This window comes from Clinocottus analis, unplaced genomic scaffold (genome assembly GCF_023055335.1).
Source record: "Clinocottus analis isolate CAN_PGR_092001 unplaced genomic scaffold, fCliAna1.0.p SCAF_6, whole genome shotgun sequence".
Classification (NCBI taxonomy): domain Eukaryota; kingdom Metazoa; phylum Chordata; class Actinopteri; order Perciformes; family Cottidae; genus Clinocottus; species Clinocottus analis.
The window spans coordinates 11,336,358-11,480,536 of NW_027176218.1; the positions used below are offsets into that span (position 1 = coordinate 11,336,358).

Genomic DNA, 144,179 nt, shown 5'->3' on the forward strand with positions numbered 1-144,179 from the left:
CTCATTCTCATGCTAAAGTACTTTTCATTTGCTAACGACGTGGCACGGCTTCAGTCGGCCAGTCTGAATATGTATGGAGGCTGTGTGGAGAGAACAGGTTTTATGGAGATGCAGATCCATCGCTTTCGCTTTTGCTCCCATAGTCGGCACCATTACTGATGACCCTGCACATAGTAGGCGACTGAGTGTGTTTGAGTTTGTTTCTAGTTCTGTGTTTGTTCGCCAGCGTCTGTCTGTATGTGTACCTGTGTGTGGATGTGTGTGTATGATAACCCCTCATTTAGTCGCCCCTCATTCGGTCATTAAATCCACTAATGCAGAGTATGCATGGCTCTACTCATAATAGCACTTCTCTGATATGCAAAATGAGTTCTCTGCTGCACCTGGCATCCAGACACACTCTTCTCATCAGCAACTGTCTCCTCACCCTAATTTGCTTCCTGTTCAAATGTAATAGGAAACCACTCATACAGGAAAATGGTTTGTTTTGTCTGCCTTGATAATAATGTGTTAAAGGCTGAATGTGTCTGTGTGTATATGTGTGGAACAAAGGCTTTGTTTAGGTGCAGACAACGGAAAATTGGAAAATATGAACAAGGCTACAGATGGGGATACTAGTGTTGCTAAAGGTGTGTTCAATTTTGCACATACTAACGTTGGTATATTTTTCGCCCCTTTTGTCTGCACCAATAATGAAAACATCAGTTTGACAAGCAAGCCAAGTTATACGGGAGAATGTTAATGACGAACCGTGGCTTTGGCAAATTTATTAACTACGCTAAATCATCTTCAATTCATGTGATAATTAATCATCCAGCGACGTTTCTCTCAGCCGCCGTGTCTTGAAGTGTGTGTGTGCTCATGTACCTGTGTGCCTGTGTGTCTTTGTGCTCATGTGTTTGTGTGGGCAGAAGATAGAACAGAAGGTGTAAAAAGCGGATGTGACCACAGGCTGCTGATAAGACAGTCAAGCCTGTCTATCCACAGCGCTCTTTTCTCCCCTCTCCTCTCCTTGTCTAAATCTAAATAAGATCTGTTCAGTGTTTAAAGTTTTGGCAGCAGCCAAGTCCTCGTTTCCCCTCCTAATCGATGACTTATGCCTGGCAATAAGAGTTCTGCGCTGTTAAGTTGCACCTCAGGGGGTGGAGCAAGGTGGATTTATAAATGAGAACGGATCAAATTAAATGAAATTGGAGTGAAGAAAGCCAATATTGCTCAAAATAACTAACTCATTTAGGTTTAACATGATGTCTGTCATAAGGGTATATAACTTTAGCTTGTCCCCATGAATTGAGGATGAGTCAATTTAGAGTTTTGGTTCACAACATTGCAAGAATACTTCTTCAATGATTCTGTAATAAGGTGTATGGCCATGGTAGCTCTCCTGTATGTGTGTCAGATTGCAAAGGAGGAACAAACCCTGCATACCTATCTAAAAACAGGTTGGGAAGGGACACATCACCATGACAACACAGGGAGGAGTAGGATGTACGCCATTAAAAAGATAGAAGCAATGTTGTGTCTCCAATGCGGATACAAAACAGACATTTGTGTAATTTTTGTATGGATGAAATAAAGTGAGCACACACAAATACACATACAGAACCGTATGACACATGGACACTTATTCTTCCTCAAACACACACACACACACACACACACACACACACACACACACACACACACACAAACACACACACACACACACACACACACACACACACACAGCAAGCACACACATTTCTGCTAATCCATTTATTCAGTCCTTGCCTAATTTGCCACAGCGATGACGAACTGAAGTAATTTCCTCCACATCTTTTTATTCCAGTTCAATGAACTCTTAAACAATTCAGTTTGAACTTTGATTACTTGCTGCTCATTTGCATAATCTTAGTTCAAGCCAATATGTCCTTATGCCACTCGAGTTAAGGAGACCTGAGAAGAAATATTAAAAAACACAGGCACAGGTCACATATTTATCACATGTATGCCGACAACAAATTCCTCATGACTTCATCAGGGGTGTTTGCCGGCATGTCAAAAATCATCGGCTGCTTTGTACTAATTACAATTATTTATCATTGTCACACTACTTTACTTTAGGAGTGTGTGTTGAAAAACAACAGTGTAATACAGTGAAGAAAAATTTGACAACCGTTATCATGTCAGCAAGGGCAAGTGAGATTCAACACACAGATAATAGGGACATCTAGTGGTCACTCAGGAGAATGATGAGGCGTGTGCATCGAGTATGTGTATGGAAACCTGTGCTGGTGACAAACAAAAGCACTGCTTATTTCTCAGTTTAACGATTTTGCTCCCAAAGGGTGTGCAAGACTTTCTCTCCAGCATGTCAGCTTTGATTCTACTTTGTGTTTTTTTCACAAGCAAGCCAATAAACCATTTTCTTCTATCTCTACATCTTTTTCTTTCTTGTCTTTTATCACTGCATGTACACACACACACACACACACACACACACACACACACACACACACACACACACACACACACACACACACACACACACACACACCCTATGAGCCCTGGGAAGGCTGGTTTTCCTCTGTGACATCAAATTTATTTAATCAATCCAGCACAACCCCAGCTGTCCAACATGAAGTGTTTCCCAATTATCTTAATGTGATTTGCTCCCTGCTGTTGGCTGCTCCACCACTGATTACAATGTAATAAGATACTGAGTGTACACAAACACACACACACACACACACACACACACACACACACACACACACACACACACACACACACATACACAAGCAGGCACATAAAAAAATTCTGTCTTCTGTGCACTCCTGTCATCGGATAGCCAGTGTGAGTAATGACAGGACAAGCTGTGACAAAAAGGGTACAAGGAGACATATATACCCCAGGAGAGGAAGGATGGTGGGATGGAGGGATAAAAAGGCAGACAGATACAGAGCCTTTCAGGACCTAGCGGAGCAAAGAACAGTGGTTCCACTGTCATCAAGACCACAGCGCGTCCTGCAGGGCAGAAATCATCCTAACAATGTGGTGACAGGGCAGGCGAGACGTTAAATACACATTAGGAGGCACGTCACAACCCCTACAGGGAACAGAGGTACAGAAGAAGACAGAACAAGATGACAGATAGGTATATTAATGCCTCAGCCTCAAAGGTCTTATAAACACTAGCCAACAACACTGAGTCTCTTAGTCCCTAACTTTGGTTTAATCCTAAAAGGTAGTACAAAGGAGCGGTGACCGTTTGGGTGCCTAAATAACTCTGTGATGACAGCGTGAACTAAGGTCAGGTGAAAAAGACAGTATCTGGGAAATGGTGGTGCCGAGGTGCAGAGATGTGAACATATAGCACAGTACCCTTTGTGTAGAAGATCACACAGCTGACAGTGTGTGCAGTGCAGTGGGTCTGCTGTCAGCAGAGTGACAAACGAGGGGAAGGAGGGATAAAAGAGACAAACAGTTGTGGTTCTCCTGGGAATTCTTTGAAGATGGTCTGACCCCTGGAGCTGCAACCACCACTCCGACCCCTTGTAACCTGGGCACAGGAGAGAGGGGAGTGGAGAGAGGATGGAGGTTTCAAGGTGCTCTGTGTTTGGAGCCTTTGGGCTGCAGAGAGGAATAACATCTCCGAAGCCAAGATTCTTAGATTAAAAACAGATTAGTAAAAAAAGGAAATATAAAGGATGAAAGACTTCATTCATTATGTATTACTTTCTGTAGATGGTTATTATGTAGATTTGGTACAGCATAATATTATAAATACAATACTAGTATTTGATCACAGACAGTAAGCTTGTGTGCCTGGGCTTTATTTCTACATTAAATTAAAATATTATGAGAACTTTTTTTGTGTTTGTGTTGTCCACAGGGTGCTGAATTTCACAAGATACAACCTATTGAAATCCATGAGGCACACTCCATTCTGTTCACAATAGTTCCTCTCTGCCCTCAGTGTCCTGACCAGCAACCCTACACTGATGTTGTCAAAGAGCTCATTAGCAAATCCTCTTCTGTCATTTTCCTGACGTTTTGTCCAATTACGTAATGCCTTCATTTTAGTCAAAACTGTGGTATTTGTGTGTTTGTTTTATTACTAACTCTGACTCAGCGGCAATATCTTTTGCTTATATATATCAACTATTTGAAACATTTGTTTGGAGCATTGTATAGGGAATTGCCTCTTTGTTCAAGCCTCACATATTGTATTGATACAATGATTAATTACTGAACTGTTCTAAACATTCATATTTTGCCTCTATATCTCATACCAGATGGTGATCATTAATAATATCTGTCAGCATCAACTATGAGCCAGAAAAACACAGATTTATCTCCTCACAAGTGTCAGCGATCTTGATTTGCCTGCACAGGAACTATCTGATCTTATGCCGAACTGCCATTATGAAGGTAGAGCACTGACATTATAATGGCCTCCTTGTCCCTGTTTTCAATTTCACACTCAATGGCTTCCATGTGGTAGAGCTTAATTGGGGCACCATCAGGGGAGTCTTTGAATCTGTATGTGTGCATATATAGGTAGGTGTGTGTGTGTGTGTGTGTGTGTGTGTGTGTGTGTGTGTGTGTGTGAGAGAGAGAGAGAGAGAGAGAGAGAGAGAGAGAGAGAGAGAGCTATATACAGAGTTTCACAGTTTTACTGTCAGAGAAACTTTGCTAAGACACTTTTATGACGAGCACAAAAGCAATATTTTACAGTTCTTCACACTTACTGAGCACACTTTGCATGCTCTTAAAAAAACAATGAGTTTCTGTATCAAAAACAGAAAACCTCTATGATGAAGTAAACATCTGAAAGTAAAAGCAACAAAGCATTATAAAAGGTAATGGTTGGATTGATACGAGTTATTTTAAATAATACATAATATAGAGCAGTGTTTGCACCTTATAATCTGTTTGTGTAACAGATACACTGTTGATAATACTCTCCTGTAGAAAGGGAAAGGGAAGTTAACCCTCTTCTAGATTTCAAAAGGGAGAAAAAAAAACAGAAAGAGATAGTTGACTTTGGTGTTGTTGCTTCCTGCTTTCTGTGATTTTTTTGTAAATGTTTATAAAGAGTTAGGTGTCTTCAGCTTGTGTTTCATCTCCGGATGAGAGACATTATTAAAATGCTTCAGATGCATGTATAAAGACTGTCCTAAAATGTTGTGTTTGGACAGCAAAACATGGATCATCCCATTTACTTCTGAAGACCAACTTTTACAGTGTTTCAATTGCGTGCTCTGAGTTTGACTGTTCACAACTGCTCACAGTCATCAAATATATCAACCTGGAGCTCTGTCACAAACACACATCAAAAGGTCTCAGTTCTTTTTTGCTCCATCTGTCCTTTCATTTCTTCCAGTCTCTCTTTGGGCCCAGAGGGACTGTGTCAGCTCTTTGGGATAGGCAGTCAACAGACCATTTCCTTTTAACGGTAATACTAAAACTCACCGATCTGAAGAGAAGAGTGACTCCATGAAAAAGATTTTACAACATTGACATTCATTGACAGTGTCGACCAAATGGCTGCAGCTAAAGTCAGCATGGGTGCCGCTTAGAGAGTTTGTATACAACACAAGGAAGGCTGTAATACAATAGAGATCTATGGTGCTTGGCAAGTCCAGCTCGGGGCCACTGAATTGATTAAGTGCTCATTTTCATCAGCACCCCTGAAAGCATCGACCATCATTTTCTTTGTAGTGTACATTCAGTGATGGCTCATGAAAGAGTTTTAGCTGGTGGTGGCTATATGTTTCGTTTTTAACAGGGACATGGTGTTACAAACTACAATCTTGATTGACTGTGTAGCCAATATTTTACTTTTATGGCTCTATCTTTAGGAAGCAAAACAGATGTTATATACAGACACTGTTTGTGTGGATAGCCAGGTGGTTCAGGTTTTATACTGTAGCCAGGGCAAAGAGCAAGCAGCTGTTTTTGATGTTGTTCAAGCTTTGATGAATAAACACTGCAAAAGTGAAAAAAATGCCCCACACAAACTGTGCTCCAGATGTAAAATGAATACACCAAGCCTATAAATGCAACTTGTTCTGCTCAATTTTCCTTTTTTTTGTATAAAAAGCTTAAATATTCCCTCTCACTGGTGAATCCATCATTTAAATGCATCTTGCAGAGAAGGCCACACTCATGGGAATTACAAATTAAAGTTTAAATTCCATCATAAGATTCAACAAAGTTAACTAAAATATGCATATACATTTTTGTTGTTTGAATTTGGTGCAAACACAAAAATGAAATCCATATTCATCTCGTTTCAAATAAATAGTTTTACATTTTGGGGAATACTGTTCTCTTTCATGCCCGACTGTATTCAAATGGAACCACGTTTGCTTACTAGAACCTTAATTAACACAGTATATCTACATTTTTAGACAAAAATGGAAGTTTGATATCAAGACATCACTGAACCCGGTCAATAAATCCCTTTGCATTTTTCCCCTCTGATACCAACGTTTTGACACTTTTTGAGCTTTAGACGTATGGTTAGGAGGCTCTTGCTACCTCTGGACTATCTGTTTTCCCTATTTTATACATTTTTTTAAAAGCTAAGTTTACCCTTTCCCGACTGTAGTTTGAAATTCAACATACTAATAAATGAGTGGTATCACCCTTTCTTACCACAAAAACAAATGTCTCAGTCCTGTGAGTTTAAGATGTAGTTTATATGCTGGAGCAAGCTCATGCTGCACAAATATCAAATGTTCATGTGACATTGTTGAAGTTTTACAGGCTTTGGCACTTACTTGAAGAAATTCAAGGGCAACATAAGGGTTAGATACATTTAGACTAGATGGCTTTTAGGGCATAGACCCTATCACTGTATGAAAAGGGTAAGTGTCCAACATTTTATACAATGTATACACTGTTTTTTGGATGACTGAATTGACAGCATGTTCCACACTGCCTTAAACCTGTACAAGAGCTGATGGTAATGGAAATGCTATGAAAACAATTTGCTGCATGACTTGGATTCTATCACACTAAAACACATAATGTACACATTTGCAGTACGGTTAAGAGGTATGATGAAAAGAGGATGTGTCACATATGATGATACGGTACATTAACCTTCGCTGTATCCATTAGAAGGGCCTGACGAAACCGCTGAAAGAAAGGGACAGAAAGGCAGGCGGAGACTTAGGGTACTTGAGAGTGAAGTTATAAACAGCACGAGTGTACATTTACAGACCTGCCCTGTTCTTTCATTCAGCCAATGTCTCAGAGGAACAGGTGTGCTGTGTCGAGCTGCATATGACTAAACATGATTGCTATGATAATTTCCAGAGCTATTCCTTGGAAAATGTGACCATGTGTTTCCCTGCATGTGCAAAAGAGCATGCATCTGTGTGTTGTGTGCATCTGCATTAAGGGAGGAAGCTAATCAAATGAAATACATTCCATAATAATGTGATTTATTACTGCTGTGTAGCCAAATTCTGATCTTGCAGACCGTCAGCAGAGGAATTAATCTATTTCAATTCTAACTAACGATACATGCCACGGGCCCCAGGATGTGTTGTTTTCCTCTTTGCTGACAGCCTGTGTTCTTCTATTCTACCCTGAGGGATTGTGGGATTGAAAAAGTCTGCTCTAGTTTTAGTGAGAATGATGAATGTGAACACAGTATCTTGTTACAATAAAATGTTTAAGGGTAAGTAAGATATCAAGAGAGCAAGCATTATGAATAATAATAAGCATTCAAAATACATCATAATTTAGTGAATAAAGTGGCCACGTCATATAGTTAATTTTGAATATATTATTTAACAGTCATATTTGAAATTTGTATACAGCAACACATTTGAAACGTAAGAGTAGAAAGATTAAACATAGAAAGCAATGTCGAAGAAGACGCTGGAGAATAGCACTGAAATAAAATATAAAACTTTGTATCCATGTTTCTTTTATTCCATACTCAAAGGGAGAAAAGGTTGTGAAGCTGGCAGAATATCAGTCATAACATCTTCCTGTGTTTGTCAGAATATTGTCACTAATTGGACGGAGCCATGTTGTAACCTTGGAAACAAGGGGCGATACCAAATTCATAAACCACAGAATGAAGGTCATCTCACCATCATATTCTAAGCAAAAATGACTTCTGAACATGTTTTTTTCCTGTTACTGCATGTCAGTGGTCATGAGGTTTCCTGACAGGATGGGTCCACATTTTAGGGAATTCAGCCCTAAGCTGGCGGTTGCTGTGGCAACATTATTGTCTTGTCCCATCACCTTTGCTATTTTACAAAGGTCGTATTTCATGTCGTGGCAATTCCCAAAGTCAGAAATTGCCGGTCCTTGACAATACAATATCTTGGAAACAATGAAAGCTTTTAACACACATCCAGGGGACCTGACGCCAGTCACCTCATGATTGATTACCAGCCCCAGGCTATACCGATGTCTCAACTTCCTGGTTTTTAAGTCTTGCTTCCTGCGAGGATCGCTGCTTTTTGTGATGTGATTAACTCAACAGAATGAAGCAATGACTTATGCTGGGGTCGTCAGACAAGTAGAGGTTAGACCAGACGTTAGAGACAGTTTCCCAGGTGGTCTGGTTTAGAGGGTGACAAGGCTAAAAGGTGGGGTTGCGGGGGCTGGCGGAAAGCAACTGGTTATTTGTTGGGGTTTAAGGTTAAGGTCTGGTTTGAGGCCAGATGAATGGTACGTTGGGCTTAAAAGGGCTTTCTGTTTCATTGGATGGGAAAATTGTTAATAAAAATGTGGAGCTCTTTCGTTTATTGGTGTCTTAATCGAGATGGGAGGATGCAACTTTTTAAAACCCCAGAGATTGTAAAACATTTGACATTGTAAGACAAAAAGGAATACCACTCATACATCTGTGACAAAGCTTCCTTCTTTCAATCAAACACATATAGTATATCTGTCCACCATATATAGCTTCCTCTTTTCTGTCTGTCCATTCCTCTCTTGAAACCCAATGCCCCCGTATGACCCTGTTAGCTTGCTAATTGAGTTCCTTCCGTTTATAACCATATGGTATTGGTTTCAGTTGCACTACTCCAATCTAATGAGCAATCCCATGCGGGAAGAAATAAAACCCTTTAGATTTATAACCGTCTCCTTCTAGTGATTGTAAGGAATGACCTCTGTGATTTAAAAAGGTTAACATTTCAGTGCAAGCTAGCACAAACTGAGCTAATGGTCATTACCTCAAATGAAAAGCAGATAAAAAGATTTAATTTCCCAAACTTCATTACCCTTTCTCTCCTCTATGAATGTCAAAGTCAGATATCTTAGTTCAGTGAGTCTCAACCTTTCTTCAGTGATGTACCCCCTGTAAAATATTTTTCCAGCCAAGTACCTCATAAGCAGTGTAAAGCATTCTTGGTTGAAAAATATATGTAAAACACATCGCTGTAACATCAGTGTATGATTTAATATACAATATGTACAATTCTGTTTATGAACTTACATTAATACATTTATTAAATATTTATGAATCAACCATGTTTAAACCTTTTTTTTAATGGATGTGACTTTACCATATTTGTTTTTAAATGTCATGTACCCCACTGGTGTGCCTTCACCTACCCCCATTTGAGAACCACTGGCTCAGTTAATAGTGCCCAGACTCCAAGTGCTACCATTACACAACCAGTATTCAGTTAAAGCAATATATCAAGATTACAATATAATGTGATTACTAAGAAGTAGCATGTCGTTCCAAAGATTTGTCATGTTGCATTAATACACAACAGACTACAAGGGCTGTAATTCAGTTTAATTCAATATCTCACGTTGCATGCTGGCAGTACTGAAGCTTTATTTTTTCAGGTTTACTCAGACCACATATTTTCTTTGTGCTTTCACACAGAGATCATTGTTGCACGACACAATTAGGTGTTACCGGTTCAGGATAGTGTTGAGATGGAGGTGCGCTAACACGGAGCAATGTAGAAAGTGGTGCTGCAGGGGGAAATTCCTCATTTAAAACATTAAGCTGCTACTTTTATCGGTCCCATATGCTGCCACACACACAAAGACACAAAGGCAACAATTTGCTTCTTGTGTCAGCACCAACACCCTGCAGGTTAATAAGCATCACGCTGGATGGAGACCCTGCCACTACTTCTTGCATACATCCCTGGCTTGTCCCAGTGACACTTTCACTCCACAGTGAGTCATTGTACCAATCACTCCTCATTTCCTCTTCAGTGAAGGCTTGAGCTGTGTGGTAGCAGTCAGAGTGCAGTATCCAGCAGCGCGACACAGCACTCATTATGACCTAATGGAGGTGAAGGTGTTTTTATGGCTCAGTCTGGCCCATTCAGCCAGTCAGGTGCCACACAAGTTTCTCTCTGGGGGCCTTATTACGCATGTCCTCGCACCAATACTTACAGATACACACAAACATATACACATACACCTGGATTTACTCACGTCTCCCACCTCGCTAAAATCCTGGGGTTTAGCACCCCTCCACCCAGAATTTCTTTACGTGCCTCCATCACGGGCCCCAATCGAACCACTACAGTGGCATTGCTTTTATTGAAACTCCTACTGCTGCAAATTGTTTCCAATTAGTCTAAATAGGTCTGTTAAATCTTAGGTTTATGGTGAGTAAGTGACTCGATGAATCACCCCTGCATGTATTGTGACCATATTAGTATAGAACTTCTTTGTAACGACGCTGAGGTTCTATAATTATCAGATTGTTTTGGTAATTGGGTGCTTAACTGCTTTCAATTGCTCTTAATGGTTTGAAATACTGTAATTGTGTGTTGTGGCTTCCAATAGGCCAGCAAGCACCAGATATCAACACTGAGTGTTCCCCAAAGTGAAGTTTAAAAACACACCTGCGGTAAGAGTTTTGGGATATGCAAGTTACGCTTCACTGGCACGCACAATATCTATTGTGATCATCTATACGTTCCTCAGAGACCGAATGAAAGTTATGTAAATGCATTCCATTGTTATAATGAATAGGTGCAGAAATACAAGGCTAATAATAACTAATAACTGGCTGAATGTGAGTCAGTGGTGCGGTAAAGAAGATTAGAAATAACAGCAGAGTTCATGCTGTAATTTGATCATATTGTCCAACTTTGGCTACAACGTCTTTTTAAACTTTAAGTGAAGTGATGACAGGGGGTACTTTGGTTTAGAATCACAGAGTTTCTGGTATTTATTGATAGGATTCAACAACAAGGACAACAGAGAAAAAAATACAGAAAGAGATGTTATTGGCATGCTGATGGTGTTCAAACCTGACTGTTTACAGTACTTCAGTGAGGTTATCGTAGAATCCATCTCCCTTTCTATGCTTTTTCTGCTCTGCCTGCCTCTCTTTCTCTTGCTCTCCGAGCTCAAGCTCTTTATGCTTGAATGACCACAATTACAAGCTGAAGCCAGCACAGGATGCGGCAGTGATTTAAAATGATTCATTTAGGGAATGCAGAGAGCTGACACACTGAAACACATACTCCCATTGCAACCCAGCATCCCACCCACTTATACAAAAAAAGTGTATGTATTAGCTGCACTAATACTGGAAATAATCCAAGCAGATATTGATTGAGTATACTCATATATTTCCCAAAGAATCACATTGAAAATGCTGTCCTCTTAGTTCTTAATGTGTTTTTTTCTTGGGTTATCACACACGAGCACACTGCATTTGCCCACAGACCTAAACACACTGTTTACTCTGATACGTCTAATCTTGACTCCATCTTTAAAGGCGACCTGTCTCAATGTTTGTAAATGTGGGACCACCTCAGGGGACGAGCTCCCCCCATCTGACTGAGTGAACTGTGATGTTTGATAAGCTTTGAGAATGCTACAGTAAATTCAGCCAAGTTGGGTCACAGGCTTTGCTTAGTCTCTATCGATCCTACCTCCACTATTTGATGGCCCAAAGGTGTAGATATGAATCAGATGTCAACAATGTAGTACTAAAAAAAGACGGAAATGGAGAGAGAACGGAAAGGTGAGTAAAAGAGAGAGAGAATGACCTCTGAAAAACCTCCACCGACCCTACTGGCGCACAACAATCATGCCTCCTGTCTCCATTTCCTCTCCCTGCGGCCAACATCTGACCCGCTCTGATGACAAAACAAATTGAAACTCCTTCATTGCCAGAGAATAAGATAATGGCATCAAGCCTATTCACTGACAGCTTTCTGTTTGCGTTTGTGTTCTCTCTGTCTATTCTGATTCGTATGACGCATGCTGTGATACATCACAAAAGAAACACACACTTGACACTTGTTTATTATTCTTTCCAGTTAACAGAACAGGTGAGATGAGTCGTGAGATGTAAATACAGTTTAATTATATTGAATATCAACTTGTTCAACACTTGAAAGCAGTGAAAGATAAGGGGAGCAACTGAAAACCACCTTTGTTTGGACCATCACTGTACAATTTTGATTTATTTTCCATAGTGGGAACAGCTGATCGAGGGAGGAGAGGGCTCCCTGATAAAATGACACATACCACAGCTGTGCCATATCACAAAGACACACACACAACACTCGCAAACTACACAAGGGAGGATGTTGTTAAATGTGTTTTGTTCAAAGACTCGGAGGCCATCTGAGGCTGTATGTCAGCCTCCTCCCTTAAAAGTCTAATTTACACTCTATCCTTCTATCATCCTCTCTTTCTGTCTTCTCCGTCTCCCAATACTGCTATTGGCTTATACAATGAGATCCACAGATGTTTATTTCACTAGAGAGGAATGTGAAGGCCCATCAAGATCTCAGACAGATGTCAGCATAATTATTTAGTCTGCATACCATTGTCTATTCTGTAGAATATGAAGCTCAATCTAACTTCCATGATCTGTAAATTACTAGTCACGGCAAGATAAGAGCCATCCATTTCCTCGGACATTCACTCCCTCTCTCATAATCAGGACTGTCCTCCGCTCTCCTGCAGAGAAAATATTTCTGAAGATATGCTGAAGACAAAGTGATGCTGACATTTGCAGTTCTTCACATGGAAACATTTGTCCTTTGGTTATTTCCTGCACAGAATCATTTCAGATACAGAAACAACATGCATCTTAAACAGTTGACAGTGGAACGTTTGTTCACTGGCTGTGTTTAAACTGCATGCATGGGTATGGCATTTGTCTGCTTTAGTGTTTAAATGTTTTATTTGTTTGTGTTTTGTTTTCATACAATATACCTATTGGTGTCTCACACTTTCCAGATCGTTCTTTCGTGCCAGCTGTACATCCCACCTGTTTCCACTTTCAGGTCACTTCAGTCCTACTGAAGCGATTGCTCTCCAAGCCACAAAGCAGTGTTTCTGCTGAAAATAAATAAATAACCTCACGCTCAAACACTTGCCAATCACTTACAAACTCAAAATATAAATAAACAAACTAGAAACAGAAAAGAAAATGTGGAAGCATGTGCCCACTTTCCACCTCTCTGGCTGAATGTTTTTGCTACACTTACAGTCTAATGAGCCTATGTGTTTAGTGTTTATCTTTGCCAGTATGGCTTGGTGCATTTTCAAATGTGTGTGTTGAAGTGTGTGTGTGTGTGTGTGTGTGTGTGTGTGTGTGTGTGTGTGTGTGTGTTTATGTATTTGGAAAATGCATTTACTTAGGCTGTGGGTTGTCTGTTTACTGCTTAGCTGTGATGTTTGAAAGTGATCGTTTTCCTCCCCTTTAGTCTGGAAACGTAATCGGTTGTTTGGGTCGCTGTGTGTGTATATTGAAGAAAGTGAGAGCACTCGATGGAGTGGTTACACAGAAAATGATTTTTATATTCCTGAGATGAATTAGTGTTTGTTTAAAAGTTACACAACTATCGAGGTATACAATGTTTTATGGGAAGTTGCTGGAAAAAAATAAGCATCGATTGGTATGGATGTGCAGCAGTGTTGCGATGACCGAGTGGCAAATTCAAAATAAACGCACTCTGGACAGACTGGAGTTGAGTTGCAACATCATTCTTTTTTTATTCTCCCCTTCACAAACAAATTAGGCTCCTTTTAAACACCCCTTTGTGACTAATTGGCCCAGACCATCTTCCAATAGGGCCGTCTCACCACCCAAAAATATGTGCTCTAAACATTTATGTTATTGTGATAACCCCGAAAATAACCCTACTAACTTTACTAACATTTAAACCCGGCATAACTAACATAACTTAAAACCCTTCTCATTTACGTCAACCAACCCAACAGTAAAACCTTGTCACTTGCCCCCTTCCTTTTTCCGCCACTTGGTCCCACCCAGAACTATACGTGGGTGCTTAGGCCTTGCAGTGACGACCCGTCGTCACACCTCCTCCTCCCTCTCCCGAGAGTACATTACCTCAATTTTCATGTACTCTTGAGAGACAGTCCGCTACCAGGTTGGCTTTCCCTGGGTGGTACCTTATCGTGAAGTTATATGGCTGAAGCGAGAGGTACCACCCTGTAAGCCGCGTGTTAGTGTCCTTCATCCGATTAAGCCATTGCAGAGCTCGATGATCGGTCTCAAGGACAAAGTGCCGGCCCAACAAGTAGTACCGCAATGATTCAACGGCCCACTTCATGCCCAAGCATTCCTTCTCCACCGCTGAGTACCTTGTCTCCCGGTCCAGGAGCTTACGACTCAGGAACAATAGAGGCCGTCTTTCTCCGTCTGTCTCCTGCAGAAGCACTGCTCCCACGCCAACCCTTGAGGCATCCGTCTGCAAAATGAATGGTTGGGAAAAATCAGGAGTGTGGAGAACTGACTCCTTTGTGATAGCCGCCTTGAGGTCTTTAAAGGCCCGGTCACATTCCTGACTCCACCTGACTTTGTTTGGCGCTGAGGCCTTGGTGAGGTCGGTGAGTATGGCTCCTCTCTCAGCACAGTGGGGAATGAATTTGCTGTACCAACCCACAAGCCCCATAAAGGCACGCACCTTCTTCTTTGTCGTCGGCACTGGATATGACTGAATGGCCTCCACCTTCCCCATTCGAGGCTTGACCACACCCTGTCCAACCACGTGGCCCAAGTACTCCACTTGCATCTGGGCAAAAGCACATTTGAGTGGGTTGATGGTCAACCCCGCCGCCTTGATCAGGTGTAGGATCTGTCTCACGTGCGAAATATGTTCCTCCCACGTTTGGCTGAAAATGACGATATCGTCCAAGTAGGCTGCAGCAAACTGTGGAACCTCCCTCAACACTTGGTCCATAAGTCGTTGAAATGTAGCTGGTGCCCCCTGGAGACCGAATGGCATAACTTTGAACTGAAACATACCATAGGGTGTCTTGAAAGCTGTCAGCTCCTTGGTTTCTGGTGCGAGAGCAAGCTGCCAATACCCCTTGCTCAGGTCCAGTGTGGTGATGAACTTGGATCTTCCGACTCTCTCCAGCAGCTCATCAATCCGGGGCATAGGGTAGGATTCAAACTTCGAAACTGCATTGAGGTACCTGAAATCAATACAGAACCGCAGTGACCCATCCTTTTTGGGGACCAACACCACCGGACTACACCACTCACTGATTGATGGTTCAATTATTCCCATCTGCAGCATAACCTCAATTTCCTTCTCAAACTTCGGCACCAGACGTTCCGGTATCCTATAGCACTTCCGCCGAGGAATGGCCCCTTCCTTCAGGTGTACTTTATGCTGGACCAGCGATGTGAAGCCAGGTTTTTGTTGGAACAGCTGCGGGTCGATTAATGCTTTGATCTCCCCCTTCCGTCCCGGATGGAGATGTGAAAGCTCAAACAAACTGGTTTCAGAGATGTCGCTGGGAAACGACTGCTCTCCCTCTTCTTTCTCCTCATCAACCGCACAGATCAGGAGCTGCTGCTGGACAGGCAGCTGATTTGGTGTTGCCGGCTCCTGAAACTCCTTCAACAAGTTTACATGGAATTTTTGATATTTATTCACCCTCTCTGGCATATAAAGTTCATAGGTGACCTTACCAGTCCGTCTCGTGATTTCATACGGCCCATGCCACTTGGTCAAGAGCTTGCTGTCCGACGTAGGCAGCAGTAACAGTACCTTCCCGCCCGGGCCAAACCCCCTCTCCCTGGCCTTCTGGTCATACCACGTCTTTTGCTTCTGCTGTGCCATCTTCATGGTCTCCTGGGCCAGTGCCGACATCTCCCCCAACCGGTCTCTCATCTTCACAACGTATGCCACAACGTTCTCCCCTTCCGACGTCGGACTTTCCCAGTAGTCCTTCAGGAGGTCCAGTGGCCCCCTGACATGGCGTCCATAAAGCAGCTCGAATGGTGAGAAACCAGTTGAAGCTTGTGGCACCTCCCGGTAGGCGAAGAGCAGATACGGCAGCCACTGGTCCCAATCTGCCCCTGTGTTAGATACAAACTTGCGCAGCATGCTTTTTAGTGTCTGGTTGTATCTTTCCACCAGCCCGTCCGTTTGGGGATGATAAGGTGTGGTCTTTATCCCTTTTACTCCTAGGAGCCTATACACTTGTTGAAGTAATTTGGACAGAAAGTTAGTTCCACAGTCTGTCAGGACTTCCCTTGGTATCCCTACTCGAGCAAACAATTGAACCAGACAATTGGCCACCTGTCTGGCTTTAACCGATCTGAGGGGAAAGGCCTCGGGATAACGGGTGGCATAATCACAAATGACCAAGATGTACCTGTTGCCTGCTGAACTCTTCTCAAGGGGCCCCACCACGTCCATACCTATTCTGTCAAATGGGGTAGCAATGATGGGTAATGGCTGAAGCTGCGCTCGGGCTACCCCCCTTTGTGACGTTAATTGACATTCCCGACATGATGCACAAAAACGTTTTATCTGGACATACATGCCCGGCCAAACAAATCTCCTGGCAATCCTGTTGAGGGACTTTTGAAATCCCAGGTGACCTGCCCAAGGGATAGAATGACCCAGCTCCATAACTTTTTGACTGAGACTCTGTGGCAACACCAAAGCTTCCTCCTTCTCCTGCCGCTGGTACAGAATGCCATTTTTAACTACGAAGGTAGCCTCTGCTAAGCAGTCTATCTTGCCTCGCCTCTCCCCCTCAACTTCTGTCACCTTACTAAACCACGTTTTTAGTGATGGATCCGCTAGCTGCAATGTCGCTATGTCCGACGGGATGTGGAAATCTAAGGACCGGGTGGGCTTTGTCACCATTTCACACTGTTTCCCGGCCGTAGCCAAAACCTTATCTCGCCTCCTCTGGGCTTTGGACTTAGGCTGCTTAACTGGCTCCGCCTCCCACTCAGCATTGAAAAATGGTAACTCCTCCTGATCATTTCTGATTTTCTGTGCCCTAGTAGTGACCATGTTGCATGCCGTTAATGTGAGTGGATGGTCCCTCTGCTGCTCCACCCCCTCTATTGGCGCTACTATCCTTTGCTCTACCTGTACCTCTGTGGTAGCTTGGCCCTCCCCTTTAGCCTGCTGTATCAATTCTAACAATGTGGGGACATCATGACCCAGAATAACAGCGTAGGGTAACTCTGGAGCTAATGCTACTGACAAGAGGTAAGTCTGACCCCCTACTGTAAGATAAACATCTGCTACGGGATACTTTTTCTCATCCCCGTGGACACAACTAATGTTAGTAGTGGTCTCACTCCATAGTTCTCTAGGAACTATACTAGACCGAACCACTGACTGAAAACTGCCTGAGTCCAAAAGGGCCTCCTCACGCTGACCATTCACTAAAACTGGGGCCATGAGCGCTCTTTTTTGCACCGGGCCTGAGTGAGTGGGTCTGGGGACTGAACACAACAGCGAAGGCTTACTTTGTCTAATTGCTGGGCATGTGTACTGAGTGTGACCTAGGGCATTACACTGATAGCACCGTGTATCTGGCCTAGCACTGGAGAAAGGTTTTTTACTGGTATTGGGATTATTGGGAGAGAATTGCCTGCTACTGTATGGAGGCCTAACCTGAGCCTGACCACCCCTTTCACCCCCAATGGACTTACTGCGACCGGTGAAGTGGACATCACGGCCAAAGGTGGTTCTTCTGTTGCCGGCTCTGGCTGACAGGAACACTTCTGCGAGGCGGGAAGCCTCTTTTGCTGTACACGGATCACGTTCCCGGATCCACACCTCCAGTTCCGGCTCAACCATCCTCAGAAATTGCTCTAGAATCAAACACTCAGAAATATCCTGTACAGTGGAGCTCTCCGGTTTTACCCATTTGGTAAACATATCCTTCAAACGCACATACAGTTCACGTGGTGTTTCCCCATGACTAATGTCCAGTGACCGGAATCTTCGTCTGTAGGTGTCAGCTGTGATCTCATATTTAGCCAAAATAGCCTCTTTGACCATTTCATAATCTTCAGATTCTCCTACTTCCATAAGCACATAGGCACTGCGTGCTTTACCGGTGAGTAAAGGAACAAGATGAATAGCCCACTCTTCTTTCGGCCAATGGCAGACCGTAGCCATCCTTTCAAAAGTTGTCAGATAATGTTCAATGTCATCATCTGCAGAGAGCGGTATCAACCTAGGATCTCTGTGGATGTGTGTGGCTACCTCTGATTGTGGTCGCTCCTTCCGCCGGCTGGACATTTTCCCTGGACCTCCTTCCTTTACTTCATCCTCACTGCTTGGATTTTCGATTCTGCTCTCATACTCCTCCTTCATCTCCGTCATCTTCGTTTGCATCAGACGAACTTCGTGCTGCATACTTTCCCATCTTATGTCCTGACGTGTGGTCTCTTTTTCCATCCGCTCCTCTCTTGCTGCTTGGGCGTCAATCAGTGACTTCACCATACTAGTCAATTCCTCCATGTCCTCAGGTGTCCCAGCTGTTGCAGTCGATGACTTCTCTGGCGACCCCTTCTCCGGGCTCTTTTTTTTTCCTCTCGTCATTGGTTTCTTCAATATGTCGAATGGCCTTTACCACTGCCACCAAATGTTGCGATGACCGAGTGGCAAATTCAAAATAAACGCACTCTGGACAGACTGGAGTTGAGTTGCAACATCATTCTTTTTTTATTCTCCCCTTCACAAACAAATTAGGCTCCTTTTAAACACCCCTTTGTGACTAATTGGCCCAGACCATCTTCCAATAGGGCCGTCTCACCACCCAAAAATATGTGCTCTAAACATTTATGTTATTGTGATAACCCCGAAAATAACCCTACTAACTTTACTAACATTTAAACCCGGCATAACTAACATAACTTAAAACCCTTCTCATTTACGTCAACCAACCCAACAGTAAAACCTTGTCACTTGCCCCCTTCCTTTTTCCGCCACTTGGTCCCACCCAGAACTATACGTGGGTGCTTAGGCCTTGCAGTGACGACCCGTCGTCACAAGCAGCACATTGACTTCCAATGATTGATTTACTTAAATCTTTTATTTCAGTAAACAGGGATATATTAGTTATACAATGGAGATAATCCTCCATTTCATATTCTTGTTCGCAATGCTTTGTGTGACTCACAAAGAAGAAGAAGAAGAAGAAGAAGAAGAAGAAGAAGAAGAAGAAGAATCTTTGTGTTTCATCAGATTTCTATTTTGCCATGGAAAGCAGTCTAACACAGAGCACCACCGGTGATGACAGGGAATACAGGGAACAGTACCAGGACTTTATCTGATGGTGCCAGCGGAACCGCCTCCAGGACTGGTGGGCTTCCGCCGGGGTCGAACACTCTCCTCCGGAACCAGTGAACATCCAGGGAATGGACGTTGAGATTGTAAAAAAATATGGTGTTCACTTAAACAATAAACTAGACGGGACCGACAGAGCAGACTGAGGAGACTAAGGTCTTTTGGAGTGTCGGGAGCACTCCTGGGGACCTTTTTCTACTCTGCGGTGCCATCAGCCATCTTTTATGGCGTGGTCTGTTGGAGCAGCAGCATCTCAACAGCTGACAGGAAGAGAATAAACAAACTTGTCAAGAAGGCCCACAGTGTGCTGGGGTGTGCACTACGATGGAAGTGTTGGGAGCCTGGAGGATGATAGCAAAAAAAGATCCTCTGACATGAAAACTGATCACATTAAAATACTTCAGAAGAAAACTACATCTTAAAACTACTTAAAATCATTGTTAAACTTTAAGATTCTTCAAGGAAATTTCATTTGGTGTTGGTTTTGGCCATTCCTTTATGAAAGTATTGTTTCATCAAAGTCCCTTTAAAAAAACATTAATTTCACTGCAGCGGGGTCTGACAGTCCAGTCTGCTCCGTGCAGTCCTGGTTACAGTACGGCATCAGCCTCTCGCAGCAGTGTCGGTGTTGGCTTCCAGTGGAGCAGTGAAGCAAAGCTCAGCTCCTTGCTGTGGAGGAGGTGCGACTGCTGCCAGGCGCTGAGCTCTGCTTCTGCTTCCAAGTGCAGGTCAAAGGCCGAATTGGGCTCTGTCCATGAAATCCGACACACTGGCAGCAATGAAAAATGTTAAGGATAACTAATAGGTAATCTCATCGTCATGTTTACTTGTGTAGGTCATGTACAAGGATCAGTTTTAAATTGAGACTGTCTTATAACCATTTAAAATTGATTTACAGTAATAAACTTAACTTCTGCTGTGACAGTTTTATGTTAGGGTGAGCATCTCTTTACAGTGAATTTGGTAGATTTTCAAACAAGCAGAGAACATGAGTGGTTCACAGTGCCTCTGAAAGAATGTTGTACGCTCTAGACTTACCGATACACACTGCAGAGAGGCAGTTACAGTTGGATCTATACATTACAAAGTAATTGGGACAGCCATAATCTTCATGTGATATCCCAACCCAACACAGCCATAACCTGGACGTATGCTGACAACAGTGTAAATGTTGCCTATTTAGTTTTATTGTATGTTGTGATTCATCACTTGCACGGTACATTTAAGATAATTACCTATCGGGGAATCAGTGAGAAAGAAGCTCAGGAAGACGTGTGAGTGTATATGCTGGAGATGTCATGCATGACTGAGACAATGAGGTACCACTTTTTTTTACTGCTGGTAGCCAGTAAAATACATATATTCACCTCGTTTTATATTGATAAACATTCATGCTTTGTGTGTTTTTGTAGTCTGCCCTTTTCTGGGGATACTCACAGTTCTTCCATGCTTGTTGACGTGTCTAGTTGAGATCTAATTAATGATCCTTATCCTTAATCATTGATAAGTAAGAACCATTGACAATTAGCTCTGCTCCAGTTGAAGTTAGAGCCCATGGAGACTGATGGCAACTCATGTAATCAAGATAAGTCAAAATCAGTTCAAGTCTATTGGCACCAAAGCTTGGAGGCTTGCATGCATGCGTGTGTGTCCCACATTGAGTAGAGGCTCCCTGGGTGACCAAGCCTGGCCGGCTGCCTTCTCGCTGGAGATCTACACGATTGCTGTTAGAAATTACTCACAGATTGCTCTGCATTCTGTATCTTGACATGCACTACGTGTGTGAATGTGCACAGGGCCCTCTCCCACATGAATACCACAAGCATCTAAGAAAAGCTGTTTCCTTCTCTAAACAATTTAAGACTGTGGACCTACTAATGGAACATTATTGCCCAAGTTTATAAGAATTACTGCACTCTCACCTCATTTAATTTCAGAACGTTTCACTCTACTGGAGACTATAACTTAATCTTCAATCTTTTACCAACTGCTAAGTGCTTTTACAAAACTTTAAAGGATGAGACAGGGGATATGGAGCAAACACTCTGATGTGATATATTGGCCACTTACATATCCCAAACACATAATGTACAAGTAAAAGTGTTTCCAATTTGTTAATCGTTAATCCTTTAGAATAAGAGATTTTGCATCCTTGTCGAGACAATTTTGCTGTTCCGTGACTTCAGACAACATATTTTTGCTCCTGATCTTCTTCTGTTTACAATACCAGCAATACCATCCCAATTCTAAGGGGGCATCATCAACATCATCCAAGATGGTATATTCTTATGAAAAAACACTAACTGCTGATCTTACATTTCTGCAGCTTCCCACCTCATCCGGACTGAACAGTTGATCCTCTTTAATGGAGGATTAACGGGATAACTACATTGTGGAAATGACTGCGGATTATGGGGCTATTCTTTGGTTTGCTTTACGGTGTCTTGCATTGCCAAATCCCCTCTGTTCACTCACATCCCATATATCAAGGCACAGGGATGAAATAAGCACAAAACAAGTTACCACTTTGTAAGTGGTGGGAAAAAACACATACAATATGTGTGTCAGCATGTCTTTGCATGTGTTGGTACACACCAACACAACATACACAATATGTTTAACGATAATGAGAATTACTCTGCTGTATACTCTTTTCCTTTGTATTGCAAAGCTCAGCAGACATTTGCGTTGGACAAATATCTCTTCAAGACAGCTGAACAATAGATGATCAACAATTAAGCCCTACCTTCGGACATCTATTATCGGTCTCCTCACCCTAATTGGACGAATGGGCCTGCTGTGCGGTCGTCGGTCTTTGCTCCTGATTTTTAAACATCTTGGCAAGCTGTTCTGGGAACATTGCCAAATTCCTTTTCACCTATACTAATTAAAAACAGTTTTTCAATTGATTTGCAAGAAGAAGACACACATTGCTGTTAACATCACTCTTCTTTTTGAGACGAGGAACATTTAAAAAAATGGTCAAAGGGGCTTCAAAGAGTCACTTAACAACATTTGGGAATTTTGGGTTGCTACTGTCTTTGGGGTTAAGATATTTACCACTACATCGCCAGTTTAAATCCAACTGGGAAGCAATGCATCTCTGACCCGCATTTCCTGTTATCCTGTTATTGATAAATGAGTGCACAATATGACTGGGAAAGCGATCGAAGGATTGGAAGAGCAATTTTCATTTAATCTTGACTCAGGCATAACACTACTTCAAACATGATACAAATATATATGTATGTATGCACACTGTATTTTGCTAATTGTTTAATATGTTTATGAAGCTTGTAAAATGTATTCCTTTTGTTTGTCAGGATAGAACTGTACACCCTTTGGCTTATAGACTGATAATGTTCACAATTTTGCTTTTCTTTGTGTGGAACATTGGTCTACACACACACACACACACACACACACACACACACACACACACACACACACACACACAGGGGGGATGAGAGAAGGAGGGATCTCTCAGGAGGGATAGGGCGGGATGGCATTGACAGCATGTGGTGCTTTACACAAATTTGTCATCAATAGTGCTCATCACTAATGGCTTTACTTGTACGTGTGGTGTGTGTGTGTGTGTGTGTGTGTGTGTGTGTGTGTGTGTGTGTGTGTGTGCGTGTGTGTGTGTGTGTGTGTGTGTGTGGGAGTGTCAGTTTTCCTGAGGAAGTGCACACCCTGACACTGAACCTCCCAACAAGCAGGGAGGACAACTGTTTTAACCCGTTAACCTTTAACCTAATCCGCTTAGGGACTCAGTCACATCTGATGACTTTCTGAGTCCAACATTACAGCCCTCCTCTTAAATGAATGTGACCTATGTGTGTACTTGGTTCTGAACCTTCCACAACTTCTGCTGCTGGAGAAGAAACAAAGTGGATTTGGACTGACTCATGTCTTTGTGTACATATATGAGAGTGCCAAAGAAATAAATGTTTACTTAAAAATCAACCAGGGTTGACTGCACGCTCTTGTTTCAAAGCCACGAGGCCAAGGCATCCCATCAGGATCTGCTGGCGAAGCCCAAATACAGCTGCTCTTTCCTCTCACCAGCAGCTGAGGGAAACCCAGAGGATCACTCATCACATCATTTTAGTAGCATGTCACACATTGTCATGATCACATTCATTTGCATCACAAATGGCACACAAGTCATGAAAGGCCATTTGACCCTCCACCCAACAACATTACATTTGTATACTTATTATAGTGCACCTCAAATCAATCAGCTCTTTAATCTTAAACTGTATAATGACAAGCTATAGCTGTAATGAATGGATTAAAGCTGCTTTGTGAATCAGTTATACAGCATTAGGGCAACTTTTGGGTTCCCAGTTTGAGGAAATCCCTCCAGTATGACACTTCTTTTTGCCTTTTTCATTAAATAATAATGATAATATATATATATATATATATATATATATATATATATATATATATATATATATATATATAGAATACTCCATTGTACTGTAATAGATTATATGCATATCAATACAATACTACCTTTGCTCTCGTTTATAACATCTGAGAATAGTCTCCTGGCTGCTGTGCAGATGCTGAGGGCCCCTCCCCTCTGCAGCAGCAGCAGCAGCAGCATAATTGGGAGTTTACCGTCTGTCTGTCTTTCCCGAGGCGAACTGCCACAGAGCAACCAGCCATCCAACGCACACGCAGAGTGCACCGAGAGTTCAAGAGCGCGAGGAGTGTGTGTTTGACCACAATTAAGGGGAGTGGAAGTATTTGGGGGAAGTATCAGTTGATTCCTCCACTTCTCTTTGAGTCGGGGCGAAGTTGCGCACGTGTGTATACTTTAGGTTACTTTTCACTGTGCTTCAGGCAATTAAGGCGAGTGACGCTGCTGTCCACAGCGTGGGCATGTGTTGCGTGTGAGACTCGGATTTGACTGCGCAGGTAAGATGAGAGACATACAAGTCGGTTTTTTTTTTTTTTCCAGTTCATGCTATTTACTTAGCTATTGTCGTTGTATTGTTGGAATTGACTCGCAAGTTTACTTACGTTGACCAGATGATATCGGCGCTTTTGACACAACTGTTTTTACTCTCTAGATGTACACAACTCGCTATACCGTTAATGTGTATTCAATATCTTGATATTTTCTACCATTTTTCCAACGTTAAGCTTACCACATTTCCTACAATTCAAGTCAAGCCTTATGTATTTTGACTTTTAAGAAGCTCAGAACAGCTTTGTTTAAAAGCATGACAACTAACTTTTCACATAATACAAGGGATATTAAGATAATGTTATGATCCTTTGAAGAATGTGTATAAATCTGTAAGGAAAATACAATCGTTTTAAATTGCTTGAAATGTTTAAATCCCAAGTATTTTAATGTATACTATTCATCTGGCAGGACAAATGTGTTCCTGAAATGTGACTTGTGAACTTGTGAAATGTGAATTTAATGTGACTGACAATCCCAAATATTGTGGAGAGTGCATTATTCAACTAACTTGCTTTACTTCTGGAGCTCAGATCACTGCCATGTGTTTTTTTGTGGTTTACTGTGCAGCATTAAGGAATGAAAAAGAGTCATGTGGCTTTAGGGTACTTATGTTATGTTTCGCCTCCTGTATATCTAACTTCTCAAGGACCCACTCTCCACTTGCTGCGCTTCTGAAGGTTTATCTAACTCCCTACAAGGCGCTTTGGGTTGGGGGTAGGGGGCTTGTGAGGGAGGCAAATAAACTATTGAATGGAAGGCAGAGAGATGGGAGTTATGTGGATATTGATTTCTCTGGCAGAGTTTCAGGGCTTTCGATTAGCATGACTGAGGAAAATTAATTATTTCTGCTCTGGGCCACAGAAAGACAACTCAGAAAATCTTGTCTGATTTTCTCCTTTAAACAGTGTCCAACCGTTACATCACTGAAGTGGTGGCTGTCAGGCATACGTAATGCAGCTACTGCAGATGGGGCAGGCAAAGAACTGCTGCTGAAATCACAACCTGAATATGTATGCAAGTTATCTTTGAAAACTCTAAAGGCACTTTTGAAAAGTGACAGCATACTTGAACTTATTTCTGTAAGAGCTATGGTATGGTTTGGATTTCATAATAAGTCATGATGTGAGTCTAGTTGAAGGGTTTTTGGTGGTGTATGTGGGTTCCTTTGTTCATTGTATCACTTTAAACCCATGCTGTGCTAACCATGAGACTCCTGTTCTGTATTTCTTGTATGGTCTGATCCAACATTACCCTGAAAATCACAGCAACAATATTCAGCTGTGTTTTGAATGGCCGACCGCACCATTCCTGCGCTCTGTGACAATGTCATGCCAGTCACACCGAGGCTTTTTGCTGGACAGTGATGAAAAACGGAAAGAGTTCTTTCTCAAAACCTCACAAGTTTTGGATGGAAAGCTTTCTTAAAACATACTTGTAATGCTGTACACTAGCTTAGCCTTGTATGGTCATGTTTCCAGAATCCTTCAGCGCACACAGACAAAGCAGTTAAGGCACCTTTACTGCAGCAGCGATGTTAGAGAGTCTACAACGGCTAGGTGCCAATGACTTGCAGACAGACGGCCCGGCTGGGTGTGCCTGCCCTGCAGCTCTGGCCTCCGTGTTTCTTCTGTCTCTACTGAACTATGCTGGAGCTGCTGTGGGGATAATTGCTTAACAAAAGCCTTCCTCGGACTGAGAAAGAACAACTAATTACTTGGTTACTTCGCACATTTGTAGAAGACAGTAATGCTCTTGAGAGGAGCTGTTGCATAGCGTACATGGGTGAACCCTTGTATCCTTAGGCCTTCAGGAGTGAAACCTTGTATCCTCAGGCCCTCTGGAGACAAGTGGAGCACTTACAACTGTCACTCACCGTTTCCATGCCCTGTTGCTCCCATCTGCCTACCTCGGGATGGTATAAGCTTACACGCACACATATGTTCATACATGCAGACACTCATCCATTCAGAGTTGCACGTCGGGGTCATGTCAGGGTCATGTCCTGTTCAGCATGTGTAGAAATACTTGTTTTGTTGTCCCTTATCAACAAACCTATCGGCAATTTACTTCAATGCTGTTGTCTCAGTTACATGGTTGCTTTATCTGTTTGGAATAGCCTCTCAACTTTGTTTTCCACGTTATGTTTTTTTTTTCCTCTATAAAAAGGAGTTAAACCATAGATCAGGTATCACTTTCCTCTCCCGCTCTTCCAACTTTCCTTTCACCTTGGTGTGATAGCAGACCTTAGCTGGCACTGTCTCAAAACTCTGGGTCTTCCATCGATAGATTGGAGGATTAAAACGACAACGTTAAATATAAAACAAGTCTTTAACAAAGGCAGCACAAACACTAATATGTTTATTGTGTGTTTTTGATTCTCTAACCAACAGTTGGCAGTTTTTTAGATAATAAGTTAGTTAGGAACACTATGTGGACAGACAGGACCTCAGGGTTGGAATTGTATCCATTTCTCAGGTTTTTGTTCACAGACATACTCTTGAAAAAAAATGGAAGGATTCCACTGGAATGTTGTCTAGTCTGGGCTTTCACTGATTTCATGCATAGAGAAATGTGTGATTGTCATGAGATGTCTGCTGTTTGTAATGTTGTGAATGTGTGCAGGACAGGGCCTGACTGGTTCACTCTAAACAACTATCACAAACACTCTTGGGCCACATCTAAACAGCTTTGACAGGAGTTACCTGTCAAAGCTGTTTAGTTGTGTGAGAGGGGCAATCTGTAATAAGGCAGCATGTGGAATTTCTGATTTATAGGATTCATTAGTAGATGCAGGAAATACCGACTTTCTTGATGGCAAGGGATCAAATGTTCTTGTCCATGGAGAGGTATTACATATCCTTACCTAACATATTTTGTATTATGCATACATCCACTATTTAGGGCTGATTTACTGCTGCATTTTCAACTTCAAAGCCCATCGCCATCTCTATCCCCCTGTTTGGATGATAACATTTTGTGCAGAAGGGGATATTTTGGCAATTTTATTTTGCATTCAGTTTCATGAGTGATATGTAATTTCCCAGGAGATATATATGCTGTGCTGATAGATATGGTGTTCCACTCAGATACATTGGGTAATGTTTTTGGTTTTATCTCACATAAATCCCAGCTTGCACCTTGATGTTTACTTTATGACTTGAGTAAACAAAATACAGGAACAAAATGTTAGTAAGTTGCCAAAAAGCTTTTGTGCAATAGTATGTGTAGGTTGAGGTTTTTTAAATCAGTTCATAATAATCTCACATTGCCGAAGTATCACGTTTCATATTTACCTTCATATTTAATTTTCAGCATACAGTTGAACACTATGAGACCTGCACTATGTGTGTGATGTGTTAACCTTATTATGGCAAAATAGTTTAAACGGGTGAGAAGACATTAACCCTTCAGATCAATATTACTATTTTTTTTTTAGCAGACTTTGGAGACAGAGCTGACAGCGATACTTTACTTTGTTTCCAGAAGCCCCTTTATGGAAATAAAATGCACCGTGTATTATAGTGGCAAGACCTTTTTAGAGAAGGTCTGTATTTGAAGAGTTTTGTGTTTCCTTCTTTAAGCTGCCTATACCTGGAGTTATAGCCCACATGAATGTTAATGATACATATATGCTTTGTAGTTTATGTTTAATGCAAACACAAACAGTGTGGCCTGGTGGCTGTCCTGTATTTTTCCTTTGAGACATGAACTCACACAGACTCACAAGAGAGTTACATGCTTGCTTAAATACAAGGTTGAAAAAAAGATGATTGACTGTTGCCAAGAAAAACAAGCAATGTCTGAGAGCTAGAAACGATTACCTATGTTGTTCTGCCAGGTCATTGCCTGTGGTCAGGGAATATAGACAAATAGCTGTGCTAATGCACTCTGTCCTGTGGAGATGGAGGGGCTTGATAGTAGTGTTCTCTACAGGGCACCTGGGTGTTGCTAAATGCCTCATTAGGGGTGGTCTCTGTGTGAGAATGCCCATGGCCAGAGCACTTCTTCCCCATCTGCTCCATGTCTGCTGACAACTTATGCTAAGAATATTACTTCACATTTCTTCCATAGCGTCTTAATAATAGATTTTGGATCCTCATTAATCAATGGCTGCTGGTGGATGGTTGTTTCATGTCACATAATCACTCTATTTGTTTGATGTTGAGCCCCAAACCAAACAGATTGCTCAATTTGATTGAGGAGGTGACATCTATAAGATACTATATATGTTTAGAGATCATAAGCCAGCAGCCCCATAATTGGCTGCTGTAACTTTTAAATCTGTCAACATTACCATCAAGATTGTTTCCCATCACCCCCTGCACCGTTTGCTGGCCATGCCGCCAAAGACAACAGGGACTCTAGCCGCCAGGAAACAGAGGTGTTAGCTTAACCCACATGGCACAAGCTGTCTGTTTCTTCTTTTTCACACCTCTCTCTCTCTCTGTCACCATTTTCCTCCCTCTGTCTCATTTAATCTCTGTTATTCACATTTTTCACAGTATTGACTGACTGGCAACGCATATGTCCTTCCTTGTTATATTGCGTGACAATTTCCCATCATTGGATGGAGAGTTTATGATGCTTCTCTTCCAGCACTCGAGCTTTCTCTTTTGTTTTGGGCCTATTCTTCTCGAGGGGCGCTGCACAGGCCTGTACTGCTGATAGATGTAGGCACTCAAGCGGTAAAGAGAGATACATTACTCGAACACTACCCACATGGGTGACATCGTGTCATTGCTCCCCTGAAGATACTGCAGGGAGGATGAGCCCCACTGCCAGCACTATCGCTGTCACTCACAAAGTGTGCAACGACTGCATTTGAACCTGCCCACTTTCTCACTCTCTTTGCAAATTGCCCATCCATCACACATCACTCTATATCTGGATTTCTAACCCTGAAGGTGTGAAGGTGCATCAATTTGTCATCTTAAGTAAACAGCAGTCTGTTTATCAGGGTCTAATCCCCTTCAGTTTAGAGCTATGGGGGGTGTGTGTGGGTGTGTTAGTAAGGAGGAGGGTTGGGGGCTTAGATGGCCTAATTCTCCGTGATGAACTCAAAATTCAAACACCAGATGTCAACACTGGACTGGAAATATAAATTAATTGTACTTTTACAGCTTGTATTTGTCTGCCAACATGCCATGCACATTTGTGCATGTAGGTGGGATTGAATGTATGTTCTCAGAGTGTCAGTTTATATACATATTCTCCTAAGCGCCGCATAGACAATGTGATCTTCTCTTGTCTAGTTATTTGTCCAGTTCTTCCAACCGGAAGCAACATGCTTTGGTTTCAGAATGTAATTTAGGCTGACAGTGTTTATGTTATCACTAGACAGGTGGATGTGTGTTATCTGAGATGGGGGTAGAAGGAAAGTAATGAAGGAGATGTTGCAATAATGTCTGTGGGGGAGGCATTCTCTTGATGCATTGATTCATTTCTTCATTGATTGCTTGGTTAATTAGTAGCTGGATGGCTGTGGAATCTGCAGGGATGCTGTTTTAAAAACACTGTTTGTATTTATTTGGCACTTAAATAATCAATTCTGATTAAAGGTGAGGTTATCATGAGGTTACGATACAGCACTTTTCTTGAGGCGGCACAAACACACCAGTATGTGTGTAAATGTGCCAAATTGCACCTTGTTAAGAGTAAATAAGGAACGATTAGAAAAGTAATCACAATGAAGACTCATAGATTAGATACCTATAAATACTTGGATATTGGTTCCTTGCTATAGTTCCTAGTTGCAGACACAATTTGTAAACTGCTCTGTGGTTAATCTGCAGTTAATTGGATTTTAGTTCCCAATTTCTTTCTTACTTGTTTCTCATTATAAAGTGAAAGCAAAGAAAATTCTCTCTGCAGACTCATTTGTTGCGTGCCCTTCAAAACCTTTGTATTGTGATGATCCCATGTGCATGTTTGAAAGAGTGTAGTTCTATGTACATCACACGTACGCGCAAGACTATGCAAATCAGCATCAATGAAAAGAGCAACCAAACAACACATGTATTCAAAGGGGAAACTTTACAATCCCAGCTAAATGTTTGTCAGTTCAAGTAACTTTTTAAACTTGCCACAGTTCCTGATTTAAATTGTTTTAAACATTAGAGTACCCCACGATGTCTTGTTTTTGCCACATTGATTTCACTTGTCCCGTGTTCAATTACCACACATCACTCTAGTTCTCCTCGCTTATTAGTGGTAGAAAAAGAGCGAGGGTTCCCATGACTGCTCACTCATATGTCTCACTTACCATTGAGTGTGAACAAATGTGTGTGGTACACACCTCTTAAATGCACTATGAAGTCTCATACAGGATGTGGTTAATTCTTTTTACAGAACATAAAGGAGGAGCTGATGGGGTCATAAGCCAATGCTAAAACTTATGGCAAGTAGCATTTAGCTAAATAATTAAATTAGTAATTCAAGTCAAACGAAGATAGAGGGGAGAGAGAAACTGAAAGAGGCATGGCCGAGTGAAAGATAGTACAATGAGACTGTTTTGTTTGTGTGACCTTTGTTTTGGGCAAACAGATTTATAGGCAACACAAAAGGCAAGCCAGTGACGGGCAACAGCTGATGTAGGGCGGGTAAAGAGAGGGGACATGCCTGTAGGGCTCCATGGTGAAAGGACTGAATAGTCACAACAGAAATATGTGTACATATCCTGCCCCTAAGTTAGATGACACACACACACGGACACACACACACTTATAATTGCTCCTCCCCAGCTTGACTCTTTACTCCCGTCTTTCTCCAGGTTTTGCAGAAAAGGACAGAGTGAAAGCGGGACAAGAGCACTCAACACACCATGACGAAAGGGGACTCTGGAAATCAGAGTCTGGATAAAGTTGGCACTCTGCAGTGCATGTCTGGCAGTAATCATGGCTGCAAAGGGAAGAGGATTAAGGTACTATCCCATCAAGTGGTCACATTAGTGGGATTGATGTTTTTGGCCACCCTCCCTTTTGGAGCAAGCATCAAACAAACTGTCCCTAGGGTCAAACTCAGCCAAAGAGGTAAGTGATATTGTTAATTTGTCTTTTTATTGTATTGTATTGTTTTCACGTATTTCCATTGTAATATGTTACATATTGAAGTTGTACAGAATCATTGGGTAGTTTTAAGCCATTATGGATATTTGTTCTTGTGCCAACAATCTTTGTCATCAGTGCACTTGCATTTAGGTGGAGTTATTGTGGATCTGTGGACTCTCACCTATAATTCTCTTGATTTATTTATTCTTTTCCACACATTTCTTTAAGTAAGCATTTCAGCCATCTTCAAAGACCCTGTGTAGCATTGTCTTTGTCTCTCTCTGTAACATTTTGTCTCCTCTACAGTATTACTCTTGGGGCTTTGTCCAAACAGCCAAGAGAGACAAGTGAAAAGAGAGATTATTAACAACCTAACTCAGCTATGCTGTACATGGTCTTTGAAACAACACTGTCAAGTTGAGTGAGCGATGTAAGATTCACTTGCTGATCCATTAGCCCGCATCATGATTTTTCATGTCTGATGGGCTCAAGAATGTCCCTTGGTCACAATCTATTAAGCCTCTCCTTGATATGCCCCTACTACAGAAGCCTGCAGTTACTAAAATACAATGTTGTTGCAGTCCATACATTTTACACTGATGCTCTTGGCCAATAGTAAAACTGTCGTTCAATCAGCCGTGTGTATATTAGCCAGTCCCTGCAATGTGCTCTGCGTCCATGTGTTTAGTTTTTGCATCAACTGTTTGCTTTTTGCCACTAGGGGAAAGCTGAATTATTGCTGCCCTTAAAACCTGTTCAAAACTCCAGGGCAAACTCAACTTCAAAGTCTCCATCCCTCATTCTATGTATCAGCTCCAAGAATCCACACAAATGAACTTCAGTCAGCTCCATAAAATCGAATCCCCACTGCGACCTAAAAGTAAACTCACTCTGACTTCAACCTCCAAAAGCTCTCTTCAGGTCAATTCTTCCTTACCCTATGGCTAGAAAAAGATATGTCCTGTTGGTCCAACATAAATATATTAAGTAGCTGGAGGAATACTAATTGCTAGGGACAGTGTTTATTCAGCACTTATGAAAGTATTTAGCTCTATAGTTTGTCTCATTTTATGTTTGTTCCAAATAAACCCTTTGATTAAAAAAAGAAAGCAGTTCATCATTTCATATATGACTGCATTTTAATGGGGCCATACCAAGCTTTTCTTGATACTGTCAGGGTGTGTCTCTTAACTATGAGCACAGTTGACCGAACTTCATTGTTCATTCACGTGGCCATCAGACCTCAGATTAAAAACAAACGCTCCTCCGACCCTGTGCACACGTCATGCACACTTCTCGTCATCTCATCAGTGCACACTCTTCAAAAGCAACACCACCCAGCAGCAGTGATCACTCTTCAAACACTGCATCGCCCTCCTGTGAAAGCCCGGCTATAATGAGTGAAGGGTGAAATGATCAAAGTGAAATCATCTGTGATTGAGTGAACACCTCCAAAACAACTCCCTTCTACTCTTATGAAGTCCCCTCTGATAAACACATCTCAAGTTTGGCGCAGAGTCACAACACAGACATTGTGGCCTTCTGCCAAATGAGAAGTGAAAGCATCTGGTTGAAATACTTTTAATATGCTGCTCATTCAGATGGTTGTTATGCTTTTGTTTTTAATATGTGACAAAGACAAAGTTACACCACATGTCTTCTGTCCTCAGTCATGTGGTCTGTATTACTTGAAAGCTACAGTTTATTGTCATATAAAAGTAGCAAAAGTGTCTTTTGCTACTGAAAGTAGAAAGACACTTTATAGGGCTTGTTCCTTCTTGTATTTTCTCAATACCTAACTTCAATTTAGTGAACGTATGTGTTTACGTAGCAGTGAATCAAAACACATGTCTGTGATGAACCTGGCTGTTCTTGAGCTCATCTTGGTTTGTTATGTATTAGTTCTTATTAACATTACTGACTGTGACTTTACACTGGCTCTCCTGAAACCGTGGACAGAACATCATTCACTGCATATTAATAATGGTAGCTCGAGGATGTGATCATGCAACATGAAAACAGCAGCCTAATCTCAGTTATCTTATATTCAGAGTACAATGATCAGTATTTGTACATTTATTGCACATTGTTTGAATTCATGCTTAAATGATGTGACTTCTCTCAGTAGTTATGGTAGATTCATATATACAGCAACATTACAGCAATGCATCTTTTTTCACTTCTTGCTCTTACAGTATATTAACTACTACAACATTCAGACAAAAAGCATTAATACGGCTGATAGCATGCCCTCACTAATCCTGTGTTTAGTTAGTTTTATTAGTGACAATTTAGTGTTATGGAGCTTAAATCCAGTTGATCAGCAGAGCCTCAAACGTTTGCCAGCAAGCCAACAGGTTGATTTCTTACTCAAATAAATGTGTGGACGAGAGGGCCTCAGAGCTCCAGTAGAGGAGCTAATCAGGAGTTGTTAAGGGGGATGATGGTTCTCTTCTCTGAAGAAAGTTGTGGAGCAATATGCAAAGCGACAACAGCGAAGCAGGCTGTTTCTGTAGGCTCATAGTGCTACATGTTTACGGAGCAGATTAGCGGTAGCCAAGGGCTAGCAGGCCTAAGCTCTCTGTGAGGTTTAGCCTGCTGGGTGCTGGAGTGAGTGTAGGGGTGAGAGATATAAGCATGTGGGGGTGCTGCTTGTGTGAGCTTGTGTATAATAGGAGGTATTAAGCAGGATTGCGTGGTGTGGAGGGGTCCGAGAAGTTCAAATATTGAGGGTTGGTAACCTCTCCAATCCTTCACACCGAGAGGGTAATCACAATGTCAATCCTTTCAGAGTGACTCCCACAGGACTCCCCCACATTGAGCCAGTGTTTATTCAAAGCATGTTGCTATATTGGCACACTGAAAAGAGCCTGGTGATAGAATAGATTTCCTCAGATCAAGGAGATCAAGGACATAGTGCTAAGCTGAGAAAGAAATTGGTGCAACAAGATTCCAGAAATAGTAGCTTGTTGCCCAAGCAGTATACAATAGAAAGCAAGTTTACAGTGTATATATGGACTCTTTCTATGCCATTAATAAAATGCTACCACTATAACTCATATAAAAGTCAACAGCAGACTATACCATAATCTAATGAGTGAGCAACAGGTATTCCAACTGCTCATCTCACATTCTAATCTCACGTTACCCATGGTGCAGCCACAGCTCACGTTTCAGGAAAATGTTCAGTTATCTGCAAATTAAGTCTTGTCAGGGAAGTACTGGTATGGAGACAGATAGTTTTAGAATAAGTGAACCTGCCACCTCCTTTTAAAGAGCTGCCTTTTAAGATGAGAGATATACACATGGCTATTCAGTAGCTGTGAAAATACTTCAAGAAAGATATCTTATAATCTATCCACTAAAGTACTGTTTTGGTACTGTATCTATTCTCTATCTGCATGTGTAGCTAAAGTGTTGAACCACTGAGGATTAGGCAAGTTTCAAGTCAAGCCAAGACACGTTTTTTTCTTGCTAGTAGAGGAAACCCAGTGCTTGTCTTTGGGATTTCAGCTTGTGTGAACTGAAGAGAATAAGTTAAGTTTGACAGCGTAATCCTTCTGAAACAACTTTTCATACATAATATAATTCAATGCTCGATGATGCATTTGTAATGTCATGTAATGCAATATATACATTCAATACTATGTGGATTTTTAAATCTCTTTGCTTCTATCTCTCTCTGTCTGTTGCTCTCTTTGGGCCAGAACTGCTGCAAGCTGGCAGTATATCTCTGTTTATGGGACCCTCTGATGGCCTGCACTCCCACTCGCTGCTTCTGGACGAGGAGAGAGGTCGTCTTTTGTTGGGAGCCAGGGATCACATCTACCTGCTAGACCCGGACAATCTGGCCAGAGCCCCAAGAAAGGTACACTATGCTGTGAAGAGCACTGAAGAATGTGCAAATTATACACACAGTAAAATGAGGCAAAGGATAAACTTGAGTGCAGTAAATAAACAGCAACTATTGAGTTTGTAGTTGTTCAGGCCATTTTCTATACTTGAGTTTGTTTAGGTATATACATAAAAGTGTTTACAGCAGATTTAAGAATCCTCCCATCCTCTGACAGGAGGGTTGTGTTGCAAGAAATTCAAGTTTGAACAAGAGATGGAGCTTCTCCTCCACACAGTAAATGACCCACCCTGCAGACATCCAGACATGTGCTTAGAGTCCCTTGAGACATTCTAATAATGTTTCTTATTTGCTGTGAGCAGCTAGTTATTACAGAGACAGCCCATGCTTCAGCTCATGACACGTATACCTGTCTTGCCATTAATTGAGGTGATGTAAGGTATTTTTTTTTCCATTACTGTGTTGCTGAGCTGAAATGAACTCAGCCGTGTATTGTTTTAGAGAAGAGCTTACCTCTCAGTCAACAGCGGTCTGAAACTGTCTGTCAGGAGAGGTCAGGGTCATCAGGGTGGAGGGCACACACACACACACACACACACACACACACACACACACACACACAAGTGTGTGTATATGGACATACTGCTATGCACGCTCACGCTCACACTTACACAAACACATAAATGCATTTGGACGGATGCCATATGTTAAAGTTTGTAGATGTGAGTGTGTGTTTATGCAGCTGAGACTGTGTGTATATTTGATTTTTATCTGGTTGTTTTAACTCTCTAAGTGTTGCCTTTTTGTTGCTTCTCTGGTTATTGATACTGATGCCAAGAGATATGCACCAAAAGTCCCAATCTATCTGTCCTCTGGGATCAGCCCTTGACAGTGACTATAATCTAAAAAAAGTCTTTGTGTTTCAGTTAATGAAGAAGCAATCCTCAAAGTGACCCTTAGGCACTAAAACACAAACAAATTCTCTGCTAGCAAACATTCCAGTTGTTTCTTTTTTTTTGATATGCAGGAGATAGCTGCTATGTTGTAAACTTTTGACCACAGTCTTTAAATATCCCGGTAACTTGTGGTAAAACAAGGCCACTTCATATTCTGGCTTTCAAAAGCAATTGAAGGCCTTCACAGGCCTCACACCGTACTCAGTCAACACGTCACGTTGTAACACTGTTCTTCTGTATGAGTTCCTCAGCGGCATGCAATGATTTGGGATCATGAGATGTTTTGATATTGTGTTTTCAAGTGTATTCAGGCTGTGTGGACCCATGAATAAGTTTGGCGATAGCTCTCCTTGGTAGGATTTAGGGGAGGTAACACGCTAAGCACATAAGCCTGTTATAACACATGTGTGGACATGGTGGGCTACATTGAAGGCACACTGGATGTTGTGCATCCATTGTTTGCTCATATCAGCACCTTGAGGTGTTAAGTATTGTACAACTGAGTTCAATAATCCAATAATCAACAATAATTCAGAGAGGAAAGGAGCTCCACTTTTGCTACGCTCTTTTGATTTATACAAAGAGTGTTCAATATAATACTGATAATGTATAGACCAAAAGGTGAAATAGAAAATGGGATGGAAATAACAAAAAAAGTGAAGGGTTGAACAGAAATGTAAAATAATTATGGTAGTTATTACTGTGTTTCTAAATGGGATTTGATAGAGAATGTAGAACTGGCTTGCCTGAACTCTGAAATTAAAATTAAAGCCATTAAAAGGACATTCAGGAGGAACTCATATTAGGTTGGGGTGGGGTGAGGGGGTAAATGGGTGGAGGGGATGTGGTGGTGGGGGTGGGGGGGGTCAGGAGCTTACTCAGTTGTATATTCCACTCTAAAGTGCACAAGTAGCCAGTGTAGAGATGCTAAACAGGAAGGTTGTGACTGGTATACTACCTAATATGATGTGATGTTTTTCTCCTTTTATTTATCTGCCATTAGATTCACTGGCCTGCTTCCAGAGACAGAATGGAAATGTGCAAACTGGCCGGCAAAAATGCAAATGTAAGTTCTTCTAAACAAAGTCACGTCTTGATCTCTGAAGTCTATTTGTACACTATTATGTGTTATCATATACAGTTTAATATAATAGTTAATCTCTGCTCTTTTTATGCCCATGCATGTCGTAGTTGGAGTGTGCTAACTTTGTAAGGGTCCTCCACAACTACAACCGGACACATCTCTATGCCTGTGGGACGGGATCCTTCCACCCCAACTGTGCTTTCATTGAAGTCACTGGCCACAGAGAGGTACAGTAGACATGAGTGCATCTCAGCCAGATAGCTGGCACAAGTTCAGGAGTTGCATTTAACTTTTTGAAAGTTTAACGTTACAATCATAATCGTCTCTCAGGATGGTGTGTTCCAACTGCTGTCTAGCACAGTGGAGTCTGGCAGGTTGAAATGTCCTTTTGATCCCCTGCAGCCATTCACCTCAGTCCTCACAGGTAATCACAAATCATCACAAAACACTCTGGCAGTCCTCTGCTTGCCTTAATTTTTTGTGCACCAGAATTGTATTGCTGCACAGCACTATTTACCCAGGAATTAATTATGTTTTTCCTCAAGTCTCCACTCAGTTGTTTGAGTACATAAAAAAAAAAATGAAAGCATGCAAAAAAAAATGAAATGTTCTTCAGTCTGTGTTTTTGTATATTGTGTTTATTGTAATAAGCCCATGGAACAGCGGCGGACTGGGAAAAAAAAGTAATATTGTGTCACTCGCTCGCAGAGCAAGGCGTTTTTTAGCGTCCCCTTGAACTGGGCTGCACAGAAAGAATGCACTTTTTAAAAATAAAAAAAGGACCGGAAACATCCGTCTGAGCCTCTTAAGCCTAGTTCATGCTTCGCCGTCACGTCGACGCCGTACCTACGCCGTCGACGTGACGCCGTCGTTGAGCATTCAAAGTTCTGAGTCGAGGGACCGCGTTGCTCTGCAATTCACCGCCATGCCGTCGACCTGACGCAGAAGCATGAACAAGCCTTTACTCTTGACATGTGTCAAGAGGCTACGCGATATTGTGACCCCAAAAATGAAACTTAAATGTACATTTCAACTCTGGTGGAGTGCCGGTGATATAGAATAAAATCAAGGCAGAATGTCCTAAAATGGCCAAAAAGTTCTGGAAACCTGCAAGCAACATCCAAACCATGAGTGTGACTACAGATTGCGAGTAGTATAAAACTCAGTCAGTGATTGGTTGACTTTTGGTTTTGGGTAAATTTAAAGTATTATGTAAAAGCACAGAATGTAGTCGGGTCTCCGATGTCAGAGGGAGCGCCGCTTGGTGATTGTGGTGGGCCGGCCCCAATCCCGTCGGCCTACCGGGGATTTCCTCGTTATCCCCTATGGCCAGTCCGCCTCTGCCATGGAAGGGTAAAAGCTAAATAGTAATGTAAATCATGAAATGGTTATGTTGCACATGTTGAATGACTATTTTACTTGTAATTATATGTATACAAATGGTCTCCATGTACTGATTTATTATCTGCATATTTGAAAGTAAATATGGATTAACCTGTATCTGTAATTGTTCCAGATCAGTACCTTTATGCGGGCACATCATCAGATTTCCTGGGCAAGGACACGACGTTCACACGCTCCCTTGGCCCTCCACCTGACCAGCACTACATACGCACAGACATGTCTGAAGAATACTGGATCAATGGTACACACATGGTTGAACATATCCATATTAGCACGCTGTTATATTATATGAGCTCTCAAACCGTATTATTGCTTTTTTTTCCAAACTTCCAGGCTCTCTACTGATACAAAGAGCCTCTCTGTGCCTTCAAGATGGTTATTGACATTCCAGTGTGGAGGAAACAGCCCACTTATTCATTTAGCTGGAACTTTTATATGAATGCCATAGCTGAACGGGGACCACACCTACAGGGGAATTTACAGTGTGCCACAAAATTCACGTTCTTAGTTACACAACCACATAGCTGCATACACACACACACACACACACACACACATAGGCACACATCGTCGTCACTGAGGAGGGAGTCACCTCTCAATGTATACATCTCCAGTGTTTTACAGACACTGATGGGTTTTTGTGTATCAACTGTTGTCATTGCGATCTAAATCCTCTCTCTCTCTCGCTCTCGCTCGCTCTCTAAGTGTGTATATACGGCATGTGTTGGTGCGGGCATTAAAAAAAAAGAGCACATCTTGCAGTGCTGCTGTTCCTCTGAGCCTGTGAAACATCTTTCCAGGGCTGCAGGATGAACAATTACCTTCTGTCGAGTGTGTTCGCAGTCGTGCATTAAGCTGTTCCAGTTGGGGAATCACCCTCTGGTGGTTGGCTCTGCTTCAAGGGGTTGAGCTAATGTTGATGTAATGTCACTGCAACCCTAACTGTAAGCCTTTGGACTAGTTCCCGCCTGAATCAGGACACTGATGGCAACATGTTGTTGATCCTTTCCTTTCCCCACAGCATCACGTGCAGTATTTAATCATCCTTGTTTTTCTTGTCTTGTCATTTAAAGCCGCAATAATAAATACGAACGACCCTATGTAACATGAAACCTGTCCTAACTCTGTAGTTCCCCTCAGCTGTGTTATATTATCTTTCAGCTTCTTGTTTAAGTTTTACGACAACTTAACTTTTATTGTTCACTGCAAAACGCTTTAATCAACCTAATTATCAGAATTGTGATAAACCCACTGTGTAGTACCTGTCCAGCAAAGAGCTACACATTTTCCCCTTGTTGTTGGCAGAGACCAAGACACAGAGTTGTTATTGGCCTTATATTTATTTTGTGTTTCCAAAAACACAATTTTAAATAATGCTTATGTTGCTCTGTGTCTGCTCGATGTGTTAATGAACAACATATTACATTTTATAAGGTGGTAATATGTCAATGGTGTGTGCTTACAGCTTGGCCCGCTGCCCACAATCAACTACTTTTACTTGATAACTGTTTCAAATACTGAGGACGCATGATCAGGGTAGATATTTAAGCCTGGGTGTTTCAGTTCATGATGATCTCTATGCCACACTGCTGCTTAACAGATACTGCTAGACGGGCTGAAAAGTAAACACAACTGTTTTTAAACTAACCTAAATATCTTGGTCGTCACTGTTCTAGTCCATGTATCAAACTATACGACAAGTTGAGGGTTTGTTTGCAGCCCAAGCTTAAGCTTTGTAAATAGGTTTGATTTATTACAGTTTCTTTCTGTATATAGCAAGAGTGTAAATACACATGTGATAAGTGTAGTGTTAATGGCTACAGCTCATGGCAAATCCATTACATGACTGTTTTTAACACTCTCCCCTCTCTCTCTTTACTCTCTGTGTCTTCAGAGGCCAGGTTTATATCTGCTCATCCTATTGCTGACACCTACAATCCAGATGATGACAAGATATACTTCTTCTTCCGCGAGGTGTCGTGGGAAGGGAACAACAAGAGCATCCTGTCCCGAGTGGCTCGTGTGTGCCAGGTTAGTTATTACACGAGAGAGGTGTCGAAAGTGTGACGTTATACTGCAGGTAGACAGGTAGGGAGGAAAGAGGAAAACCCCAAGTAAATAAATTGAGCTTGGAAGACAGAGTAGGTGCAACACTGTGGGACTATAGAGAAATACAGTAGGAGTGCAAAACCTCTTACAGAGTGTAGGGGAGTCATAACATACAGCCCTCTGATCGGATAAGGATCTTTGAGTCAGCCTCTGCAAAAGTGTTTTATGTCCCTTAGGAGGAGGCTTTTGTTGTTTTGTAGTCATCTGAAAGAGTCTATCCTTGGCAGTAAATTGTGGTTTCATCCCCTTTGTGCTCTGCTGACAAAGCATCCCTATTGCTGCTGCCTACTGTGACACTGAGATCAATGTAGGTCTTTGCAGCGTTACTTTTTTCCCTTAATTGTTTGCATACATCGTTTATTTAGCAGATGCTTTTGTCCAAGGCAATTCATAGTAAGAGCATCCAGCCTTAACAGGAGTTAACAGTAACAATTTAAAGGTCTATGCTAGAAGAATTCATACCCAACAGGACCCAATACAAACGTTCTCTAGGTTCAATTCTTAGATGCTGCGAGACATTTTAGAATTGTATCAAGTTTCAGTACCCATTAAATTTGACGAAATGTCAAAACAACTGTAAGCTTGGATGGCACTGCACAGCTGACTGGAGGCGAATAGATTCATAATTGGGGACCTTTTGTATACTATACAGTGCACCATTAGTGATTCCAAATGGGACCAACCCACACAGCAGTTTGCTATTAGCATTCAGAGGCCTATTGCTACATTCTTGGAAAAAAGCTTTCAGCCTATTTATGACTTGGGAGTAAGCTGTAAAACAGACTAGAAGGAGATTCCTCTGGATTACAGGCCTTTATTTTTTCTTTCTGTCTCTTTTGTACATTGAATTTTCCGTTACTTTCATTATTTGTAAATGTGTTTTCCCCTGAATGTGAAAGGAGCGAAGGCACTTCGCGCTGAATCCTAACTTTATTTCTACGAGTTAGTACACTGGCCAACTTTAATTGGGAGGATTTCTTAAGTTTTCAATGCAATACAAAGAGGTGCACTTGAATGTTCTTACCATACCTTATTCAAAGGTTGCTACTTAAAACAGCAATTCATATGCTAAGATACAACATGCATTATCAGTCTACAGCCTCACTTGATTTTAGTACTCTCTTCAAACACGCTGCACTTCTCCTTTGATGTCTCTCCGTCGTCTCTCTTTATTTTCCTCTCTTTCAATTACTTCAGACTGTCATTACACTAACAACAAGGTCTCCTTTGTGCTGGTTAAATAAGCAGATACATACTAGAAGCATGTGGTTAGACTATTTATTTTCCAAATTAGTGCAGGAAATCTGAGTCGGGCTGCGGTGCTGTGTGTCGTCTCTGTGTTTAAATCCATTAGATAGATTACAGTGGGATTGTGGTTAAGTGCAAAGTGTGTATTTATTAATTATGGTTGTCCTTTGGTCATGTTGGACAGCTGCACCATGCTGCCTGGTTGTGCTACAGTGTATGTGGTTGTGTTTCAGAATGATGTGGGTGGGCTAAGGAGCCTGACCAATAAATGGACCACCTTTCTCAAAAGCCGACTTGTGTGTTCGATCCCTGGACCAGACGGAGTGGACACACACTTCGATGAGCTCCGTAAGCGATTTTGTGAATAAATGGTGACAATAAGGGCAAATAAACATAAAGTATTATCTTCCAGAGTCCACCTTCTAAGTTAAAGTTATATAAATAAATAAAAACTCCATGTTGGTTCCTCTCTTTCTTATAGAGGACATATTTCTGCTCCCTACCAGAGATGACAAAAACCCCAAAGTGTACGCAGTCTTCACCACCTCCAGGTAGGTGCAGAGTTTATCACACTATCATCAACACTCTCCTTGTCTTCTGTAGCCTTAACCCGGTCTGTTATTTCCTCTTTCCTCTCAGCTCAATTTTCCGTGGCTCCGCAGTGTGCGTGTACAGCATGGCGGACATAAGGGCTGTGTTTAATGGACCTTACGCACACAAGGAGGGGCCCGACCACCGATGGGTAGAATATGAGGGGAGGATACCGTATCCCCGTCCTGGAACGGTGCGTTGAAAGACAACCGACCTATATAGGATTCTTTTCACAAATTAGATAAATACAATCCAACTTTCATGCTAATTACAGAATAATAAACACAACCTAATTTAAAAGTGTTGGATTCAATGAATGCTGTAGGGTATGCATGCTGTCATCTGCACATGGCGTATGACCTCACCTTGCCTTCATAGAGATTACTTAACATGTTAATCAGATTCTTCTTTAATTTCATTGACAAAACATAATCATGGTTCAAGTGACCAGCTGTTTAAAAAAAAAAGTGTACTCAGAAGTGACAGATGTTCCAGATGTGCTTTGTGTCTCGCTGTTCTTCATTTGACCCCCAGAGGGAGACATGCACAATTACATTCTCAGACAGTCAACGAGTCTGTTAGCTGAAAAGAAATAAGGGAACAATAGTCTCAAACAATCATTCTGGAAGTTAATCATCTTACGAGTGTAAAACTTTTACAGAAGGTTAAACATTTCTTACTTTTGTCTTTTAGTGTCCAAGCAAGACATATGATCCAAGGATCAAGACCACTAAAGACTTTCCAGATGAGGTGGTCAGCTTCATTCGAATTCACCCTCTTATGTATCGCTCTGTCTACCCTCTGACTGGCCGACCTGTGTTTACACGCGTCCGGGTGGACTACACCCTGACTCAGATTGTGGTGGACAGAGTTTTGGCGGAGGATGGACAATATGAAGTCATGTTTCTGGGAACAGGTGAGCCACATACCCGCTCCTCTCACTTCTAAATTCTGCATATGACCACCAGAGGGCACTAGATCACTATGAATTGTCCTTGTCCTTGGCCTTAAACTGATTCTGCTGATGCTTTTGTGGTCTTGCAGTTGGAAAAAAACAATTAAAACATGCTTGGTTGCACTTCCAGTATCATGTGTCAGGTCACGTGTACATTTTTATCTCATTTGTATTGGATAAAAAACAATACAGTACTCATACCAGGCAGGTTTGCATTATACACTTCTGAATTAAAAATGAATGTTGTATATTTTGCTTGATTCATCCCGATCATTCTGCATCCTGTTTCTCTCTCTGTCATAGACGTCGGCTCAATTCTGAAGGTGGTGAGCATCACCCAGGACAATTGGTCAACGGAGGAGGTGGTTCTTGAAGAACTCCAAGTTTTCCAGGTTTGGTGTGCAACACAGCTGCACACATAAATACAGAAAAAGAAGAACACCCAATTTAATTCATGCCAAGCTTTTTGATATATGATGCCAACTGTTCTCCATCTGTCCTCGGTGGGACAGTTGACTCATTAGACACACTGAAATATAAATCGTGCCTCTGTTGCAAACTGCAACACTGATGGATTCATTCAGAGCTAGTAATCGACAAACTTATCTGTTGTTTTTACTAAAAAGTGCTCCAGCAATGTATATTTATTTGGGCGTCAAAGCTGGTGACGCTTGTTTGTTTGACTTTTTGCAGATTCCCACTCCCATCCTCAGCATGGAGATGTCTTCTAAACAGGTTTGACTTCCTTCTCATCCACTTAATTCCTACACTTTTTCTCTGTCTTCATTCATGCCACATGCATTCAGTTTGTGCCTGATGTGACACAATACATACTTTTTTTAATCCCCAATCCATTAATCTGTTTTTTTTCTCTCTCTTTCTTTAGCCTTCCCCATTTTATTGTAGCTCTCTCTCCCCCTTCTGCCTCATTATCTTAGGGTCAGGGGTGTCAGTAGACACTTCAACCCCAATCATTGCCTCCATTAATCTCCAGCAGGGTCTGACCTGTGCGTGTGTCTGTATGTGCACGCTCGCTTGTCTTTTTCAGAGGTTGTTTGGAAGTTCTGTTCAGGAATCTCCTTAACTTCAGACGAGTCAGAGCAGATCCCTTGAGTCAAATTTGTACAAATTCTTCACATTCAGAAATCCTTAAATCTCTGTGGTCTGTTTTATGTGCCTCTTTAAGGTTATGAGTGTCATTATTATAAAGCCTTGACCCCAGTTATTCTTGAGCTTAATTTACAGTACCTTGGGGAAATGATGATATATGAAGAGCATATGTGAAACAAATCTTTCCTTTATTTTTGCAGCTTCATGGACTGCTTCTGTTGCCGCACTGTCTTTCAGTATTTTTTATTTCCTCTGACCAAAGGAATTCCCTTTGTGTAAAATACATTTGAACTTGATATTGCTCTGTATGTTTGTCCTAAAGCAGTGTGTGATGTGTGTTTATCTATAGCAACAGGTTTACGTGGTTTCGAGTGAAGGGCTAGCCCAGGTTTCACTGAGTAGATGTCAACTGTATGGCCAGGCCTGTGCCGAATGCTGCCTGGCACGAGACCCCTACTGCGCCTGGGACGGACACACATGCTCACAATACATCCCTGCTTCCAAGAGGTATCGACACGGCTTCACAGCATCCATTTTAAATGTATTTCCTCTCACACGTGCAGAGCTGTTGCTCATTCATTTTAGAAATATTTTTGATGTGGCATAGCATGATTTACAGCGATAAATTAGAAAATGTGTGTGTGTATTCAAAGAAAGACCTGGTGTGTGTGTGTGTGTGTGTGTGTGTGTGTGTGTGTGTGTGTGTGTGTGTGTGTGTGTGTGTGTGTGTGTTGGCTCTTTATTCTGGGAGTGCTGGAGTTCACAGTTCTGACTACATATGTTTTCTATTTTGGTTCTCCTCACCTCTTCAGACTTTTTTCCACATCAGGGTATTAGTCCAATGAGGCACATTGATTAGAGAGATGCTGTTCCTCAGCTGATTAACGCTACTGTTATTCAACTCTTCTTGAGTGAGTCCTGGTGCTGCAATGCACGTGTGTGTGCCTACTGCTTGTGTGTCAGTCCTTTTTGTTTGTGTGCTTGCTTGCACGAATCGAGGCTCTACAGAATCAATACCCTACAGTTTGAGGTCACACTGCCATATTACTTGCCAGTGGGGATGCTGTTATGGTTTGTGAAACAGTGGAGGCCAGCGTTCAGTCTCCAGGGCTCTTTGAAAGCTGATCTCCACAGTGTCAGTAAGTGTAGGCTACAGATGTCCAAGTGAAAAAAACTGACAAGAGGTGAATGAAAAAAAACAACTGAAGGAGCCCAAATGAGCATAACCAAAGTAGAGATCAAATAATTGTTTCACTTTTTAATGTGAAAAAACTAAACAATCTGCAGTTTCTCTTGTTTTGGGCATTTTGAGAAAGAACAACGTTCCTGCACTTAAAGATAATGGCCTGTGGTTGTAGAACATTTCCGTAAATAAACCGATTTTCATGGCTAGATCACAGGTTTTACAGGTGTCAACCAGAGAAAAACACTGAGAGTCATCAGTAATGACTCATTAAAGCAACTTCTTCACAACAGCATCCTTATTGTGTCTTTTCTTCAGGCGAGCCAGAAGACAGGACATCAAGCATGGGGACCCCGCCAGTCAATGCTGGGACACAGAGGACAGTACGTATACCTTAGTCTCTTAAGAAGTTTAGCTTTTATCCTTCTTTGTAAGAAAGTAGGTTTTTTTTCTTTACAAGTTATAAACACTCATCCAGTGAACAGATAAAAGATTCACTCAACCAGTCGCGAGAGGAAACCTGCATGAGGAACCTTTTTTAGAACCAAAGAATATGCTCTTGGATTGATAACAGTAGTGTTTTCTTTAGGTCTTGTTGGAGGACGGGTGGAGGAGAGGGTCCTCTATGGGGTGCAGAGCAACTCCACCTTCCTCGAGTGTATCCCCAAATCTCAACAGGCTCAGATCCGGTGGTACATACAGAGACTTGGATCCGAACGCAGGGAGGAGGTCAGAGTGCACTCGTCGACACGTGTGTACACACACCGCCCGAACATAAATAAAGGTTACAGGGCCAAAGGCCGACGTTTGTCACTGCAACGTCTGTCATTTCTTTACAATAAGTACTTCAAAGCATCCAAAAACATACATTTTGCTGCATGAAGATAAAGCAGTGCTTGGACCTAGAGGAGACTGTCCACAGCTTATACTGTATAGACAGTACATTGAATACCCAGAAGTCCCATCCTTTGTGGAATTATAGGGAATAAGGAAGTCGTCCAGGGTTTCACTATGTCCTTTAATAGAGTCATTATTGATGTTCATGAGTGTCCAGGGCTTTTTGAAGTTCTCTTTTATCCTTTTGAGGAAGTTGAGGAATGACTTAAACCAGACCCACCTGAGTGGATGGGACATTATCTATCCCTGTGAAGAATGATAATTGCCTCCTAGATTTCACCTTTTCCATTGCATTTAATCATTTGGTCCACTACAGGTTCAGGGGAGACTATATTCTTTAGATTGCATTCTGGACAGACAACGGAGGGGTGAATCAGAAAACAAATTCTGCTCTCTCAAGCTCTAACCATACTGACTTTACACAAAGCATTACTAGTAATACAAAATGTAATACCACTTTAGTTTATTACTGATGTGCTAGATGGTGAAAGAGGGCAGAAAATGACTATTTAGGGGATATTTGAAGCTGAATTTCCAGCTGTTGCAACATGGTGCATAATTAGTGTTTATTTTCAAAACCATGAAACAAATTTATGTTATTTCATTGCATTGGATCAAAGTCACTTTACAACTCAGATCCTGGGAGACTGAGCTGGACAGCAAAGGGCATAGAGGGACAGAGTGTTTGTATTTGAGGTGTGGAAAGGAACTCATTGATGATGACACCCATCTCCTGAATGAGACAAGAGAGACCTGCTTACTCAGCACCTGAGAGCCCTCCCCTCCCCTATCCAAACATCCAAACCTTCCTCCACCCACTGCGAGTGGCCTGCTTACCACTCAAGCTATTCACTCCTCCTCTCTCTCCCCACTTCCCACTACACTTATTTACTCCCACGAGTGGCCCCATGTCCTCTCTCTTAGGGGTTAATGTAAACAAACTGACAGGTGCAGAGGCCACTAAAGACCCATGTGTTCTCTCCTTTATAGGCATGCACAGCAGAAAGCCCAGAATTGCCCTTTGTGTGTGTGTGTGTGTGTGTGTGTGTGTGTGTGTGTGTGTGTGTGTGTGTCTTTATGATCCTGTACAGCAGAAATGATAACAGAGCGCTCCCTAGGGACAGCCATGTGTTTTGGGGTAATGGGGCACAATGGGGTGTTTTCTTTGTTTGTGTATCCAGACATGCAATGATATGTGACCTATTGTACTCTAGACAAAGTGACGAAGGAATGAATGCAGGGGTCCTTCCTCCCTCAGGATTGTCATGTGATAGACACAGCAGCCATAAAAATACAGCAGAATGTACAGAATCTGTTTGATCAACAGCAAGTTCACTGGTATTTATTATGGCAAAACTTCCATGAGGTTTGTTTGGCTGTCTGCTCATGAATTTATTTTAAACACAATATCTCAACGTCTTCTCTGCCAATGAAAAAGTAAAAAGAGAGCCATCATCTGAAATATCTGGCAGCCCAATAAAATGTTTTGGGTTTCACAATATTTCTGAATAATGATTGCAGACTGGGCTTGAGAGCAAAGTTTGTCTTTACCCAAATGTGTCATAATGACCAACGTTCAAATTCATTATAATATATAATTAGGAAAATGCTGCTTTGGTGCTTGAGTAATGTTCTGATGATGACTGAAAACCTTAAGAAACCAGACGATTCATTAAAATAAATAAAATGAAAAACTATTTAAATATCACACACAGCTTTATTTTACAGCTTCGCATCATTAAATACATAAATAAATGTATTTCTTTGGCAGAACAGTCAGTGAACATCTCAAATGTTTGCAGACACAGAATATGAAGGACAAAAGGAAACATGGCTGAATGATGCATTCTTTCTACTAATTTAATTAACATTTCAGATTACAAACATGGCTTTCAAACTGAATAGGAAAAAACAAGAAATAATTAACTTAATTGATGTAATGGAGAGAAATATTTTTTTAACCCGGACTTTGAGTTTATTGCTTGACTATATTTTCACTCTCTATTTCCCTCACAGGCAACACCTCTTGAGACAAATATGTCTCGCTAGTTAGTTTTCACTAAGTTTTGCTTCTTTCTCATGAGTTCATATTTATGATTAAGGACTTTAGTGATTGCTTTCTTTGCTGAACTCTAGCGATGTTACTGACAGTCAAAACAAAGAAAACCACAGCCAGCTGAAGGTCAAAGAAACACTCTCTGTGTACTTTTCCAGGTGATGGCAGAGATAGTTGTGTGTCTCAGTTTAAACTATGTAGGTTTTTATTAATGTTATTTCTGAGCCGTTTTAGTTTGAAGATATTCAAATATCTTTCTTGTCATTGATGGTATTTCCTCATCTGTGTACATACCATTATCTGACTTCCACATGTTTTTGTCGTTTCTTTTGTCCCTGTCGTCATGGTTAATCTTGTGTTTCCCGGTAGCTATGTCAAAAAAAACAACTGAAGGTCAGATTTGACTGGCAAGAATATTAAAACAACTCCCATATTAAATCAAAACATCCAACCTTCATCACTATTGCCAAAGAAAATTCTAATTTTAAGATAAAGTCTACAAGAGTGGCCCTTACAGATGCCGATGGCGTTGTGTGGCTCCCTTCATATAGGGCAAGGTAGTACCTGCTCTCACAGCTGGACATGTGGTGTTGAAGCAGGTGATTTCTGAAAAGTCTGGCTCATGTCAACTTCTCACTCGCTGGGCTTTTCTTCCTTCTCTGTTTCCGTCTGTCTGTCATTCCTCATCCTCTTCTGTCCCTCAACATCCCTCATCAGTCCCACCTTAATCTCTCATCACATTCTGCCGTCATGCTCCTTACTCTGTCCACTGTGGTTTCTTGTGCTTTTCGTGTTGTCTCAATATTTTCCCACAGGGACTTCCCGTCTCTGTTTCCCTCCACACTTTCTGTCTCTTGATGGTTTGGGATAAAGGCGTCCCTGACCAGCTGCTCACAGCACCTGCAGCCCACCCCCAACACATATTCTCATCATACACAAACTCCCTCCTCTTATCCCCTCATATGAAGTCAACTATTGAAGACTTGAGCTCGAAGAAATTCCTCTGACTTTCTCACAGCATGTCTGTGTGCACGTCTGTTAGTGCCTGTTTGTGTATTCACCTCCTGGAGCCTGGAATGCAAAACCTATTAGAAAACTTGCAATAAGAAAAGCATGGACAATGTCAAATGTTATCCTCCGGCATCTACATTAAAACAAAACAAAGCCTTAGGACGTACTTAAACTGGCATTAAGTTGAAAGCTTAAGCTTTTAATACACATACCCACACCAGTGATTCATGTAATCATTAAAAGCTGTGTTTCCTTGCATGCGCGCTTGTTTGCACATGCAAATATGCATGTAAGTGTTCCTACAAACACTTGCACAAGAACTCTGTGCAAAACACTTAACAATTGCATTGATATTCCTTGCAGGATAGTTGCAGTTAAAACACACACACACACACACACACACACACACACAAATAAAGACAGCCTATCTGGGTGAATTTATATGTCTGGCACTTGCCTTTAGTCACAGATGTCTTGATTGTAGATCGGGGGGGCAACAGTGATGTTGCATATGTGAGATTTTACGTTGTTATCCCATGTGTTTTTTCAAGATGGTCAAGTGTGTCAGGAAATGAGAATGTGATGGGAGTCAGACTAGTAAGTCAAGGTCCAAAGAGCCTCTAAGGTCTGCGGGTCTGTCTATGGCTGGACAACACATCATCAGTGTCAGACCTGGAAACCACCACAGAGCCAGAGTGAGAAAGATAAACAGGAAAATATTCATTGTTTTCTACATGCACTTACACCTCTGGGGGGGTCAGAGCAGGGCTGTGGGATATTTGCTTTTGACACACACACACACACACACACACACACACACACACACACACACACACACACACACACACACACACACACACACACACACACACACACTCTGTCCTGCACACCCATTCTCTGTCTTCTGACCACAGCTGTGTTGTGTTAGGCCCTGACAGCATGCCACCTGATAAATCATGGTGGATGCTAAATAAAAAGAGCAGACTACCTTACACTTTAACGACAAGCACAATCAACCACACACACACACACACCATTTATTTTGCTGAATACCTTCTTTAGCCTTTACATACTGCTTACACTCATCATGCATCTAAAGATCTTTCCACACCGCATAAAGACCCCTGCATCCCCCCTCTTACTCCCACCCACACTGTGAGTGACACTCACCACACCCAATTCAATACGTTTCCTGTTTCAGGGCCATTACCAAGTCTAACACACCTTGGAAACAAATCAGGAACATGTATGTGTGTAAACAGGGTGGCATGTATCAAGCTGGCATTTTGTAATGTGCAATTATTCTGATTGACTGTTTGTCGGAATTTCTTGTTTTATAGTGAAACTTTGAATCTTGTTTCATTGAAGCAATACAGAAGTTCACATCATGTGTTTTATTGTGTACTAAACAATGGCAGCTGTAGTCACATGACCGTATTCTTTGTGACGAAGCTTTGACACGTCTCTTTTTGTCTCACAGGTCAGGCTGGATGATCGTGTCATGCACACAGAACGAGGTCTCCTGATTCGCTCCCTCCAAGCCTCTGATGCTGGTGTGTATATCTGTGTTGCTCAAGAGCACACACACTTCACCCACACTCTCCTCCGTCTGATGCTGCAACTTGTGACACATGGACAACTGGATGGGAAGCCTAAGCCCATTAAAGACCCCGAGGTGGAGCCACGGCACAGCGTGGAGTCCCGCCAGCGTTATAAAGACTACCTGAGAGTGATGAGCGCTCCTTTTGTCTCTCTGGAGGAGTACTGCGATTCACTGTGGCTGGAGAAGAGGCCGACAAGGGCGCGAGGACGAGGCTTAGGAGCTGGCAAATGGAAACACATGCAGGAAATGAAGAAGAGCCGAAACAGGAGACAACACAGAGAGAGGGAGAAAGAGTGGGGAAAACAGGAGCGTGGCGAGAACAGCCAAGCAGTGAGGGATGTGGTAAAAAAAACATTAAGGGTCAGTTAGTTATCTCTCTATATTCAGCGGTTGGATGAAGAAGCAGAATGTGACACAGAACTGCACAATTGCAATCAATCTATGAGCAATGTAGCTCATGTTACTCAGAGGTAATGAAATACAAACTCTCAATAGTGTAGAACGACGGTTAATAGAGGTTATCATTTGATAGTATTGACATAAATATTTGAATTTGGGAAATTGGGAAAAGATACAAAAAATAAGTAGTTTGCTTGTGGTGATGACAATGCATTCATGTTGAATGACTGTAAATATTTATATATCATGTACAGGAGATACAGCATGCTCAATTTAGTCGTATTTCTGATCCATATAACTGTAATCCTAACCATGTATAGTGTTTGGGCTAACAAAATGACATATTTTTGTACAAATGCTTCACTCCTATACTGTAAGTTCAAAATATATTTTCATAATTGCTGATTTTGAAAGTTATTTAAATAAACGTGTCTTGGAGCCTGAATGGCTTTTCTTTCAGTGTGTGAATCAATAAACAGTACATAAAAACTATTACTGCAATATAGCAGCTACAGGCAATCTCAAGCAAACGGCAGACACAGTTGAGGGTATGAGCTAGTTCAGCGAAGACTCTCCTGATATAGCAACACAAGTCCCAGTTCACTGTATGCAGATGTCAGAATGATTCAGGACCAGCTACTCTCTTGTGTGTGTGTGTGTGTGTGTGAGGGGGGGGGGGGGGTAAAAGGAGAAACCATGCAAAATATGAAAGTTTTTCCTCAAACTAAGCAATTTACAGATTTCCTAAAATAAATTGATGAAGCTTTAAAGGCATCAACATCACTTTCGTGATTGTGAAAAGCAAGCATTATGCAACCCCATGTGTCTGACCAGAATAGCACTTTTTGACTTATTATAATGTAGATGAAATTGTACACAGTTTGTAAATACAATGCTGACAACAGCATAACAAAGATGTATTTGTGAAAGACATTAGTCATGGGACTCCTTTGTTTTAATAGACTTATTTAATGTTGCTGAAGCTCCTAAAATACTCCAAATAGTCAATCACCAGATATAAATGTTTCCCATAGGCCAACTCAGGGATGGCGCTGCATTGTAATGGCTAAATATTCTAATTTAATAGGTCATATATTACATCCAATATATTAATATAAGAATATTCTTATATGCAAGAATAGGCTTACCGTTTTCAAAATGTAAGGCAGTAATGTCTACTCCCCTATACAACTATAACTCTCTGTGTTTAAACATGCGGCATGCTGCTTATTTCATTGAGCTTACTTTACTTGCCATTTATATACAATGCAGAAAGGAACAGCATTCAAGTCCCCATTATGTAGTTTTCCATAGTGATTTCTCCACGTTTCTCTTAACAAAAGACAATGAATATTTTAAGCACTTCCTCTTTGTCTATAGTTTATTTATCAGTCAGCTGCAAAGAACAAACTACATCTCCCTAAAAAGGGAAACAGCAAAGGGACACTAGGAAAGGACTGGTCTCAGACGTTAACACAGCGTTACTCCGGAATTATAAAACAAATGCTTAAACCACTTTTATTTAATATAGAAATAATGCAGTCATCTTTAGGATGAAAAAAAGCTGTGCTGTTTGCATTCTTCTAGTCCTGCAACTCAGTAATGTATCCTTTCACCCCTCACTTGCAATGCTATGAACTACTTAGTGCACTGAGGTCGGAGAGTGAAAAAAATAGCAAAGTGGAAAAACAAAGCATTCCAGAAAAATATTCCAAAATGAGAAGTTTGAGAGGTAATGAAATTTTGATAGATGGAGGAATGGTATGAGAGGCATGCGAGTGAAGTAGCTTGACCTTTACATTTGGTTGGAGAAGAAGCAATGAGTGAAGATGACTGCTTGCGATAGACAGGCAGACAGAGGCAGCGGGGTCAACGAAGGAACCAGCATTCAGTATGGAAGCCCGTACAGGACTTAATTCAAATTATTACGTAAACTTGAAAACGAAAAATTAATTCCACAGTGGCATTATACTTTTCCACATGTGTTGTTTGAATTTAAAACAAAATGCAATCATCCAAATTCTCAAATTCCTGTACTTGCATATTGAGCATATTAAAATGAAAATGGAAAAGCTGTTGACATTTCATTTTCAAAGTAATATCCCCTGTAATGTGGACACTTCAAATGTTAGCTCAAATTGAAAATTAAAATGCAATATGAGCTAGAAAGGTGCACTTATTAGATTGCATATCTCTGCTATGTGTGTCTGCAACAACCACGGCTGTATTGTGTGACAACAAATGTTGTAAAGTGTTGTCAAACATGCCTTATTCAAACTCAAAAACAAGCAGAAATGTAAGTCGTTTGTATTACTTAAAGTATATTCTTACATACAAGAATATGTGTGATATATAAGAATATACTTACCTTCTTTAAAGTATAAGGCTGTAATAAGTAATTGTAGACTAAGTTTTTACTTTTACTTTAAAGATAAACTCACCAAGCTGTCCGTCTGCTTGGTGGTTGAGTGGCAGCGAGGTACAGCAGTGTGTGCACTGCGGTTCATTTAGTGGTTAGCCCAAAACACCATCCAAAACAACATCAGTGTGCAAACTCTGGCATATAGACAGTGCATGGTCTCTGGCCGCTGAGTAGCAGCTGGAGGCCACCGCTGCACTGAACTGTGTTATCACGAGTGGCCCCTAGTGGCCGGGGGCTAGTCAAGAGTGGTGAGTGAGGAATAAGCAGGCCGTCAATGTACTGGAGCATGCAGCCAAAACTGGGCACTCATAATATTTAGCAGTTAGCTATATATAGGCGAAACAACACCCCGAGTCTGTTACATTTACACTTACATGTCACCACCCTCTTTTAGTTTAACAGTTAAAAGTTAAAAAGTTAAAATGCAAGCGGACAAACCTCTCTGCATGTGGTCAACTAGGAGGTCACTACCTCGCTTGCTCGCTTGTCATGGAGGAAACAATTGTATCCTGTCACTTCAGACATCTAAGGCAACAGCCTATCTCAATATTGTTAGTCTCCAGATCAGACTGAGGTTGATGTCCTTGCATGAATATTGCATCTTTTGGGTATAATGGGTTGATGACATGTCAATTTCACTTATGTTTATTTCACAATTACGCTAGACAATTACATATTTAATAATTAATTTTCTCATCAAATAATCCTACAAAAGAAGCAACAAAAAAAGATGTGTAAATGATTTAAAGGGAGTACTACGCTATTAGCAGACATGCAACTCCATTTAGGACTCTCTCTTCATGAGACAAAGTTTAAGGAAGCTTACTGTCCTCTGCTCTTCATCTGTGCAAAACCCAAACTCACAGAAAACAACACTTGTGGTCAGGCATTAATCTTTCCATCTTGGTTCTTATTGTGTATGAAAATTTGAACACCTAACATGGAGTGCAGCTCAAAGCTTCCTTAAGCTTTCAGAAGCACGTGCCGTTCGACACGTTTCTACATTAAAGCTTCACTCAACATGACCGTAAACAAATATTAACCGCCTCCCACCCATTGGATGAGTTAGTAGCGGCATCCCAACAAGATCTGTGTCAGAATCTGAGTTTGAACACAAAGTTGAAAGCTGACATTTTGTTTCAGCACCATGGCCAGCACTGGCCTTTTTTAAGGCAGCCTTCTAAGCTGGCTTGTATGTATTGTTACATACAATGTATGTTACACGGAAAACATCTCCTTGAAACAGTTGGATGTATTTAAGTTTTTCACCCAAAAGTATATTTACATTCTAAAATTAAACATATCATGATAACATAATTTAACGAATGAATGGACTTCTGTCGACATTACAGTAGCAGTTAGCTCAGTTATAAGGAAAACTGTGCTCGAGAAATTGTAATCAAAATTGTCATATTTTATACTTAGAGTGAGGTAAAACATTGAAATGTTATTTGAGTGCATATATATATATATATATATATATATATATATATATATATATATATATATATATATATATATATATATATATATATATATATATATATATAAACAGTAAATGCTGAAATTTGCAGAATTAAGTTTTTATTTTAAGTTTAATGTGATAATTAGGTCCGCTATGGGCTTCTATAATTCAGGAAAAGAAGATTTTAAAAGGGAAATGCTTTATTTGATGTGATTGATGTAATGAGCTGTCTGCTTAGGACCCCTGTAGTGGCCTTACAGGATACACAGACAAAGGCATACTCCTTTTTTCCCAGTCTGTGTCCAGTGACCCACGTGTGTATTGGACTGGCATCTTCCCAGTGGGTGGCTCCGGTTGGACTGGCATTGGAGTCTCTCTAATTGACTGATATCATCTGGGTCTCAATGGCTTCTTAAATCAAAACAAAACATATTCTGTCTCTTTTGAATCAAAGAGTTTCAAGATAAACTCAAACTGCAATATATGCCTCAAAAACAACTATCACAAGTGTCACAGCCCGGCGTTAATTGCCACAGACAAACAGAAGGCAATATCCGTTGACCTGAATCTGTGATTCTGTCTGTTTCCATCATCCTGCCACCAGTGAGCACATACTTATCTCAGTTTATGCAAGTGTGCCCAGGTGCAAGAATGAAAAGCTGAGGTGTTTTCCAATAAACACTGTCCGAGAGGAAATGTCAACGGGACCATGTCAGAATAAAGATATCAAACACCATAACAGGACATGAGGGAAAGAAAAAGGAGTAAAAAGCGGAATTGAGATGTCAAACCACAGAGGTGTTCCTGGTTCTATATTACAGGGTATTTACAGCTGTGCAGATGTGTGTATTTGTCAGGTGTTGACAGTGAACTTCTGGGCTGGGTGGAGGCAGCCAAGTGTTGTATGAGAGCTGTCGGGCTGGGCGGTATTTATGGTCGCCCGGGGGTACTGGAAGGCGAGAGGTATGTGTGTATGAGCTACAAACAGTTGTTCCCCTCCCTGGAGTAATAACTACCTGTGTCCCCTCTGCCTGATTTACTGATATACATGATCTCTCCTCACTCCAGAATGTTGGCAGAACAGGCAATGAATATCCTGAACACATCCCATGATACATGTCTTCATTTGTTGTGTAAAGAGCTGCTTCCAAATTCCATATAGTTGAGATGTCTCAAGAGCTCTTCGCCCTGTCGTTCTCGCTTGCTGTGGCAAATGCATTTCAGTGTTGGCTTTGGGGTCAGTCGCTGCTGATTTGATATCGGGTGTCAGTTTGCGTTGTATACATGTATACGTATACTGGTATGACTGTGTTGGTAACAGAACGACTGGGCTCTGTCGTTAGCATGCCCGTCTTTCAATCAGAGGATCACCAGTTTAAGCCTGGCTCCGCTAGTCCTTGTCTATGAGTCCTTGAGCAAGACACTTAACCCTGAATTGCTCCATGTTACTGTGTCTACAGTGTATAGAGCAAAGTGTTTTTGATATGTGATTGTCAAGCATTTAGTATTGTTCATTTTGAGAAAAATTATATTCATAATTTCACACCAAATTCTTTCATGAAGCCGGCTCATTCCTTCAAGTTGCCCCGTGCCATTCAATCAGGTGGTCACCTTTTTCCGCTGAGTATTCAAGATTAACCATTTGGAAAATAAATATATTTGTTGCAGCAGTTGACAGTTTACATTTAACTGTTACATATAATTACTGTTGTATAATTATTTTAAGAATTATTAATATTTGTGGTCTGCTAAATACCATAATGTTCCTGGTGGATCCTCCAGCAGTGACCTCTTCTACTGAGGAACTTTCCCCCTCCATGTGTGAGACTTTTCTCTTGTTAGGGACAATATTTGCTGAAGTGACTCCCGAGGTTTTTGTCTCTTTTCTGCTTTTTACGGCTACAGCGAGGAAGGCAGTTGTTTATGATAATTAGTTGTATGCTCAGGTTACACAAGTGGTGACTATAAAAAAGGGAATTTACTGTTGGTTTGGAGGACTCATGTTGTTGATATTGTTCCTGTAGAATATTGTTTACTCAAAGTACATGCATATCTAAATACATAAGTATTTATTTTTACAAAGTAGAATTTATTTCAAGTATCAGTACTTTAAATTGAGTACAATAATCTAGTACTCTTTTCACCAGGGGAGGGCCTCATGAGAGTTAAAAAGAAAACAATAACATTGGGCAAAGTGAAATTAGACAAAGTGCTGTGCACGTCGAGCAACAGCATATGTGGCTGTCATGTGAGTTCCATGTATTGTAAAAATACTTTGGCCATGAAGGTTGATTATCTCAGTAACATTAGAAATATTCGAGAATATTGTGGGTCAGAGAGTATTTTCAGTTGTTTTCCACAACTTGGTGTAACAAAGACACACACATTTCAAGCTTGATTTTGTACACAAATACTCCCACTTATTTTTCAAAATATAATTTTTAAATAGCTGTTAATGTTTCTGGTTAGCTTGACTTCCACGTAGGTTGTAACTGTAATGAAATCAGTTCTGTGAAAATATAACCAGCATGTGTTTATACTGTTGCAGATTCTTGGCAGCATGACAAAATATCTCAAAGCTTGTGTTTGGTCAATGTTGGGATTTGGATTTGGATTGTATAAAAATTGAATCGTTCTTCAAAACAATGTTTTTTCAAGTATTAGTTTCCAATTGTTTTCACATCATGTCAAAAAGAGGACATGTTTAACTTGATCAAAGATGTATTGGTGCAGCTAAATCACAAAAATCCTGTTAAATTTGAACAAATATTTGACAGAAAAAACATTAACCATATAAATCCTGTCTTTCTTGCAGTTATTTGAAAGGGATTTTAATGCTTGTTTGTTAAACATTTGATATTTCTCCATCCTTTTTTTCGTTGCAAGTCACACGTTACATCTAAAATATGATAAAGAAATTAAAAAAAACATCTGGCGTTATAATGAATATAAAAAATATATCATCTCATTTCTGAGCAGCATTTTCAAAATAACAACAAATGAGAACTAAGACAGAACCTGAAACATAGGAACATAATTCATATCTCGCAATGGTTGGATCTCCTAACAAAACAATCAGCTTTGCAAAAAATGCCACACACAAATTCCCCTCTAAAGTACCTCAACATTGTGTGTGCTTGAATTGGTAAATGAGGGGAAAACATGTAATATGTAGGAAGATAGATGATAACCAGGCAATAAAATAGGCATAAAGGAGTACATTAAGAATTAAGAATATGCTCAGTAAATATGTGACATTCAGGTTCCTTATTACGTAACTAATACTCATATTGTTTATGTCTCTTTCCCTGTATGATACAATTTACTGCCACAAGTCACATCCTTTAATTACAGTCATAGTGTCTGTAGTAGTCACTGCTACAGTTTCCAACTTATATTAGTCATTACTCCACAATTGTTGTATTAAAATGTGTTTATTATTATTATTATCATTATTATTATTACAACAAAACACAAAACATCTAAATAAACTGAATATAATTTGGGGACTATTGAGAAACATTTTGTGTCAGCTGAAACATTTTAGGTCTCAGATACAGCGTCCAATCAGACATGTGGGTCGTGCTTCATCAATCTGTAGTGAATTGGCATATTGAGTTTATTGTCTGCATCGACATTAGAGATTACAGTGTGTTGAAATAGCTGTGTATCTGTATGTGTGTGTGTGTATATGTCTGTATGTGTATGCAACACCGGAACAGACCACATTCCCAGGATGTGTTTCTGTATGATTAAGTGTGTGTGTGTGTGTGTGTGTGTGTGTGTGTGTGTGTGTTGTGTTTGCGTGTTTGTCTCAAATTGCTGCTGGCATCCACAGATCCCTGGAGTAAACGGAGTGTGTGTATCCATGAAATGGATATGACTTTCAGTACAGTTTGATGCCGCACCTCATTGACCTTTAGCCTTTCAATTGTTTTTTTTTCCAATTGGTCACATATCTCTGCGTTATCCTTGCATTGCAATGCAGCCACATGGACTGCACTAATGTCATTTGGAAAATATTTCCTTCGTTCATGTGGCAGATACCAGTTGTAAGGAAAGGAAGTGCAGACTGACTCTCACACCATGTCAATCTATTTTTACACATTCATGATTGGAATGAGTGCCATCACATCATCACTACTGTATCTCATTTTCCATTTGAATTAAATAGCAGTTAGACAATATTGTACATTGTTAGGGGTCCAGAAGCAGTGGGGCTTCTGGAGATTAACAGTCCCGGTGTCCATCTGTCCTCTGACTTCTCACTCCCCTCAACTAGATGTATTGTGATTTATGTTGATAAAGTCAATATTTTAGGCCCCTGTTTGACAAAACAGGAGGACACAAAGATAGCAGGACTGAAAAGTAAAGAGTGAGAGGTTTTCATCTTATGAAACAGAGAGTAGGATACTTGGCACGTAGTCAGGGTAAGAGTGAGGAGAGGAAGGAGGCATTCCAGTAGAAGAGAGAGGTACAAGAGACAAGCGCTTACTTGAGGTGTTAGTATCTCTCGACAGCCTGATGGCCTGCAATGGCATTGCCTTCAATCTATCGCATCATATATTACCACTAAGGATTTGGCAGCTGAAACCAAACACCGCTGCAATGCTGCCTTAAGACTCGACTCACTCTGCTTGACTACAAGGTGAGAAAAATTCTCTCTCCTGTTGAAGGACGATTTGTCCTACATAAAAACCAATAACAAAAGGTTTAGGAGTTGCATTGTTTCTGCCATGATCAGATAATTGCCTCTTGAGGTCACTAATTCACTTTGCTCATTCTGGGAAAGAGCTGAGGGACAGCGTGTGTGGGAGTGCTCTACAAGGCAGCCTGTATCCTGATATTTTGGGGGACTTTTCTTGATCAATACAGCTTTTTCTTGTGTTTTATACAATTTTTTGTTGATGATTAATTACAAGTCTTGCCGATCTTGTATTTTGATTTACATTGATGTAATTCTTTCACTTAAGCGTTAGATATCGTGGCATTAAGCAACAGTATGTCACTGGATTTTGTTGTTTATTAATGAGTTGAAATGCAGGAAACAATATCACACGTGTTTGACGTGCTTTGATAAATTACTATTGGTCATTCTTAACTTTTCAATACATTGGAGTGTACACTTTTTGGTTTGAGGAGAAATTGCATGAATACTTTTTGAAAGTGTAAAAAGACATGATCTTGGTTTTAAAAAAGTACACATGCTGTGGGCTTTATGGGCTTTTTGCTTGATGCTTACAGTATATTGTCCCTGTTCCCTTACACTTTCACCATTTCCAATTACCAGCAGCAATAGCGATATTGGTAAGGAAATAAACAGATTTTCACTTATTTCAAAATATAGGAAATCATATAACAGGACGTTAGAGAGCTCAAACGGCTTGGATAACAGAGACTGTGTCGCGGTGTAGGTATCATAGCCCCTTTTATCACATTAACAAATAAGGTGGCGTAGAAACTCATGAGCCTTTTAAGACTGTAAGTGTGTAACCATGTGTGTGTCTGTGTGTGTGCACATTGGGTAAGTATTTTTCAAAGTGGTGAATGGTGATGGGTTGCCAGCATCGGGAGATCAAAAGCTTAGATGAAATGTGTGTCACTATAACAGCTGCAGCGCTGTGGATTTCCACATGATACTGTCAAACACAGTCAAGACTGCACACACATCTGGTCTTATGTCACTGTTGAGTGAATGGTGCCTTTGCCCTTTTTTTTTAGTAAAACCTTACGATGATCCATTTCAAAAATCTACAGGGAAGAAGTATGAAATATATTGAACTATGTCGTCATAAAATCCATGATCACAAAAAATGAACGAAAGCTATCTCTGAACTTTCAAATAAACGTGAGATCTCATGTTGGTTTAATTTTGTGGTGAAGGCAAGGATTAGGTAAATACACAACTCTTTAGGTTAATATCTTGTGAGCTTTTACAAAAAGTGACGAGACAACCCCATATGTAAGCGATCCATAACATCAGGAGCATCTGGAACACAACTCTCTGTGGACGTAAGGCACCTCCCTCAGGTGAAATAATCCTCGGAATTAATAAGCCTTTGCAAGAGTTTGTTTTTCCTTAACTCAAAACATTTGAGTAAGAACTTTAGATATCTCTGAAAGTTTAACCTGATTTGTTGCTCCTGCTTTCAAATTCCACGCTGGCTGTTGTTTTTGCAATAAAACACAACATTTTCCTCTCTGTTTTACTGGGGATCAGTTCCAAATATAACTGTTTTATTAGGACCAATGGGATATTTGATTTAAGTTCCCAAGAGCTTCGCCAAATTCACAACACAGGACGCAACACGCAGGACACACACTGGACAAAATTAGCAAAAAAAAAGCAATAAAATGCAGAGCAGGCTGAACAATAATTAAAATCTTGTTTTAAATTAAACTCAGCAGTTAGATTTGTAGTGACCTTACTAACCCCGCTGCATGCAAAGTGTAATTTCATCACCAGACTAAGTATATATATATAGATGGGCATTTGACGTGTCACATTTCTGTTTACGATTGTTAACAACATTTGGTGCTTGCACTACAGCGGGAAACAGCAGCATAACAGTGCAAAGACAGAATTTGTATATTATCAGTTTTAAGTTTCAGTTGAATAAATTGAGGGGCCATGCTCCTATTGAGTGAAAAATGCTTTTGAGTCAGGGCCATTCAGATCCCAGTAATGAACGCCAGCCATCAGAAGAGAAACAGTCCAGTTTGTGAGGCCCATTGTGTACAGCTGGAAATGAAAAATTACATCCGTGGCTTTACATCTCATAAACTGCTTCATCATTCATAAACTGAAGCCATGGCCTGGTGATCACAGCAAGTCCTCCTTGTATTTTAAACTGATTTGTATGACGGATGATTCAGTGCTTTCATAAAGGAGACGCTGCCTGTGTTTCTTTGAGTGTGATAAGCCCCCAACTTCTAGCATTCGTCTTAATGAGCTCATTCTACATTAATTGCAAGCTAATTACGTTCCTTAATCGTCAACAGACACATGGAAGTCTATTATGATTATTTGTTTCATGGTAGACTGTGACGTGGACCGTATTTTTTATATTAATGCAGTACATTTCTTTCCTGCTTCATTTCTCCCTCCTTCCTTCCTGTGGTTTTGATAACCTCACCCATATGGCTTAGTCTTTGATGTCTTTCCCAAATCTACATGCATGGTGGTTGTCATGTTGCTTTATGACAGGCACATACCTGTCTTCCAGTGTGAGGGCCTCTCAACACAGAAACACACACACATGGTCAGTGTCTCAGTGAATTAAAAATGGAAATATGTATTCTCATTTGTCTTATGTTTGTGCAATATCATTTACATTTAAGATGAGCGCTGCAGATACATATTTAAACCCACTGTACTTATTCAAGTGCAGTTACTAGCGACCGGTCAGTGTCTACTGATCAGCACATGCTCACCTTACCCTTCATCGCAGCACTAACTCATATTCACTATTCAAAGATAAAAAGATTGTATGAGGAGTGCTTGTATAGTGAAAGGTACTAAGGCAGCATTTTTGGCAGGAATGAAGGGCACTGCTATATCATCAGGGCAGAGGATATGCAGCAGCCTTGTGAAAGTGACGGATGACCGTACTCACTGCCATTTTATAGCTCCTTCAGCCATGCTTAAAGTTGAAATATGTGAAGGAATAAGCAGAGAATAAATTTCACACTATGGAGGTCACGTCCAACCTGCAATTCCTATACTTACTAGATACGTACGTGCATGTGTATGTGTGTTACCGAGAGAGAAATGGCGAGAGAATTGAAATAAAAGTCACAATCAACTTGATAAATGGTATAACATTCTCAGTGGAAACTGTCATTCCACAAGATTCATGTGTCTCAGTCCGTCCAGCTGTTCAGGTCTGCTTGCTGGATTCAAGGCTCAACTATTCCTGTCGATGGTGTCTGATATCTATCTTGGGAGTGCGAGGCAATTTTAAAGACTACTTGGACTTCATTCAACTGTGCTTTTTCCCCCATTAATATAATATCATGTGCTACTGTTACTACTGTCATCACTCAAGCAGATTTGCATGTTCGAGCAACAGAATCGAAATGTTGTGAGCTATTGTACCCATTACTGGAAAGAGAAACTGTTAAAGGCAAATGACCAACATTTTAATGTACATTATAAAAGACAAACTATATAACGGCGGAGGAAAAAGTTTTAACAATTGGTAATTTGGCTTGATCTTATTTTTACATAAACACAAATGTCCTTTCTACCCCTTTTCACTGGTTTGGTTTATGCAAAGTATATGCTAATGATCATTTGTTCGTGTGTGGGATTGTGTGAGTGTGTGTGAATATGAAAGAGTGCAAGAGAGAGATAAAGAGCGGGAGATTGATCACACAGAGGTATTACTCCCCTTTCAGTCCTGTAAGGGCAGCACTATTATGCAGATGAGCACATTAAATGTAGTTGGACACCACCCAGCATGTCATTAAATCTAAAATGGCTGTGGGACTTTAATGTGAGGCTGCTATTGTAATGTGCTTCGTCTTTCCCCATTTTGTATATTGAACAACCCTGAACCACTATTAACCACCTGGCAGAACCTCTCGGCCTCTTTCAGCTATTTCATTTTTTTTTCTGCCTATCATTCTCTTTGCTCTTTTTCTCACATTCTGGTCTGCCAGTGTGCTCTACCTTTCTCTATCTTATATTCAAAGCCAAAATCATAATACTCCCAGCAGACAATTACCTGGGGTTCTTCCTAGTATTCCACTGGACAGCTAGCGTGGATGGCATAAATATAGTAGTCCGTACCTGTTTATAATGGTGAGTTCAGAGGACCACAGTGAAAACCCATTACCCCAATTACCCAATTATTTCAAATGACATGATTATCAGACACCATCACCAATACAGCTGTAGCACCACCTCGACAGTAGCTGTTTGGTATGCTTGAATATAACTATTTATAGCTCCATTTTCTTAGTTTCCACACAGACACACATACAAGCACATGCACACATGCAGTCAGTCCTTTTAATGACAGGTCATCCAGTGCAGTTTCCTTTTCTGAACCATTTAGGGATCCTGGGTGAAGCTCGTATTCAATCGAAAAGGAAACAGAGCTGTTAGTGCAGGGTCATGACCTTTCACCTGACATGTGAGAAGACTGTGTGTGTATGAGTATGTGTGACATGTGAGACGCACGGGTCACAGTGTTCAACATCCAATGATATGTTGTTCTTGAAGCTCCTAGGCCTCTCCCTGCCCATCCATCTGTCTTCAAACCCAGTATCCGACAAAATAAATAGGGCTCTGTTTTGCTGAAATAAAAATGTGTTTGAAATGACAGCAGTAACCAAACGGTGAAACAGATTGCATCGCTGTCCTTTAATCAGTGACATAGCCCTGGGTCTACATGAACCTAAAGTCTTAGGACCTCCGGCAATCCTACTTCCTGATGATTATCCATCCCCCGCTCCTGACGCCTGCTCTTCCTTTTCCCCTCCTCCTCGTTTTCATCTCCTCCACCCATCCCCTACAATTCATGGCAATACCCTCAGTGATGATGGACATCTCAAGCACAGACCACTGTTTACTTTGTCTAAAAATAAGACGAGTTTAGGCCTGCTCCTGCATGCCTGACATGTAGGACAGAGCAGAAGCAGCAGCAGCTCGCAGTTGTTGTGTGTATGTGTGTGTGTCTCTTTTGGAGGGGTCATCGGTCAGGTCATGTGTATGATATCTATGCCAGGTAAAAGAGATGTCCAATGATGGACGGAGGCTCCTGTGTCTACCAGTCGTCTCCCATATGACGGTGTCACTTGCCCTCCCCATCTTAACTGGTGGTAATACTGCCAAGGCTATTCTTAGCTTCTGTGTCAAGCCTGTCTCTGGGGAGCAGTGTAGGGGGTCTCTGTTACATTACACGTAGACACACACACACACACACACACACACACACACACACACACACACACACATGCATACAGGTGTCTTGAGACATCTCTACTTGATCTTTATTAAGCAGTGTAACTCTGAAACTAATTTTTATACAAGTACAAGATCATGTTCCTCCACAACTGAAAACTCAATCAGCTTTACTGGCCATGTAAATTTGCACACATGAAATTTGACTCCGGTTTCTCTTTGCTCTTCGTACATATACTAAAGGTAAATATAAAAGACAATAACAAAACAGAAAAAAATATTAAACAGTGATCCAGAAAATGCAGATAGTGCAGTTGGAGGTGTCTGATTAATTGTTCAATTGTTCATCAGACTGATGGCCAGATTGAGATGTTTCAGGCTGTTGACATGTTACCAGTGACAGCCTCATCCCTGCTATTCGAAGAGCAAGTGGTATTTATTGCATTTTAAGTTAGTAAGTGTGATGTTTCATGCAGAAAGCAAGATTGAAAATAATCAACATTTGCATAAAGTATCTGTAGTTAACATCTTAGTAATAAAAAAATAGTGTGCAGTTTTATTTTATTATGAAGGTTTTGGTAGCATATATTTTTTATTTGAGTTGAGAATGCAGGCCCAATATCTAACATATATTTTTTTTTTTAAATCAGATTTATCCACTGCTTCTGGTTAGAAATGTATGTTCGGTATTCATAATTGCATGTGTGTGTTCCTACTCATATATCTATGTTAAAGCTTGTCAAGCATTGTTGTTCCAGCAAACTGATCAGTAGTGTTGCAGAGAGAAGGTAAAGTTAGTTTGTCTGGTTTACATGTCTGGATCAGGAGTACAGTTGAGACTTCCCTCTCATGTAAATCCTGCAGTAAGCGTCTTGAGCACGTAACACTTCACAACAAGGGCATTGCCTTTCAGACCACACGCAAGACCGGCACCCAGCTAAAGCCTCGCAAAATCCTGTCAATGTGTCTCTGTGTGTGGCAGAGGAGGGGCACGAGGAGGAAGGTGTCGTTTAGTCCTCAATACAGCTGTCCTGACCTGGGTGAGGGCCGAACAAATTTCCCCATCCAACTAAACTTCACACACATTTCACACATGAACACCCTGACACAAATTCTGCACTCTCTGTGGTCCTTATGAAATGTTGTTTCAAATAATTTCAGCTGTAAATTGCACTTAAAACATGAGTATGACCAAGAACGTGAGGTCATCTTGTTGTTTAATTGTATGATTGTAAAAACAAAGCAAAAGGTAAAGTGAAAATCAATCCTAAAGTTGTATTTCACTATAATCTATTTGTTTGCCTGGAACAGAAGCACAGAGAGCTGTTTGGCCTCCTTGCAAAATTAGCTTTGGCAAAAGTATTACCTTTCACTGATGATAGTATCTCTTAAAATGGAAACAAATTACTGTCTCTAGAAATGTCTTTATTAGCAACAAATAGCAACGCATCTGTGCAACAGATTTTGCAGAACAGAAATTTTTCAACAGAAAGTTACATTATTCCAAATATAATATTTACAGCAATCTGAAATCACTGCCCCAAAAAGCCATGCTTAGTCAGTTCCCTGGGTGGTGAGCAATGTTTAATGCCCTGGATCACATTAGTGGCTGTGATTGTCCGCCTGCCAGTGACCAGCTGCTTCATCAAACCTCAAACCCCTGGAACAGAATTACATTCCTTAAGTGCAGATACAAAGGCTCCTTGGCTCTTCCACAGTATTAAGCTGTAGTGGTGGTGGTTTCAAGAAGGAGAAACACAAGGTTATAAAGAACTATGGGAAAGCTACGATTATAATGTTCACTTCACTGACTTATGTATGTTGTTTGTCTGATTGATCTTGAATTCAAGACACTTATTCTATACAATTACATTAAGTAAATATAAATATAAGTAAATATAAGGTAGTGTAAATTATGCTGTAATCTGGCTTAACTAAAAAGCATTTAGTAATGTCATTCTATCAACCACTCGACTTAAGACACATTCAGGTACGTTGCAGTCTCTACTGTCATCTGGATGTTGGATACAAACAATAGGTACTTGATCTAGAGCTGATCCCTGTTCTCAGTGAACAGCTGCAGGGACAGACGTCCCATTTGTTGCACATTGTTTGTCTATACTAGGTTCAGTGGTTGTGCAAAAAAGTCTGCAGTCATTTGCTCTGCAGCAGAGCTCTAATGCCGTGTTTCTGCTGGTTAATGGTCTCCCATGAGCCCGCTTCTGTTTTACTGCCCAGCCTGTGGGGGGGGAGGAGGGGAAAGAGTGATGGCGCCTAGGGGGAAAAGAAGTACAGAAGCCCAGCGAGACAGAAAACAGAAGTAAGGATAGAGTTCACAAGATCAAAGGAGGATGGTATAATGCTTTGAATCGAGATAGCAAAGAAACACTTTGACAAAAAGAAGATGATAACATCATCTCATTGTAATTTTACTAGAGGAATATATTTAGTATGCAACTTTTTACGTTTCTCATCTTCTGTATTATTTTCGATACACAAAGAACAAATCACTTAACAGTATGACCAACAGAACGCTGAATACAGTTAACATACAAACTGCTCTTTGTGGAGGCCAGGCTTATGTGTGATGATGAAATGAAACAAATTCATGCAATACCTTTTATAACAATTATATTATTGTGTGTATGTGTATGTTTGTGAATGTTGTAACTTGTAACTTCAAGCCTTGTAAACAAGTTATATAATCACTATAAAAAATCTGAAAAATAAAAACAAGAGCAAAGCACAGTAGAACAACAGGCCTGTTGTGAAAATTGCCATATGAAAAATACATATGAATTTATCTGATCTCCAGTCATACAGAAACAAATCACACAACCATATGCACCCTGCCTGGCTCAACCTAAAAATAATATTTCGATATCTCAAAGCTTTGTGATACACATTTCTGATTATTCAGAGACAAACTGAAACCTACATTGCACACTTACTACTCCTTAACAACTTCATTGTTAATTTCTCCTCAACACATCTGCTCCGAGCAGACACACCGTCACTGCTGACTCTTACTCTGTGGATTGCACTTAAACTCGGCCATTTTCAAATAGTAGTGCTGCGAGCATCACAGCTTGCATGTGGCGTGACATTTTGAAAGTTATTTTCTTCATTTGCTTATGTCACCTGGTAGTGTGTGCATGGAAGCTAACAGGGTCAGTTGTTTATAGTTGTTTATTCTTTTTAAATCACAACTTCTGTAATTTGGAAATGATTGAATCACAATATTAGTTTGAATGTGATGTATTGCCCAAAATGAGAGAGGGCTAAGGATTGTGGTGTGAGGTATGGTGTCAGGTGACCCAAAGCCCTGCAGCCAGTCTGACTCCTGCTGATTGATGAGCTGTTCAATAGGAGATGTCAGACTACTGGAGCTAGAAACTTGACATTTAGCCACAAAACATCATGATGTAGTAATGTACATTTATGCTAAGCAAACTATACAGGAACTAGCCTTAAACAAACTGAGTATGTAATAGGTCATTTTCAAATAATATTGACTATCTTTTGCAATTCTATCACAAGTAGAAACACAAGTAGAAATACAACTCTGGCTGTACACAGGCGTGCGCTATCGCGTTACAGTCCCTGTATGTGAGTGGTGTGTATGTGTTTTACTGGTTCTGCAGTGCACAAAGGTCCACCATCAAGTTCAGGGTCACATTCACACCCATTAATCACAGACGAGGCACCAGATTGAAGTACTGCCTCAGCTTCTCTCCCATTCAGGCAAGCTGTGTTTCACCCTTTAAGGTTCAAAATAGACTTATACTTCTGACTGCCCACACTGAATGCTGATCAGTCAGATCAGCACTGAACACATTTTTTTTTACCTGTTGCCTCTTCAACCCTGTGGACCATTGAAGGGTTGTTTTTTTTAATTATATGATCAAATCGCACACTCCAAAGTTTCAAAAGTTTTACGAAATATGCAGAAAATGAATCACAAGGAACAATGATGTTACATGGTTTGTACATTTATTTTTCAATTTAAATGATGAATTAAGTGTTGTAAGTGAAGCAGTTTATGTAGTCAATGGCATACCTTTAAACATATGACCATATACTTGAGGGGGAAATAAAGGACATTAGGGATGAAGTGATTTTGATTTTAATGGTAGCTAACAGGAAGCTTTGGTTGTGTTTTAGTGCTTTTGTAGTCTATGGAGTTGGAGTCAGTTATAGGGCAGAGAGATGAGCAGCCACACCAAAGCACCCTCGCTGAAGTTATATATAGAGCCTGTTCACCCCCGCCCTGCTCTGGAGGTGAATGGGCTGCAAGCAAACACATTCTACAGCTTACATGACCTGTTTTCCCACCCACCTCCTTGGTTCTGCTTTTCTTTCCTCTTTCTATTTTCACATCACTTACATCCCTTGTTTTAGTTTGTGGTTTGGCAGGGCAGTACAGCATGCAGTTCAAAAGAAAATAAAAAGCACAAAGCAGTCTAGTGGGATAGCTATTAACATAGCAATTCAGCCTAGTCCGTCATGATTGTTGCCATATATATGTATATATATAGATCATGGTGCTGTGATGCGGAGAGTGTGTGTGAGGTCAGAGCTGGATGGACACTGTGGCCATTGTCCTGAGATGCCGGACCACTCATTTCCTCTCACAGACCAGGTGTTGAGGCCAGACAGATGACCTGCAGAGTCTTTCTGTGCTTGTGTGTATGCAGGCACTTTCACACATGGGGATCTCATCATTGATAAATATTTGTACTGTTAATATGTCAGTTGTTAATAACAGCACAAGGTGTTTTACGACTCAAAGTGTGACAGTGGATAGTAGAGCTCCATTCTTGCAGATGTAATGCCAGGATGCTCCAATTTCAGTGCTCGTACTTTCATTTTCCGACAATAGAGTACTTTTGTTTTGATGGTAGTAAATACTCACTACCATGTTATTAATATTACACAATAAATGAAACGGCCTGATGGCCAAACATGTGTGTTTCACTCACCCCCAGTCGTGAAAATATATTTGTACTATTTAACTTTCAGTCTTTATTGAGTTCATGCCCTTCCATGTCCTTTCCTCTCCACAGAGTGAACTCACAAGGTGTTGTTTATATTGCTCTTTCTTGGTTGGTCCTGGTTACCATGTGGAGCTCCTGCTGTGTCTGTAAATCAACACCTTGTCGCACACACCAGCCTATAGCCACCTGTGACAAAAGAGCCAGAGTAAATAAACTGGTGGAGTGAGAAAAAAAGAAGAAAAAAGTAACGCGAAAGAGAGAGAGCTATCTGTTTTCTTTTTGTGCTCTCATCATGTGACTCATCTTTGAGTGAGTTGCAGTGCCAGGAGACACTTGAAATGTCTGCACTGTCACTAACAGCTGCTGCCCCACCACCCTGGAAACAGAAAAAAGGTGAAGAAGGTTGAGAGAAACTCATGAGCCTTGTGTTTTCAGGGAATGTTTTGATAAACCATGAAATGAAAATATTAGTTTATGCGGATGTGGATGTCAGGCTAAACCAGAGCAGAGTTTATAAGAGAATTTGACAAATTTGAGGTGTTTAGTGCGGCCTCAGTTACACTGTGACAGCTGAAAAACAGACTCTCTCTCACACTCTCGCTGTGGTCCAACTGTTTTTCCCATTATGTGCCAGACACATGCACTCACCTGCTCAATCCCATTCAAAGCCCAAAATGCACACTTCTCAAGGGGTCCGTATTTGCTCGAAGTACTCTTGGACACACCTATGTTAAGCTCCTCTTCTTCTACAGTCACCTACAGTCCACGCAGTCGTCAGTCCAGTGCAGGTCCACTTACCAAACATATCCATCTCAGGTAGAAATAATAAATAGTAGGGCTGGGCAGGTCAGATTAGAGAGGCTGATGTGTATTTTCATACAGCTGTAGACAAGGGCTGCATACTAAAGCTCTAATGCTCTACAGATGGTTCCACTCACTGTAGTCAACTACAGGACGTACCCTCTCTGCATCCTGGATATATGATATGCTGAAGCTCGACCAGACCTCCGATATGTCTGTGTACACTTTGTGGGAGGATAGACTCTATGCGGGCATTCGTCAGGGATTTACAATGTCTGATAATAATCTACACGTCACCGCACTGCAATATACATTTTTTACTGATTTAGAAATTATTGACTCTTTTCTCAGAAGGAAAAGTTCAGAGTAAAACAAATACTGTAAACATAAAATGAACTGATCTCAGGATATAGTTAGTAAAAATATTTATAAAAAGAATGTATCAATCATTGTTCTTCCCCAGACTGTAGACACTTAACAGTCACAGCGATAGAATAAACATCATTTCATGATTATGAGTTGCTCTCTCCTACTTTTGTAAAAACCAACAGCTACGTTAAAGTCCAGGCATTTTTTTCAAAATCTTCTTTTTCAAGATATGTCCAAAAATATCTTTAATAATATTGAAAATTGAAGCCAAATTACAGTAGAGGTAAAGCTGAAAAGTTGGGATACATCGCATCATGTATGGAAACAGAATATTTAGAATAACACTTCTAACAACTAAAATGATGATATTTAGATTTATCTCAGACTGTAGTGGAGTATTGTTTGAAGCCAGCCTTTTAAACAGAAAGCACTGGCTTTCTGTTTAAACAGGATGACCGAGGATTATATATCCCATTCTCTCTCCATCTGATATACTGAAGCCTGACCAGACCTCTGATAGTGTCTTTGTGGACATTCTTGGAAGAAATGCTTTATACAGCAATTCGTCAGGGATTTAGTGCGTCAGATAATAATCTTTCTGTTACAGTCAATAATGTGCGAAAGAGAGCTCAGTGGTTGAGACAAATGCTGAATTTATTACTAAGTTTGATTTAATTGCCACCCACTGTGCTACTGTAGGTCAATTTAAGAAACAGTCCAGACAAAATATTTTCAATACTGATTATAAAAACCAGTAATACCCATAAAAGGCAGTAATACCCATACCTCACACAGCCAAGTGAGAAACCAAATTGAAAAAAAACCCTCTTCTGACAGCAATAATCAATGTATTTAGAGCACTTTGTTATGTGTTGTGTCGCTGTATGTCAACATATAAGTTAAAAGCAGTTCAATTTCATTTTTAATGTAAAAAGTCTTAATTAATTAATTAATTAATGATAAATGATTCATAACTGATTTAGTTTCTGAAGCAGTGACTTCTTGTCAAAGCTTGCATTTTTCTGAGTTGTATGAAATTCTGGCAAAGAGTCCTGTTAACTTGTTGGATTATTTCATTGTGTAGTTTTTAATTACCAGAAACTGTTAAACTACTGATGATTAAACTGATTATTATGAAACCTCAAATTCATCTTGTTAGTCATTGAAAGGGTTCCACTTTCCTAGGTGAGAGACATCTGTTTAAAAGGAAACACATGATGGAGTGTGACAATCAATGATGTCATAGCGCCTTGCAGTGAAAAGAGAATGTGGTCATCAGGGTGGTGGATACACGTAAAGTTTTATGACTTTCACATTGGCATATATGACCTTCATTTAAAAATGACCTGGCTTTCTCCGTAAAAAATAAGCAACACATTTTAGCTTCTTGAATTATAGGCTGGGTTGATATTTTTTCAAATATGTCTTAAAACAATAGTCAGAGGGACTATGTGTCCATTTAAACTAAAGCTTTGATTGTTGTAAACTTTTCTCCTTTTTATACTCGGTATGAAGAGATCACTTCCTGGCAAGCTTCCACTTTGTATACAAGGTTAGATATTTAGTCATCAGTATTGTACTCCCTCTTTTGCAATAACTGTCTAGTCACACCCATTTCTCTCCTCACTTCTGCATTACCTTGGTGCAGGTTGTTAAAGGGCATCTGCAGCGTCTCCACTGCGCAGTGCTCTTTACAATGGAGGTCAAAGAAGTGTCACGTATTTGAAATGGCTGAACGATAATATACTTGATTACTAGTGAAAGGCCTGTTATGGTCCATGAATGCCACAGAGTACATCAAAGTGCACATTTACATCCAACCTTTACAGAAGTTTTCTTTGTCCGGCTTCATTATGTTTTAATGAAAAACTGTACTGATATACTTGCCCAACAGTGTCCCAATCAAGCAATTACGTTTAATTCCAATTTTGTAAACAGTAGAACCTAGTCCACTGCTCTTCTGATGTAAAGCCACTAATCTGGAGCCTTGCATAACTGTTGTTTACCAACTTCATCAACAGTATGCTAATCTGTACCGAGACATAATTATCTCTTAAGATTTCTTGGTTCTTCTTGTCCCTTGAATTATCTCAGACCCAACTTTTTGGTCAGGCTTAATTGTTTTGTTATTTGGACTAATATGATTTTGCTGATGGAACGGCCCAGGTCATGCCTCAGTTCAACCATTCATCATGTACTTTAATCTAATATAATACAAAAACACTTTCATAACAGAGACATTATTCATCGATGTTGTTTTATGTAACACTGTTAGGTTGAGCCAGTCTGTCTAACTCTCTCCCTGTATGAAGACAAGCCAGAGGGACAGTAGAACATTTAGTACAGAGGGGCTTTGTTAAGGTAACACACACGTGCTTGCATCCATGTGCACACACGTATATGTGCACACACACACACACACACACACACACACACACACACACACACACACACAGCACTGTGGCAGCAGGCAGTCCCAGTTAGAGGGAAAAACACAGAAATTAAACGCTGCATGCTTGTGGTTTTTAATTTAGCATGCTGACAGCCATCCAATAGTCCTGTGGTGACACTGGATAACTTTATGACCGTGGTGAGCACAGCGTAGGACAGGGACCAGGACAGACACCCACTTCAGTTTCAACCCCTACACACACACACACACACACACACACACACACACACACACACACACACACACACACACACACACACACACACACACACACACACACACAAAACACACTTCATTTAAAATTTAATCTGGAAAAACTGAATTACTACTGCAGATGTTCAACCATTGGATCAATCGTTGCACACACTCATTAGGGGGACATAATAGAGCTATTAAAAACAGTTATGTGGTGAAATAATAATAATATTGTCAAAAAATAAAAAAATTAAACAGTTACTCACGCATAATATGCCAAGTCTGTATCGGTTGCAGTGGTCTCTGTAATTGCCTATTTTAGTACCAAATACCCTTTCTGCTGGGCTTCCTGCACAATATTAATAGCAGACACACACAAGTGCGTTGTGTGTGTCTGTGGCTGTATGCAATTGTTGGGACTTCACCATTGTGCCAGTTGAGTAGTGAAATGGGTGGTCTCTCCTACTCCAGACCCTCTAAGCGAAAGACGGACTTGGATGTGAGAAATGTTTAGTAACTGAAGCATCTCTTGTATCAGATTTCCATCGTTCCATTACAAGCTGTTGAGTGATAAAACAGATCTGTCTTTGTGTCTTTCCTCAATAAAAGCTTGTGGCTAGTTGTCTTGACTATTGATTGGCTGAACCTTGTCCTGAGTTGACAATATTGACATAATGGCAAGTCTCCCACTGCCATTTGGCCATGCTAAGTATGACCTTGGTCGTAAACGCTAAAGATCACTGTACTGTGAAAACAGTGTTCAGAAAAACATTAGCAAAGCATAAAAAACATGGCTTCCTCATTAATTTAAATGAGACATCCATGGTGGCACAGCAGACTCTACAACACAGAGGACACTGTAGAAACAAGTTCACACAATGTGATTAAATCCACACCAGTACACATGCTATGTGTTATATACTGCACCAGAGTCATTCTCCTTATATATAAAATACGGCGACACAGAAAAAAGGAACTGCTGTGTTTTAGCTTTCCAGGGTTGTAAAATCCTTTCTCATAATAGTAGTGCAGTATTTGGCATTGCATTCATCATATACATGCAGGTGCATATGAAGTTTGAGGTTCAGCGCTTTGCTCAAGGGCAAACTGACTGTCGGAGCCATGGATCAAACAACCAACCTTGTGGTTCAAGGACAACCTGATCTCCTCCCTGAGCCACAGCCATCCCATTGTTGGATGCGTTATTCAATACTGATCTTGTTACCTGTCGCAGCACACCTTTATTTGCTCTGAGCATTGCTGATTTTGACCTGAATATTATAAAAATCCAGCAGTAAAGTATTAAGTGGGATTTTTTGTTCCAGTTATACTGGAATCTGCTTTCTGAGCTGAATGATGACATACACAGGCATACACACACACACACACACACACACACACACACACACAAATGGGACGTACATGGAAAAGAATACGTATGGGCAGAAAGAAGCAGCGTATGGTGTGGTCCACATGTTTTGCGTCATGATTCTGAATGTAAATGTGCAAACATGTGAATCGAGGGAAGTATTGCACCAGAGGTGGCCTTGGAAGTGTTTTCTCTTGAGGTGCTGGATATGTGGCTGTTCCATTGCCGCATGGTGGTGACAGTGTGTGTTGATGAAAGCCACATGCAACGCCAGGGCTGTACATGACTACATTTCTTTTTTTATGGAAGCTCGAGCTAAGTGGATTGTGGTCAAGGTTCAGTGGACATCTTGTTAATAGGCCCTGACAGTGAACTGCATACATTAGACATGATGACACGTGCATCCAAATTAATACTCATTGATATGTTGGTGTGTGTGTGTGTTTTCTGAATAAGGACATAAAGTAAACGGGTCATATGTAGTCATATGTTGGACTGTTGTAAAGGAAAGATTTGCTGCTCTGCTGGAATATTCTGAATGGTTACAAGGCAGACTGCTGTACTGTGTAAAGCACTTTGGAGAGTTATGAATCTTTGTCATTTGGGAACCATAGTCTGTACAGAGTGTAGTTTTTTTATGTGTTTGTGGCATCTGGAACACACACTCAGTCACACAGTCTCCATGAATTAGTCACATATGAGTGATTCTATGTTGGCTGGATCTCTGCGGTACGATGTTTGTATCTCTACACATCATTTCTCCAGAGGGAGATTATTTGCATTTCTGATCCCCCACCTACACTCTTCATTCACTCTGTACCTGCCTACCTATCTCTCCCTATCTTACTCTTACTCTTTGCCAAATACAGAAGACGCCAGGTTCCCCACAGAGGCAGACAGCAGGCGGGCATGTCCATTGCCAGCCTCTGTCCTCCGCTGAGAGTGGCTGACGTCACCGCTCTTTTCCCAGGTGATTCTGTGAGACACATAAACACTCTCACACACCAATTTCATTTTTCACAGTAGACCAGTAACTAAGGAAGGCACAGTGTGTGTATGTACACACACACACACACACACACACACACACACACACACACACACACACACACACACAAACACAACTGTGTTTATGTTTTAAAGACATAGGGAGAGAGAGAGAGAGAGAGAGAGAGAGAGAGAGAGAGAGAGAGAGAGAGAGAGAGGGAGAGAGAAAGAGAGAGAGAGAGAGAGAGAGAGAGAGAGGGAGAGAGAGAGAGAGAGAGAGAGAGAGAAATAGATGCTAATGATCAGCGGTTGGCAGATGGTAGAGTGATGTCGCGAGGACTGATATTGCTGCCCACTTAAACTCATCTGCTGTTACTCCAACCCCCAACACTACTACAAGGCTGGACTCAATGCACACTCATCCACAGACGCTCTCTCTTACGCACCCAAAGGCGATCGCTCTCATTCACACTCTGTCAGATACACGGAACTCTATGCAAACATCCATCTGGAATAATACTTGTAAGTGTACACCCTTTTGTTTGTTTTCACAGCATTCTTCATCTGTTTTGGCAGGAGAGTTGATATGACAGGACAGTTGTTGCTGGGTTTTCATGTAAAGGTCTATTGTCTTGTCATCGCTGATATCATGCTGGCAGGGTAGGGACTTCAGTGATTGCATCCTTTGTCATGGCAATAAAATGAGTTTCTTTTACAGTTTGTTGGTGTTGTTGGGCTGAGTAACAGACATGGAGACAGAACCGGAGGGCATGCTATGTGATCCCAAAACACAACCTGGTGTGTTTTACATCACATTAGTGAAGTAACTAGGACTGTGTCAGTGTGCTTGTGGGTGATTTATGAGAGGAGCCAAGTATAAAGGATTAAGAAGCGTTCAGTCATAAAGTGAACGCTTTTATGAAGTCTGAGTCTCATATTTAGCATATTGGTCTGGAGTTGAGAGATTCAGCATTGGAAAACACTCACAGCTATTGTGTTTTCATTTTAGTGTGTATCTTGAGGAAAACACTTCAAGTATCATTTGTTTTGCAGGTTTCAGTATTTGATTTAGGTTTTAAAGATGTCACAATTCTGTCAGATATTACATGAATATATCCTGCCTCTGTAACCTGATGATGCATTAAATAACACTGAACATTACTTAGTGCCATTTACCAAACCATCTGCAACCACATTTCTGCATGAATGAGACACACAATGCGTGGTCACAATCAGCCTTGTGGGCACACCGACGAAATATGTTGTCAAAAGTTAGTCAGCCAAAATAAATTAACAACAGAGGTCAGCAAATAACTTGTGTAAATTGTGTGGCACTCTTCGGGATGTTATACCTTACGTCTGTATGTTTTTACACTGATCTTTTAAGTATCTAATTAAAAGCTATGTACTTAAACGTGTTCTCTTAAGTAAAAGGCTGAAAGGTGTCAAGGCTTATTTACTGCCATGCTATAGTTAAAGGACTATAGTTAAAGGTGCTGACAGTGGATCATGCTGCTCTAAATACTGTAACACACATACACACACAGAGATGCACACATAGAGGGAGATAGATAGTGCACAGCTGCCCTGTCTCGGGAAAGAGAGAGAGAGAGAGAGAGAGAGAGAGAGAGAGAGAGAGAGAGAGAGAGAGAGAGAGAGAGAGAGAGAAAGCGAGAGAGGGAGCAGACTACCCTCCTCAACAAGACGACTTCATACCTTACACATAATTACAAACTAACATCAACGGTGAAATCTCCCCCAAAAATGACAGAGTGACAGCGTTTTATATTTCTTGTTACATTAATAATTTAAAGCCACACCCATGATGCCAAATTGAACATACTTTGCAAAGTATGTTATCAGTGTCCCGGCTTCCGCAAAGTTGCAGCCTTGCTTTCGGGGGCACACAAAGTGCTGAATTAAAAATGCATTGTCTTCTGTAAATTAGCCTAAATGTTTCCCCCTCGCATGGGCAGCTGTTGCAAAGCCAGAACTATGCGCGTTTTGTGTTTCTCTACTGGGCATAATGCAGCAGAATAGCTCTCATTAAGTGGAGCTGACCGTTTCCACATGGAGGCAAAGTTAAGAGGAGTTGGCATAACTATCCTGCTACTGCTCAACAAGATCCTGTGAAATGTGAATATTTTCTAAGAAAAATAAACTAAATGTTTGATTATAAGACGTGCAAAAACACAACTTGTAGCAAGAAAAAACAAATTTAGCTTTTTTAAGCTTTGAAGGAACTGGGAGGAATTTCTTTGCCAAGGGAAACTGTGTTGTTCTTTAAAATTGTTCTCATCACACTGTGAAATGACTATAAGAACTTTAAAGAGCACGGCTGCATAACACATGGGTCCACACCAATAAAACATCTGTTGAAAACCACTGGAAATGTAGCTTCCCCCATTGTCTATTGTCATCATGTAGGGTGGCAGAAGTCACTTATGCTATTTCCTCTCATTACACCCTCTTCACAAGGTGTTAGGGTCAGCGAGTGAGGGGTAATTGAGACTTCGCTTAAAAGAAATGTGCTACTAGTTTACTTCCACCGCATTCTGTCACTGGCATGAACAGCATATTCTGAGTGGCTGTTATGGTTTCATTATGAAACAAGCATTCCTCTTGAATGTTTGCTGTGAGTTAAATATTTCTCAGAGACTCTTTGTTAAAGATCTAGACAGAATGAGTCGTCTGTCAATTGCCTACTTTAAGAGGTACACAGAGGAATTTCCAAAGAAAGCTGTACTGCCTTTATGATTTCTAGAGATTGGGAAATAATGTAAATGTAATTAAATTGTACAATTTGAGGATTGTGCATATAACCTAAAAACGATCCAATTTTGTGGCTGGACTAAAATCTGATTTATGTTTGCACAATTAAATAAAGCAGCAGAAACACCCATAATTCAAGTTGTGGGGAGAAATCTCATCTCATTAAACTAATAATAATTATGTTTTACATAATTGTTATACATAATTATAGCAAATAAAAGTAAGATAGTTGGGAAGTAATTGAAGATAATACTATGATAGCAATTAACCAGAGAAAAATAAAAAATAATGTATTTTGTAGTACTATTCTTTGCAAAACAATAAATAATTTGTTTCGTACCGAAAGATCAGACATGAGACAACACAAGTCATTTGAATATTTTTGTAATAATAATACAACACAGCTTTTTTTTCCTGTAATGTTGTACTGATTGGTTAGTTTTTGTTGAAACAAAATCCTCCTTTTAGCTAACATCAATGTAATGCTGGATCTTAACTGTGTCCAAATCTCTGACCCTCTGTCAGTTACTATCTCCAAGGTTATCTTAGAAAAACTACCCCCTCTCACCAGCTCAGATTTCCTTCAAGTCAATGCCTCAAACTGTGAGCAACATAGTGGCTCTCTTTTACAGCACCCTTTCATCTTGAAAATAACTGTACTTTGACGGTGTGTACACACATGCTTGTGTCATTTGCAGTAAAGTATTTGTTTGAAGGTAAGTGAAGTTTACTCAGAGCTCCGTTTGTGTATATTATCTCGGACCTCCATATGCTTCTCTTGAATTCCCCATTTATCCACCTCCAAACTCCTTTTCTCAATGTTATTTTCTCGCTGTTTTGATGTGAATTCCTCTCCCTCTTCCTACTCCTCTTGTTCCAGCGAGCGCCTTTATATCAGCACACACCATTCTGTCCACCCGAAGCCCTCCCTCCCGGTGCTGACACAGATGGGTGCTCTGCTAGTTCATGCTAGCTGACCCATAACGTGAACCCCTCTGCCCCACCGGACGCTTCTGTTTGCAAACTGTGACAAAGTATCAGATTTACCCTTTTCTCCCGGTGCAGGCACCGTGGAGGAACCGGGGATCTGGGCATGTTCCTCCATATTACCTATCACACCCCCATCACACCACTTGGTGCACATTCAGTGACACATGTAGAGATGCTTGCAGATGCTCTCTCTCTCTCTCTCTCTCTCTCTCTCTCTCTCTCTCTCTCTCTCTCTCTGTCTCTCTCTCTCTGTCTCTCTCTCTAGGAAAAGCGGGTGAGTGAAATCCTCCTTGTGGTTGGACTTCTGTTCTGAATTAAAGTAAGCCTATATGTCAGTGAAGGACAAAGCCTTATTAAATTAACGTAAGCGATTATTCGCATTTGCTAAAGTCGCTCCAAGGCACAGAATTTGACACACACAAACACACACCAATATCCTAATTAGCTAAATGAGTCATTCATTTTAGCGTGGAGTTATTAAGATAAAGTTAATGAATGTACGACTAATTAAGACATGATGAATGATGATGATCGACATGTCTGTTTTACTCATTAACACAATATCTTTTGCTTTTCTGTTATCACTCTTATCTGCTTTTACTGCATAATGGCGCCTGGCTGTACTAAATTAAAGTGTCATCCAACGGTTTATGTGAAAGATTTATATTAGCGGGGACTTTGAGGGAGCTTACGTGGTACTTTCATACAGATCATCGTCCCTATTTCTATTCAGTAACAATGTATTACAGGCCTGCACAAAAATTGTTTTTAGAGTTTTAGCAGAGCATGAGGTACAAGCTGCACTCTACAGTCTGGACTGTATACAGTTTGAACTGCTGTTGCCAGAACACAACATAGAGGTTTGAGGGTCTTTGAATTCCCACTAAAGAAAGATGCACCTGAACCAGCTTGTGCTCAGCCGACCAACACACTATAGCTTGCTAACTGCTGTTGAGGTGAAGCAACGTCACACCAAAGGAAGGTTAGTGGTGGGCCATTAAGGCCAGCTAAGCCTTCTCTACTGGCCAAAACAGAATCACAAAGTTATAACTATTTCATAATTTGATTTTGCTTTACAAATACACTTTTCATTTTTACATTTTTCCCAATTAGCTTGGACAAGTCCTGTTTTCCTCTGTTGCCCTGCTTCCAGCCTGCGGCATTGCTTCAGTTTTTAACCAATCAGATTTCACCTCTATGTCTCTATGGAAGAAGAGAGGCCCGAGGCCTTGTAGCTGTAGCTGATTAAAGTACATGGGGACATTGTCCTGATTGTCAGTCTTCAACCAATCAGATCTTTAGTTTGACACGCTGTGCGTATTCTCTGACATTCCAGTGCCTGCGAGGTGGCCAGGAAGTACGTCAGCATTAACATGCGCTGTGATTGCTCAGTGGGTCAGCGTGACCATAAACATGGGCTGTGATTGGTTAGTGGGCCAGAGTAACTTTAGTCAACAGAAAGCTACCAAGCTGCTAGCTGAACTCAGTAGGAGTAAGAAGAGTTCAGGCTGAAACAAACCGATTTCTCATAGAGGGTTACGGTGGGTGCCACGCGGGGTGAGAAAATGCACGGCCATCCACTGGGTTTGATATCAACATTTAGATAGGGAAGTTGACTATTTCCACTCCATAAGCAAGATGGGTAAAGCTAGGTTGTGTATGTTAAATTATTTTTTGGAGATAGTTGGACAAAGGTAAGAGTTTGATACAGCTAATGCTGCAGTTTCATTAGTTTCATTAATAAACATTTCACTGTATATACTGATAACTCCAAATGACTTACATTGTTGCTTGGTGGGATCGGAGTGCAACCTGATTTTCCCTTAGAGACAGTAGTAAATAGCCAATGACTTGCTTGCTCGACAGCTAGATAAACATGTTCTTATTAAACCTGAATTAATTCACTTTCTTAATTTAGTATTTTATTATAGCGCTCAAATTTGGTGCAATTTGGAAACGAAAAACATTCAATATAAATACAATTTGAACAGACAAGAAAACTGAGCAGCAGCGGGGGAGGGGCCTCAGGGCTCTGCAGACTTGACTGGAGTCAACGATGAGCGGTTCTCGAAAACTCAATCAGCTCTCTTGTTGGCCGTGCAATCACCATGCTCTGAATGGGAAAATGCACCGAACGTTCACTTCCCATGACAAAGCTGCAAGAAGCAATACCCGAGGCCAAGCAGTTGTCTTGCTCCGAATGGCCATGCACTCTGAACCGCCACTCCTCGAAGGGACACTGCACCAGACTGAAATGGAAGGAGTTTTCTTCTTTATGTATGTTTCTCGGTCCTTCCAGTGTTTTGACAACCATTCACCCGATTGACTTTAACACTTAGCGAGTTTATTGTTGAGGATGTAAGGAAGTGCAATGTCCAGTGTAAAGTTGTTTGGATGAGTGGCTCTTGAGAAAGTACTGGGGGCCAAGTAATCGGCCAAATGGGCCCTGCACTTACACACTAATTTGACAATACATTGACTTGGTCAATGAAGAAAATGCAAACATAAATGACGTATTTTGAATTTTTTCGCAGTACCTGAAAAACCAGCAGTGTGACCGGTTGAGCGCAGTGACCTGTTGAATATGACATGGTTCAATGATAATATGTATTGACCTGTTTGACAGAGTATCAATACCATAATTAAGTAAGCATTGTAAACAATAGAACATGAGTGGTGTTATATTTCCCTCTATCTTGTTTAGAAAGGAAATGTGACTTTGCAGAGTAAAGTGTTATCATGACGTAGATGTCCTAAAGTGAGTTTTGAGAAGATCTTCTAAATGTGCATTTAATTCCTGCTCCTCCCCCTCATACTGCTGACCTTCCTACCGATGGAGTGGAGGGTGAAGGGGTGAGGCTGGGTTATGATAAGCTTGTCTGTGCAAGCATGAGTGACAGCAGTCAAAAGGTCACGAACGTCTCCAAAAGCTCTGTAATACTTCAAAAAGGAACAAGAATAGAAACCTCATGTGAAGGTTGTTGCATGAAGACATATTACAATTCATAGATATACATCATCAATAGGCTTGTTAGAGTTTGTTTATAATTTTGTTTATGTTTTGTGGTGTAATATCATAATATGGTCTTATGTGACCCACAAACTGTTCTTTTGAGATAATACAGTTGAGCCATTTCTTCTAATTTACTGCTCACCCAACACATTGCAATATATTATGCAGCAGCACCATGGCAGCCCACATATCAGCGAGAGAGGGAGCCAGGCATGGTAATACACTGCCGAGGGTTTGGTTAATTACTCAATTTAACAATGTAGCTAACATTGTGTTCTCAATTATGCTTTGTTGCATATTCAGAGTGGTGCAGTTCACTGTGTCCTTTTTCCACTCAATTTGATTGTTTTAAACAAACAAGCCGAAATATCCAGAGGTACGAGGTTTGGCACTGTGCTACTTTGTAATGCATCTCCGAAAGAAGGCATATCATTCACAACGCCACGAAGAGACTGCTGTGTTTTGTATGAAGAGCTTATTCACGGATGGCTTTATAGGTACAGTGTGTTGTAGAAACTTGAAACAGTGAACACTATACAGAACTAGATTAGAAAAGTAAGCCCTCATTAGCAACCGTTTAAACTCATGTTTACAACAATCAGAGTGGGCATGTTCAATGGATCCGCCATAATGATGAAAACAAAATGATCCATTTGGACGGATACATTAAGGATGCAGAACACTGTGGTATGATTGGAGATGGCAGTTTTGGCACTGTAACCCTTTTTGATCACGGGCAGTGGGGCAGAGCCATCGAACATCGAGGCCAACGGGTCACAGGCAGAAAAACAATAACTGTACATGTGTCGGAATGGTTTTCTTAGGCTCTTTGTTTGTTTTTGTTTGCAATCAGCAGCATCACCAGAATGTGTCTGCTGACTGTAACGGTGGTTGCCTTCATCTCCGTTCACCTGTGGGTCACTTAAGATTATATACATCAATGGGCGCTGTGGTGAGGCCAACAAGCACAAGAACATGAGGCTTGGAGGAGGATGAGATAAAGGGATTAGGGAAAGGAAGGGTGGATAAAGGAGATTTCGGACTCGGAGAGCAGTAACAGCGTTGTGTTTGATGCATTGGCAGAGACTGGTGCCTGACTAATGTGGCGTGATACACTGGGTACTGAAAGCCGGGCCAAGGGTTCCTTCCTGGGCATGAGTTTCTGGGTTGGAGCTTCTGCTTAATTGGACAGCTGGACTATTTTTCCTCACATATTTTCACAAAAGAAGATGCTGTAAACTTCTTTTCTGCTCTCTAATGATTCATACACTCCTCTTCGCTCTTCCCCAGGTTTGCTTGCACAATATTGGCATTACTTCAATTTAGAGTTCTCGCTATCAGAGCTGTGATCAGAGATTGAAAGATGGATATGAGTTGTTTCTCTCTACCTTTCAGGTAACAGCCTTTCTCACTCAACCATGACAAGCTCTGCAGTTATTGATACTTTAGTTAAGGGGGTCTTACAATAATACCCTTTTCCTTTCTGCAGGTTGGAGGGCTTCGTTCTACCTAAATTAGAGCAGAAACTCTTGGTATTCAGTGAGTGCCCTGTATTAACTTACAGGAATGCAGGCGTTCTACTTAGAAGTGAAACTAAACACACAATCCTTTCTTGAAGACTTGTTTGTGTCTGTGGGGCACTCATTTTGATGAATACTTTTTATTCAACATGTAATTTGATCTGTTAAAAACATGTTTATAATAATTGTTTGCATCAATGAAATATTAGGGTCAGTGTAGGGCTCTGACTGTGGTGATGTACAAACGGTGCAAGACATAATCTTAATTGGTACTTGGCACAAGTTTATTTATGAGCCGGATGTTAAAATTCTTGTTAAGTTTATAGCTGCACCTGGCACACTGCAGCAGACGTTAAAGCATGTTTGTCTAAAGAAAATACCTGTGAGGGAAAACAAGGGAAATTTAGAAGGACAGAGGTGGAATGAAGGGTGGAGTTGTTAGTCTAACATGAGAGAAAAATGCCAAAAATATACATTCTGAAGAAACATTTTTCTTTGAAAATGTGGGTGGGAATGTGTCATGGTAAATTTAAAGTCAACACCTGGACTGAATGGGCAGGATGAAAGACATGTTGTGTCACGTTTCTGCTACGCGTCCAGCAATAAGCCAAAATTAGGTGCAATTTCCTCTCGACTAATGAGTGTGGAATTGGTGCTGTTTTATTAACCTCCCCTGGGCTTCAGAATAGTGAGCTTCTAGCTGGAGCTACAGAAAGCTTTAAGTTATCTGGATGAGTAAAGACAAACACATTCAAAACAGGGACAAAGAAGTGTGGACAAGAAAGGGTGGAGCCACAGAAGACATTAGCCAGAGGTTATTTTCTGTTGGTTCTGTTATCTGGAAGGAATCATAACCTCATTAAGAGTCTTTGGTCTCTTAATGAACTGAAAAAGATGCTTTGCACTTCTTGTAATGTTAAGAGCACAGAGGGAGCCATCAGGCCATGTAGTAGGCCAATAATAAACCCACTCTAAGATTGTTTTTGCATGGTGATGGATGTTCACCTACACTGTAGGTGAACATCAATATTTACAAGGTTTTAGGAAAGATACTAGTCTGTAGGGACTACAGACTATTATCTTTCCTAAAATACTAAAGTAATCCTGGCATTTCTTTTCTCCATGTTCACACCTTTGCTTCTTTTTCTTCACTTTTGTTGTTGGCCATGTTTTGTCCTCCCTTTACGCTTTTCTCTTCTTTCATCTTTTGTGGCCCGTCGTGATGTAGAGTACAGATATTGTATTTAGTCAGCACGGAGCATTCGAAGGCTGACCAGGGATTATTGAGTTCATGTCAGAGTCAAGGTTCTGATTGAAGGTATAAATCTAGGTGTAAGGATGCAGCTCATGGATTCCTTCTGTTTGACCCCAGCTTAACACCAGAAGCCCTATTAAAAGAGATGCCTCAGATCAATCAAGCCCCTTCCTCCTCTAGACCCCCTTGCTATTGGCAAGGTCAGTTAATCCATTGGTAAATGTCAGAACATAATGTTTATAGGCTCAACTGACACTGTTGATGGGCACATTTAGGGGTCAGCTGCTGAAAGTGAGACAATTTGATTAAAATGCACAAAGGAGCATGACAAGGACATGTTAAGTCTTTGTGAATAACAGCTATCAATGCACTAGTGTTGTTGTCACTCTTCTCTGGTATTCATTTAGACAAATATATGTCAAAAAAAGTATCTGACTTTGACATGGGAGGTGAACATAGGTTAAAGCTTACCATGACCAAGCAGTTTACAGAGATGGAATACCAGAAACATAATAATTTAATCAAATTCAGAATGGCCTTTTGGATACTTTTGAAGAGAAAACACAAACAGATGTTGTTCTGCTTACTTGGAGGAGCTGTCAGAGCTTTTCTCACAGATCTAGCAGGATTATTTTAACAACTTCAGTTCTGTGCATGTATTGACTTCATTGATGAGAGATATTACTGCAGTTACAGGCTTAACGGATAGGCTTAACCTCTCACACAGGGACACAGGCTGGGTTAGCTGACCCCCTTCTTTTCTGATCAAAGACTCAGCAGGGATGTAAACCCAAGTCTCCACTATTGGTTTTTAATGAAGCCTGACCCCTGACCCCCAAAAAGCCCCAGCATTCCATGACAGTAGTCACTAAATTTGCCTGTCATGCTGTGTAAAATTACAGTCAGCGAGTCACATCTTTCTTCAGTGTGGCATGAAACCATCAGAACATACTGAATGTTAATTATTATTTCTGGACTTTGTATGAGTTGGCAGAGACGGGCTGGCAGGGGAAAGATCCCTCTGTCCCAAGAATAGTGTATCAGCAGGTTGGAACTTTCTGAAACTGCAGAGACAATAGCTCCTGTGTGTCTTGTGAACTACTTTGCCATTGGCACTACCTACGAGCGGAATTAAAAAAGAGGTGTGAGTAGGTCACATGTTTGCCTCGAATAAGTTATTGTTATGTCTACATCCAGAACGTATACCATTACATGCTGGGCTATGGTTTAGTGCTTTATGGTTCCCTCTACTCTTTCCCAACCTTTCCCCCCCTCACACCTCAAGCTATACAGAGATTACTGTGATAACCACCAGAAGTGTGACGGAGAGACAGAAAGTGAAGTGTATGGTCACGTCAATTCAGAGCATGAAGGGAGTGAACTGTGTGATGTCTAGACCGCTGTCCCGCCGCTGAGCTAGGTCAATAATCAACACCAGTGATGAGTTTCAGCGTGTCTGTCTCCACCGCACACACAAACACAGATACACAATGTTAACAGAAACAAACTGGTCTTTTTCTCTCATTTTACCCTCCTTCCCTTACCTGGAAAACGAGATTGCTCTGACACGTGGGCTTTGCAAACATTGGTGTTTTACTCTTAAGGTCTTTATTACTTTTGTATAGTAAATCTAAGAAGCTGCAACAATTTTACAAATCTTGTAAAATATATAATTTATGTGACAGATGCTGAATTTAATGCTGAAGTAAAACAAGCCCAAACACCATAAGTTATGAGAAACGTTTCCAGAAAGTGCAGACTGTGTTGTCGGGTTTGGTTGTGCAAGTCTTACTGGTGTCGCATTGCCTCTTGGCAGTACATTGTATATTTGTTGTAATTGTTCTATTTCTAATAAGATACAGAGCTTGCTTTAGTTTGATAAAATCAGATTTCAAAATATTTAAGAAAAAACATGCACGTCCAAACTGCGCCTGACTATTTTGTGGAGAGGATTTTTGTGTGCTGTGATGACGTGCAGATAATAATCAATAAGCCATTCAGCAAGAAGAACAGTTCACAGTTTCCAAACTTAGTTCATGAAAGAGTTTTTGGAAAAGTCAACAAGATCATAGCACAAGCGCGATGGTTTCTTTTAAAATGAGCAATAGCACTGATACTATTCTCCAGTTGATGCATTACAAATAGCTACGGCAGTAATGGCGTATGACTTAAGCTGCACTGTATATCTGGTTTGTATCTCCCAACCATAAAAGCTTAATTGGGACCCAAGCAGTTGAGAACAGGAGCTGATTTGCCACGATGACAGATGCCCTTTTGGACGGGGAACTGAATTGTTATCCATGCTTTCTTCAAAGCCCTGTAAAAGTAATTTCACAAAATAGTTGAAGTTAGTTTAATTATTTATACGTTGTAATTGTGTGAGTTTGATGTTGTATAGGGTTAGCTTCATCAAAGTCACAAAACACAAACAAACTGACCAATTGAGGCAGCAGTAGACGAGCAACCTCCTCGCAATGTTCCCTAAGGTTTTTTCCTCTTACAAGCATTCAAATAAAAATAACAAATCCAAAACTATTCCTTTTAAAGTGCTTTGAGGCGATATCCTGAAATGAATGCCCACTGATGAAATGTTGCGCTAAACTCCTGTTCCAGGGTCAATGTGCTGCAGCTGACCCTGCACTCTAACCTCCAAGAGGAAAGGCAAACAAAAAGTATCACATTACATTTTTTTGAATTAACACATTGTAGCTTGAAGGCTTTTCATGAAGTCACTAAAAGGTCTGCTCACAAATGTAATATTTGGTTCATATATCACCCACTCTACTCTGCTAGTTTGTACTGTTTTCCACATGGGGAAAATAAATCTTACTTTATACGGAAAAATGTCTTCAATGACTTGAGGACGTGTCTGCTGGGTCGATTTTAATTTTTCTGTGTGAGTTTAATTCATGAGTATAAGACCAAGCTAAGCAGCTGTCATAGCCCCTGTCCTTGTTCATGTTCTTTTAGTCTGGCTACATATGAGTCAGAGAGAGACGGTGTGTTTTCGTTGTTCCCTGTGGAGGTGAGAAGCAGGTAGCCTGAAGGTTGAAATATTGATGGATGATTATAAATTCATGTGGCTGGTGAAAGAGTGAAGCAGGTCGAAACAAACATTGTCGCGGTCTTTTAATCTTACCGGAAACGCCATCTGTGGAAAACTGGTTTCGTCCTCGAGACGAGTGATGTTGTGAATGATTTGAGCCTGCACTCTTGTTAATATATAGGTGAATGTGAGAATGCTGTGTGGCTATCCTTCAAATTGTGGTAGGCTTACAGAATGAATGTTGATATGAACTGGCTCTCAGTTTTGCTGTAGTGGACCCTGTGGTTGCCACAATGAGATTGTGGTGGCTTTGGTGTTGAAGACAACGCTCTGTTCCCAGTAATTTATTCATAACTGAGGTTTTTGCTGTATTTTTCATCTTTTTTTTCATTAAGAAAGAGTCAATCACTAATAGCATGTCTTTTATTCAGTCATTAACAGTGCACAACATACTCTGTCTATTCGTGCCATACTCTCATGAGTTTGCTTACATGGTTGGAGTGGAAAAGAGTTTTTCCACACTTTGTTTAATGCAGCGATGACAAATAAGCTCAAATATGATTTTGCCCTGGTCCAAAATAGGGCTCTAAATAGTATTATAAGTGTTCAGTAGTGGTCAGACGTAATGTGTTTTTCTTGTATATTGTCACCCAGATGCCCCTGGGGTAGGTTAGGATCCCAGCGGCTGCCACGATGAAGAAAGACCTTCACTCTTTCTTTCATACTGGGACCTGCCGGCTCACACAGCTGGCTTCCATTGCTGCATGTTTGTGTGTGTGTGTGTCTTGCATGAATGCCAATAATAACCAGAATGACAATACATCAGTCCTTTCATGAGAAGCAACACAATCCCTATGGTAGTGTGGCACATTGCGTCACTGCTTTGTATCCCATATTGTCTGGGGGCATTGGAATAATATGACATACAATGGTTTTTAAATTCTCTTGAAGTTGTTTTTCATCTCAGAGGAACTGAAGGTAGATTAAATACATAAATGCCTTGACATTATTTTTTCTAAAACTTTACAGGCTATTCCTTGATATTACTCTGGATAGTTTTTATTCATGCACTTTCTCCTGTTTTACTTGTATGCTGCCTGTTCCAATCACTCAATGCTGTGAAGCTAATCTTAACTACAGCCGGGTGGGTGGATGCAGGGGTGAACTATGCAAGCCATTATTGAAAAGGGTAGGTGGGCAGCAAATGTGGTTAATTTGCTTGTCTTTGGGCTTGTGGTTAATTTTGCTGAGCCAAATCCTCTCATTTAGGGGATTATGTTCCAAAGGCTTCTTGTGTGTAGGTGGAGGTCAAAGAGGATGAAATAGAGGAAAGGAGGAATGCGGACAGAGGAATAGAGAAAGTGAGAAATAGAGAAAGTAAAAAGAGATTTCAGTGTGGGGTATAGGTGTAGAGGGGTGGAGAGACACGGCAGCAGATGGGGATTAATGTATGTATCGGTGTGGCGTGGGGGGAGGTGATGCTCAGAGAGAGAGAGACAGAAGAGGGAAGCAGCTTGTGTGTGGAGAGATCTGAGAGTTGGGGGTGTACTTGTGTGGCCAGGAGGCGTGGTGCGGTGAGGAGAGTTTTGTTTAAGGAGAGTTGAGTGAACTCTGATGGGGGGCTCCAGCTTTCAATGGCTATTGACAGATCCATTGCCACTTCTACTCCACAGGCCTGATCTGCCCCACTTCCGAACACACCATACCTCTCAGCAAGTTAAAGAAGCCCCCACACCCCCCATCTCTAGCGGCACTTCCACATATAAGTTGATGTATTCTGAGATGGTCAGGGTACTCTGGGCCCTCGGTCTTAGTGAATAAAATAGTTTAGACCATGGGGATGAATTAGTGCTTCAGAAAGTCCTTTGTGTCCTGTAAACACACAACTCCCTTTGGGTTCTATAAACCCACACATAGTCAAGGATGTATCCCCTTTTATATTGGACCAACATTATTCAGTAGATGTTTAAACCATAGCTATGCTGAGAGGTAAGAGGCAAAGGAAGTATTCAAACATTTTACAAGACTGTACGACATGTTGGAATCTGCAAAGTAACACACAGAAGACTTGTCTCCTGCCATTTAGAGATAACTACAAAGTTGAGGGTTGATTAGATTGGATTAGGTTATATAAAATGATTTAAGTTATTTTGAACATATAAAAAAAAGAAAGAAAGTAAAAGAGAAATACCCCTATACACACAGCAAACTCTCAACAACCAATGTTCAACATGAATATCCCAACTCTCCGCCTCAATGTGTTTTCACCATACACACTGTATATAACAGAAATGAAAGATTAAAAAAAAATAATGGTTAAAATTATATATATATATATATAAATATATATATATATATATATAAATAAAATAAACACCTGCATGTCCTAATAAAGAGAGCCGGGCTAGAGAAAAGTTAGGGGAAGTGCATGGAATAGATGAGGACATGTGAATTGAAAGTTCAGTGGGGTTCAGTAGAGAAGAGGGGACCACTTGAGTTGGAAGCTCTGAATACCTCCCTATGTCAGGAACGGGGACATTCTCACCACTGTCTTTTTTTTTCTCTTTGAAAAAAAGAAAGTCGGCCAGAGGGATTTACTGCCAATTTTCAAGTCTGCGTACGCATTCTGTTATAAGAATCAAACAATAAAAGTGGCAGTACTTCAAGATCTTACTAATGTGACATAAAATAAGAAGAAGAATAAACAATAAGCTATAGCTTCTGTTTTCCACTTAAACATCAAATGTATGAAAACACTTTGCAGTTATCAACATGGAGACTATGACCCTGAGAAGAGTGGAGTAACATTCTCAAGGGCCTATTCATTCCTAATTCACCTCCAACAATCGCTCCGTCTGGCCTCAGTTATGGCAGATTGTGTTACACGATCCCTGGAATAATGAACTGGTACGTCAACACTGCCAATGCCACATAGCAAAGAAAAGGATCTGTCCGTTCCAGCCCCTAATCCAGTCTGTTTAGGAAGCAGAGACTGTGGCGTGACACTTGTTCCTCCACTCACTGGAACCTCCAAGCGCCAGCTCACATTAGCATAACGGTGAGGCCCATCCACTCACTACAGGATTAGTTCAGCTCTCCTCCCACTGTCTGATGGCTCTTTATCCAGATGGATACAGCCTGTTAGAGGTCCACACCATTGGCACTAAAGTCATTATCATTCACCACGAGAAGGAATCAGCTCACTGAGGGTCTGCTGTTTGGAGTGAGATTGACATCTCATTTGGGATGGTTTCAGAGAAAAGACAGGGAACTCCCCTTCAGACTATGATGGAGTGGCCCATAAATGCCAAATCAATCTGCATTTAAAGGACTATTTATTATTGTTACTCTGGTTTGGTAATGTTTTTTGGAACACTGTATTTAGATAAAATGTGGATTACGTTTGTTGGTCACACAAGTTTCTTTTTACCTGATTTGTCCGTGGAGAAATGTATTGTAGTGAATAGTGATTTGTGAATTACGTAAGAGAATGGGGATAAAGTTCTTTTGCTCAGTTCTTTGAAATTTGAGATTTGTTACACTTTGACCCATAAAACAGACTGTTTAGCTTGAAAATGAAGTTAAGCTTGAAAGTAACCTCAAGGAACTGCTGTGTTCTCCCATGTGATTGTTGTCACTTTGGTGATGTCATCACCAGAGAGATGGACCTGACAAGGTGTATTTGTCTGTTGTCCAGATAGTTCCATATCATGAGCTACTGTACTGTAATGTCAACTTCACCGCTAATCCATCAGACTCAGGCAAAATAGATTGCTGATGTTTCACATCGCAAAGGAGCCAGTTAAATAGCATGCAGTTGGTGGAGTCTCTTGGCACTCCCACTGTCTGGCTTCTTCAACCAGCAGAGAATAACATTATCTAATATGTAATGGAATCACTGATATTCTTTACTGTTCCAGTTTTTACTGGAAACTAAAAGTATATGACTTTTAACAAAGCAGAACACTGACTCTTCTGAATGTATACTGCAATACATTTGAGCCCAAGTGAAATTATAAATTATGTAAAACGTATTTTATGATAAGGTTTTCTCGGAAATACATCATTATGAATGGAAAGGGGAAAAAATAAAAAGATTTGAATACAGAAAATAACAGATGTGGTTTACTTGTAGCATGGATTTATTTGATACAGATTCAGTATACGTGGAGACTCGGACTCATGTGTTTCTATTGTTGTGTCTTGGTTTTGTTAATTGTTGGTAAAAGTTGAGAAATATATACTATATTGAGTCTCATTCATACTGAGAACTGAATCGAAAATTGTTGAAGAATGCGTCTTCTAAGAATTGTTTGCTTTCCTGCTTTGCCCTAACCTTTCCTCTCCTATTACTTTAGCTTTCACTGTTTTCTTTTCTCTCATGCTTTCTGTGCTCCCTCTCACCCTCTCCCCCACCTACACTGCACTTTTTTCTTTCTCTCTCTCTCTCTCTCTCTCTCTCTCTCTCTCTCTCTCTCTCTCTCTCTCTCTCTCTCTCTCTCTCTCTCTCTCTCTCTCTATGACTATGCTGTCTGCCTCAGCTGTTCTCAGTTGCACTGTGTGCCTTGCGCTGTAGGGACAGGGCAGAGCTGTGCTGAGTGGCGCTAAACTAGTCCAGAGCAGTGTTGAGTGGAGAGAGAAGTAGACAGAAATCAGTGTGAATAGGGGGAGAGAGAGTCAGTGCAGATTGTGCTTACGAAGCAAACTGGATTGACAGCTGAAACAAACTGGACCTGTTTTTCTGTCTTGAGCAAAAGGTAGAGACTCAGTGATAATGTGGATGGCTGTTTAGAAAGAGCTGTTCTCCGGTCAGGTACCAGGACAGAAAACTATGGCAGTCGTACCCAGCTCCTCTCACTATTTCTCATATTTAGTATTGTGAAGATCTCTTCTTTGTGCTTGGTTTGGTTCAGTTTACCTTGGACTTGCTGGTGTGGGAGACTAACTTGCAAGTGACATTAACGCATAACCCACAACTCTGCTTTGCAGGTTCTGTCTCCACTGAAGTTGGACTCTAATTTTGGCTTTTGACCCCTGGAACAGGAAAGGGTTTTTGATTTGGCAGGGGACGAGACCTGCTGAGAACCAGTCTGGACTGACCCACCGGTATTTGTTCATAATCGCTGGACAACAGGAACATTTCTTTTAGCACACACCGGATCTGAGACTGACCGCACTGGAGGCGTATATTTAAAGGATCTCTCTGGCTGCTATTGCCCCAGGAACATGGGCTCACTCTGGGGCAGCATTATGCTGCTGTGTGGGTTGGTTCTGCTCAGGACAGAAGCCAGCGGAGCCCAACAGACCAAGAGCAACGTCCCACGGCTAAAACTCTCGTATAAAGGTGAGTTCCTTGCATTTGTGCATTCTGTCACAAATTGTAAATCTCTACACGTTTCAGCTCTTCACTTTTGGTTTGAATTAGAGTCTATGTCTATGTTCTAATGCCTTGATTGTTGAACATGTAGATTTAAAAGCTCTAATCACATGTGGTGTGCTGATGAAGTAACTAGAAACACTCGTCTATAGAAGTTGTAGCAACTTTGAGATCCTGAGGTAGAGGAAAAGTCTGATTATCTGTAAAAAAAAATATATATATATACAAGCAAAGAAAACTGAGATGAAACATGTAGAGCTTTATGGCTTATCAGATGTGTGTGTCTTGTGTAATGCAATGTTGCATATCTGTTTTGTTTTTTTATTAGGAATTTTGTTAGATAGTTACAATCCATTTTTGAACATGTAATCTGTTTTATATGTGGTAGATCATGTTCCCATTTTATGTTCAGTATATCAAATATTATAAAATAATTCCAACATGTTTTTTTCATAAAAACCAGGCAGTGAACCAGTAAACTGGTTCAGTAAATCAATCAGCTTGGAATAATACATAGGAATTAATGGGGATAATTCACAACGTGCAACTTTGTGTAAAAATGAGATCAGTTAAGTGATATTTAGGAAAGAAACTTGATTTGCCTAATGTATCTCAACTAAATTGTTTACAACATTAGTCTCTCCCTGATACACTCTCTCTTCCTGTCTCTGTCACTATATTTTGATGAACTGCTGTTATCAGTTTTGCAATGAAAAGTGGTGCCAGACATGGACTCCCTGGCATTGAACATCATTCATCCCTCTCTCCCTTTTTTTTTTGTTTGTCAGTATTTTGTGCCGTTCTCTTCCGCATGGTAATTATGCTCAGGATGAATGGTCTAGGTCTGTTTCAGCAGATGGCTTTCCCAAAGAGAAATGATTTTTGCTCAGCACTGGGAGATCCATAATTATACAGACGAGCATGCGCACATACACACATAAATACATGGCCATCTGTAGTTAGCTAATGATACCTGTGAGCAAATCAGTCACTTAAAACAACATGCTGTCAGTTTGGAGGAACACGCCCATGCAGTGATATCTCGATTAGAAGGAAGGCCTTCAGGTAGCAGCCTGGCAAGCTTGGTTATTTTGGCTGTCGTTTCCACATTCAATATTTCCATTAGAAATCGTCCGTATTTCGGCTGGAGGGAGAAATATTTGGCACCATATCTGGCTGAGGAGGTCCAGCCACATGATTGCGAACAAGTATAATCTTCATGCCTGAACGTAGTTTAAGTATTATTCACATCATACTTTAGGATTTTATCAAACATTATCCATTGTAGGTCCCATTAGGCAAGTGACATGGGATTATTGCATTTATGAATCATTGATATCATCATATACATTATTTATTACCCATGTGACAGGTGAAGCAGACTCAGATTTACTCATGGAGAAGAGGGAATCATATGACACGCTGTGGTGAATTACAGAGCAGCGCCTGCTTAGACAGCCTGAGAAGTCGTCCAGTCTTGAGCAGGGAGTATCTGATCAATGACACATGGGACGGTGAGGTGAAGGAACTCTCACCCCTACAAGTCACTGGGATTACTGGGAAAATCTCTTGTGTGTCCAAATGAAGGCGTGTGGGTGCAGACATCCACACATTTGATGAACACAACAGGAAAGTGTTTATCTCGATGGCGTGAACCTAAGCAGCAGCCTGATCCCCCACAGTATGAGCCCCTCAATGAAAACTGTTAGACTCTCTGAAACACACACACACACACACACACACACACACACACACACACACACACACACACGCACACACACACACACACACACACACACTTTCCCGTTGAACCGCAGGAGATTCCAACACATCTTTGAAAGCGAGGGCTGAGGGGCAGAAGGGCAGTGGAGTAGGGGGAAAGATCACAATGGTACCCCATGGCTACCTAAACAAGAGCTAAGGTCCAACTGTATCAACAACTAAGTGACCGGGTGATGATGAGATCGTGGGAGGCCGTGGATTTACAGTGCACCCCAGCACCATTAATTAAGTAATATCTTACCGTTTTGACATGAATTGATATGAGATTGATTGAGTGAATGCTCAAGGAGTAAACAGCGATCCATATGGCTTTGCAAGTTTATGGGGCACAAGAAGTAGAGCAGATGTAGTTTGCTGTCCAGAGAAGGGAAGGGGAACTTTACTTTAGATGCAAGTGTGTGTACTGCCAAAAGTACTCCTTCTCTTCTCTTCTCCTTCACTTTGACCTGTCCTCCCCTTTTTTGATCAGAGCCAACAACTTGCACACGCACACACACACACACACACACACACACACACACACACACACACACACACACACACACACACACACACTCAAAGCATCACAATTCTTACTTTTGAATACCAAGGAAGAAAAGGGGCAAGAAAATTGAAACTACAGCAGTAACCCTTTTACAAAATTCCTCATCGTAGTCGTCAGACATTCAGCTGTTTTTGTTTTTGTGTTATTTTTGTTTTCATTGTGGTGCAAATGGACTTTTAATCAGAGTTGGAGAATGGAGAACTTCTCTTAAAGACCTTTAATCCATAAGCACGTTAAGAATCTTCGGAGTGGAGTTGGGTTTCTCGGGGTGTGTACAGTATAAACTCCATGGGAAGGTATCCTATACACTAAGGGAGCTGGGGGTTTGGAGGCTTTCTTAGGTTCTGAATAGTCTGTTCCCAACTGCAGGCATGTTCTGGATTTGTTTGGCAGTGTTCAGTTTTTATTTAATTTGTTGCTTCAGGCACTCTAATAGGAATCGTTGTAGTGATTTCACTTAGTCGTCATTTGTACCAGCTGCAAAGTAAGATACGTCTGCATCAGTGACATGAGGTTCATATCTAGTGATGCACTGACTCTTTCAGGGTTAGATTTACAAATATAATAACTCAATAGAGGAGCTTAAATCACCATTCAATTGGCAGTTTGTACATTAACTATTGTTGTTGTTGTTTTTCATATTTCATGTCATAATTCTTTGCACACTCATAGGTAAGGTACATATCATATCCCACCAATGTATAGAGGCTCAGAGAAAGATTGCATTTCCTCTGGACCCTCTGTGTGCTTTTCTTTTGCAATCGCTATTCCACAATTTCTACTAATTCAATACAAATAAAAATAGACTCTATAGCTTACTGTTACTTGTAAATTAAGTCCATTTATCTATCTTTCTGTTCAATGACATCCATTAATATATTTCAAAAGTCGAAGAAGAGCAACAGCATGGCACCGCGGGCCTCCCCTTTGCTTTTTCACCGCGGTTTTATGTCAATCAGCAAGACTAAATATGTTCTAGACATACGTGAAATAGACTATACCTATTTGATGGAAACAAAGGACGTATAATAAAAGTGTCTACAAATATGAAAGCAAAATGCATGCGCTCAACCCAGTTTGTGAGTGATTGCACAATCTGTGCTGAGGGACAGCTCGTAGAATGGTAATAAACATTTTGACTCCAGTGAAGGGCCATATCATATACATGACATCATTGAAGTATTGCCCAGCCATCGATAACAGAAAAAGAGGCGGCTGTAGCTCAGCCGGTAGAGCCAGTTGTCCTTACGCAACATGGCTGACGGTTCAATCCTTGGCTCCTACCGTGCATGGCAAAGTGTCCTTGGGACACGCTGTGCCTGAAGTTGTTCCCCGAGCACTTCAGAGCAGCGCAGTGCTCCTAGATGCTTAGAATGGGTTAAATGTAGAGGTCATATTTCATGTATATATGTTATGAGTCCAATAAAGTTTACGTTTACGTGTGTCACTCAAAAATGTTATTGCAAATTATCATCTAAAGCAATCACCTAATCCCAAACCAAGCAATATGTGAGAGTTGAGGTTGAGAGGGTGTTTGCCTGCATTTCTGCTTGACGCTGAACAAATTACTTGACTGTTGAAGCTTAGTGGTGTTTTCCCTCAGGCGTGGATGAATCAGTGACTGTATACACTTAAAGTGACACAGTGATACGTTGTGCTTTGTCAGTGTGCAATCATACACTAAGCCATACGAAGTCAGTGAAGCTGCTGAACCAAAGCCAAATGTCAGTGTTCCCATATACAGTGCGGCCACACGTGGGTAATTGTTAAAACGTGTTTCTGTTTTTTCTGAGGAAGCACTTAAATATCACTCTCTCCGGTCTTCAGTTGAGGGAGAGAAAGAGAGAGAAATAGAGAGAAAGACAGAGAATGTAGGGTAAAAGAGTTTATTTTTATCAGTCTCACATGGGACTGTTGATTCTTTGCGTCCATTCCTTCTGCCCACTCATCGCTCTCTCCCTTTCTCTCTCTGTCTCTTTCACTTTCCCTTTTTTCCTCTTCCTCTTCGTCTCTCTGTCCCAACTCACAAATTCACCATAACATAATATAGGACTTGGCAAAGTATTTTTTATTAAAATAAATGGAGGGAGGAAAAGAACGCAAAGGAGAAAGGGTGGGACCAAACAGGAAAATTCTTAATTAACAGCCCTACCTCAACAGTTACAGGCCAAAAGAGAAAATTCATGAAACATGGCAGGGCAACAGCTGACACCTGTTACAGGCCACACATTTGCCTTTCCACCTGTCTTTATGTCTATCTTTCTGCCAGTGTCTTTGTCTATATCTCTTTTAATTCAGCCAATATGTAGCACAACATGAGAGACTTATGATTATTATTACTTTAATACAGAGCTTCTTGAAACCATTTTTCAGAAAAAACGTTTCAAAGTTGTTGGATAAATGGGAGAAAACCAAGTGTTGCTTTACCCGTGCACGTGGTGTTAACCCATCGTATATTTAACCAGAGGGCAAACCAGTTCAGACATGTATAGGCTACTGCCTCCGGCGTGGCTTGGAAACATCCTGTTTCTTTCCAATAACACACATCAGAGCATGCTCCATAAACACACACATCCACACACAATACCCATAGAGTATCTGTCTCTGGATGAATAGCTTTTAATAACTTAGCAGTGGTCTCTGTTGAATGGTCTGTTGCCATGGACACAACTCCCATAGACAATTTTCACAAACCAGAGAAGTGTGTGTGTGTGTGTGTGTGTGTGTGTGTGTGTGTGTGTGTGTGTGTGTGTGTGTGTGTGTGTGTGTGTGTGTGTGTGTGTGTGTGTGGTGGGTGGATGTGGTGATGCTGTTCTCCATTCTCTCATACAGGGATGTGGTTTTAGGAAAAGTGAAGTGCAGTCATCACGTCTGTACAGTTTCCCTTCAGCTCCTTGACACCTTGCTGTCTATATAACAAGTGTATACATATTGACTTTAGACAAACAAATTAAAAACAAATTACACACAACACATTATGCATTTGTGTTTGGGTGTATATATTTATCTTGTGGGATGTCAGGCACTAAATGTGCTACAATAGGCACAGCTATAAGTATGTCCTAGTTCAACGAGCACAAGGGAAACTATTGCATGTGAAGGATGTCTTCTCTCTGTCTTCGACTTCCTCTCCCAAACACAAACGCAGCGAGAGGGTCAGAGGTAGAAGGCGAGTGTTATTGTTCTGTCAGTGAAGGGCTTACACTGATGATTGATCACCGAGGTTATACGCAGCATACATATGGGACACAGCATGGAATGTACTAAGCAATACTTTTACTGCAACTTCTTATGACATTGAGCTTCTGTCTATTCTTAAACAGTGGCTGTGGTATGTGCAACCCAATTATCTCTTGAGAGAATGTAACTAATATTCCAAGAAAATCCCCTCAATAAAATTCAAATAGAGCAATTTAGTGTGATATTGTCTGTGATTTATATTATTATATTTATACTTTACATGTGTGGAAACATTTATTGGATCATAAAATAAAGTGTGACATGTGTTAATAACCAGTTTCTGGGTTTGGAACAAGTCTCATGATTTATCTTAATGCCTACGGACGAGATCTGTTCTTTATGACTTAATACTTTTCAGTCCTACTGGACTTATAAATCAGGTTTAGATGTCAAGTTTTCCAGCTGGCTAACACGGTGTCATGAGTTTATACTTAAATTTATCCTTGGAATCTGCACAGGAAACCAACTAAATCACCAAAACAATAGAGCCAAAGTTAACCCATTGTATACTCCCATCCTGTGTGTACAGTTGTGTTCATGTGAGCTTCCATGTGAACGCGACATTCACATGAATGTATGTTTGTGTGTGTGTGTGTGTGTGTGTGTGTGTGTGTGTGTGTGTGTGTATATATATCTATATCTATATGTCTATATCTATATCTATATCTATATATATATATATATATATATATATATATATATATATATATATAGATCTATAGATCTATAGATATATATATATATATATAGAGAGAGAGAGAGAGAGAGAGAGAGAGAGAGAGAGAGAGAGAGAGAGAGAGAGAGAGAGAGAGATAGATATATAGATGTATATATATAGAGAGAGAGAGAGATAGATGTAGATATATAGATATAGATATATGCATGTATGTCAGGGAAGTGTTTGTTTTTGTCACATGAAAACAAGGATGTTTTTATTTTTAACCAAAATGTTCTCTATTTGTTTATTTGTCTCCAACAGCTGTTTATCCTCAACTATTAACACATTTCCTTTTTTCAAATACCTTTTCTTTTCTTCATTTATGTTATCGCCTTTTTATTTTAACAGATGAATTGTAAATAGTGAATAATGAATGTCAAATGTCACCGTTGTTGTCTAATTACTCTTATCATTTAGTTTTGTTTTAACTGTTCTTGTTTATCTAGTACAAGAGACAAGAAGCACACAGATGTATCTAAAATTCATTAAAATGCATTTAGATATTTTTACTTTCTCAGAATACAACTGGTAAAGTCTTGTCGGGCATTTTCCAAGATCCATGTTTTAAATTGTTACTAAAATATGAGAGTTTATGAATGAGTAAAAGCAGATGCCCCCTCTTTTCCAATGTTCTTTTCTCGTGCAGCTTCTCACTCTCTCGGGCTCTGACACACTTCAGAGAGGGGGGCATTCTCCTTGCTAAAACATTCATGAACGTATTTGCTATTTACTCCCAAGAAAGAGTGCAAGAGAAAGAGAGCATCAACAGAACCAGTTCGCCTCTGCTCCATAACTCTCCACTCTTTTGTATGAGTGGTCAATGGGAGGGCAACTTAGTGTGGTCAGACTTTGTGGGTGAGAACAAAATGCGAGGACAGAGCATGAATGTGTGTGTGTGTGTGTGTGTGTGTGTGTGTGTGTGTGTGTGTGTGTGTGTGTGTGTGTGTGTACGTGTGCACATGTTACACAAAAGGTGTTTTAATGCCATAGTCATAATGCCACCTTTAGAGGTCGTTACGGTAATGAGATCCTCATTGTCTATTTGTGACAGGTTTGGCTTTCCGCTGTGAAAGCGAATGTTCCTTCGTTGCCAGACTTGGCAAACCGTCGCATTACACTGCAAAACGTGAGCCGTAGCCCATGGTAACGTGTCCGGAGAGCTCATGTGGTTTATCGTCGTCCTGCAGTTTGGACTACGAAATATTAGCAGATTTATAGAACATTATATATTCCTCCCTGTTTTCCACTGCCAGTGTAACAAGTTCTGCTTGGCTGCCGTGGTCAAGGTCACTTCCCCATGTAGACAGTTTGATCATTGGCTACCAATGCTGGCATCACCTGCCCTGTCCAATTTGGCTTGGCAGTGGTTCCTCACTATCTGTCAGTTGCATTGCTTTGCCAAGCTTTACAATTTATAGTCCTGAGATTATTTTGTAAAAGGAATGGAAGCTACAATATTTACGCAAAAATAAAAAAAAAGCTTTGATAAAATGAAGAAAAACAGTCGATTAGGGACAGGCCAAAACAACCAAATGTGACCTTTTCTTTTACTTATTCAGTGCTTGTGGAACGTTACAACGGAGCAGACAGACTAGTGAATAGAGAGGTGAACCTGTGGTCACAGACATTCAAAGTGGTTGGAAATGTTGAAAGCTTTCTAAAACCAAGGCTGTGTCTTTCAGACACCCGTGGAAATTTAATAAAATAATTCAAATAAATATTGACCTGGTTGGTTTTCTTCCTTTTATGCTGCCCACAGTTGCTGGGATTTTCACAAAGTGATTATCATATTATGCTGATCATCACTTTTTCTTCCATTTTTCTTTGCAGACATGCTGGAGTCCAACAACCTTGTGACGTTTGAAGGCCTCGCCAACAGTTCAGCTTACCACACCTTCCTGTTGGACGAGGAGAAAGGAAGACTTATTGTGGGAGCCAAGGACCACATCTTCTCTTTCAACCTCCTCAATATCAGCAGAGACTACGCACAGGTACAACCATTGTTTTATGGTTTGGTGGCTTCACCCATTTATTAATTCATCATGACTTTCGGTTTGTTTTTGTTTCTGACCAACTTAATCTGCCTTGACTGTACGTCTCCAACCAGAGTGCCAGTCACGGGCTCAGGTATCTCGGGACTTTCTCTTCTGTTTCTACAGAAAAGAGCCTCCTGAATATTTCAGACCAGGGCTGTCGCACACGATCACACGCTGTGCCAGGCCTGTTAGCTGCTCTCTGCACACCTGGATTAATAATGGAGTAAACTGAAACAAAGTGGATAACAAATCGCATTGTGACCCCTTCAACCCGCATGCACACAAGCAGTGTAGCTGTATCCACTGACCTTGTTAAATTTATTTGAGGATGGGCTGATTCTTCTCTAACATGCACAGGAACTGTGTTTGTGTTGCAGATCCCTTGGCTGGCTTCTCCCACCAGAAGGGATGAATGCAAGTGGGCAGGAAAAGATCTCTCGGTAAGAGCTAAAACTATCCATCCTGCAAGTAGGTTTCAGCCTTTTGCCCCTCTCCCTCCCACAGATGTTTTGAAAAGGAATTTGTTCTCTTGAGCTATGAAAGAATGGATCTCTGCAGGTCTGGGAGAAAACCTCACTGAAAGATGCACTGCGAGGACGTGGCATGTGTGCTCCAGATACATTACTGTTTAATCTTAAAGAATATGAGATTATTCTTTATCTTTCACCTTGTTTATTCCAACTGTGTTGACATATTCAATCACATGGACAACTCACCGCCTTCTGTAGCTCCCTATAGTTCTGATTATAATCCCAGAGCCAAGACTGAGACCACCATTTGACCTTAATCACAAGCCGCTGGGCTCTACATTTAATAGAGTCAAGCCTGGGAAATTGCTGTGCTTTCCACCAGATCTACTGGACCTATTAGAAATTTAGTCTTCAATCTCAGTCAGTTTAAATAATAAAGTTAAACCTTTCCTTAAGATACTTAATAGAGAGCATTACTCTTATCCTGTGCTCCACAGGATAAGAGTACTATTACTGCTCCACAGTAATATATTTGAGAACAAAACACGAACACACTTAATAAAGTGGGATTTCAAAAAATGTAGTGTATTTATTTTTTTAGCCTAAGAATCTTTAAATAATTCGATGAGCTTCGAAGATTGAGGATCTGAAATAAAAGAAAAAAGGCTGCTGTGCTATTAGGCATTTTCAGATTCCTTACCTCACTCAACCTTTGCATAACAAGCCAAGCATCACAACTCCCTGTGGCCGAGTCCAGTTTTAAAGCATCCTGTATGGTGTGGTGAAACTCTGTGTAAACACACTGAGAGGTTGTCTCTGCTCCCTTCAAGCTGTGTTATGCATTATATTTTCAATACAGCCTCAGGCAATATGCTGGAATCTAAAATCATGTCAAAGCTGTGTGTGCCTCCGTTGGCTTCCTGGGCATTGGCCAAGCTCTCCTGCCCTTCTGTGTGGCTGATTTCAAGCGCCATGAACTCCTTTGTGTGTTTTCTGTAAACATTGTGGCGTGGATGAATAAGGCGCCCCGAGGACTGGTCTTTCTGTTAGTTAAGGGAGAGCGAGAATTAAAGGGTGCTGGAGAGAGATGGAGAGTGAGTCTGCTGATGTCCCCTGATGTACTAAACACTTCAGGAGATAAAGCTGAGAGGAAAGAAATAGATTGATGGGTGTGAAAGGTGTGACCCACGAGAAAAAAAAAAAGAAAGCTGCAGCTATTGAAAGTCAATGCCAAATGTGAAAATATCTTAACTTAGCAGAATAAAAAACATTTTCTGTCCAAGTTTAATATTCATATTTTGTGCTTCCTGCTGTATATCAGGTTTTACGTATTGTACTTAGTTCTTCAGAGTTTCAACCAAATGTCAAATTAAACACAACATGTGACTTTGTTTCAAGGTACAACATGTTGGACACACCTGTATGGTTTGAGTCCTCTATGGTTTGAGTCTGCATCATCTTTCTTAATATCCAAAAGGATGAGGGTTATAAATGTGCAATGAGGTCATGCAGTTCCTTACAGTAGTGTTTCATTGCTTGGAACAATCATGTCCATTACTCAGATACACCCGCGCACGCAGGCATTTAAATCAAGGCAAAGACAGCTGCTTTAGATGACAACAAAAGCTTACGCAAGCAGAGGCTGCTCTGTGCTGATGACCTCAAGCCAGATGAACTTAGTCATGCATAATTTGTGGCACTATTTTCTTTTTCCTTTTGAATATGTGATGACACATTCAGTTTTATTTGAGGTCAGTTCTCCTCAGCCACGTGCTAACAGACCACGAGGAAATATGCCATTTGGCAATGTAGCGATGCATCCAACAAATACAGATGCCTGTTGTGATAATTATGCCTATGTTCTTAAAATGATTATGAAACAAAGAAACAAACAAAGTCACAAGAGTCCAATAAAATGTAGAACCAACACCATCATGTATTCTCCATTGGCAAAATGACAGTAAGGCAATGCAGGCGTGCATTACAGAGATTGGTAAACAGCAGGATTATTGTGGTTTTCTTTAGTCGACTGTCTCTTTTGTTATTCTACGGTCTAATTTCCTCCTGTATGGATTTCATAATTATTCCATGGAAAATTAAAAAGGATGTGCAGAAAATCTCTGAGGTCAGCAGTGAAAGATGTTACTGAGTTTAAAGAGAAACACAGAGTATGTGTGTGTAGATGAAGTGAAACAACGATAGTCATGGATAAAAAAAGCTTAGTCTGATCATAATATTATTTCAGAAATATTTCTCAGCACAGTTTATAAAGGTCATTGTTCAGAGAATTACAGTAGATTACAGTAAGCTTTGCTCTCTGTTTTTTCTCTATAAATGTGACCTGTGCTCTAAGTGAGTTCTGACCTCTTTATTTCTCCAGCTGTTTCACCACTTACTTACTGACACAAATGTCAGTTGCTATCACAACTAGCTTTTGGACAACCATGGCACCAAAGACTGTCACAACTGTGAATTGAAAATAGCTTTCTGTCAAAGGTCCATTACCCATCCTATCTAATCTGTTATCTGTCTTTGATCCGTCAGAGGGAGTGCTCAAACTTCATTAAGGTGTTGCAGACGTTCAACCAGACGCATCTCTATGTGTGCGGGACAGGAGCCTTCCACCCAGTTTGTTCCTATCTGGAGGTCGGCAAGAAACCAGAGGTACACATTTAGTTTTCTTTACTGCCTCCACGAGCTGTCAAACTGAAATGCATCTTGGCAATATGAAAGTTTTACTAAGTTTCATATCATGGTAAAATGGATGTATTTAAAGTTGTGATGAACTATGTGTAGTTGGGTGTGATTGCATTCACTGATGATTTGCTAAGCACATAAAAATGGTTTTATTCACTGGAATTAGATGGAAAATTACATACAGGGTTTTATAGTCTGCAGGATTTATAAGTCATCACTTCCATCATTTGGAAATGCTTTGTGTGTGTATGTGTGGCTTTTCTTTTCAGTCGGAGCTAAGGAAATTGCTTTCTTCTCCTCTAAATGTCACTGAGTCTGACTTATGTGTGTTTCATATTCATTAGACGGCTATTTATGAACAATTAGAGGCAAACATTTCAGAGAAAAGCAATTTACTGTTTATAGATCATAACCTAGAAATGTACATGTAATTCACCTGATGGATAGTCTGAGTGTCGAGGTCGCCTAGTCATAGAGAGTAATGAGATTTATTGTTTTAATTCTCAATCCTTTCTTGGAGTATATAACAGTATGTAACAGGGGAAATGTAATTTTAAACTGTGCCAGTCTCATACAATTCCTTAGATTTACTTATTTGTTTTCAACATATTAAAATATAATTTAAAAAAAAATGTCTTTTGACACATTTTTCTGTAATTTACTATGAAACCTTTTGGACTAAAAGTATGACCACATCCTGTCGTGTTGGATTCAGTTTCATAAAATACTGTAATGTTCTCTCATCCTGGATGTCACAGCAAATGGGTTCCCTAGAGAAATATCCAGACATACTGAAGGAACTCTTTCTTCCTTTATATAATGTGCCTACAATGTGAGCCCCTGCATTTTAACATGTATTACAACTCCTGTAACTTTCTGTACCTCCATGTCCAGGACAGTGTGTTCAAACTGGAGCCTTATATAGAAAACGGCAGAGGAAAGAGTCCCTACGATCCAAAGTTACTCACTGCCTCCATGCTAATTGGTGAGTTTAAGACCGGATACGCTGAGCTGTTCTTCTGAGTGTTGGATCAAGGTCATATAAAAACGTGGGAGTCCTGAAAACACCCTCTGCCTCACTCTTTCATCTCTGAAGATATATTGGGTTTTGAAGTTAACGTGAATAACCGTACAGGCATTCCTGTCATTCATTACCAGTGAATCAGCTCTGTGGTTTGTAGTTACACACTGGGAACCCCATCATTGGCAGAACTGCAAACTCTATTTCAATCTCAATATACCTCCTTTAAATGCTGGGCGTGCATGGCAGATGACGCTTTACTGAGTTTTCTTTGTACTGAATTCACATTTGTTTGCAAATAAAGCAGAATAATGTGAGCATGTCTTTCCTCTTTACCCCCAATTATTGCCAGTCACATTGTGTTATATCACACCGTTTAACCTAGCAGATGGCCATTTTCCAGCCCATCACCCTTCATCTCCTCTCCCCTTTCTCTCCCCACATACCACCATTATTATGTACTCCCCCTGTCTTACACCTCTGTCCTGTCCCTCCTCATGTGTCTCTCCATCCATTCATCTTTCCCCTGCCTCCCTTCTACGCCTGCCGACTGTGTTAATGTCAATTTCACACTCCCGATGTTTATCACGTCCGTCACTGTCTGTATTTTCTCAGTATAACTCCATGTCTACCTGGACTCCTCAGCCCCTGAACGATCCTCAGACGTATACACCTGGATCACAGGGGAGAAATTCCCTCACACTGTTTTCTCATCTGGTGGTATTAAACTAACACACTTAATTCCTCTTACATTTAGACGGAGAACTGTATGCTGGGACCTCAGCTGACTTCATGGGGCGGGATTTTGCAATTTTTCGCACTCTTGGAAAGCATCACCCGATCAGGACGGAGCAGCATGACTCCCGATGGCTAAATGGTGAGAGAGAAGAGAGAAATCACTGTTAACTTTCATATGGTCATGAACAGTTACAAATATGCAGTAATTTTTGGGTTTTAACCTTTTAAGCCCCATTGTCCCCTAACCTCCTCGAGCCTGTTTTTAAATGTGTCATCCTGAAAATCATAAATGACACTTGGTAATGGCAAGACTGATGCTATCACATTGGATTATATTTTTCTGTTGATATCAAAACATATTTTATCCAAGCATTATTGTCCTCACAAATACGTTTTAGTATTTTGTTATAATCCTACCTTTTCTACATGGCTCAAAACATTGCAGTCTTCTAACAAAAACAAAGTGCAACAAGCCAATTACTCAAGTGTTGGCTTCTCTCCTTTGGCTGCAGGCGGAGTTTAGAATTTAATATAACACTTATGTTATTACCTAAGCGGCTCTACACGCTGAAGCTCTTGAGTAACTAGTAAATGAAGGCTTACCAATAATGTGCTGTCCTTATTGCTCTTGTGTTTACTATCCTGCCTGTTTGATATTTAATACTAAATGCTTTTATTGTGAGGCACTTTTGAAAAAAATGACCAAATAAATAAATACAGAGAAAACCTAATAATTTAATTACTTACTTTGATTTTATTCATCTCAAACATGTGTCCTTCTTGTTGCAGATCCTAGGTTTGTGGGCGTTTATCTTATTCCAGAGAGCGACAACCCAGAAGATGACAAAATCTACCTGCTCTTCAAAGAGAATGCCATGGACGGGGAGCACGCCGGGAAGGCCACACACGCTCGCATCGGGCAGCTCTGCAAAGTACGCACACACACATTAACATACAGCGACTTGCTCATTCAAGCACACACTCACACAAGCTGGCTCTCACAAAGACAAAAATCTGACAAAGACACACACACACGCTCGCACCGACATAATGTGAAATAGCTTCTGTATCTGAAAAAACACTTGACGGGTGTCTGAGTGGCTTTCATAATGACAGATTTCAGGGGCTGTTATCTGTGATTATTTTTAGCCTGGAGAAGAGTGGGCTTTGTTGTGTGTGGTTCAATTAGCCCTTCAAGACAGAAACCTGAGAGAAATGTTAAATGTCACCAGAACCTGAGAGGCAAAGATGCTGTCAATGGCAGCACTGTTATCCAAATGTCAGGCGTTGGCACTGATTGGGTCTGCTACATCCTTTAGCTCCGGGGGGTGGTTATGTTAAATCACTGGCCTTGTATCAGCTTTCGCAGTCCAAATCCTACTCTTACTCATAAAGCAGGAATCCACAAGGCTGACTGCGGATCAGCGAGTAATGTCTAGCCTCAACTTTCTATTTAGCTGCATATTGTGTCTCTGTCATAATCTCCCATTACCCAGTCTGTCAGGAATCTGCTTTGCTCGACGAAAGACAAGCCATCCATTTTGCAAGCTGTGGTATATTAATTATGGTGAATGCATATTTGGACACACATATTGTCATAAATCAACACAAACTGGGATATGTTTTTACAAGCCAAACTTTATGCTTCTGTGTTTGTGTGCTCTGCTCTGGAAAACAAACACTATACTGTGAGGCGCACACACACATATTAATAGGCTGTGTGCTGGGACACAGAGTACTTTAGAGACGCATCTAAAAATCCATTTTTTATCATGGGAAAGTCATGGGATGTTTGTTTGATTGACAGGCCTCTTAAGTAAGAGAAAGTGAATCCTGCACAAATGTTCAACGAGGATGTAGTTCACCCAACACCTAATCTGCTTTAGATTCATTGATGCACCTTGACATCCACACATTTTACAAGTTTAATGCATTACTACTTTAACCGAACTTTGAAGGGCTTTTTTTTTGCAGTTTTCCAAATCTGTTTTGTAAATGACAAAACAGTATCTACACTATGTTCTAAAATGAGTAAGAGGGAGAAAATGAGACCAACCATTGCATAGGGTAGGCAGTTCTCATGCTCCATATGCAGCCAGCAAGGGAACAGCGCACCTCATTTAACCAGAGGGTAATGAAGCATATTCTCAGCTCAGCAGGATGAAAGTATGAAATAGTGCTATACAAGTCCTCTATCACCCTTATTTTCTAATTGTACAGACATTTAGTTGCATATGAATACAAAAACTTGAACATGTTTCCACATTAGTACACTAAAGGAGGAAAGCAAAAAAAAACAGCAATTGTGTCACGGGATGGAGGAAGTAAGGACCCAAACGCCACCAATTGAATCAATAATATTTAATTCCAACAAAAACTAGGAAAGGATTCTAAAGAACAAATTAGATTATGACAGAACAAAAAGCAGGACCAGGCCCACAAAAGCTCACGCGCACAGTACGAACTGACAAGGAGACAGGAGACAAATGGGGTTTAAATACTAGAGGAGGTAACGAGCAACAGGTGGACACAATGAGGGCAGCACAGGTGCAGGGAATACACAATCAGGACCCAGGTAGACAGACAATCATAGAGAATCACTCGGGCAGGAAGTGCAGAGACACAGAGGACACAAAACTACTAAACAAAACAGGAAACAGAAAACTCAAATCATGACAAATTGTCTCAATATTTCTATGAGTTCCAAATAAATGTATTTCCCTGCTGAGCTTGTGCATGTGATCTGGCCAACAGAATGACCTGGGAGGCCACAGGAGTCTGGTAAATAAGTGGACCACCTTCTTGAAGGCGCGACTTATTTGCTCTGTGCCCGGCAGTAATGGAATAGACACACACTTTGATGAACTACGTGAGTGATTGTTCCCGCGCCTTCAAATGTGTTTCGCAATACTTTTCCTGAAGAGTAAATGCTATCTTGTGGTGAATGTGTCTGTAATATAGAGTTTCCTCTCTTCGGCTTTCAGAGGATGTTTTTCTTATGAGCACAAAGGATCCCAAGAGTCCGATCATCTATGCAGTATTCACGACTTCCAGGTACTGTGTCTGACATGGAAATATTTTTGGCTGTAATCACTGATTGACCCGTGTTTTCAGCAAGAATCTGATTTTTCCTTAACTGACTAATTGTGTTTTGCACCATCAGCAACATCTTCAAAGGTTCAGCTGTTTGTATGTACAGCATGACAGACATCAGGAGGGTGTTCCTAGGTCCTTACGCACATAGAGATGGACCTAACTATCAGTGGGTGCCTTTCCAGGGACGTGTTCCCTACCCGCGGCCCGGCACAGTAAGTACAGTACACTAAGAACCGGGATGCCAGTGTGTTATGACCTGAGCTCGACAGTTTCTAATTCATGTCCTACATCTTAATTCTTCTCACAGTTTTCTTTTTTTCTCAACAGTGCCCAAGCAAGACGTTTGGAGGGTTTGATACAACCAAGGACCTTCCTGACGAAGTTGTAACCTTTGCCAGAAGTCACCCAGCCATGTTCAACCCAGTATACCCCATTAACAATCGACCAATCATAGTCAAAACAGATGTGGACTACCAGTTCACCCAGATAGTGGTGGACAAAGTAGAAGCAGAAGACGGGCAGTACGACGTCATGTTCATAGGAACAGGTATAAATTCAAAAACAGAGTATACATTTGACCTTCTATTCCCCACTATTCTATGTTTTATTCATGTACTATATTATATTATATGTTTTATATCTCATCTAATATTATATCTCATATCCAAAACAGTATTATACCGTGCCATAATATGGCATAAAAATGCCATATTATCCTAATATGTTACTAATGCAGTACATTCTTCATTGTAATATATTGTGCTTTCTTTGTTTGATAGACATGGGCACGATATTGAAAGTGGTATCCATCCCCAGAGGCTCCTGGCATGACCTGGAGGAAGTCCTATTGGAGGAAATGACTGTCTTCAGAGTAGGTTATTTTCCTAAAGGTTAAAGAATGATCGTAGAAACAACGGGTGATGTCTAATCAATCTACTCTATTGTCATGTTGTGTTCATTGTAGGAGCCAACAGCCATTACATCGATGGAACTTTCAACAAAACAGGTATTGATTGACGTTGTTATTTTCTGTAAAATAAAAGTATCGCGGCACTGTAACCGAGAGGAGATCTGCTCTGAAAATAATATTACTTCATTAAATGAGCTCAGCGAAGGCTGGATATAAGCCTCCTGGACTGCATTTGGGAGACACATTTGGAGATATGATACATAATGAAAAAATGTTTTTTTCTGTGTCTGAAAACCTTGTCTCATAGTCAGTTAGAGCTTCTCCCCATAGGAGACACACCTTGCTGCTTGGCTGAAGTAGAGAACAAAGACACGCTTGTTTTTAACACTTGTCGCACAACAATCTCAATTGTTGGCTTTTCAACAGCAGTTAGCTCATCAACTTAAATTACAGGGAGAGACTAAACGAGACAGCTAATTGACAGATGGGTTGGTGCATCTGCAGCAATACGGTCTGTCCACATTCCTGACTTGTATTTTCACTGAGCAAACACACAAGCTGAGCCAAACAGACGTATTACTCAAAGCACACCAGTAATCACGACATAAAACCTAAATTGAAGCTTTGAAGACATTAACTATTGTACATTTAAAGTCCCTTTCTCTTTTACTCTCACAGCAACAACTGTATCTGGGCTCAGACATCGGTGTGTCCCAGATGCCTTTGCATCGGTGTGAAGTTTATGGAAAGGCTTGTGCTGAGTGCTGCCTGGCAAGGGACCCTTACTGTGCATGGGATGGCACCGAGTGCTCCAGATACTTTCCCATGGCTAAGAGGTACTGAATGCATACTTCTACATTCGTGTCATGTTGACAACCTGCCATTGTTTTTTACGAGCTGCCTGACACCTTGTACACAACAACAGAGCTTCAAATCATTAAGCAATTGTTGTTTTTTTTGCCACAAACGTAATATGATACTTCCAAATGATCACATTCTCAAACATATCGCAAGTAGCACTGTTGGGATTTGCTTTTTATATGAAAAGAATAACATCAACATTTGCATTTTCCACTTAATTAGATCAACCTGCTTTAAATATTATTTTTGTTTAACAATATATATATATATATATATATATATATATATATATATATATATATATATATATATATATATATATATATATATATATATATAAAACCAAAGTACAACTAGATTACATATAAGTCTTTTCACATAGGATTGAGGACATAAGATAACTCCTTATGTCCTCAATCAATCCTCAGTCAGGCTGTGATTCAGGGCTGGTGCTAGGCTACACTTCTAGTGCAGGCTTTGTATGTTTGCCAAAACACCCTAAAGGTAGTGGGTCGTGTTTCTACCAGAGAGCCAGAAATATAACCTTCCTCATGTGTTTACCGTAAATGAGACCCAATGTCAGGGATGTCTGGAGGCTGTCTGGGTAAACCGGTGGTGAGGTTGGTGGTAGGGGTTTGGTGGTAGTATTCTTATAGTAGTGAAATGATCTAGATGTGTTCATGTATGTGTGCTCTTGTGCTCATGTGTGCAGCCTCCCACTCATAGCTCCATGGGGCTTATTGATTTGAATGCTAGCTGCAGAGTATCCTTTTATCGCTGCTAGTTGAACTCCAGAGTCAAACGCAAACTCTTATCGCCAATTAACAACACACAAACGCTGGGTCAGGACAATGGGAAGCAGAGAGGAGGATTTTTCAGTTTGTTTTTGTGTTTCCACAGTTTCTTATTCTTGGGGTTATGTTTTACACTTTACTTAAAACTCTCTCTCTTTTGCATCCGCAACCCAGAAGAATGACAGGCTGAAATGATTGAGTAGATTTGAATTCCTCCATCATACACACCCTATAATTAAAGCTTTTCGACGATACTATGGGCTGCCTGCTGTTAGTTTATTTATTTGTGTTGGCCTCCACTATTGCTGCACATTGAAACCACATTCAAACACACACCTACACACAAACTACCTGCATACACACACACACACACACACACACACACACACACACACACACACACACACACACACACACATCACATCACATGGACGCCGTTGTGTCTGCTGACTCATGGATGTGTTTATATTTGTGTTTCTGCAGGAGAACAAGGAGGCAAGATATCAGGAATGGAGACCCACTCACACAATGCTCAGATCTGCAACACCATGGTACATCATTGAAAAGATTATTGAAAAGATGCATTTAACAAACTGTTCAAGGCAATGTGTAATAACAATGTTTTTATGTTGGGCTTATACTGGCATAATACTCAAAATTTCTCTATGTGGAGCTTTTGTTTTAAGAATTAATGTCTTCTTTGAACATGAAAATTGTCCCAAAGTGGCTGCTGTCCTTCCCTGATCAAAACACAAGAGAAGCCAGTTGAATGTGTGTGTTTTAAGTATGTCTGGTGGTGTGAAGATTAGAGTTGGCCCATGTGTGTAGCTTCTAATTAACATGGTCAGGATTCCACCAAGCCTCCTCCCTGTCGCCAAGCCCTCACTCTCCTGCCCTGTTATTGGTCTGAGTCCAATACAGACACAGCACTCTATGAGGCAATTACAGACACATTGTGTTTTGATAAAATGAGGGAATAACAATATTTTCCAAATCTCACTGGAGTCTGCATTTTAACATTTCCATCAGGATTTAGGAAATCAGTGTTAAGAACAGTACCCTGACTGAATGGCATGGCACCTACTTGACTGTGTTGAACCCCTTTTCCTCTAGCGAATGCCTCTCTGATGGGAGCATCCTGCACATCATTGAGTGTGGAATACTAAACACCAGGCTCCTATCTCAGGCACAATGTGTTTTACATTTCATTCAGAGAAAAAATTAAAAAATGAGAAATACAGAAAGTAATTGATAATCAGAAAAACTGATGTTAGAGCATAAGAGTCAGCCATTATACCAACTGCTAAACCTGCAACAAACTGCAACAATCATATACTTTACTGCTACAAACTTGGTAACGAACATATTCTGATTTCTATCCAGACGAACTTAGTGGGCAGACGACTCTCCTGGATAAAACTGTGTATGGTGTGGAGAACAGCAGCACCTTTCTTGAGTGCAGTCCCAAATCTCAGAGAGCCTTGACGTATTGGCAGTATCAGCGCTCTACTGAAGACCGCAAACAAGAGGTAGGAATTAACACAAACTAACTTAATAATTGTGTTAAGATACTCTAATACAATCTGACTATTGATAAACACAGCAAGTACTTCATGATTAATATATTTTTAGATAATGCAGTATCATATTTGAAAATATTTGCAGCCATAGTTGATTCAAACACATTTTTTTGTAATCAAAACAACCAACAGGGTATCATGAAATATAATTGTTTTCACATTGAGATCTAATGTGTTTAATAAGTGTTCCTTTAATTTCTTGAGCAGTGTATTATATTTTGTATATCCTTTCCTATTTGTATCGCTCTGTTCTTCACTCTGTCACTGCCACTCTATCATTTTGTAGATCAAATCAGAAGAACGTTTCGTCCGCACAGACCAGGGCTTACTGATTCGCACACTCAACAAGAAGGATTCTGGGATCTATCTGTGCCAGGCGGTGGAGCACGGCTTCATGCAGATGCTTCTGAAGGTGACCTTGGAGGTCATTGACACCGAACGCTTGGAGGACCTGCTACATCAGGATGAGGCTGCCGCAGCCATTGTCCCCGCCCAGGATCTCTCCCCACCTCAAGAAACCCCGAATCAAAAGCTGTGGTACAGAGACTTCCTGTCTTTGGTCAATCACCCAACTCTGAACAGTGTGGATGAGTTCTGTGAGCAGGTATGGAAAAGGGAGAGAAAGCACAGGAGGCAGAAAGCTCACCTGGTGCAGCAAGTACAAACACACCAGCAGCACCAACAGCAGCAGAAGGTTGTGAACCCTCGCACTCACGTGCATGCTCAAGGGCTGGCAGCCAAATGGAAACACCTGCAGGACAGGCAGAAGGGACGCAACCGCAGGACCCACGAACTAGAGAGGGCCCCTCGCAGTGTCTGACCTATAACCCTTGACTTTTGACACTCAAATCACAAACTTGTTCTGTAACCCTGATTAACCTACCCACCTTTCTCCTTCATACTGAGATACAGACATATTCCACAAAGACTGGATAGAAAGGATCAACTGGTAAATGGTAATACTATCCTGATCAGCCGGCTGGTGTGTTCTGTGCGTGGGCAGCGATGTTTACAGTACGACAGTACAGAGGACTGCAGGAAACGGGATGTTGTATCACACCAGACCCTTTGAGCATATTATCTCAGCTGGCCTCTGTGGCCTGAACACTGCAGAAAAAAGCAGTGTCAAGCAGCACAAGGACTGGATACACATACCACCCTACCAACATGACTGATTCCACGTTGAGAGGTCAATGGCATTGTCTCATGGCATGCTAGTAAGTTGTCTATCAGTGTGAAACTAAGTACCTAAAAATAACTGATAATTTCTTTTTTTACTTCACAAATATGAGTAGGTGTGATTTTGAAAGGAAAACCGTCTTGATGGTAAATGGACTTGCAGTGGAATTCCAAGCACAAACTAAGTGGAGCTCATGGAAAAGCACAATTTGTGATATTTGGTGATTTTTTTGGTATTATAGGTGGTTGAATCAGTCAACACAAGAAAGAACAATGTCCAAGCACTGCAAGAAAGTAGGAGCGACGCTCACCATTTGACAACAAATACAACTATGTAGCTAAGATGTGTAAATACTGTAATATGGTGTCTCATCTGACTAAAGGGAATGGCTTGCAGTTGTCTTGTTGTTTGATGTTGTTCCCCAGATAAACATGTATTTAAGAAAAAGTCTGGAAACAAAGATTTTGTACAAGTCAGTGTGTCTACGTCCTAGATAAGCTTCCCAAACAAAGTCAGGTTTTATTATTTTGCATCATATCAATGCATGAAATGTCATACTTTTTCATGTTCATTTGATTTGTATACACTCTGTTTCCACTATATGTGTATTTATTGATATACAATGATGTACATTGTGAGAATATCTTTCGATGTGCAGGCTTTTTCTCCTTGGTTTGATTAATCTGATTTCCAGGACCAATCTCTTAAAATAAGTGTGTTATGAAAAATACTGTAGTAAGACTGGAATATATTTATCATTATTGGTCAATATTACATGCATTACATACCAAATGCACTGAGCAATAACCCAGTATCAATAATATTTTTCTTCCACATTTAATTCCTCATAATCATAGTCTTCACAGTCAGCGCAGTGCAACGACTTTATTCCACTGCATGTAACATAAAAACTCTAGTTTTAGATTGTAACAATCCTTTATTACAATGCACACACAAAAACACAAACCTGGAATGTAGCTGTGAACATTATGTAAATATAAATACTATAGTGTATGTTTGACAAGTATGACACTGTGTATTAGTGCATGTGAATACTATTTGTTCCTGTTTTGCTATAGCAATGATATTCTAGTGTGGTGTTGTCACCGTTAGTCTGTTGTTGGCTTATTCAGTACACAATATTAAGTATTTCAAAGATGTACATACTATTTCTGTTAGAACTCTCAACTGTATAATTGATCATTCCTGAGGTAGGTAGTCATAAAAAATAGATTGAAACATGATCTAACTGTGGATTTAAACGTTCACAGACCTGTTAACAATAATGAACAACAATGCCAGTTGAGCATTGCAAAACATCAGTTTGTCAGATAAGTGTTTGCAAACCTCATCGGCTTTTGGAAGCCATAACGGCGGAAGATGAGAAACAGCTGGAGCCGCCCCTGAGAAAACAAGTTTAAGCTAACAAGGCAAACTCAACGCCAGAGTTTTGGAGCTTTTGGTAGAGATGAGCATATGATAAGATCATCATTATGAAGAGAAAAATAAAGGGTGCCTCACGGCATGGGTCCTGGACATAGAGTGAAAGTGAGGAAATGAAGTGTTGCTGCTGCTGCTGCTGCTTTTTGGCATGATGATGACGATGATGATGATGATGATGGTGGTGATGTATTCTACTGATCTAATAAATGTCTCTTCATGAAGTGTTGGTTTCATTAAATCTATTTTAATGTGATTTCTCCTGCTGTTCATGGGATGTGGTTAGTGAAAGTAAGAGTGTTCTGTTGCGTAGATGATCAGATTATATTCTGGACTTGCTGTATTCGTTACCATTTTAAGGAGACACATTTTTTTAGAAACGTATTCTTAATATTTGGATCCTTAATGCTGTCAAGTAAAGTATACTGACATTCAAAAATGGTCTAATTCATTATTAAGTTAGAGAAAGTCTTTAACAAGGTATAACAGTGGTAAGAGGAGAATATCCATCAGCTTCTTAGACAATATAGTGCATTGGAAGGTGATGCTGTTTACGATGGTGGGCCTCAGACAGTAGAATAATTACTGCAAGTTATTGTTAAGACTGTGATGTGTGATACGATGTAAATAAAACATGAAGTCCAATTCAATCCCCCACTGGAACTTGGCTATTGTATTTACACAACGACAGGAGTTAGTGGTGTAAGATACAGAATAACTTTAGTTTTCAGTGTCTGTGACTGGAGCAGAACCTATAAAAGATATACTGTTTTACTACTGCCATCTCGTGGCTATAATTGAAAAGCACACATGCATGCACACACACACACACACACACACACACACACACACACACACACACACACACACATATGTAAATATATCCCGACATAGTTTTTTTTTTTCATTTTCCATCCGTTTATATAACATAGATGATCGTGAAAGCTTTTGACGCTTGGTATAGAGCTGTCAGTCCTTAAAACAACAGTCTTGTTTTAATCACAATAAAGCTTCTGTTTACATAATGGGTCACCTTTGATCCAAGATCAAAGGTCAGCGAGCATATGTCTCACCTCAGCTTTGACCTTGACCTGTCTAGTCAATTCAACTGCATGCTGAAGAAGCTCAACTCCCCCCCACTCTTCAAAAGAAGCAATATTGAGAGGTTCTTGTGCTGATGTCAGTTCACAGAACACACACACACACACACACACACACACACACACACACACACACACATACACCGTTTGTGACCCTAATCTTGACTATGGTCTGGCATTGCACAACTCTGACATGACGGTAAACGCACGTGTGTGTGCTATACATACCATAACAACATTTCAGGATTATTAAACTATTCGATTAGATTTTGGCAGTATAATTTCCCCCTGTGATGCGAAGATGATAGCATACACACTCTGATGATGTCATCACCTAAGAAAAGTAGAGCTTTGTCAGAGCTCTTCCCCATCTGCCTCCAAACACAAAGGTCTGCAATTTGGCAGCGCATGCATTCCTGTAACATAGAGCATGACTGCCCTCTAGTGGCTGAAGGGACCTCTTTTGCTACGGGTCAGCTCCAATGTCTTACTCTGCCTGTTGGAAAATAGAAGCTCCCACATTGACTTCAAGCCAAGGCCCTGGATGAGTGAGAAGGACCGTCCTGACACTCACACAAAGGACCACCACACTCGATGGAAAAACTGATCCATGAGTGACAGAGTCGGAGAGCGAGAATACAGGGAATATAAATTAGAAACCCTGCTGTTTTTATTGCACTGAAACTGTTCCAGTACTTTGGGGACTGCTTGTTTGTGGAGATTAAAGTTAAGCTGATTTAATTTTATTTAGAAGTTTCAGTAAAAGTTACACTCATCACAAATATGACTCAATTTTTTTTTTTCTAGCGGGGAAATACACCAAATACACAGCGCAATTTTAAAACATCTAATACAGTACACTCAAGGAGTACGGGTGACACCATAACACATGATCTAATAAACTGGTGGAGAGTTTCAATCGAGTGTGACTACTCATCTGTTTCATCACGTGAAACATACCTTACCCCGACATGGACTGATTAAAAGAAAAGTGCAGATTAGGAGTCATCTGGCAGGCAGCTGAGTACGATCACATGTTTGCACACACAGTACATTAGATTCTTTCCCTTAGACACTCATCATCTTTTACTGCCGCTGCATCCTTTACTGCCGTTGTGGGGAAGATGCATCGGCGTATTCCTTCCTATCAGGAGGCTTGGAAAATGTGAAATGGAGCAGAGATAGTGTCATTTATTTTACACCAGTGACATTACACCGTGTTGATACTTCACTACGCCCAGGAAGCCTCTGCTGGAGACATGTACACACACGCACATGTCACTGGTGCGTTCCAGCTGGTCTGTTCAGGGGCACCACCAGAGACAGCACGCTGGTTTATCTGGAAGATTGATGTAAAATTCCAAAAGCAGAAGTTTCAGCACCAAGTTTTAGCATGCACATCTACATATTTGTTGATGTTTGAATGACAATGCAAACCACAGAAATGGATACTCCCAACATTTGATATATTTTCCAAAAGGAGGACATGCCACAACACAGCTGGGAGCTGTGGAGAGAGCTGAATCTCCCTCAGAGCACCAGTGGAGCCAAACATGACCCACTCAGAGACAACATGTCTGATATTTACTCAACTCAAGAATGAACAGACAGCAACCAGCCCATTAGCCAAGCAAGAATAACATTCAGATGCCATAGCTCTGTTCTGCCACCTAATAGCAGAGTACGGTATGGTATATCCCATTCACAGTATACTCTCAGAGTGAGGTAATGATGTATTCTTGCCCTCCAGCTGTCACGTATCAACGGCATGTAGATTTCTGGCAGTGTCCCTTCCTGCGTCATTGAGTCAATACTTGTGGTGGAAATATGTGTGTGCGTGTGTGTGTGTGTGTGTGTGTGTGTGTGTGTGTGTGTGCGTGTGTGTGTGTGTGTGTCTGTCTGTGTATGTGTGTGTGTGTGATTGGGTGGGGATCATAAAGTTATATTCTGGAAAACTTAATTTTACAAGTTGGAGAGGAGGGGTTTACTAAATCATCGAAGGAAAAACACTTTGAAGCGCGGTCAGATTTGTGTGCCTGTTTGAGCTGCTTCCCATTAGACTTTGTTAGCGTGTTAACGCTGTGTTTGCATGCAGGGGCACATCCCTTGCCTGGGGTTAAACAGAGGATGGAGTAATTTATCTAGCAGCTTGGCAGCGGTGGTGCTGGTGGTGTGCTGTACAATTGGCAGAAACCTTGATTGTCTCTCTGCTATGAGTGACATCATGGCACAAATGGTTTAGGCTGGAGGTATGACAAGACCTGCTCTAATGTTATTTGTATGACTGTGGATCAGTCTACTTACCTTATGGAACAAACATGTATTTTAATGTTTTTTATGGACTTTTAATTTAATTTACGCGCCAAAAGGATTTACTTGCCAATACATAATAAAGAAACAAAGGAACATGTTTTATTTTATGCAGATATTTTATGAAAGGTACAAATAAAGGAATTATTCTTTACAATGTATAAATAGGACACACAAGGTGAGCACACACAGACAAACATACCTCTTGTACTTGAATAAATTGTGGCGGCAAAGCCAGACATAATTAGATACAAATAATATTTTAAGTATCATATTGGTTTCCCTTAACAACAAAATTACAGTGTAATTTGTGAGCTGCCATGATAAGTAGTATCAGTCAACAGTTGACAAGCATAAAAAAATGTTTCATCAAATATAGCTGCAGTTTTTTTTTTTATCCCAGCAGACATTTGATGACTTGAGGCAGTTTTGTAACATCTCACAGATTAAGTAAACAAAAGAAGAGGGAAATCTCATTCTTCCCTCACCTTTACGAGCTCACACTTGACAAATGGAGCACACTCATAAACATACAATTACATTGGAATACACTTTACCATAATGGGTCAAACACCCTCAGCATGTTTGTAAGCTCCTTGAATTGTTTATCCAGTGATGTACAGACCCAGTAAATTAGTTTATGTGGACAGCACTGTGTCATGTAATTGTCTAGACAGTCCAACATTAGCATCAGCAAAAATGTGATGCAGGGTGAATGTGAGTGTTTATCACTTCAGATGGAAAGAGAACAATGTTGGTATGAGTGTAAATTGAAGACAATTCAAGGAAATTCACAGCTTCCAATTCTTGTTTCCACATCGTATTATGTTGTCTGTAAAAAAAAAAAAACGTATTGGTCTCAAAAGTGTTTTAGCATTCTGTGATTAATATTCAAGACTTTAGGGGATCTACCTAGGTGTAAGCTTGGCAGATAGTAGATTCAAGGTTCAAAGGGGGCAAAGTAACAAATAGCATGAAGGATGCTCAAAGCGGTTGATGCAATAGGAGCATACAATGGATTAATGAGGCCTCCGGCCTAACCCTAGCTGACCCTAATATGAGTCAAAGCTCTGTGCACCAAAGAGCAGAGGTCAATTTATTCAGAGAGATGTGTCTCGGTAGCCTGCCGTGTGTCTGACTCTTGCCTGGCTGCTCCCCTCCACACATCTAATCTGTAACTGATTGGGGTCTGCTTGAACAAGGTTTGGCTGGCGCTCCTGGATCACATCACCCAGTGGAGGGCTTAGCTCCGTGTCATTCGGGCTCAGCCCCGCTTTAAGAATATTAGGAAGATCAAGAGCCACTGATTCTCTATTTGAAAGCAGACAGATGTAAATGTTTTAAACAGGTCTGATTTTAAGTTATCTATGTTGTCATAACAATGAGCAAAGACGATCCCTTTAACCACATTTTCAAAATGTCTTCTTCTCTTTTTCAAAAATAATTTTGAAGTATACACAAATAAATGATGTTCTCTATCCCTGCTTCCTCCCTTGTGTAACTCCTCGCTCCAAGTTAAAAATGTGTTGATGTAATTTCATGATAAATTAGAGACATGGAACACCCCCTAAATTAATCTTTGTTTGTCCACTGCAGCCATATACTGTATAATGTGCAGTATACAAGCTCCTTATCGTTCATGTGAAACACTGTTATTGTGAATAAAACCTTGATAAAAACACATATCTGTAAGCCTACATTTGCATTTATGAATCTACTGCAGACAGGTTGTGCTTACAAAGCAGCACTAATGTGCTAGGAATACAAAATGCACATTTATAATTCATTTTCTGAATGATTTCTTCTGTCTTCATTTTACTTTCAAGCTGGGAAAGAAAACCAACAGTAGCACTGTACAAGACAAAGTTTCACTCCTTTAGCATTAAACAATCAAATTCCATACATTTCATGTAAAATACCACTGTTTTTTCAGTCTATTTGTTGCTCACAGCATATTTACTCAGACGTTTCGTTCTGTTTTACAAACATTCTTCAGTATAGCGTTTCTTTCTTCTTTCACCGAAACAATTATTTGTATGCTAAAATATATCCTGCATGCCAACTCTCTGCAGTTTGTAAAACGAGACAAGAATGACTTGTACATATGTTATTTGCAAGTTAAAAGAGACACAGTGGACTTAATTATTCCCAGTGGGAAATCATCTTGTAACAGAAGCCAAGTCCTGTCAATCATAAACCAGAAAGAAGAAGATTGCTTCAGGCACAAAGTACGGTAAAAAATAAAGTAGGCATGCCATCACACATAGATTTGACAGGACGATAAAAGGCAGGTGCTGTGAAGTTTTAAAAAAGGTTATAGGCTTTAAGCCCTTGGTCTTTTCAGCTGTCGGTATGTGAAGATAATTTTGCAGCAAAACTACATCTGGCGTTTTAACTGCAGGTGTTACCTTTAAGGTGTTTTCTAAATTGAACCATTAGCTAACCTTTTCATGTGGCGAACACATGAAAATAGCACATTTGTTTTGTGCTGTTGACACATTATCCAATTAGTGGTTGAGGAAAGAAATTTTCTCAGCCACCGCATAGTCTACTTTTCCCAGTTCATGCTGGCTGTGTGAGACTATGTTGATGAGTATACACTGAGGCTCAAAATATGTGGCCCAAAACAAGTGTGTTTTGTTCCTGGAAAAGTGTTTGTCAGTGGACGTAAAGTGATGGATTTAATGACTTTAAAAACCCAAGTGTTTACCTCAAGTTTTCCTTACACAGGAAAAGCGGATACAGCCATGGTTTTTGTGGAATTGTTAGTCCAGTGATTATAGACACGTAAAGTGACAAACAAAGGCGGTGAAGGTTACAAAGACATGACACAGTCAGACAAAACACATACCAATCTTACTGGCATTGCTCTGATCAATGCCACTCCAACATCAGTCTTAAACTGTAACTTATTAATGGGTTCAAATACATAATGTATTAATATTATTACACGCTTTCTAGAGCCAGATGAAATTATTGATACTACTCTTGTGTCTGTAGGGTAATTTAGGTACTGCTAGCAGCAGTATCTAAATCTTACGTATAGGATATTACTTACCACAACAACAGGAAACAGGTAAAACCACACTGTGTCCTTTTAAAATGTCTTGTTTTTTAAGAGATATAATGGGTCAATTAATGATCTTTAATGCTGGATTTTGTTACATTTTGTTAAAGCCATACATGATGTTTCTGTCTGTTTCTTGTCTTTGTGCTAAGGTGTGAAAGCCATCTGCTGTCTGTAGCTTTATATTTATTGTACAGACATGAGACTGCTGGAAAACAGTTCTCCAAAAGTCAAACTACTCATTAAAGATACAGTGTTTTTGGCCCAGCAGGAAGAAAAACACTCTTTTTTCCAAGGTTATGATACTGCCTTCAACATTCTTGTGTGCATATACATCAGCATGCATGTGTTTCTCTGGAAAATGTCTCATTGGGATGTTAACGATTGGTAAAGGTTATACATCAGAGTTAGGGAGACACGTAAACTAAGTGACGTGTGCAGATGGATAAACAGGAGAATTTGCCACAGGTCACTAATTGTGCCATTTAAAACAGTCAGAGTGATAAGGCGCAGGTTAACAGGTCAACTGATAGTTCTGCCAAAATGAACAGCACATATGCAACAAGCATTAGCCCTGATAGCTTCCACCCAATTCTCATCTGCCCACTCACATTCTTCTCATGCTTGACAATGGCAAACACACGCTGCATGTAAATGTGGGAGCACTGGGTGCAACTGAAGCATGTGAATCGTAGTATTAAAGGGCTGTCTCCCACCTCTGCCCCCGATAAGTAGGGTCTGGGCTCAGACAACAACACGGTGGTGATTTGAAGCGTGTCTGGTATTTGTAGGAGGAGAAAATGCAGAAAACAACAGACACCATAATTTACTAAAAGGGAAATACCAGCAATCAGATACACACAAAGTATGATTCACAGTCTTAATTCAAGGATGTGGGTGCCGTATGCACCACTTTTTCATTTGGCCTCAATTAAACTTGTTTTGTTTTCAGTCTCCATCAAACAAGAGGTCCCTTTTTTACTGTTGAATGTTTATTTGTTAGATTGGTTAAGCAATTAATGTCAGGGTTTGAACACAAGAGCTGGCTTTTATTGGCACAGCCAATCAACCCAAAAAGGATTTTGAGGAACCTTTACTGGTTCTGAGCCACTTCAAAGCAAACGAGGCAGGGTGAAAGTGCCACAGTATTTCCCTTGTTGTGGCAATGCATGGTGGTCCTGCCCTGGAGCAGGACGGGAGCACTCTGATTCAATTTACGTGTCACTAGTTTTATTTTATAAACATATGAACATCGCTTCACACACACAGACGGGCATGCCGCAAACAGTGACAATGAGAAAGGTTTTCTTACCATTTTGGTTGATTTTTCAGAGAGGTTTTTTTTTTTTTTAAATCTAAATTATTATACTGTAAAGCACTGTTTTATCCCCACACTGATCAAAATGTTTTTCCAGACATCTAAATCCTGGTGTTTTACTCTGAATAAACACATGTTGGATATTTCTGTGTGGGACTAAACCACAATGAGCTAGAAAAAACAGCCATAAGTACGTGTTGAAGGCAAATGTTTAGTCTATAGTTTTTACTCATTATTATAGCAATCGTTATCGTCTGGTAACCGCAGCAAACAGACAGAACAAGACTACATCAAAAGAAGTATTTCAAGCCTGGTTTTTCAATCTTAAACATTTTTACATAAATACACTCATGTCATAGCCAAGCATGACAGATCCCAATGCACAGGAGGATAAATGGATATTTCCACATGTGAGCTTTTTGGTCCCGCAGGGCTCATGTGCAAAAACATGACGTAAATTCACTTGAAAGCACATAAACATATAAACACATGCACACAATACACATTCACAAGCAGACAGCCACACCCGCGCAAACACCTGTAGATTATGTGACGGTTACCATGATGATGGATGAGAATACACATGAGGCCAGATGGTCACTTCCACATATCACTCCAGAGGCGTAACCCATTCCTCCTCTTCACCATCTGTGACTGCAGAGCACTGGCCTGGACTGTATTTCTCATTACTAAACCCTATACCTAAGAAATATGCCCCGCGAGCTGAATCACAGGAAGCAACGATCGCTAAAATGCAGGTTACATAGGATCTTTGATAGCAGTTTTCTGCAGCCACCTGAGCTTGGATCATACATCGTGGTTTCTGGCATTATATTTGGAACAAAGAAAATGAATTTACCACGCTTTGTTGCCATGGACACTCATGTGAAACGCGCACCTTCTTAGGACGTCACCTGTGGGTCAGCTGTACTCAGTAGGAGAGATGTGAGGAAATAATGTGTAACAGAATATATACGTCTTTCCACTTTTCTATAAACATGTTAAAAATGGTTACAGTGGTTGGGTTTCATATGCTCAAAGGTGAGCACGGTGGGTTCTATACAGTTATGTTCTCACTCAGCAGACATAGCAAACCATAACACACCTGGCGTCTTAGTCAGAGTAGAGCTACACTTCTTCTCTCCTTTCCTTCTCCAAGTACATTCACTTCTGGCTTGAAGAGACTTCCTCTTGCTGCATGTGATCATACACATTGCAACATCAGCTCTCTGGTCGAATCTCCAAACCAGGCTCAAAGAGAAGAACATTTGTGTGTCTTTTTGAAGTTGTGTTACCTGGCCACTCAAGTTCTATGATGTGATCGCTAAAGGAATCAAGGACTGATACCTGCCGCCACATTCTGACAGATGTCTCTGCAGTCAGTGTGTGCTGTGTGGACACTTCACGGGCCATATAATAGCCACCTGTGTAAACGGTTGGAATATCTGGTGGCTCTGAAACACTGGATCCTCAGAGTGCTGCTCCTGTTGCCGCAGGAGACCAAGGAGTTGACCTCTCTTTAGGAGAGGGGAGCCCAGCAGGCAGTCAATGGTAGACGTGCTCATACATACACAAAGTTTCATGCGTAAATGCAAGTGCACATACTTACCCACTTGAGTCTATCAAGTGAAGACCCACTTTTAACATCTTTATTTATTTTGTTCTCTTACACTATAACCCTGCAGTTCAGCGAACATAAGTATTACACACTTGCGCAGCTATAAGCAGTGAGTATGTTTAAGAGCTGGAGTAGTGTCTGTCTCTCCGGGTCAAAACAGGAGGTGAGGGAGGCTTCTGGTGAGCAGGAGCGGATATTGACACAGCATTAACATGACGGAAAATATTTTTTTGTGTTCAGAGAGCATGAAAAGAACGCCGCCAGACGTTTGGACATGGCTTATTCAAACAAACACTAGACATCAGCACACACTTAAACAGTCTTTACACACACACACACACACACACACACACACACACACACACACACACACACACACACACACAACCACACACACACACACCAGCTTCCTAAAACAGCAGTGAAGGAAGCTGACATTTCGTGATATGACAGACTGCTGAGCAGATTTTATGAATGCTACCATCTTTTAAATTTGATGCATTCAGTGAACTCAGATAGTGCAGAGCAAATATCTCTGCACTGCAGTACATGCTGAATAAATATTCTAGCTATTGTTGGAATCCCAGGGACACACATAAGAAGACTGAGAATGTGAAGAGAATGTGGGTGTATGGCTGGGCCCTTGGTAGGCTAGCATAGTCAGAATCATACTAATGGAAACATCAAGGGCAGAGAGTACAACACAAATCAAGAAAAGGGGAGGGAAACAGGACAGAGGGATGGTTAAAAGGAGTGGGGAGGCGGGGGACTGAGCTGTTGTTCTTGCTGTAGCCGTTTCTGGTCTGAGGCAGATTTCTGACGGATTACTGCCATTAGAAGGCGAGACCTATTCAGTCACTGTGGGGCCAATGTGAGTAAGTGGAAGCTGTGCCCACTGGCCTGTGTGCATTAGCCTCCTTAAATGGCCATCAATCTGAGGTAGTGGCTTAAGAGATCGGAAATGAAAATCTTCCGGCGCACCTTTCATCAGGATGCACAACTAAAATATGCTCTTAGGTTCAAACTGATTAAATTGTGTGTCACAGTGAGTCAGATAATGTCAGCTCCATGGGAAGCTGACATTGAACAGTTGTCTCACTCTCAACAACAGATGAGGGGCTATAATTGCACCAGGCAATGGAATAACCGAGATAGTGTATGTTACGAGACTACCACAAACACAAAGTCCTTCTGTTCTGGAAGGGAACAGGTGCAATGTGGGAGTTGGAGTCATCAGATCTCAGGGGTGTGGGAGAGGGTGGGGGTGCAGCTGCTACAGCCTAATGGAATCATTTCCAAGTCTGTATCACTGCATGTGTCTTAATTTACATGCTTCCTATTTGTTGATGGGTATATATCAGACTCACAGTCATATTGTGCGCATTCATCCCTCTTTCCCGTTTTCTTCCCCACTTTCAGCTCTTCACCCTATTCATTCAGAAATAGATGCTTTTATTATACATTTTATTTTAGGATCAACTTGATGAGTGAAAAATACTACCATAAAGTGTTCTGATTAAATATCTTTTCTGCAAATGAAAAAAAAAGTTCATCACAAAATGAACCACACAAAAAAAAGTTTTTCTTTGCAGACTGCTTCCTTGTTAGGAATACGCATGACTTAATGTTTGTGTCACCACACAGCCATGAGGAACAGACAGAGAGAAATGTATTACAGAGGGCTTTGCGGGAGACAGGCAACACTCTGCTCAAGTAACTGGACGCCTGTGGGACTTCCCTGTGGGATATGTGCAAAATGTAATAATGATTCCAGTCACATCTTGTCCATTTTGTGTTTTCTTTTTAGAGTGTGTGGGTTCAGTAAGCTGTGGACCTTGAGACAAAACAAAAGATAAGACAGCATATCAATAAGTTCAACATAAATATTTTACACAGTATACGGACAATACCTGAATATCTGTACTCACAAGAAGTGAGTACAGCATACTGTACTAGAGAGTGTGAAGGACAGACAGAAAACCCATGGTATGATAAGGAAGATAAAGTAATTATTTGCAGAACTAAGGAGTGGGAGAGGTGGGTAGATACTGTAGATAAACAAGGGGAGATTTAATCGGCAGGGCATGAAAGAAACCTTGTACATGAAAATCCATGGTAACGGTGATAATGACTATCCACATGGAAACAAACACAAAGAGACGCAATAATTGAAAACGGAAAAAAGTGGGTTAGTTAAGAGGCTGAAAACCTTTGCTCGGGTCTATGTTAATGCACTGTAGGTAGGAGCAAAAAGAAAGTGGTGAAGGAGGACGGCAAGGGAAGAGGAGAAACAAGGGGAGGTCTGTAGAGTGACACGAGAGGCAGTATTTCTTAAAGGAGAGCAGGGCAGAGTCGTACTGAGCCTGCCTGGGAGACACAGCGTATTTAATCCAGCTGCCTGGGATCTCAAGACGATCTAGAGGAAAGAGCAGGCAATTTTCAGCCCTTCAAGCTGATACACACTCCCCTCATTACCAGCCACACACACAAGCTCAAACTCAGACACAGCACACAGAGGCAGGTGGCCTCTGCCCAGATCAGTAGCCGTGGCAGACTCTTAACTGCACCCACTGAGGTTTGAGGTGAGGTTTGGATCTTCCCTGACCGTTGGAGCGTGAGCAGAGTTAGGAGAGCTTCACTTTCTTGCCTAGTGCAGAGAGACCGCACGCCAGGCACGAGGCTCCCCACTCCTCCCCTCTCCCACTCTGCCTTTTCCTGGGCTTCCGTCCAGAGAATGACTGGCTCCAGTGGACCCAAGAGGAGGAACGCAGCCTGAGGATACAGTAAAGCAGATTCAGCCTGCCTGCCTGCCTGCTTGCCTGCCTGCCTGCCTGCTGGGACACACGAATACACTGAGGTTTTACAAAACAGCTCCAACACCTTTGTGGGATTCCTAGGCTTGATTTATTATTTTAATTTTTTCCTGTCATCAGATCAGAAAGACTGGATCTAAACTGGGCTTACAGACAGACAAACAAACAGACGGACTGACATATGGACAGAGAGCAGTGGGCACTGCGGCGTGAATGTAGCAACTGGACTTCTTTTCTCCCTGGTTACTGAGACCAAACAAGGATAACAGCCAGAGCACTATCCTGTCCACCGAGATAGTGGGTGGATGCAGCTTTCATCAGGCTGCGATAAGGGAAAGCAGAGACTGTATAGAAGCTGCAGATTCTAGTTGAAATGGACAGTTACATCCAAGTATACTTTTGTTGGATTGCTATCTTTTATTAAATATTGTTTGCAGGAACTGGCAGCAAAAATACTTTTTTGTGTGTTTTTTTCAATGGACTTTGCAGCCCATAAACTAAGTGGACTTGCAGGATTTCTGTATAGAGTTTCTCAATGAGGATGGCAGAGTGCGCACGGACTGTGTCTCTGACACTGATGCTGCTGGCTCTTGTTCTGTTCGGCACGGCTCACACAGCCCACAGCATCTACCCAAGGATACGGCTCTCTCACAAAGGTAAGTAACACCCAGTGTATGCTTCTATCTTTAAATCTGCTTTTGCAGTACATTGTTATGTTGCACACACTCAAATACGCTGTAGTGCTGCATCAATATGAAAGCAAAGTCAGCCTTTAGGTGATGCAGCAGAGTGTGTTAAACTGTCAGGAACAGGCAATACAAACCTCAACCGAACTAGCATTGTCTCTTCAGTGCCATTAATGCAGCCTGAGAACAGAATTTTTTTTTCACATTAAAAAAAAACCTCTGCTTTCAATTAATAGCAGTATTTCTTCCAACATTTCAGTTTGAACAACTGAAATACACTTTTCATTCACATCACTCACTGCTGATGATCAAGGAGTTTCCTTGTAGTTTGTTTTGATTCCTCAACCATGTGCACTGAGAATATGTGGCTGTCTCGTAGCGGCAGAGCAATGTTTTTTTGGACATTGGAGTGGATGCGGCTGCATACAGAATTGTTTGTGTGTGCCTGTTTATGTGTGTGGGAGTGTGTGATATGGATGTGACTGCACTGATATGAGGACTGAATGTTGTGTATTCTTGGACACTACTGGTGGTTTTATCTTTAGAGATAAAAATCTTCAGTAAACATTGACTTTTTCTCACAGTATCTTTGATCTCTATAGCAACAGAAGGTGACGATTCCACATAAGCCTGTTAGTCATGGTCGAATATAGGTGTGGAATTTGGTCAATAACTCATACATCAATACGGTGAAGTGATTTTGTGATGAGAGTTGAAAGGTCTGGTTCATCTGTGAGGAGGGTTTGCAATAATTATGAGAAAAGATGTGCATATTTATTACAATACATAAATAAATACATTGACACACCTTTCCAGTGTGACTTAATGGGAATGGAAATATGAAATATGAACGGAATATAGTTGAAAGATAAACTGAGGGAATAAAACAAGATTGGTTATTTTTTTCCACAGTAATGCAAAGCGCATATGACAACAAAAGTGAACAGACCAGTGTTGATGTCCTTTATCATTAATAGCACACTGTGTGTTATGACTAATTCCTTAACCACCTGAGGGAAAAGCTGAGATGATTGGCATCATCTCTCTCTCTCTCTCTCTCTCTCTCTCTCTCTCTCTCTCTCTCTCTCTCTCTCTCTCTCTCTCTCTCTCTCTCTCTCTCTCTCTCCTTTGAAAAGCTACTGCATGTTCTGGCTAGCACAGAGCTCCAGTTGGGTCCTATCATTATGGAATGAAAAACATCTAAGCCTTAATATATACCTCATGGGATTTTTTTCAGTGATTTTTGCACACACAAAAACACACACACACACACACACACATACACAAACAGACACATATCCACATGCACAAGCAGAATAGTGTGAATTCCACAAATGCCTTCAATGCAGTTCAGGGAGAACGAGCGGGATGTGGTTTTAACTGTTCACCCTTAGGACTGAGAAAATATTACCATAACATTTGGCATCAAAACAGGTTGGAAAAACTAGTTTCTGCACTTTTACATTAATATTGCCAATGGGTATAGAATGAGCATATGTGGTCCCATGGGCAGACACCAAGTCGATAGAAGATCAAAATCAATACACATCTCAATAATATATCAGATCAATTTCCTCCCAGTTTCTGGGAACAAATTCCTGTGAGCACACTGTCATGTGTTTCAAGGACGGCCTTTGCATGCTTTGATGTTAACCACACCTCACACATGATGTGGAATGATTATTAGCTCCCTCTTTCATCTATTCCCCATTTTCTTGTCTAGACTTCTGGACCAGTGCTGATTTTCCCATATGCATTTGATTCACTTTCATCCCATTCATCCTTTCATTTGTTTACTCTTTCCATTTTAACCGGTTCTTACCCATATTACATGCAGTATTGAGTTACAATCATAGACTCACAGATCTCTTTAGAGAGAATTGAACCTGATCTTTGACTGCACAGCTTCCGAAGACCTTAAACACAAGCTAAAGACCTCAATTGTTTGGACATTTGGCCAATTAAACTCCCTAAAAGCTGAATATAAAGTTTTTTTTGTTTCATTTGTGTGCATTTGGAGACTGTTCCATGCTATTTGGATCTGAGTCGTCTAAGACGTGTGGCCTGTGGATTGAAATGAGCTCTTCTTTTAGGATGACCATCAATTCTGCTGCTAATGAAGCTGCTGCACAGCTAGCATGTGTCAGGTTCTTGACAGTCCGCAGGTAGGTGGCCAGGCTTAGACTTATTTTGTTGCCTCTACAGCACCGGCATCATGCCTGGCTTAAGCTGCAGAAAATGTGATACAGCAGTTTTGACCTAATCAGATCAAAGACACTTCTAAAAACTCTGCCTGCGATATAAAAATGTCATTGTTCATATCTGAGGAAGTTTGCATGCTCTTGCTTCAGTTTGTAACAACACAATCTTGCAAAAAAATCTCCCAAAATGTCAAGTTTGTCTCCCCTAAATGTGTGTCATGTAAAAGGGTTCAAACACATAGAATAAATTGTGACCATTTCACAATAATTCAATTGACCATGCATACATCCAGCATGTGTGCCAAAGATGTGTTTACTTAAAAGTTACAATCGTTTAGTATGATGTAAACCTTTTTCTTCAGCAGATCTGTGAAGGCAAATCAAATTTTCTGGTGAAGTTGTTCTGACAGGTTAAACATCATACTGTATATGTTCGCTTATATAAATAAACACATATGGTTCCTCTATTTCAACCCAACATTACCTCATTAAAAAATGTAAACAAAAGTTGTTTAAAGCACTTGAGAGCTGGATGTATTCATACATGTATTTGTATATTGTCTTTAAAAACGGAATGACTGAACATTTAGGTAAGCACATTGAGCCTGTGCAAATACATTGTTGAACACATACTTTACCTATTTCTTTTCTGTAGCATTTACTGTAAAATTATGAGATTGCAGGTGCATGTGTGAAGATAGGAATTACTCAGGTAGCAATTACTGTATGCATGAAAACCCCCTTTGAGCTGTAATTTTAAACCTTCCTCTCCAGACAAAAAACTGCTCTCTCTCTATATTTTACAACCTCGAAATGATGTGGCGGTAGGTGACTGTCTTCTGAAGGTGAGTTGGGGAATACCACTATGGCCTCAAGTTGTGTCTGCCTAAAAGGAAATGAATGAGGGGATTTTTTATTTTTTTTATATATATATATAAATATAATATGTGACTTTCTTCCACCTTCACGTGGACCCTATAATTCACATTTACCACATTGGATCATGGCCATAGGGCAGTCATGGATCTTATATATAAACCCACTCACAAATGAAGGTTATGGCAATGATTAGATAAATCACACCTTTTAGGTCAGCAAAGGAAAAGGGATATTTCCTCAACCCCCTCCGCTCCATTCTCACCTCTGTCTCCCTTTCTCATTTTGCTGGAGTCTTTTTCACTCCCATTGTGTTATGTGTGTGCTCTCCAGTTCATAATGAGATGTCCAGAGGGGAAGGCAGCTGGTGAAACTCTAATATCCTTTCTGACCTTTTCGCAGTGAAGGGATCAGTGAGAGGAGATGAGTAAAGTTTGTGGTCTGGGAATAAAAGAGAAGACACGAAGATTGTTTGATTCTTTAGAGATTTTGTTGCAATATTAAAAGAGAGGCGGAAAATAACAGGATGACAGATGACAGATAAAAGCAAAAATGTCATTTTGTCACGTTATGCCAACTTGTAGGAGACAAAGAAGAAACAAAACGGAATATGGCTACTCAAGTTGTTGGTTCCATTGTTGGTTAAAAGAACTAATGCACTTACAAATACAGCAATTAAATATATATATATATATATATATATATATATATATATATATATATATATATATATATGGACGTTTAGATTTCATTATGTTTCAAGGCTTAAATAACTGGGAAAACTTTGTTCTGCAATCACACCGCTTCAGATATTTCACACAAAGTACACCACAGCTCAAAACATGTCTAGTTTTTTTTTTTTTTGACATTTATTGATTAACACAGTAGCCAACATCAAATTATCAACTTGAGTTACAAAGTTATGTACATGTATATTTAAGAAAAAATAACCGAGAGCTAATGTACATTAACTTTGATGAAATGAAACTCATAAAGCAGACTTGTGACACACATACTGTGTGTGAATACTGCATAGTTCCACTAAGAGGTATAAACCAATTTTTGCCAACCCCAACATAAACTGTCAGTTGTAAATGTGTTCCCGTGATTTATAACATCAATCAGGTCACAGGCTTACACTTAGTCTTTATTACGGAGAAACATACGCTGCACTCTTTCTCTCTTTACCTCGTGCTGTATGGACACTCCATGTGGCTTTCATTTTGCTCTGTGACATCATTCCCCCGCACACACGAGAGGATACAGGAACACAGGGTGTATACCGATAATGGCATAACACTGCAGCTCTCCGGCTCCTGACCCCACCCCCAGGGGCTCAACAGTCTCAGGCCTCGACGGCACGAGGAGAACAGACTCCCGCCTTATTCTGTCCCCTATAACTCCAGCCCACTCCTCACATTAGCTGCGTTTCTTATCCAGCACACAACTCCAATAACTCAATATGTAAACCTATACAGGCATGTTTCACTGGAAACATGAGTCTGCCTATAGCGCTAGTTTTTATTCTGACATGTATGTGTGTATGAGCGATTACAATTTGTGTTTTCTAGTTTCCTGAGAAACTTTTATGTGAACTCCTGTGTGCATTTATCTTTGACTAAACATGAATATTTACCATATCTTCTCTGGCATCTTTCAGCACTCCTCAGACAGCCGGTGGAAGTGTCTGTCTTATGGGAGTCCTTTTTTCCTGTGTTTTCCATTTGAAGTGGGATCACAGTCGGGCCATGTGTCTCCCTGGCTCAGTTGCCGATGGGGGACAACCCTCCTCCTCTCAGCTCCTTAGCTTACGGCTAAGAAGTGCTCATTGACTGCAGATGGCGAGAAACACTTGGAAGACAGAGTTAGACAGAGTTTCTTTTTTTAATGCGGAATTCCCCCCTTTCTCTTCTTCAGTAATTACCTCAACTGTCTGTAACTGGTACACATAATCAGAGAATACACTATTTAAACAGTATTGTCTGTCAGTGTAATTGCATCCACCCATGGTTTTTAATAGTAACTCTGTAATTCTGTGTAAGATGATTAATGAACACTTTCTTCCATTAATAGATTTTACAATGTGGCCTCACTCCCAGCTCGTGAAATACTGAAGCTTGGTCAAAGTGCTTTGATATCCGATACCGATGCACGGAGCTTTAACATTTGTAAGTGATGCGCAGTGCTTTCAACTAACTAATGTAAACCCAACCGTATCATTATTAGACGCTTAGAGCAACAGATAGTGTAAAGTGTCCAATATTCCACTAACAGCAAGTAGAAGTGGAAGTGGACTTTTGTCCATGAGACCGGTGCCATGCTGATTGGTTATTGCTCCAACACTTCCAACTATAAAGCAGTGTCAGAAAGAAACAAATCTAGTTAGTTCTAAGGAAAGCGCATGTTTGACTTAACTGGGCTACTGACTCAAGTAACTACAGAGTGACAAACAAGTCACGTGACTAACCGCTCACGTGACAAAATGAAGAAAAAAATCGGGTTAGCCGTTTGTGTCCGGTGAGAAACTAAAAGTAAATGTTCACTCTTTGTCATGTCAGTCGTTAGTCATGACTCACACTAGTAGGAAATGACTTATTGGTCACTTGGTGTTTATTTGAGTTGTTAGTCAGTCAAGTTAATGTCAACTATGTTTTTTTACTCAACTTAAGTTGTTTTTTTTTCTTAAACCTAACTTCTGTGAAGATGCAACCCTGAAAGGACAATATGCATATAACTGGTTAAAACTGATACGTGTTCACAAGACAAGTTCAAAACCAATGCTGCGGGGGAAGCGAGAGCGTCATAGTTTGGACGTTAGGGACGCTGACTGAGTGTTGGTATTTGATGAGTTGGGAGTGAGAATGTGTTGGATTATAGTATCTCATCATTTAGATTTGCATTTTGGTGGGAATGGAACTTTTTCTCTTTCTTTTTTACTTTATTTTCTCTCCTTTTTTTCTTTTTCCTTTGAAGCTGAGTTTCCTCCTTTTGTTTAATCATATAGAGCACGGCACGGAAACATTCCACTGTACAGTTAAAGACTATACATCAACAATATTATGTTTACAATTCTACATGTAAACACAATTATGGAACGAAACGTATCCGTATTTTTGTGTGAGCGAGATCAAGACAGCTTGTGCGTGTTTATCTGGCTATATGTATATTATTATATATCACCTGCCACTAGTGATTATTAACAAAGACAAGTAAAAACTAGACTGAAAAAAAGCTCATAGAGTCCATCACTTCAAATAGCCATCCATGTCTGTCATCTAAATAAGTGGTAGCAGATAAAACTTCACATGAAGAAGGAGCTGATTGTTTAAGAGCTCGGCCTAACACTTGTGGAAAAGTTGGAATTGAGTTGTTTACTATCCTCAAAACAAGTTCAGCTTAACTCAGAAGGGACTCTGAGGAGATGATCAGAGACAGAGCGTGCGTGCATGAGTGTGTGTGTGTGTGTGTGAGAGAGTAAGAGAGAGAGAGGGAGAGAAAGAGCTCCAAGTGTGTGTGGATTAGATAATTACAGGAAGCATGTCTGAGCCCTGGCAGAACGCCACTGCCACATCCCCTCAGTCTCTGCCACCTAACTACCCGAGATCTAATACTACTCAAACAAACAGTCGCTTGTCTCCAACGTAGAAATCTTAATAGCAACACAATATACACAGTCACGCACTACGTGGATACCTCATCCCATGTTAAACAAATAAAACCTTCTACAGAGTGTATACCGTTGCTATGAGTCATCTACAGAAATTGGATACACACTCCCTCCTTCTATCTTGGAGATCAAGTATCACTGAAAATATACAGACGCTAGGAAAACAAATCATACTATTACCCCCTGCAACCGCTGCATTGAAAGACATATCAGAATTATTTGAGGTAGCTGAAAGCTTGGCATATATTATAATCATGCTGGTGATTGCCATTGTTTTTACTCTCTCTTCATTTAAAGAGATTGTTCCAAAGAGTAGTGCATGGATGGCATGGTGTGTGTGTTGGGGAATACTCCCCAAGTAGTAAATGCAGCATAGGGTGTAGTGTGGTGAACAAAGCCCTAAGGCTGGCTCCTCCCCCAACAAACTATCTCATCAAGGCCAGGTTATAAAAGGCACCTGTTGGCATAATCCTTTATTTATTTGCCTTGCCCCTGTCCTGTCTCTGTGGTGGCAGTAGTGTCTCATGTCACAGAAACTCCATTGTGTTCCTGGCTGCAATGAGTGACTCTTGCCAGTGGTTTACATGCTATTATTTAGCCTTTTGCAGTTGTTGTTTTGATGCTCCTCGTAGTGTTGTTTGATTTACATTAGTTAACCAACTATGGTTTTTAACCTACACTTTGTGCATACATGTACAAGCACTAGCATATGGGTGAGTTATCGGTGGAACCGCTGGGCTCTCCTCGGTGTAGTCTGCCTCCTCACCAGTTCCCTCAATTTAAATCCTGCGGTTCTGCTTAGTTATGTTGGGCAGAACATTTTAGACTAAAGTTTGTGATGTAGTTTTGGAGTTTTTAGTGTGGCCCTTTAAGATTAGCTTGTAATAAAGAATTGTTGTTTAATCCCTTATTGATTTCAGTAGTTTTCATTTGTCCATTCATATTCTTTCCATCTCTCGTCCCTGCAAATTACTTCATTCATTAAATAAAACCTTTCGTTAATTTTACAAAACACTTTTGTCTCCCATTGGTTACAAATATGTGTTTCTTATCAACTCTCAAAACAATATCTGAAGGTTCTTAAGACCATATTTCCGGGGGTGTAATTCCCCAGGTGGCTTGTTGATTTCCTCTCATTTTCCTCCTGAGGCTCCTGCCACATGTGCATGGAAGTAAAACCAAATGGAGAAAATACAGACTGTGCACTGCTAGTGCTATAAATTTGATCGCAAACCCTGGCTTGTCTGCTTGAATCTGTCTGAGGTTTCAAAACTTGTGCTAACACACACCAGTTCCCCATTTCATCTTTTACAAGGACAGCCGGTCATGTGTTAATGAAAGGTTTTTCAGACCAATGCGCGCCAGACGAAGTGCACACCTCTGGGGCCTCAGCACTTCCTTTAAATCCTTCACCCTCATCCTCTCCAGAAGCTCAGAAAGGGCAGGTATAGAGGAGCGGCTTGTCAGTTTCAATCATGTAGATACAACTGGGAGTTGTACTAGGTGTTGTTGTACGGTGTGTTGCATGTCTGTCTGCTTGGTCTGTAATTATTCTGACGAGTCTGTGTTTATATTGTATGACATATATGTCATGGTCCACTGTTTTCTTATTAAAGTAGGATTTCAAAACACCTAAAGCAAGACCGACAGGGAGGGGCAGCTGATCTCAAACTAACGTCTGATAAAGAGACTGATTCCGTTTCCTGTCTGATAAAACTGCTTCCTCCTGGTAAAAGAGTCCGTACACTCTGCCTTGTACATCAAATGTCCCTCCCAATAATCTCAACATCTTTCCCAGGACACATATCCCACTTCTTCCATTTCTGCTTCTGGAAAGTGTGTTTATGGATGCTCTTAGTAGCAGTTTATTGGCTGTCACGTACTGATGCATGGAAGGTTGGCTTTGAGCGGCTGGTACTCTTTAATGTCATCTGAACTTTTACTGATGGTAAAACAAGAAGCTTTGTAGATCTATGACCAAGTCAATGACACAATGAAGCATAGCTGACGTGAGCAGGAGAAAGCATACACGCCACAAGAGAGGTGAGATAGAAAGATAGCCCTGCTGCTGCTCTTTAACCTCCTCTTGGGGAAACTAGGAATTAGAAACACATGTTGCAATGTGCCTTTGGCCATCTGGCCATTTGGGATTCAGATGCAGGTTATTGGAGCAGTTAGAAATCCCTTAAGGATGGGATTTAGTCAAACGTAATCTTTCTGAAGATTAAATTAGCTGAAGATTAAATTTGGCAAAAAACAAAAGGAGGGATGTTTGAAATTAAATACAGACCGTCTTTCTACATATCTATATTTTTCTAGCTGAAATTGCTTGATAGCATCCGTCAATTGTGTTGCTTCTGTGTATTGTTTTGTCTTAATCTCCTTGTGTGTGTGTTGTTGTCTGCAGAGCTGTGGCAGCTGAACAGGACCTGGGTGTTCCAGGGACATGGGGCAGCGTCTCTTCAGCCCCAGACCATGCTGCTGGATGAGGGGCATGGAAGGATTTATGTTGGGGCCAAGAATACTCTGTTCTCCCTTAGCCTGGACCAGGTCAACACACACCACAGAGAGGTAGGCCTGTTTCCACCCCTCACTGCCTGTTAGGAAGACACACACACCCATAGAGCAATAGGTTAGCCGAACCATGTGTGGATGTGTGTACTTTCATAGTACAAAACAGCACAGAAATTGAAAAAGTAGCCTAATACCCATGTAAGATTATTACATAACAGGGATCATGATATACACCTAACTGCGTATGAAGTATGTATGTAACATCTGTAATGTCTTTGTGTATTTCTTCATGTTAAAATCTGTATTGTAAATAGAGCACAACTGTGTTTTTCCACAGATCCAGTGGGCCAGTACAGAATCTCAGATTGAAGAGTGTTTGATGAAGGGAAGGGAAAAGGTAAAGGACACGGTCGACATGACTGCATACACATACATGTTCTCAACTGGGCATTGGTAAAGTGCATTCACTTAGCATGTTTATATGCAGGCTAATCACATTGATATGCGGGAAGATAGATCCATTATAGAGATAGATACTGTCAGAATGAATCGATTGATTTACATACTGTATCTCACTCTGCTCATTAACCTTTGTTTAACCTGAAGTAATAATGTTATTGATGAGGCCATACAAGGCCTGGCATTTTTCCAGTTCACCATTCTCTCTGCTTTTTCTCTTTAACCCCTCACCCAACAACCCTGCTCCCCATCCACTGCTTCATCTCTGTGTCTCTTCCAACAGTCGGAGTGTGCTAACTACATCAAGGTCTTGCAACAGTACAATCAGACTCATTTGCTGGTGTGTGGAACAGGAGCCTTCAACCCCATATGTGTGCTGGTCAGAGTGGGACACACTGGGCAGGTGAGTCCCAAAGACACAATTAGAGTTTGGTTTAACAACCACATTATTTAAATGCTATAAAAAGGGTTCCTCCTGCTCCCTATTTTAATAAACAAGTTGCATATTTCATCATTATATAGTCAGCCAAATTGTGCATCATGCTCCTCTGCTGTGCATTCGTCCCTCTTTAGTTGGTATAGTAAAAATCTTCTTCACTGTTGTTTTTTTAACTCTTGTTTTAGCCAAGAGCTCCTAGATCTATGAGTACCGCTTGGAGTGTTTAGCTACTAATCTCATGCAACGAGAAGTGATGTGAGGTGGAGACGGAAATGACAGTTAGTAAAACAGGGTGGAGTTTTTGTTTTCCTTAGAGAGGGAGAATTGTTTTACACAAGATTCACATTTTTTTGTGAAAAAAGCTGACACCATTGCTGTCCAAGTAAACAAGGGAAACAAGCCAGGAGCTGCTTTCTGAAGGAACACATTTCAAGTGAGTGTATACTAATATTCTGTCTCACTCAGGGGTATAATTCAAATGTATGTGTCAGCTGCCTACATTTGCAGAATTGGTTGTATCCATTTGTTGCAAGTATGTTTAGTATGGCTCATATCTCCCAGATGTCAAACATGGAACAGACTTGAGTGTATTTAGAGTGTGAGGAGGGGAGAAAGTTTTTACCCTGCATTTCAACACTGGTCCAATAGGTTGACCAGGAGTTACCACTCCAAACCATCACTCATATCATTGGAATGCTCAGAGAGCACAACTGGGTCCAGAGTAAAAGTTTGCCTCACAAATATGTTATTCTTGGTGGATGAGATTACAATTGCCCTTAAGCATGAGCTTAACAATGCTTCAATGAAGATCAACGATGATATAAAACATTGTCAATTTACATACAAGATTATTGAGTAACAAATCCAGTATTAATGCACCACTGGCCAAGACATACAAAAACAGCCCACATTCCTTACTTTAATGTAGGGTAATTTTGGATCAGCCTATTTTACCTATTTTAAGTTTGTTTTTGTTATAATATGATGGATGAGTTTAACCCAGAAACTGACTTCTGTTACAGTCATATGTCAGGGAGCTGTTACAGCACAACAGGGTGCCGTGGCTAGTCATAAATCAACATATGACATCCTCTCTGTTCTGCTAGTGACAGTCCTAAACACTGTGGTGGCCCACAAGATATAAGCTGTGGTTATATAGGAAGTTATGTGTGTGTGTGTGTGTGTGTGTGTGTGTGTGTGTGTGTGTGTGTGTGTGTGTGTGTGTGTGTGTGTGTGTGTGTGTGTGTGTGTGTGTGTGTGTCTGCACATGTATGTCTCTGTCACCTGCTGTGGAGTAATAAGAACAGAAGAGTAGAAAGTAGGGAACTCACAATGTTGGTTGTACACATCAAGACAAAAATCCTTCATTTGGTCATCCATCACTCCTTGTCTCATCTGTCTTTCTTCCTCTTCCTCATCCATCAATTTCTGATCCCTCCTCTCTCTCCTTCACCTTTATCTCTCTTTTCACGCACAACCAACTTCTGGGGTTTGTCTGGATGTTGTTAAAGCCTTTGCAAGGGTATGACTTTTGAGTGTTCCATGCATGTTTGTGTATAAATACCTATGCATGTGTGTCATGTGTTATTGTTCTTAGGACAGGCTGTTTGCTCTGGAAGAAGACAGTATCATGAGTGGCAGAGGACGCTGTCCATACGACTCCAACAGTCCCTGCACGTCTACACTCTCCAGTAAGACACTGTTCACTCATCACTTCACCATCAGCAAAGTTAAAATCACAGTTTATGATGTATGTTTCTACTTATACAATGCAATTCCACATTGAAGAAGTGTGTTCACTTTGGTGACCTATTCTACACCATGCAATACTGCCCTCTTGTGGCATTTTTTCATGTCTGAATTTCTATTTCAGGAAAAGGGATCTCACATTTATTCCCATGTTTTTGTATGCATTGTTGTTAATTGAGTGTGTTTATGTGTGTGTACATTAGGAGGAGAGCTGTATATTGGCCTGTACACAGACTACTGGGAGAACGATGGTGCGTTTTGTCGACTTAACAACCAGACCTACACACGCACTGAAAGAGACGACAGGCAGCAACTTAATGGTTGGTGTATTTTACAGGAAATTGATATCCATTTATATATATATATATATATATATATATATATATATATATATATATATATATATATATATATATATATATATATATATATATATATATATACATACATACATATACACACGATCTTATATTGTTTCTTTAATGAAACAATATCTTAGATTTCTTAGCTCTGGCATGGCAATTATTTAAATATTTTCAAGAGATACCATAACAACGTTCTTGGGATAAATTTAAAATGAACAGCTTATAAATGAAAGGCATACTGTTTGCACTGTACCGCTACCTGCTCTACCTCCCAGTTTTTAACTTTGTGTTTTATTCCAGGCCTTTTGTGACAAATTCTTCTCCCTACAGAACCTAAATTTGTAGGGTCTGCAGTTATTCCTGACAACGATGACAGAGATGATGATAAAGTTTACTTCTTCTTCACTGAGCGAGAGACGGATGCTGAGGGAGGAAACAAGGCTGTGTATACTCGTGTGGGCCGAGTCTGTGCGGTGAGAATGCAAATGCTTTAAATAGATGTCTGGCCATTATCCAGCTAAAGCCGAAGCATAGCAGCACTCACATCCTATACCTGCCTTCATCTCTTAGAATGACCAAGGAGGACAGAGAATGCTGGTGAATAGATGGAGCTCCTTCCTGAAAACCCGTCTCATCTGCTCTGTGTCTGGACCAAATGGCATTGATACACACTTTGATGAACTCGGTGGGGCTACAAGGAAACTCTTTGCCATCTTATTTATGTATTGTTAATAGGTTAGGTTTATGCTTGACAATAATGTCTGCATCTACAACCCTCACCATTTGAAGAGTCACTGCAGTTTGAAGGATTTTTTGTTCAATTGTGGTTCTGATTTGCAGTATTGGTAACCAATATTTAGTAGAATGCGAGATCACATTTCAAGTTGAGTTAGTTAACAAAAGATACA

At 40.6% G+C, this 144,179-nt stretch overlaps 3 protein-coding genes across 8 annotated transcripts in view; all 3 read left to right on the forward strand.

Annotated features, from left to right (window-relative positions):
* Positions 1-24,229: 24,229 nt before the first annotated feature.
* sema3d (sema domain, immunoglobulin domain (Ig), short basic domain, secreted, (semaphorin) 3D) lies at positions 24,230-52,448 on the forward strand. The gene is given in 19 exon segments (XM_068602283.1): positions 24,230-24,482; positions 31,307-31,565; positions 35,291-35,451; positions 37,396-37,458; positions 37,584-37,703; positions 37,807-37,900; positions 38,993-39,121; positions 40,775-40,911; positions 42,471-42,585; positions 42,719-42,788; positions 42,877-43,021; positions 43,522-43,744; positions 44,087-44,175; positions 44,477-44,518; positions 45,243-45,400; positions 46,395-46,459; positions 46,666-46,805; positions 51,521-51,948; positions 51,950-52,448. Coding segments are annotated over 18 exon segments (2,415 nt in total). The 5' UTR covers positions 24,230-24,482; positions 31,307-31,357; the 3' UTR covers positions 51,978-52,448.
* An 8,017-nt stretch (positions 52,449-60,465) lies between these two features.
* sema3ab (sema domain, immunoglobulin domain (Ig), short basic domain, secreted, (semaphorin) 3Ab) lies at positions 60,466-118,649 on the forward strand. 5 transcript variants are annotated; one of them, XM_068603181.1, is made up of 18 exons: positions 60,466-60,577; positions 94,595-94,949; positions 103,097-103,257; positions 103,680-103,742; positions 106,317-106,436; positions 107,364-107,454; positions 108,248-108,367; positions 109,018-109,160; positions 110,983-111,097; positions 111,213-111,282; positions 111,392-111,536; positions 111,652-111,871; positions 112,104-112,195; positions 112,289-112,330; positions 112,913-113,070; positions 114,373-114,440; positions 115,273-115,418; positions 115,756-118,649. In XM_068603181.1, the coding sequence occupies exons 2-18, from the start codon at positions 94,832-94,834 to the stop codon at positions 116,287-116,289; spliced, it is 2,406 nt and encodes an 801-aa protein (XP_068459282.1). In that variant the 5' UTR covers positions 60,466-60,577; positions 94,595-94,831; the 3' UTR covers positions 116,290-118,649. The 5 variants fall into 5 exon arrangements, with proteins under 5 accessions (XP_068459282.1, XP_068459284.1, XP_068459281.1 ...); XM_068603180.1 differs by lacking the exon at positions 60,466-60,577 and adding an exon at positions 77,406-77,531; XM_068603182.1 differs by lacking the exon at positions 60,466-60,577 and adding an exon at positions 77,406-77,531 and having other exon boundaries at positions 94,649-94,949.
* An 11,630-nt stretch (positions 118,650-130,279) lies between these two features.
* Positions 130,280-144,179, forward strand: part of sema3e (sema domain, immunoglobulin domain (Ig), short basic domain, secreted, (semaphorin) 3E) — a 19,909-nt gene continuing 6,009 nt past the window's right edge. For both annotated transcript variants that reach the window (XM_068603184.1, XM_068603185.1), the window contains exons 1-8: positions 130,280-130,971; positions 140,153-140,316; positions 140,597-140,656; positions 141,002-141,121; positions 142,755-142,848; positions 143,110-143,226; positions 143,602-143,744; positions 143,842-143,956. In XM_068603184.1, the coding sequence (XP_068459285.1) occupies positions 130,851-130,971; positions 140,153-140,316; positions 140,597-140,656; positions 141,002-141,121; positions 142,755-142,848; positions 143,110-143,226; positions 143,602-143,744; positions 143,842-143,956 (934 nt within the window). In that variant the 5' untranslated portion in view covers positions 130,280-130,850. The remainder of the gene's footprint in view (positions 130,972-140,152; positions 140,317-140,596; positions 140,657-141,001; positions 141,122-142,754; positions 142,849-143,109; positions 143,227-143,601; positions 143,745-143,841; positions 143,957-144,179) is intronic.

Bases quoted from the DNA above. Each gene is read 5' to 3' on its own strand.
- sema3ab (XM_068603181.1), top strand. From the start codon at position 94,832: ATGGGCTCACTCTGGGGCAGCATTATGCTGCTGTGTGGGTTGGTTCTG. The intron at 103,743-106,316 runs GTAAGAGCTAAA...TTGATCCGTCAG, and splicing joins GGGCAGGAAAAGATCTCTCG to AGGGAGTGCTCAAACTTCAT. The intron at 111,872-112,103 runs GTATAAATTCAA...TTTGTTTGATAG, and splicing joins CGTCATGTTCATAGGAACAG to ACATGGGCACGATATTGAAA.